A 144,179-nucleotide genomic window follows, 5' to 3' on the forward strand; every position below is an offset into this window, starting at 1 on the left:
TGCTGAAGATTTAAACTTGACATTTTCTACAATCTCTTAGTTGCAACACATTTTCTTATTGATCATTAAAAAGTAAAGGCATCAATGATCCAAAGTCAGTGAGCAAATGATGTCTCCTATAGTATGTACAGGGACTAGAATGCAGGATTGTGCCACGTGGTGCATAGGTGGCACAAAAAATGTAAAGTATCCCAGACTTCCCAACACTCAAGTGAACACAAAAATTCTTCATGAATTAAGTTCAGGCTCCTGGGCTCACAGATCCATGCAAGGCAGCAATAGCTCTATTGTTTGCTGGTTGGCTTGGCATGTGCATAAGCTAGGGAGTTAGGCCTGCTTCAGGAGGAGTTAAGGTGGGGATGTTTTGTTCTCTTCTTCCGGCAGCAAGCCATGGTTTATCATTCCATTTTAACAAATAGAGTTTAAAAAATGGAAGGAATCCCAGTTTTTATAAGTAACAGAGGGGACTTTTTTCCCACCAGGATTAAGGGTGTGCAAAGGGCAACAGGCAGTGATTTTCTGGGTACTTAAAGAAGCCTAGGGAACAGCTTAAGCTGGAATCATAACTTTGGAGCCAAAAGATGGTGGTTCAGGGCAGAGGAAAACTGGTTCAGGGCAGAGGAAAACTGCAGGCATAAAAGGAGGGTGTAGGTGGGGGTGTGTGGAGGGAACACTACAGATGGGGAAACTGTAAGAAGTGGAGGTATTTACAAGACTGGGGGTGAGGGGATTTGTTTCCTTAGACAACTTGCAGATTTAATATTCATGATATCGTTGTTTGTTAATTAATTCTCTCTCCCTAGCTTTGAGCTGAGGAGGCATTTTCTACGAGCTGGTTACCTGCCTGAAGAAAGTGAAGCATAAGCTGGATTCCTTCTTCCACAAATGTAACCCAGACCTTTGGTGCCAGAGGATCATTGAAGCCAAGGGTTACACTGGCAAGCAGTCTCAGCCCTTGAGTTCTGAATTTCAATTCTTTTTTCAAAACAGATGCACTATTTCTAAAAGTTATTTGCCCCAGCTTTACTATCTGACCTAAATCAATCTTTTGGCGATCTCAGCCATGCTCTTTGTCTATATAACAGACTTAATGGCTCATCTTGAAGAGATTCAGACTGGATGAATAATTGCCTTGAAAAAATCAGAAGCAGTGACTCATCATTCTAAAAAATCCATACTGCTTGGCATTTACAGCACTCCTACTCTGTTTCATAGGAGACGAAAAAAGAATTTGCTGTTTGTGCCCTCTGAAGAATGGATCCTCTTCCCACCCCTGGAAGACAGGGTGCATTATCAATGGAGCAGGTCACTTCAGACAAAACCTCCAGTCCTTTCAAGGATGTTGGGAGCAGGAAGTACACATCACTACAGGCTTGAAGTCTTGGGCCCACAAGAATCTGTACCTTTGGGTGTGATGCCAGGGATCCAGCAATGACTCTGGTGAGAGTGCCACGGTTAGAATTCGTGGCTTTTACCTTCCGCTCCTCACCATTGGCCTGTCCTCAGGCTCTTCCCAGAAACCAGAGAGATTAGCAGAATTTAAAAAGCAAGAGAAAAGGCAAAGAGATTAGAACTTGGGTTTTGAAGGGATCCACTGGGGACACACTGCCCCAACCAGGGGGGGCAGGCATAAGGGCTTTTCCATACCTCAGTTGTGGTAGAGAAAGGTCAAGGGGGAAGAAGAAAAGAGATAGACCTTGTGTGGCAGAAATTGACTGGCTATTCAACAAACCCTCTTCTTTTCCCCCTGGCCCTTTACTGGACTACATTTCCCAGCCTCCCCTGTGATTAGGTCGTGCCACATGACTGAGTTCTGGCCAGTGCAATATGGGTAGAAAAGCCACATATGCCACTTCCAGGCCTGGGCCATTTAACTCCTCCTGTGCAAGCAATCTCTCTTACTCTCTCTCCCTCTATCTCACCCCTCCCTACCATCTGCTGACTGAATTGATGCTCAGAGTAATCTTGGAAGCCATGTTTTAAAGATTTTAGATTCTTCTTCTGCCTGAGTTCCCAAGTACTGAGAGAACACAGAGGCCCCTAGCCCCAACTCCCTGCACCAACTGTACTTTTTATGATCAAGAAATAAACTTGTTTTGTTAAACCACCAAGATTATAGGGTTTACCTATTACAACAGCTAGCTTTAACTTAACTAGTATGGAATTCAACCTAATAGAAGAGACATTTTTATATGGCTGTCAAAATTATTATTCACATCTACTTGATGACCTGTTTAGATTTTTTTTCTAGTTTTCCTCTGTGATAACATAGTTTTAAAGACTTAGTCCTTCTGACTCCCCAGAAAGAAGGGATTTCAGACACATGCTAGGCCCAAAGCCTAAGCACCTGGAGACTGGGCAGAGTTCCTTTGAGCACACAAACATGCCAGAAAGAAAGACAAAAGGTGACCCCATTTCTCCCAATTACAGAGATGCAGGAAGAAAGGGAGGTTAACGCCTTAAATTTTTTAAAAATTTGATTCCCAATTGCAACAGCCTGTATTTGGAAAGTTTGAAAAACGTATATTTTTAAAAAGTTTTGAAAACCCTACATAATTAGAAACATATGACCTGACTGATCTCCTCCAAAATTAGGCCAATATTTAGCACTGAGGTTTTGTATTGAATTCCCAGAGACTTTTTGGTATATAGTATATTTCTCTGTTTCTTGTCATCAATTACAAGCTGGGTACTGCTGTTCTGAATTGTCATATTCAGAATCATTCATCTGTCCTGCTTCAGGGTGCCAGCATGTTGAAGCCAGCCCATAAGAACCGCATCAGAAGCTATACAAGGCATCTGCAGCACCTTTGGAACTTCTCAAGGCCACCTAGATTGGTCGATCCATCTTCATGGTGTTCCTGGCTTCTTGACCACTTTTTAATTTCTCAGTTCCCACTTTCCACCTAGCCCTCTTGGGTCAGTCATCTAATATTGTACATGTAATATTGTACTGGCCTCTGGCATGATCCTAAAACAATGCTCAATTGTCAACCAATGTTCAACTGTCAAAGAACATGGGCTGGCCAGTAGGGATATTTCCATGTGGTCACAGCAGGACATGTGGCAGCAATGCTGGTTGCCATGAGCTCAAAGAGCATGGTCAGGTGGTGCTACTACAGGCACATTTCAGTGTAAAGAACACTAGTCATTTACAGATACACCCAAGTCTCAATTTTAGCCACTAACTTTATCTAACGACTATCACCAGCCTTTTACCAAAGCTATTACAGAGGAGCAGAGCCATACTTTGAGTTTCCTGTGCTATGCCCTTCCGTGCCTTACTATAGCAGATGCTATCGGTGCCCTGCCCATACCTCCTTGGCAATACTGCTGTTTACTGTGGGCTACTTACTGTGAACACCTGTGACTCTCTGCCTGAGGGCAAGTTTTATGGTTGTAAAGCATACTCAGTCTGCAGTGCTGAGGAGCTGATGCCCCCAGAAGTAGCCTTCAACCAACAACTAATGGGGGAATTGGTAGATAAGTGCCCCAGCTTCCTTAACCCTCAGGTGGAATAATTCTGAGGCATATTCTGCACCATCTCCTAGAGTTTCCCCGTAGGATTGAGTTCCGGTTGTCCACTTTGGCAACTGGATTGCTAACACACCACTAATTGGCTTTCTTCCCTTCTCTATCTCACTTCCCCACACCCCTACTGATGCTTTCTGGGATCGCCTTCCATATAAACCACACGCAACCAAATCCTTGTCTTAGGTCTGCTGAACAGAAGTAACCAAGCTAAGAAAGCTACTGTCCTCTGATTGTAAAATGAAGCAGAGAAGTGACCCCTAAAAAGTTAGCAAAAAAAGGAAGAAGCAATGAAAGAGGTCTATATATTCCACGGAACAAACAATGGAGCTCCTTGATAGAGATTATTTATTATCCTCGACGTGTGCTGTTCAATATGGTAGCCATTAGCCATATGTGGCCATTGAGCACTGAAATGTGGCTAGAGCAACTGAGGAAATAAATTTTAGATTTTACTGAATTTTAATTAGTTTAAATTTAACTAGCCACACATGGCTAGTGCCTACTGGATTAGACAGTAAAAGTTATGGAACACTTCCACACTTCACTGCAGAAAGTTTTATTGGGCAGCACTGATGTGGAGCAAGGGAAGGAAATATTTTTCTGTGAAAGGCCAGATAGTAAATATTTCAGACTTTGTGGGCCATATGACCTCTGATACAACTACTCAACTCTGCTGTTGTAGTGTGAAAGTAGCCACAGACAACATGTAAGTGAACAAGCATGGCTGTGTCCCAATAATACTTTATGAACACTGAAATTTGAATTTCATATAATTTTCTCATGGCACAAAAGATATTATTCTTCTTTTGATTTTTCCACAACCATTTGAAAGTGTAGCTGATGGCACTGTACAAAAACAGGTGGTGGGCCATTGTTTGCTGGCCCTTATTCTAGACTATCATCATTGTTAACTGTTACTGAGGGAAATATTATTAAGATGCCCCAATAACACAATGCAGATCGTGACATCATTGACCAAAGCGTCAAATGAGCTGATCACCCTAAACTAAATCAACCTTTGAAGACAAAAACTTAGTTCAGAGGGAGGATTACTGTCAACTGAAGATGGTAAGAAGAATTTTTTTCTGATGTTTATAAGGTTCCTTCCCTGGTGGTCACTGAGAATCATTAGGGCTGCTTTTAAGAAAATCATCGAAGCCCAGGATGTTCCTGTATTCCTCCCCTGGCCCAATTTGCTCCTGACAACAGCACTTTCCTCACACAGAGGAACTCAGTGGTGTTCTCTAACCTTTTAATTCCTATTCGTTTGCCCTGTCTGCTACGTTTCTTTCTCTACCTCCTGCCACAAAGATCAATACTTAGGTCTGGCAAAGATTCACTCAAAGCTTTCAAATGGCTCCCAGCATGATAAAAGGTTGGTTTTCAAAAACACAGTGTTCTCAGAATATGAGCCCATCAAAATAGCTAATTTAATCTTGAGACACCAGGAATTAAAGAAGTGTTATCTATACGACACAGACAATTCTTCATTTTTGAGAGCTGTTTCAGAGCCAGCTCAAAACAAAATGGGGAGGTGATGGGAGTGGGACTGGGAGTGTTTCCAGCTGGACAATTTAATACCACAGTCCTCCGCTGTAACTCAACGGAGAATTGGCCACATCAAGCTAAAGGATCAAAAATGAGGTACCTGGCAGGGATCAATAAAGCAGTAGGGGAGAACTGTTTCTGGAAAAGACTGAGCTATCTGCTCAATCAGCTCTCAAGAGCTCCCAGAAGAAATGACGGGCACTGACATTTTGTCAGCTGTGCCAACAGGGCCCAGACACCCAGCTGGTGCCTATGATGGTAGCTCTCGCCTGAGGGTCAAAGGTCTCGAGGCTTGGAGAAGCAGGTTTCTTTTTTGCTTCCTTTTAAAAAAATGATGCATGGTGTTTTCAGAAAAAAAAAAAAACTTGTGAAAGTAATATCCTCTTCAGCCAGGGTTTAAAACAGCCACTGAAAGCTCTTTGTAATCGATAATACAGATCAAATTATGGGGCCTATATTAAACAGGTAGAAGTTATGTTAACTTTACAACTTCCTTGTGGGAAGAACAAGCAGAAATTGACCCTATGTGTTTTTATATCTCTCATACTGAATGCACAGACGACAGCAGGAGAAATACGTAGCACATGTAGAGGACTTGACCCATCATTATGCTATCATTCAACTCTCACAACAATACTGTGTTTCTTTTAGAGGTGGGGAAATAGAGCCTCAGAGAGGTCGATTTGGCCGAGCCTCTCGATGAATGGATGGTGGAGTCAAGCTGCAATCCAAGTGTTACTCCTGATTCCAAAGCCAGCCCTGGCCTGCTCTTCCATGCTGGGGAGAGATTCTATTGTGCACAATGGTGCAGAATGGGCCTAACTTTGGTTCAGGTGCTGGTGAAAGGCCGTGGGCAGACCTAGAAAATCCGCCTTGGGTGCTCCCCAGCTAGACCCTCAAAATGTGATGGAGAATCCAGAAACAAATGAAATTGTTTTCTTTGAAGCCCTTACCAAGGCCAGATGCCCAGAGTGACTGCTCCGTTAGCTGTCAGCCAATCAGTTCACCCCATAAATGTGCAAAGGAGATTCCCTATTTCCAGAATATCTTCAGGTTTTCCCTCCCCCTCTCTCCAGCCTTTTATAAATCCTGTGTTGGCCTTCTTTAATTCAGTCTACCAACTGATTCTCTCACATGTAAGGAAACAACTTGCATACAAAAGAATTAAATATCTCTGAGTTATTCTTTGATGTAGGTAAAACATGCCAGTGGCAGCAGGACTGTATATACTCTAGAACGAGGTAGCGTTTAAGTTTTTTTGTATCAAGCACATACCTTCTTTTTAAAAATTAAACTTGTCATTTTGAGATAAATGTAGACTCACATGCATTGTAAGAAATAATAGAGATTTCCCCTGTGCCCTTTACCTAGCTCCCCCAGTGGTACCATCTTGCAAACCTATAGTACAATTGCATTGCTTTTTAAAAAAAAAATTGTTTGGTTTTTTAAAAAAATTCAGCTTTACTGAGGTAAAATCGACACATAAAATTGTAAGATATTTAAAGTATATATCATGGTGATTTGACGTATGAATCCATTGTGGAAGGATTCCCTACATCTGGTTAACACGTTCATGACCTCACACATTTATCTTTTTTTCTATTTTTGGTGAGAATATTTAAGTTCTACTCTCAGTGAATTTCAATTAGAAAATACAGTGTTATCAACTATAGTCACCATGTTTTACATTAGATCCTCAGACCTTATTCATCTTATAGCTGAAAGTTTGTACCCTTTGACCTTCGGCCAACCTTTCCCTATTTCCCCCACCCTCCAGGCCCTGGCAGCCACTTTTCTATTCTCTGTTTCTATGAGTTTGATTTTTTGTTTGTTTGCTTGTTTTAGATTGCATGTATAAGTGATGCCATGCGGTATCTGTCTTTCTCTTTCTGGCTTATGTCACTTAGCATAATGCCCTCAAGGTCCATCCATGTTGTCGCAAATGGGAGGATTTCCTTCTTTTTGTATTAATTTTATAGTAAATGAAAAATTGTTTCATTGTTAAGGGGAGAAAAGAGACAAGGGGCAGCTGGAGCTGAATGCAAAGTCACAGCAATGGATCTGTTTATTAATTTAAGGGTGGGTGAGAGTTGAGTAAGTTAAAATGATGACAGGAAGTAATGGGAGACAAGAGAGGAGACTGAATCCCCTAGGCCAACTCGCTGTGCTCTCCCAGGGTTTCCTGCCACTGTGTATTCAGCATATGCTCTGCTCAAATGGCAGAGAAGAGAGTGAGTATTTTATTTCATTCCTGTTTGAGGAAAGAGAGACTTCCTGATTGGGGCCCTGAAAATAGATTCTCCAAATGGACAGAAACACAGATGGTTAATACTTCTGGTATGTACCCTCACCATCTCTCTTCTCTGTCCCCCTCCCTTGACATTCAGGCTCATGGGTGAGTTCATTCAGCCACATCATGCCCAAATGGGTGACACATGCAGACCAACTTTATGCCACTGAGCTGTTCATTACTCCCAGTTGTCTTCTAAATTATAGCTCAAAAAAAGAAAAAAAAAAGTACAAGCCCACTTTCTGTAATTTCCTTTTCTCCTTCGTCTTCACACAGAATATTTCATTAACTTCCTTTATCATTGTGATATAAGTGCAACCAAGGATAATGCAGCAATTTTGATCTTAATTTGCAAAGAAGACATGCTTCAGTGTTTCATTTGCTCATCTTTAGTCCTTAACGCAAGAAAACATTTTAAAAGACCATAATGAATAACTCTTTACTTTCAGATGCTACTTTAACAATTACTCATCTCTTATAGCATTTTCTTGTTTACAGGCATGTAAATATCCCCTCTGGGTATACAAATGTGCTGAATAAATATTCCCCCTCATAGGAGGGTCATACTGGATAAGAGGCACTCAGGAAGCTTTATTCTGATCTATTTTTGTGGATTTATTCTACATATTCTACATTCATTTTAATGTGACAATTCCCCTGTGGTTTAAAATAGGATATGCTTATTCTTCTTAGAATTGAGGGACACTAAAATAAATTTGACTTAAATAGTTCCACCTGAAAAAAAATGCACCAAGATATCCAGGGATAGTGCCATAGAAACGAAATTTTGAAGCAAATCATATTACATACCTTTTTCTTCTAAAATTCAATACAGATGAAATATAGAAGACTTCAGGGCATTCAACCCTGGGCTCTGGACACACCATCCTTGCTTGATAATTAGTAGTGCAAGAACCTACCTCTCTCTCTTCACCCCTCATCCCATTTTGCTTTCCCCCAGTTCAGGCATGTGGTCACCCACAGCATTGGGGGTGGTGGGAAGTACAATGAAATTTTGGTTTGGGGGTGGTAGAGGAGAAGCATCTTAATTCACAGTATCCTATGAACAACTCTGATATGAATTCCCAAATTAAGGCTTCGAATACCCTCTTCTTAACCATGGTCTGGAGCTTGTAGACAAATGGAAGGGAAGTAAGGAGAAAATCAATGTATCAGTTAGGACTACATTGGTCTGTATGTAATAGTAACTTTTTCTAATGTATGGAAAATCAGAATTCTAGAAGTAGCAGTACAAGATGCCACCAGGGACACAGGTTACTTTCATCTTTCTATTCTGCCATCTTTGGGCTATGGCTATCATCTCAAAGGCTGCAAGATGGCTGCTCCACCAGCACATCATGCCCACATCCCAGAGAGGAAGGAGAAGGGTGAAGGGAAAGACACTGAGTTTGCCCCTTTGTAGTGTCCCCCTTTCTATCAGGAGAGCGATTGCTCTTGGGGAAGCCTCACCCACTTGACATCTGCTCACATTTCACTGGACAAAAATGGATCACATGGACACTAGCTGTAAAGGAGTCTGGGGACACAGTGCAGCCTTGAACAATAACAGGCTCCTATCAGTAGAAATCATGAATGGGTTGGTAGCCATCAGTATCAGTAGAATAAGCAGGGAGAATGGGTGCACAGCCATCACTATGTATCCTGTGAAAAAGTTAAGACAATATCTGTCTTTATGTCCACAAATTTGGAGGGGCAAAAGAACACCTGGACTCTTTCTCTACAACTCTTGGGAGACACGCAGAGCAGCATAACGCATAGCATCTAGAATTAAAGCTTTAGATTCTGGAACTTTTTTTTTTTTTTGGCCACGCCGTGCAGCTTGCAGGATTTAGTTCCCCAAGCAGGGATTGAACCTGGGCCCCTGGCAGTGAAAGCCCAGAATCCTAACCACTGGCCCTCCAGGGAATTATTCTCTGGAACATGTGTATTTGAATATTAGCTTTACCTGTTATCAACTATGACTTTGAATGGATCACTTTGCTTTTGTTTTGTCAAGACTACATTTCTCACGTCTACATGAGAGGGCTATTTAAAGATTAAATAGAATCATGTTTTCAAAAATCCCTTTCCTCCATTCCCCTACATTAGAAATCCCAGCACACAGACCCCCGTAGGCACACTCTCATGATTTCAAAGAGGAGAAGAAAATGATCAGCCGCCCATAAACAAGAGAAGACTTAGATAAAGCGAAGTAACTCACCCTCTAGGTCACATTCTCATGTAGTGTGAAGTCAACTACATAATGAGACATAATGAAAGGACCACAGCATCTACCCCACGGCGTCTCATCTCTGTGTGTCGCGATGCCATGCAGAACATGTTTAGCTGAAGATGAGAAATGTGCTGAACCCCAAATGGGCCCAGCTACTCTGAAGTCCAGAACTTTCAGCAAATAATACAGACCTTCATTTCTAACAAAACTGCTTCTAACAAATATTATGACATAATATAGTGCCCAACTTAAGAGAACAAACATCCCCCATCAGCTTCCATGCAGTTTTTGAGAATCACAACGAATGGAAAGAGGAATGTTGTCCAGGGAAACAAAAAAGTTAACATGAGCTTTGAAATGCCCCCAGGGCTTTGATCCCCAGCAACATGTTCTGTACTCAAATATACGGGCAACCTTACTTATCTGCTTAGGTAGATATAATTTCACTATTTCTAAATTCCTTATATTTTTATATTTTAATTAAAGTAATCTTATTCTACATCACATTTCAGGAGATGGTTCGCTATGCATTTTAAGGAACATTCTTTGACGGTATCATTGTTAAAAGATTAAAATAGATTGGTAATTTTGAATAGTCTTAGCAAAGGCTCCCGTGACTAAGGAGTTGTGTCTCTGGGTCGTGAACTCCACAACCCTTCCACAGTAAAGAACAATTATGCCAGAGCAGCTATTTGCTGTCAGCTATAAGCTAAACACTGTTAAGCTGCTCTAATGGAAGTGTCGTACAGTATGTGTTCCGTGTGCCTGTCACGCCAATGAGTCACACTGTGTTTAAGGGTTGGATCATACTTTAAGAGTTGTATTGGTTATTTTAAATGCATCCAGGGCAGGATCTGCAAACTGTATCAAGGAGCAATGATTGAAGGAACTAGGGATGTTTAAAGTAGGGAGGCTGTAACTAATGGGAAACATGATCACGGTCTTCAGATATTTAAATGACTCTCAGACTCAAAAGAATACCGTTTTATTCTATATGGCTTCAAAGGTCAGAAGTAAGAGCGCTGAATACAACTTACCCAGGGAGGGCATTCAGTTCAGAGTGATAAAGAAGTGTTCCAGCAAGGAAATGAGCAGCCTCGTAAGAATTGAGTTCCTGTGCATTAAATATCTATCTGGGGCGTGGGGATCATCTGTCAGAGATATTGCATTAGATGGAAGGATAGATTAGATTAATCTAAACATTTCTTCCAACCCTCAACTGATTCTAACACTCACAGTGCTTGGTGATTCTGACTTTCCAAATTCAGAAAGAAAACATCTCTAAATCTGACATAGGAGCCACAGTGATCTTCCTTTGTTTCCAGTGTACTTCAGGCTTTGAGGATTTTGGAGGATTGTTGTTAGGGTTATCGTATTCTAGTGGTATAAATAAGCTCTCTTACAGAAGTACCCAGAGCCCTTTAAGAAGGGCTATTCTGTTTTGGTGAGTTTTTGGTAAGTACTCCTCTTTATCATGTGATCCATGGACATCAAGGTCAAAGCCACAGTTCCAAAGGCATGCCTATCAAAGCACAAAGCATTTCTTCCATCCACTGTTTACTTTTCCAGGCCCACTTTTCTGTCTACTATCCTGTGCTCTGAAGAGGGAGGGCACAGGGCTCCTCACCTACCAGGGTTTCCAAATCTTACCCTTTGGCCCATAGCTCCCTGTCACAGATGTACCAGCATTCCCTTCTGATCTGTAACTTGACCTACAATGGGCCAGGAAGGACTGGATGAAATAGAGGCTAGAGGCTGTCAGCTCAGAATGCAGACTGTCGCCTCACTCTCTCTTCTCCTCCAGGCTCAAATGTTTTTGCAGAAACAGAGAGGAAACATATTCTCAGTAACATTAACATAGAATGCCAAGCATGACATGCATTATACATGCATTTATTCCACGTGAATATATGAAATCAACACAGTATAAAGGCATCAGTAACCTTGTCTCCTGCCACCAAAGAAGTGAAGGAGAGTAAAAATCCGTTAGTGGTTTGAGCCAGATCAATACTGAACTCTCAGGCAGGAAATTGCGGTGCTCTCACAAAGAGAGCTCCTCAGACATTGCCCGCACCAGACTTGGAGCCAGACATCCTGACAGAGGCTAACATAATGGCTCATAAGCGGCGAGTGGCTCCTTAAACTGCAGCCTAAATTCTCCCACAGTATCTCCAACTCAAAAGTCTCCTTGCAAAGGAAGCCCAAGATGAAAGAGCACTAAATATTTCCAAACAAGTTTTAAATCTCCTGATTTGGGTGAATTACATCCCAGGGAACTAAGAGAGCATGCAAATGAGGTGACAGAATCATTATTTCTTTGTGGGAGCTGGCAATATAAAAAGTCACAGAAAACTGAGACAGGGAAGTAGAATTCCCATTTTCAAAGGGGGGAAGAAGATAGCTTTCACATAGTATGGGTGGGTGAACTTGATATTGATTTTCAGAAACGTTCTAGAACATATTAAAAGAATAATTTACATGTACTTAGGAAATGATGTAGCAGTCTCTAGGACCCAGCAGGGGTTCATGAAGAATGAGACTAATTTAATTTTTTCTTTAATCAAATTATTAGATGATTATGATAATCCAGGAAATGCAATAAGCAATATTATTTTTTAAAGGATCATCTTTTTTTTTTTTTTTGTCTGTGCTGCGGGGCTTGTGGGATCTTAGTTCCCCAACCAGGGATTGAACGGGGGCCCTCGGCAGTGAGAGTGTGGAGTCCTAACCACTGGAAAGCCCGGGAATTCCCAGGATCATCTTTACTGAGGTGTAATTTACAAAAAATAAACTGCACCCATTTAAAGTGTGTAGTCTGATGAATTTTGACAAATGTGTACACCCATGTAGCCATCACCATGATCAAGATACAGAACATTCCATCACCACCAAAAGTTCCTCTGTGTCCCTTTGCAGTCAAACCCCTTCTAATTCCTGGTGCCAGGCAAACACTAATCTGCTTTCTGTTACTACAGATTAGTTTCAATTTTCTAGAATTTCATATAAATGTAAACATATAGTATATAAATTTTTGTGTCAGGCTTCTGTCACTCACTGTATTGTTTTTGAAATTTATCCATGCTGTTGGATGTTACTTTTATTGCAAGTCATATTCCATTGTGTAGCTATACCACATTTTGTTTATCTATTCACCTGTTGATGAACATTTGGGGTTGTTTTTAATTTTGAGGTGTTATGAATAAAGCTGTATGAACATTCATGTACAAATTTTGTATGGATGTATGTTTTAATTTCTCTTAGTAAGCAATGATTTCAATGCCAGAGACATTCGACAGGTCTTATATGCAACTGTGAACAAGATGGAGATGTGTGAGCCAAGTGCAAGAACTGTATATACAATATATATACACATAATATATATCACATAATAAAGTAACTTTGTCAATGACTATACTTAGCAAGTGTTAATTAATGGATCAATGCCAGCATGACAAGTGGTTCCTGTTATGGCATGGGACTCAGTCCTTAGTGTTCTTATATCTGGTGTTCTTATCATGATTTGCAGAGCCAGGATCATCATATTTATGTATCAGTGAAGCTAGAAAGATTAGCTAATCAATAGCAGATTCAGGATCCAAAAAAATCTTCTAATAATTAAGTAATGATTTTAAACAACTAAAATCAAATTTGACAGGGAAAAGTGACAGGTATCAGGTATGAGTACCAAGAAACAACTGTTCAAGTTCAGGGTGAAGGGAATATGACTCAGGAGCATATGTGTAAAAAACCTCAAGTTTTCAGTGGCTAACAGCTTCAATGTCAGTTGACAGTCATACCACCAAAGAAACCAAGTTGACTTGGTACTACATTAATAAGTGTAATATCTGAATGAAAAAAGTAGTATTTATTCTATACCCTGTTTTTGTCAGAGCATATGTAGAGTATTGGGCAGAATTCTGAAACAACACAAACTGAGGTACATACAGAGGAAAGGGGCCAAGATGATAATTATTCAGGACTGTGTTGTATACAGGTTGAAAGAACTGAAGATTTATTTTTGTCTTGGTTAAAAGGACTTACAGTGGGGGGAGGGTATGGTTATAACAGTCTTTAAAAATCTGAAGAACTGGGACTTTGCTGGTGGTCCAGCGGCTAAGACTCCATTCTCCCAATGCAGGGGACCAGGGTTCGAGCCCTGGTCAGGGAACTAGATCCCATATGGCACAAGGAAGGTCCCACATGCTGCAACGAAAGATCCTGCATGCTGCAACTAAGACCCGGTACAGCCAAATAAATAAATAAGTAAATAAGTATTTTAAAAAAAAATCTGAAGAACCATTCTGTGTAAAAGGAATCAGACTCTTTGTATGGTTCTGAGGGCTAGAAACATGGTTTGGGAGAAGCTAAACCATGTCTTCTGCTATTCCGTAGAAGACATACGGAATAACACTCCAACTATTAGACTGGTCCAAAGATAAGTGTGTTTTCCTCAGGAGATACTGAATTATTGGTCACTGGAGGTATTCAAATACGAATCCACTGACCTGGAATGTTGCCTCACCTGTATAAAGGGCATAATGATGCTAGTATAAGTGGACCAAGGATAATGTGAGTAAACATGTCTCTATTAAAATAGTTGTCGTATTTTATTAGACTTATTGGTTGACATGTCTGTCTCACTTAGCTAAAGAATTCCCCAAATCAAGGACCACAGGCAATTCACTTTTTATCTGCACCATCAACTATTCTATCTAGCTCAGGAAGGCGTTCAATAAAGGTTTCTTTGAATGGGGGAATGAATGACTGGAGGTAGCATATGTAAGAGTACTTTAGAAATGAAGAAAGCACAATATCAATGTTGCACAATTAATGATTAATAATTAATTTCTTCCTAAATTGCTTGTCAACGTAGGTTATCTATATTAATAATTATAACAAAAATTTATCCTTGCCATATGGCTTTACTGGTGAGTTCTTTCTATGCAGCAAGAAACACATCATTTTCATGCTATATAAACTGTTCATGAACAGGAAAAAAAGGATGAGAACCTTTCCCATCCATTTTTATTACTAAACTTATTTTATGAAGTTAGCATTAAATTAAAACTAAAATCTGACAAAAAACCCTCAAAAACAAAAATTGTAGTCTAATCTCAGTATGAATGTAATGCAATAAAATAATACAGCAGCAAATCAAATCTGATGGCATATTAAAAGAATAACTCACCAAGTAACATTATCCCAGGGATATAAGGACAATATAATATTAGCAAATATATTAATATAATGCATCATATCAGGATGACAGACAAGAAAAATCATATTATTACTGTAATAGATGTTGAAAAGGGAGTTGATAACTCAATAGCCACCTCTGATTTAAAAAATAGCTTTAAAAAAGAAAGAAAAACTAGCATAGCATTAATAATAATATTAATCCTAGTATAGCAGTAAATACCTAAGTAATTGTGATACGCCAAAAGAATTACTATTTAACATTGTTTTAGAAGTTCTGGAAAACCAAACCAAAACAAAAGCAAAAACCCCAAACAGCAAAAACAAAAGTAGTAGAAGTAGATATGAAAAAAAGGAAGAAACCCAAAAGAATCGACTAAAAATTATGATAATTAATGAGATTTCATCATAGTGGCTAGATAAACAAACAAATGTACAAAAATAAATAGATCTACTCTATAACAGAAATAACCAGTCATAAGAGATTGTGAAACAAAAGAATACACTCGAAATAGGAAAAAGAACATAAACACTAACATAAACTTAAGAAAAGTTTAGGAGCTTGTGTGACATACAAGAGAAGACATTAATGAATTGAGAGATCATTCATCATCTTAATGGATGGAAACACTAAATATTTTAAATAGATCCATTCTTCTCTAATATTTATATTTGATGTAATTACAATAAATACACACTGGAATTTTTTGTAACCTGATAATAAAATGATTCTAAATTTCATACGGAATAATAAATAGATGAGAATAGCTGAGAAAATATTGGGGGCGGGGAAGGATTATAGTACTCCTCCTATGACAGATATTAAAATCTATTGCAAAGCTTCAGCAATCGAAACAATGTGATCCATTACAAAGGAGATATCATATAACAACGGGGATAAGAACTCAATAAATGAAAAGTTGACTAGCAGGTACTGCATTTGGGGAAGTGGGGAAATCAGTTTCATGTAATACTTTATTGGATTTAAAAGAAATGTAATGCAGAAATACAAACCATAAAATACTAGAAGAAAATATAGGTGACTATTTACCTAATCTTTGGATGGGAAAAGACTGTCAAAGCTCAAATGTAATCAGAATAATCTCAAAGAGAAAGGTTAGATTTGACTTCAGAAAATAGTTAAATCTTTTTTTTTCTTTTTTAAAACCCCTCCTGTAGAGGGCTGACTTTCAAAAGACTGCAGCAAGGGAGCTACTCTGCTACATCATTTAAACTGTTATGTAAAAAATTGAAAGGACAAATGGCAAGATGGGAGTTTTTCCATAAATATAATAAAGACTTATCACTAATTTGTAAAAGTGATAAGAAATACCACAATGACCAGTAGAAAAATTGGCCAACAATGTTTACAAAAAGGAAACATAAATGGTCAGCAAACAGGTGAAAAAAATTTAACCTCATTGGAAACTGAGGTAATGAATGTGGAACCAATAAGTAGTTTTCTCTTATAGATTTAACAAGTTTATAAAGGGATGAAAGTACTCATTGCCAGCAAGGGTGTGGTGGAAGACACTCTTGCATTCTCTTCGTATGAGTGTGAATTGGTACAGCCTTTCTGGAAAGCAGTACATATTAAAACCCTAAAAATGTTATTGCCCTTAAAAATGATTCCTCTTCTGGAAATAATCCAAAATGCAGATAAAGACTTAGGTATAGAAATACTGATTTCAGCAGCTGTCATAGGAGTAAAGAAAGGAAGCAATACAAATGTTCAATAACAAGGGAAGAGTTAAGCAAATTTGGTATATCTATATGTCAGGAACATTATGTAGCCTTTAAAATATGTTTATAAGGATTTTTTAATGGCATGGGAAAATGCTTATAATGTAAAAAGCAATATGCAAATTTATACACACAGAGTATATTCTCAGACATCTTAAAAATATATAGACAGTTGGGCAAAAGGAGATGCCCACAGTATCAACTGTGTGGCACAACTATGGAGAATTTTATTGCAATCTTTATACTTCCCCATATTTTCCCAAATCCTTATAATGATCCCTTATTTTTAGATAAAAAAAATATTTTAAGATAAAAATACTCATTTTAAGATAAAAATTATTCTTTAAGTGAAGAGCCAAAAAGCTGTCAAAAAGGAAAAAGTTAAGAATCATAATGTGTCAAGGCTTCTTCAGAATTTCTGATAGGTTCATTTGGAATGTGTTGCATTTGGGATGCCTATAGAAACCTGGTGAGGACATCCAGTTGGCAAATGGCAATACTAGTTAGAGCTTGGAGCAACATGGGTTGTAAATAAGTGCAGAGATATCAGAACCTTGGACAATTTAGCCCCTGTGATTTTCAGTTTCCTCCTCAATAAAATAGGGATGATAATGGTATTTCATAGAGCTGTTGTAAGGATTAAATGAGCTAACATAGGTAAAACATCCAACCTAGTACATAAATGTTAGCTATTATCATTGTTAATTTTATTATCATTGATGAGAGTAATGGTTAAGGTGAAGAAAGAAGATGGCTGATGTTGTTGGTGCCCCAATCATATCCCTCAGCCCTTAACATTCTGTGCATAGCAGTCTGACTTCCAGCTATGGCACCTGCGACTCTTTGCCTGAGGACAGGTGAGTAGTGCCAGGGAATTAAAATAGCCCTCAACCAACAACTCATAGGCTTGGTGGCTCCAAAAGCAGGATAATTCTGAAGCATGTGTTCTACAGTGGGATTATGCTCCAGTTGCCCACAGTGGTAACTGGCTTGATATTACATGCTTTATTGGCTTCTTTCCCTTACCTGCCTCACTTCCCCACTCCCCTCCTGGGATCATCTCCTCAGTAAATGATGTGCATGTAAATCCTTGTCTCAGGGTCTGCTTCTGGGAGAACCAAAATTAAGACAGGCAAGGATGGAACCTGGTCTACAATAACATTCAAGGGATGACTCGGGAAAAAGAAGCCCATGATGGAACTAGAGAAGAAATAGAGAGAGGTACTGGAAAACTGTGGTAAGTGTGGTCTAAAAACCCAAAGTAAAGGAGAGTTTCCCAAATGAGGTAGGAGGAAACAGCATCAAATGCTATGGAGATGAGATGCAAAAAGAACTGGAAACTGTCCATCTGAGTTGGCATCTATGAGGTGCTAGGTGACCTCTGCCAGGAGATTTTTGGTATAGTGGTGGAGGAAGCCAGATGGCAGTGGGTTGAGGAAGTGAATGGGAGGTGAAAAAGCAGAGGCAGCAAGTGTAGGCTATTCATTTAGGAAGTCTGGCTGTGAAGGGAAAGAGAGAGAGGGAGGGAGGGAGGGATGAAGAGAGAGAGAAAGGGGGGGAGGAGAGGGAGAGGGAGAGGGAGAGAGAGAGAGAGAGAGAGAGAGAGAGAGAGAGACGCAGTTACCTACTGGCACATAGGAAATCTTTAATCTCCATCTTTAAGATGGAGAGACCTGGATATACTCTAGTTTAATGATAAGAGAAAAAGAATCCATTGAAATGTTGAAAAACCATATCATTCTTGATATAATGCTTTAACTACCCCCATATTCCAAGAGTTTCCCAATATTCTCATCTTCATCAACACCCTTTTATTGAGCACCCTTTCATTTAATACTGTTAAGTATTGAGAAAAAAAGAAGTATAAGACACAATTCCTGATGTCAAGGAGATTATACTCTAGTAGGGGATGTGAGATATCAACATATGAAAAGGTTATTAAAAATATAAGATAGGACACGATGATGATAAAATCAGAGGTACAGTTAATAATTACTTTAGCTGTTCAAAGGAAGATAGGACAGGTGGGGAAGGCTTCATGGATTTGGGGTGTAGATGACTTGGCAGAAAAGCTCACTGGGGAGAAGGGTTCAAAGGGGGAAATTTAAGAGAGAGGTAGAAGTTGGTAATAAACAGGTCTGGAAGGGGTTTGAATGCTAAACTAAATTTAAAAGCTTGTATTTCATTTAGTAGGCAAAAAAAAAGGAGCCATTTACTTTGTGAACAGGGTGAAATGCAGTATTTTGGAGAAAGTAACTTGAAAGAGGTACGCAGCATGGTTTGGAAAATAAAACAAAAGCAGGAGGGCTAGCCAAATAGGGACGAGAATCAAGCTTGGACTAGGATGGGGAGGATGGAGAGAAAGGACAGAGAAGGGACCTTTTATATTTTGGTTATTAGGTTTGCCTTATTTCATCATCTAGATTATAAGCTACTTGGGCTATGCCTTGGTCATAACTGGAACCCATATCACCCTCAACAAAAGGTCTATTACACAAATGATGGGAACATACTGTATAGAACAGGGAACTCTACCTAATGCACTGTGGTAACCTAAATGGGAGGGAAGTCCAAAAGGGCGGGGATATCTGTACGTGTATGGCTAACTCATTTTGTTGTACAGTGGAGGCTAACACAACATTGTAAAGCAACCATACTCCACTAAAAATTAATAATAAAAAGGTCTATTACATAAATGTTCCTGAATAATTGAGTAAATGAAGTGACAGAGGAATAAAATGAATAAGTGAGTGCACATCAAATGAATAAGCATTAAAAGAGATGAAACACCAAATGGATCTTGGAGGACAAAGAAATCAAAGAAGGATAGAGGGTTTCTAAGTGTGTTTGGGGAAAATAACAGCATCATTGATTGAATCGACTGGCACCTAGTAAATGCTCAGAGTGTAATCTTATATATTTATATATTGTAATTCTATATATTTATATTTATCTTATATATGTATGATATTGAAAAGAGACAAATCTGGGGACTTCCCTGGTGGTTCAGTGGGTAATACTCCACGCTCCCAATGCAGGGGGCCCGGGTTCGATCCCCGGTCAGGGAACTAGATCCCGCATGAGTGCTGCAACTGAGAGTCTGCGTGATGCAACTAAGAAGTCCTCATGCTGCGTCTAAATATCCCCCATGCCGCAACGAAGATCCCATGAGCCGCAACTAAGACAAGGCACAGCCAAAACAAACAAACAAATAAATATTTAAAATAAAATAAATCTGGGAAATCTTAAAAAAAAAAAAAAAGAAAAGAGACAAAGCTGGAAGGCACTTCACTCCTTTGGTAGTTTAGCAGAGAGGTAGCCTAGCAGGTCTGAGTTAACTCAACAAATGCCAGTTGCTAAGTTCCAGGGGCTCCCCTTTTCTAACCAGGCCACTTCCTCAAACATCAACCTTCTATTTTTATATGGTTCCCGAGGATTCCCTACTCCCAATTTTTAAAATAAATATGTAGGGTACAATGGGAGATGGGGGTCTCTCTTTTGGAACCCTGTCTGTCCAGCCTAGCCTGATCAGCCTAAGTACACCTCTCTATGGGGTAATGAGAGCTTCCGGGGTATGTGTATTCTCTACTTCTCTGGTGTAAGTTTTCCTTCAAAAAAACTTACGTATTTACATCACATGGTCCTAGTGTGTGTGGGACTGAAAAATCTAACATATCATGAATAACAAATAACAGACACATATAGTTGAGATTTTAGAGCGAGAATTTTTCTGAGGGAAATTTTAATTTTAGACATGATCCAGAGAGCTATCATCTGTAAAAATAAATATCGATCTGATAGAAATAATAAAATCCTACTTAAATCCATTTGTAAATGCTTGAATCTCTTTAATAGAGAAATTCCATAAAACTTTTTGATGAAAAAGAGTCATTAAACATGAACTATAGATCAAATCAACCGATACTTCCTTTTTTTTTTTTTTAACCTATACTTCTTTACTGAGTGCAAGCTTATGCTTGGTACTCTTTGATAGCTAATAAATACAGAAAGAATGATAGAATTAGAAATTATCAATAGAATAGAATAGAAAATTAATAATTTTCAAATTCAAATGAAATAACAGGTCTAGAAAAAATGATAATTAGTGGATAATAAAATCATTACGTCTGAGGTTATCAACTTTGGATGCGCGTTGGAATCACTTAGGGGATTAAAAAAAATGCTAATACCCATGTCACACAGCCAGTGATTCTGATTTAAATGACTATGGGTGTGGCCTTGGCATTGTGACTATTTAATTCTCCACAGGTGATTCTAATGTGTAGCCAAGGTTAGGTGAGAGGTTGATGGAAACCAGACATTAAATGCCTCATGAAGTGATGCAATGGGACAGTCCCAGCACCACCTAGGAAGTCTTCTTGCCTAAAAAAAAGTCATTGAACCTAAATCTAATCAAGTTTCTAGATATAACTCCAAGTTTACAAGACATAGAAATCATAAATAACACTTATATGCATCTGTAGATATGTGAATCAGTGTCATATAGAAATTATACAGAGGATAAAGGAACAACTTAATAGCACCAAAGGGAAGCAACAAAATCCCAAATGTGGGATATCCTACAAGACCAAAAACTCAGTTTCTTCATTAATGGCATGTTAGAATAAATAAATAAAAGGAAGGTGGGGACTGTTACAGAATTGAAGAGCCTTAAGAAACATAAAAACCAAATCCAGTGCGTAGGACTTGTTGGATTCTATGCCAGGGATCTTCTCTTTTCTCCTCCAGATTTTCTCTCCACCCTTCTCTCTGGCCTGGGAAGTTGACCTATATGGACTGTGCCTTTAGGCTCCCTTGCCCTCCGGCTTCTGGTTGGGTTTGGCCAATGGGAAGCCCCAGCAGGAGATCAGAGAGGGGAAGAGTGGGCAGTCTGGGGATTTATTCCCCTGACTTCCTCTCTGTGAGATCACCTGGACTGGCTGGATCCCTCCATAGAAGGACAATGTTCCTCTCAAGGTCTTCTCTACAGACTCTTTCCTTCCAGGTTTAGTAACCTTGACATTGTCCTCGTTATTCCTTCACACCTAGCGGTGGTAACAGCTCTGCTGCTGCTAGCCAAAGATGACTGCACTAGCCTCCGTGGTTCCCCTACACCCCACAGTGCTTTTGTAAATAAACCCTCCTTGAACTATCCTAACCTGAGACTGCTGTTTCCTGATGGGACTGACATAGATCCTCACTGAACCAAATCAATTATCCTTTGAGACAGTGGAGAAATTTTGACTATGAAGTAAACATTAAAAACTATTAAAGGATTATTATTAATTTCATGAGGTATGATAATGCCATAGTGGTTATGTAAACAAACAAACAATTACCAGTTAGAGATACAAACTAAAGTATTTATTGATGGAATGATATGTCTAGGAATTGTTTTAAACATACTACATTGGAGACCTGGGCAGTGGGGTGGAAAGTAAGAAAGAGTACCGCAGGAGGGACTTCCCTGGTGGCGCAGTGGTTAAGAATCTACCTGCCAATGCAGGGGACACGGGTTCGAGCCCTGCTCCGGGAGGATCCCACATGCCGCGGAGCAACTAAGCCCATGCACCATAACTACTGAGCCTGCGCGCTAGAGTCCAAGCCACAACTGCTGAGCCCGCGTGCCACAACTACTGAAGCCCGCACACCTAGAGCCTGTGCTGCACAGCAAGAGAAGCCACCACAATGAGAAGCCCGCGCACCACAACAGAGTAGCCCCCGCTCGCAGCAACTAGAGAAAGCCTGCACGCAGCAACGAAGACCCAGTGCAACCAAAAATAAATAAAAATAAAATAAAATAAAAAATTAAAAAAAAAACAAGAAAAAAGTACAGCAGGAATAGATGAAACAAGATTATCAAAATGTTGATAATTGAAGCAGGGTGACAGATATATGAGAGTTCATTTTATGTACTATTCTCTCGATTGTGTGAACAGTGGAAAATTTCTATAATAGAATGTTAAAGCAGAGCAACCAATGTTTTATTTTTTTCTTAGATGAGACCTGGTTTGCGATTTTTCATTAAAGAGAGAGGCACACAAAATCTGAATTTATACCAAATGAAGACTTTAAGGGTGTGTTTCAAGCATGGAAATATGAAGATGTTTCTACATTTTATTCTTTCCTGCAGAGAAAACCTGATGAGAAAGCTGCATACATTTACTGGATATATTTTTTTTCTCTTTAGATATTCAGATAGCTACCAAATTCTGTCAATCTGCCCGTGAGCATCTGCAAAGGGAGGGGATGAAGAGGGTCTGGGGGGAGTGGAGGGGCCCCGATAGGCCTGAGCTCCTATTGTCTGCAACCTCAATGACAAAGTCTGTTATTGCTTGGAGCTTCCTTTTTATTTTGTTTTGGATTTTTCTGGTAATAGATACTAGTAATGAAGCAAATTTATGCATAAAAATTGTCATTATTTATAATCCTTTCAGGGGATTTAGTTGCTCCTGGGGCAGCTCAGAAGCAAACACAATTTCTTCTGCAACAAATTCTGCCCTAACCAAAGGAAGCAAGATGCTGGATTGGTTCTGCTTCAGTAGCATTTTTGCTTCTCAAACACCATAGATAAGAGAATTTTGTAGATATTTGAGAAGAATGAGTGAATACAAATTGAAAGACATACATATCTTGCCACTAAAATAAGCTTCCTTTTATATGAAGCAAGTAGCAGACAACAATAAGGAAAATCCAAGCCCAAAGAATTCTATTGCATGCTCAAAAATAAAACAAAATAAAAATAAAAGCCAAAGTATAATGTAAGTTGGGTTAATAAAGTTGCTTTGTTTTCTTATAATAATAAAAGTTGGCAGGGCTCCACCTGCATTAAAGTACTTCCTGGCATAATGTTCTTCACTCTGTTTCTCCTACCCCCACTTTGCTAAGCTTGTTTTACTGACATTACTGTTAATTGATGGTTACTAGATATAACCACAAGGCAGACAGATGAGGAAGGAAAAGTTGAAGCTTGTTTATAAAACAGGAAAATGCTGCTTTTTAAACTGTAGTATTAATATAAGAACCTCAGTTTACCAAATAAATGTAGTATTAACACAAGAACCTCAAGTCACCAAGATAACAGTTGTACTTACTGCAAGTACAATGTAAGTTGTATTAAATGTTGACAATAAGGATCAATATTGGGGAAAACAAGATGATTTAAGGGTGTTTTAAAAATAGCCTCCTAGAATGTATCTGAAAGAAAGCCTCCATTTCTAAATTATTTGCAAATATTGGCTAGGATATGGGAGTAGATAATTTGGACTTAGGCATCTGGTGAGGTTAGTAGCATAAAGGTTAAGAGCAAGGAGTTCGGAGTCAGTCTGCCTGGGTTCAAATTCTGGCTCCATGACTTTATAACTGTATTGCTGTTGTCCAGTTGCTGGACCTTTCTGAAAGGCTGACTCAAATTCCTCATATGAGAAAGAGGGATGGCAATAGGGGGTTGTCGGGAAAATTAAATAAAATAAATAACTCAGATAATATGACTTCAGATCCTCATAAAGGGACATAATCCAGAAAGGAAAGAACTAGAACAACTTAAAGCGTTGACTACATAGTTGTTCACAGGATAAAATTATTATTTTGTCATCTTAAATAATTTATGGACCATGATGAGAGAGATTAATCAGAACTATCAATACAACAAAACTAGTAACAGTTCTAGAGGCTGATCCCATGGGAAGATCTGCTCCTCTCTCCAAAAGAAAATAGTCAATTGCACTGATTTTGAAGTTGTTTTGCATCAAGAATTATGGAATCTCCCATGGAGAACAGTATGGAGGTTCCTTTAAAAACTAAAAATAGAGTTGCCATATGATCCAGCAATCCCACTCCTGGGCATATATTCGGAGAAAACACTAATTTGAAAAGATACATGCACCCCAATGTCATAGCAGCACTATTCACAATAGCCAAGACATGGAAGCAACCTAAGTGTCTGTTGACAGATGAACGTATAAAGAAGATGTGATATATATATATATACATATATATATATATATATATATATATATATACACACACACACACACACAATGAAATATTACTCAGCCATAAAAAAGATGAAATAATGCCATTTGCAGCAACATGGATGGACCTAGAGATTATCATACTAAGTAAGTCAGACAGAGAAAGACAAATATCATATGATGTCACCTATATGTGGAATCTAAAAAAATGATGCAAATGAACTTATTTACAACACAGAAATAGATTCACAGACATAGAAAACAAACATATGGTTACCAAAGGGGAAAAAGGTGGAGGGGAAGGATAAATTAGGAGTTTGGGATTAACATATACACACTACTCTATATAAAATAGATAAACAACAAGGACCTACTGTATAGCACAGGGAACTATATTCAATATCTTGTAATAACCTATAATGGAAAAGTATCTGAAAAAGAATACACACACACACACACACACACACACACACATAAAAAACTGAATCACTTTGCTGTACACCTGAAACTAACAACATTGTAAATCAATTATACTTCAATAAAAAAAAAGAATTATGGAGTCTCATCAACTCAGTCATTATTTGACATCAGCAGTTACTTTGATATAAGGGTTCAATATCAAAAATGATGGACATTTAGGCTGATTCTGAATTAGGAATGAAGTCATCAGAGCAACTGTGAATATCCTGCCATCATTATTTTATTAAACTAAAAGGAGGGTTAACATTGAGTCAAATTACATTAAGTACAAACCCCAAATGAATACCAATTCACATTAATTTTCAAGTGCTGCATTCACTCTGCCTTTCCACATCAGGACCAAGCCATGATTCAGAGGCAGCCCACTGATGAGTCATCCCCTGCTGATATCTAGATGGGTCAGAATGCCCTGCGTGGATTGAGAAGGAGGAGACAGAGAGTCCAAGGGCTTCCTTTGGTGTGACATGGCAGAACCTAGGGGCCAGGATCTAAGTCCCAGGACCCAGGAGAAGGACCCGAGAAGCAACGTCTCTTGCTCTCAGAGAACTCAACTTTCTATTGTCCCTTGAATGAGGCTTCCATGTGCCCAAAGGCTGCATGAGTTCTTTGACAAATGTGGAGGCTTCATGAGCAGGGAAAGATATCTCTTCCAAACTAGAGGACCAATCTTCTTTCCAAATGGTCCTGGTCCTTGATGTCAGAGAAAGGGAAGTGCAGAACAAAGAACACCCATGACACCATAGCTGAAAGTCCCCACAAGGTGCTATAACCCACTTGGGGCTCTGGGTGGGAGGCTCAGCTCCACGTGTCTCTCAGCCTCAGGCATGTTCTTCTTATGGGATGGCAGAGCTAAAAGAAGGTAAACAGAAACATGCAAGGCTCTAAGACTGAGGCTTTGACTGGCACCCTACACTTCTACCCACATTCCTTTGACCAAAGGACATCACACAGCCAACTCAAAGACAAGGGGTGGCAATAAAAACTCTGCCTTTACGAAGGATCTCCAAAGTCACATGACAAAAGGTATGCTACAGGGAGGGGTGAAAAATTAGAGCCAACAAGGCACTTTATCACAATTACAATTTCTGAGAACATGGGAAATTTGACTGTAGGGAATACTTGGCTGATGTTAAAATAAGAATGAGTTTTGGATGACATCAGTTGCAAGGTACTCATTTCTTCCAGATTCTTATTCATTAAATTCTTACTACTTCCAGGAGGGTCACAATGGTTGAAACTAAAAATTGCCGTGTTCAAGTATCCCAAACCTTGTACAAAGTTCCAATTGGTAAATTAACTATAGTGGCTTTTCTATAGACTTCAAAATTTGTTTAATCAGAAACCCATGATAACCAAAACCCTTGAAATGTTTTTATTGATCTGTTCCTTGTTTAATTAAGTCAATTTCCCTTACGGTCATCTGAATTAACAATACAAGCTATAATTCTATTGAATCTACAATTCTAATATACAAGAATCTGTATGGAAGCATGTAACAAAACACAAAGAAAGCTTATCCACAGAGTGTTTTCATGGTTGGTATTTTCAGTTTCATGATAAGATGCAATGTGGAACAAACTCTAATTAAGGCACCTTCAGAAACATCTTGTTGTCTTGGCTTTGGCAATTATAGATTTACCTTGCTTCTGGTGGCAATTATAATTTTTATATATACCAAAGAAGAAATTTTCTCTCATTACTCAAATTTGAAAGCTCTGTGCTCTATATGAAACAAGCAAAAGATGGCCCATAGTGATTAATTAAGGATTAGGCTATTTAGATGTACTACCAAACAAATTACCAGGGCAGCTTTTCTGTAAGAAGCATGTTTACAAACCTTCTGCCTCATTTGTACACGTAACAAAAACAGTACTTTAGCTCGAGCAGTACCCATGTTCTTCCCTTGAGAAGGATGCTTTCTGCAATAGCACACACATTTCAGGTAATAGTAAAAGAACATCAAAGTCATCTCTTAGCTGAAGAACAAGCCAAAATACCCACCCACTCAGCTCCTCCCAGAGCTCTTTACTTCAGGAAGATACACATGCCTGCAATAAGAAATTGATGTATTAAAGATCCTACTTATGTTACATTTACAGCCAAACCCAGGGAGACAGCTAATGGCACTCTAAAAATGGTCATTTTGTCAGAGCTTCGGTGTCGATTACTGATTACACACAGGAAATGGTGACATAAAAAACCCAGTGACAGCACAAACAGCACCTGGCCAGGGCCTATGCATGAGCACGGCTGTTTGGTACACAGTTATATTTGGTTCATTTGATTAAAACTCTGGGTATCATCAGCTGGCAGGAAGAATTAGAACTAGTCAGCTCGTTATTTTTTTTTTGACATCTTTATTGGAGTATAATTGCTTTACAATGGTGTGTTAGTTTCTGCTTTATAACAAAGTGAATCAGCTATACATATACATATAACCCCATATGTTCTCCCTCTTGTGTCTCCCTCCCACCCTCCCTATCCCACCCCTCTAGGTGGTCACAAAGCACCGAGCTGATCTCCCCATGCTATGTGTCAGCTCGTTAATTTTTTCTTTCAGTTCAATATCTAAGAATTTATTCCCATGAGTGTAGTCATGAGGAATGAGGCAAACAACGATTAAAGTTCATGAGAGGTTTATAAAATGTGGCAGAGATTTGGAAAGAATGCTGGTCTGTGAGTCAGAACATAGCTAATAACAATAGCTAGCATTTCACTAATGCTTCCGATGGTGCCTGGAACTGTGCTGAGTGTTCTGTGTGCCTTAATCAATTTCATCCTTCCGACAACCCTATGAGGTAGACGCTGTCATCATCCCCATCTTACAGATGTGGCTGAGAGAGACATCACAATATCCAAATGTGCTGGACTCGAGTCCTGATATTTTACTAGCTAGAAGTGTGTCCTTGAACAAATAATTCCTTTTTTGTGTGCCTCTGTGTTTTTATACAGAAATGAGCTAGTAGGACTAGATCGGTGGTTCGTCCTTGGCTACAAATTAGGATCTCTTGGAATGCTTTTATAAGGCAATTTGTTGAATATTTACTGCATGCCAAGGGCTTTATATATAGTATCTCATTTGATTCAACAGTAGCCTGAGATATCATCAAGGAAATGAAGAATACCTGATCTCATGGAAGAAAAATTGAAGTTCAGGAACTTGCCTAGATTATAAAGCTCAGAGATGGCAGCCGGATCTGGGCTCAGTCATTTCTGACTGCCAGTCCTGGGCTTTGGGTCCTGGGATGAATTACTCTCATCCTTTATTGACTGATCACCACTCTCCCTGTTTCCAGTCTCATCCCTGGCTAATGTATCCTCCTCATTGTTTCCTGAATGCTCTTTCTTAACTGTGCAAGTTAATCCCACCTTGAAATCTGACATTATGTCTTCAGAGCTTTCTGGATATTTCAAACTCCTCGCTGCAGCGCACGAGGCACTCCGGGATCTGGTTAGTCCTCCAGTCTCGTTTCCTGCCAGCGCCCCCGCCCCCCTATTTTGTTCAGGCAGTGTGTCATACAGTTCCTCACATCTGCCCTCTTCACATATGTTGCTGTTTCTTCCCAGAATGTCCTTTTCTTCTTTTCTCCCCTCTCCTAGCTTAATTCCCACTCCTCCTAAGCTCAGCTTAAGCATCTCCTCTTGAAGACTCCTCTGGCTACGATGGGAACTTTGTCAGGCCGCCCTTATTTGTTCCCATAGGACCCAGGGCCCTCTTTAAGGGAGTTGACTGGAAAGGTCACTTCCTTCTGAAGCATTCTCTAACTCTTCCATGTCTTATTGACCCGTGTGCCTGAATCGAAATTGACGAAGGGGAGCTGGAGAGGAGGAGATGGGCTGGAGAGGGAGTAGGATCAGGCAATTTGCTAGGGGCTCCCCACCCCTGCCTCCTATGCTCTGGTCCCCAACCGGTCATGGTCATCTTATCCCTAGATCACGGTAATCTCCTCCTGACTGCTCCCTCTGCTTCTATCCTGCAGGCACTTCCCAACACACAGGCCGCAGGGATACTTTTTTTTTTTTTTAACATCTTTATTGGAGTATAATTGCTTTACAATGGTGTGTTAGTTTCTGCTTTATAACAAAGTGAATCAGTTATACATATACATATGTTCCCATATTTCCTCCCTCTTGTGTCTCCCTCCCTCCCACCCTCCCTATCCCACCCCTCTAGGTGGTCACGCAGGGATACTTTTAAACATAAGGCAGAGCTCGGGGCTACTGTGCTCAAAACCCTGCAATGACTCCCATCTCCCTCATAGTCAAAATCCAGGTGCTAACAAGGGCCTTTAAGACTTGACATCAACACTTCTCAAGTTTTCATGTGCATATGAATTACCCGGGGATCTTGCTAAAATGCAGACTATGACACAGTAGGTCTGGGGTGGGGCCTGAGATTCTGCATTTCTAACCAGCCCGCAGGTGAAGCCGATGCTGCTGCTCCTCGGATCCCGGATCCCCGCTCTGAGTAGTAAGGCTCTCCTTGACCTGGCTTTCCATTTCCTCTCTGATCGCCTGTCCTATTCTCCTTGCTCTCTCCACTCCAGCCCTACAGGCCTCCCTACTGTTCAAAGAACACACAAGAAATATCCTCTTGCCTCAGGGCCCGTGTACTAGTTATTCTTCTTACCTGGAATGCTCTTGCCCCAGATCCACTTGGCTAACTCTCACTTTCTTCACATCTTTGCTCAAATCTCACCTTTTCCATGAGCTCCACCCTGACCACCTGATTTAAAATTGCAAACTGCCCTCTGCTGCTCAGGTCCTGCGCTCCTAAAACCTTTTCTCTTGCTCTTCTGTTCTTTTCTTTCTGCATAGCTCTTATGACCTTTTAACCCATGTTATCAATTTACTTATGTATTACAGTCATGATTTTGTTACCTAGCTCCCGTCCCCAATTCCACAAAGCCAGTTCCCAAGGAGCTCCCACTCTGTATGTTGTGTTCACTGATGTTCCCCCAGAGTCTAGGACAGCTGCCAACAAATACTATTTGAATTTTGAATTTGAATGTTGTGGGTGAATGAGAAGGAGAAATGAATATGATGTGGTGTGACTGTGTGTCCTCCACTGAGTATATTTTCCCTAAGTGCATTTTGCTTGGTGCTTGGCATATTGAAGTGAGATATTGCTTGGCACATTCTAAAGGCTTTTCTTGGGCAAGACACAGCAAAGTATGTTGTGCTTGAGACATTTCATGTTTTCCTTTATTTCCAGATGACTTCTTCTGGAAGAAATGTCATCTTCTTCTAATAAACTTGCCATTATCTTTGGAGACAAATTTCAGGAAAGAAATAAAGAGTATTGAAATTACTGTCTTCCATCTTACCCATGACTCAGACAGGTAAGCGCTTCTGTACTTCATCTTCTTCAAATTTAGTAAAGCAATCAGGTGTGTCTTTCATGATGGCAGAAGTTGATTCCCTTTTAATTCTACCAGTCACTTTACCCTCCTTCTCCCTTCATTTTTCTCAATCCTCCTACATTACTAGGCTTTCACGAGGCATTTTTTGACTGACATTACAGTCAGCATTTTTATATAACTAAGAAGATTATATCATGGAATAAAGACATAAGCTAAGTACTCCACTGATATAGCTCTTGAATTGATCTTGGGCAGTATGCACAAAGACCAATAAATTGCACTTTTTTTTTGGTCTTTTTTGGGTATTCTACTCGCCCATCCTCAAAAAAATAATCTCTTGAATATTGGGTTAAACCATATGACATTGCTAATATTCAACCATTTTGACTTAGAAAAATAGCAATTTCAGATGGTTCAAACTAAATATAATTAGGAGAGTTTCTTCTTCTCTTCAGAGAGCAATCAATTCCTTAAAAAAGAAGCAAGATTTGTGGGCTGCAAAACAAGATTTCTGGAAAATAGGGCATTTAGCCTTGTCAAGGAGAGGACAGGCTTGCTCTCATCCCCTTGCATAGGCTCCATCCAGACCATCTTGGGCCCTCTGAGCAAGCTCTGGGCTGGGAATGAAGTCTAGCTGACAACAGTGGGTAAGCAAGGCCGTGGGGGCTTTCTGGTGACCATTCACACGGGATAGAAATAGTCTCAGTCTCTTAGCCCACTCAGAGAAATTCATCCATATAGCCTTTTCCCAATCCTTGTCACCAATCTTCCAATTTTGTTTCTTTTAGGTCATGTTCAGTTACTCAGATCTTTAGCCAGTGCCAAGGAATTTGTGTAGCTGCTGACCTCAGGCTATCTCCCTTTCCACACAAGGTAGGCAAGGGGATGTGCTGCTTGAAATTCTATTGTGAGAGGATTTCTCTTCATCATCCTTTTGAGCCATATTTGAGGGAGGCTATGTCCTGGTTATCTACCAATGCATAACAAACCACCCCAAACATAGTGGTATAAAACAACTATTTTATGATGCTTGTGGATTCTGTGGATCTGGAATTCAGATGGGCACAGCAGAAATGGTACCACAATGTCTGGGGCCTCAGCTGGAACACTCAAAGGTTGGGACTGACTCCACAGCTAGAGTCTGGAATCATTTCAGGCCATCTTCACTTACGTGTCTGGTGGTTACTGCTGGCTTTGGTGGGACCTCATCCAGGCTATCAGCTAGAACAGCTACACAGGGTCTCTCCATGTGGTCTCTCTGAGTAAGCTAGTCTGGGTTTCCTCACGGGATGAGCAACTCCAGAGAATCAGGTAGAAGCTGTATCACCATTTATGACTCAGCCTCCGAGGTCACACAGCATCACTTCTGCCATAGTAACAAGCCTGCCCAGATTCAAGGGAAGGGAACATGGATTCCCTGCCTCTCTCTGAAAGGAGTGTCAAAGGCCCATCTTAAAAAGAGTATGTGGGATGGGCAATTTTGTTGCAGCTCATACATGCTAGCTGTTATTATCAGGGAGTCCCAGACCATTTTGTTGAATGCAAATTGTTGAAATAATTATTCCCAATAATTGATTTTCACTTATTGAACATTTTTGAGCAATCTGGGATGATTTTTGCAACCTTTTATGTGCCTTTAAGCATTTTTGTTCATTTTTTTCAGAATTAGAGTAATTTTCACTCTATTTATTTTTAAAATTTCTAATTCTTTGAAAGCCTAACTGTGTGTAGAGGTATCAGCTATCAGCTGGAAAAGTGGCCTTCCATCAAAGAAAACTGAGGTTTATTTTTCATTGACCTCAAACTATAACTAGCTACATTGATTAATGATGGCCCAAAGCCCATGAAAATCATATGAGGATCAATGTTTAGATATAGTTTTTCTATCTTTCTTAAAATCCAGTAAGAGATTCCTGTCTCCTGTCTAGCGGCAAGGCAAACACCAGATCGATCTGCCTTCAGGCCAGCAGCGTAAGCAACCTTAAGCTTGTCCTTGCATTCACACTGTGGTTGCCCGTGCTTTGTATTACAGCTTCAATCCCGACAGCAAACACTGTATGAATGCTGGCCACAAAATGTCATACACAGCTAAGAAAACTTTAAAAAATAAATGTTTATGCAAAGATAGTAAAAACATGTTAAGTAAATTAAGTCAACGGTGATAGTTGAAAATTAAAAGGATGAAAAGGCTAATGAGAAGGTAGACAAAATTACTTTCATGACTGTTTAAAATTTGTGCAACTACTCTAGGTTGTACAGAAATTATAAAAACATGAACTGAATATTGTAAATGTTAATTCTTATACTAATTTGCTTATAGACAATTCATTTAGAGCTAGAAGCAAATGTAACAATTTCTTACAGCATTTGCAAACCAGCATAGCAGGAATAAGTGGATGAGAATGAATTATAAATAAAAAACCAAAAAAGTAGTGTGTGTGTGAAGACTCAAACTTCTGGAGAAGAAATGGATACATATGCTTTAAAACATTTAAAGAACCATAAACCTACCCTGTGCTGTAATCTTTATAAGGGGAGACACCATTTCTGTCTTGCTCAACATTCTATCTCTATTTTATAAATATTTCTTTAATTATTAATGGTGTATCAAATTATCAATATTTGAAAAAAGCAAACTTGTAATATTCAGTTTAATTTTCAATCAACTTGTTTCTTTGACTAGTTGTGCTCAACCAAATATTTTCAACCAATTTATTTTCTATCAATCAACCTGGAGCCATGCTAGGCAAAACACTATCATAAACAAAAAGGATTGTGAGATACAATTCCTGGCTTCATTTTTTTTGGAGGGGTAATTTATTTGAAGAGAAAATATGTGAAAAATTTCTTAAGATTTAAATAATAGGTCAGGACAACAATAGGGGATCTGTCAGAAGCCTCTCTATGATTAATTATTGAATCAATTGTAAACTTACATTTCTTATAATGTGGTATATTAGGTAATATTAACCATTCCAACACAAAATACCAAGAAATATTTGATGAAACATAATAAACATCCTTTTTAATATAAAGCTGAGATACGAGGAAACTAAGGGAATTCTCCTCAAAAAACAAAAATGGAGAGGAAAACTGAAAAAGGAGAGTTGTAAGAGGTGGGGAGTTAAAGCTCCTTCTGTTCAGGGTTTTGGAATGGTGGGCTTTGTTCGTTTCTGTAACCAAGGGGATTAGGTTTGAACTGCCAAATGAGGACAAGCACCTACATGTCAGTCCAGAGCAAAGCAGAATGACTGACTAAAGCTATAACCTCCAAAGGGCTATGTCATAGTGAAAAGGTGGAACAGAAGCAAAATCTACCCACTGCCAGCAAGACAACCACCCTGTTCTCCAGGTCCCCCACCTGAAAAGTTGGAACCTAAGTTTTGCACTCAGTTGTATTTCTGGCTCAAATATATACTCCCTTTATGGTCCAGTATACCCCACCCCATGAAATGAACATAAAAATTAGTCCCCATCCAGTGATTCCCCTTGTAGAAGTAAACACTGATCTTGTCTGGAGAGTCACTCACACCCTCAACCCAGACCACAAAAGATTCCTGCAGATAAAGCCACACTAAACATGAGCTCACCATCCAAAAAAAAAAAAGAAAAAAAAATTAAGATACATTGGTAGCCAACACAACCAACAGTTAGATTAGGCCCTCAAGTCCTTTAGATGATGAGCTTATTAAATATGTACTATAAAATATGACTAAACCTATTTTCTAGGAAAAAAATATGATAAATATCAAGGCACTACCAAAACGACCAGGCAGGCTTGAAAAAGAACCAACTGATTTGCTTTGAAATGAAAAATTTAGTCATTAAAATACAAACTTGGTGGATAGATTAAACCACAGATTAGACAGAGCTAAAGGGTGAACTAGTGAAATGGAAGATAGAGCTGAAGAATTTACTCAGAAAGTAACACATTCTGGGAGTGTGAGAGCAATCACTTTAGATTGGCACAATCAGAGCATGCATTGTGAAGGAGGTGGACTTTTAGCTGAATCTTAAAGACTGTGTAAGAATGTGTAAAAGAAGGTATTTCAGAGGAGTGGCATGACAGAAGCCAAATTGCAGAGACTAAATTAAAAACTTGTTAAGGTCAGAGTGAGTTGGCCACTTTGGCTAAAATGGAAAGTTTGTGCAGAGGAGTAGAGAGAGATAAAGGCTGATTATGAATGTTAGGGCCTATCCCTAAAGCCATATATGAAATGCTGTAATAATCACATAAAATTAATTTGTTTTTAAAACAAAGCAGACACATAATGTCTGCTATATTGATATTGTGGTCCTTTTGACACGCAACACTCCAGCTTGCCCAGCTGCCCTCCAATGAGCATGCACTGTGCATACCTACTTAAAACGGAGGGGTCTTAAAGTCACTCTTCCCCTTGCCTTCCCTCTCTCCACACAGAGGTACATTTCAAAAGATTTCAGGTTGAAATCTGAATGAAAGAGTAACAAATTCCATGAAACTTGTAGTTGTGTCAGGCTGAGGATGGTGTTAAGCAGTTTATAACACTTTCTACAAAAAAAAAAAAGTCTTTATGTTATCTCCTTAAATTAATTCCCCAAAGTATAGAAGGCTTTGTTAACTCTCAATTCCTTTCAAACATGATGGTAAAATGGATTCTAGCACTGGAAATTTAATAAGGCCTCAGAGGAAAAAGAGGATTTCAGATTCCCTAGCAAGGGGTGAATTCAGTTCCGGTGAATTATCTCCCTTGCCTTCTTTGCATGGCTTACACCTATACAAAAGAATGTAATATCCAGCCCTCCAACAGGGAAAAGGACAGACTCACTCTGTATAAAGTGGGAAAGGTATCAATTAAAATTTACCCATACAATTTCTGAGCAGACAGGTTTGCACAAAGCTACTCACATTTGGCATTAGCAAGATGAAATAAAATATCGGGGAAACCATGGAACCATATTACAGCTAAATAAATGGCTAGAGAGATAGACAGACAGATAAATCAATAATATAAGGAAGGTAGTTTTAAACAAAGGAACAGTAATAAATGAAAGAATGAATAAATAAAAGACAGAAGGCCCCCTTCTAGAATCTGGAAGAATAAGATTTATTCTTATACTCATAATTTCTGTACTACAAATTATAAAAGACTTTGTAAGAATATAAATTCAATAAACAAGTAGTAGCAGATGAGATGATAAAACAACAGAGCGAGGAAAGTGAGATTGCAGAGGTTAAGAAATTTGTTTACCATTACACTTCTAAAAATTAATTTGAGACAGCAAGGAGAAGAATATTTTAGGGTTGAAAATAGGCATGGGAAAATATTTGAGATAGTCTCAGTACGTATATGCAGAGGCAAAAAGATAAATAGGAAAGATAGATATGGAAAACAGACAGGTAATCTAACATACTAGACAATTGTGTTCCTGAAATGCAGGTAAAAGGAAATACTAATATCAAAAGGGTATCCTTTGTACCAGGGAAAAAAGATAGAAAACAAATGATATTCAATATTGAACTTCAAGTTTAAAAAAGAAATTTTGGCGTGCAGGTAATTAAAAACAAAAAGCAAGTCATCTACGAGGTAAGGAGTTGGAAGAGTAATCAGACTTCTCTTCAACTTTTCCACAGCTTCATTAAGGTTGCCCAATGCAGCAAATAAAAATATAGGATGCTCAGTTAAATTTTAAAATTTAGATGCAACATTTGGAGCAGACTTATACTAAACACATTCATTGTTCATCTGAAATTCAAATTTAACTGGGCATCCTGTATTTCATCTGGCAGTCTTAAGCTACATTTAATGTCAGAAAGCAATGGGATAATATCTGCAAAGTTAGGTGGGAAAGAAAATGGGACTCAAGAGTATTATACCCAGCTAACGGATCATTCAATTAAAAAGGCAACAGGCAGACATGAGAGAAGCAAGGAACATAACTTCTCAGTGAGGAAATTCTGTTAACCATGTGGATGATTAAAATAAAGAGCTCAGGAATGGAGAAGCCATGGTAAAGAGGATGCTGAATCTGGAAAGTTCTAGGGCAGTTTGATTTAGAGGCTGAGACATCGCCATCAGCTTTCAAAGTCTTTTCTTCTCTTGGTCTACCTTCCACTGGCAGCATCATTCTCAGGACACTCTCTTCACACGGTTGCCTCCAGCAGCTCTAGACTGACCTCTTATCAGCGTGGCAACCTCAGTGGAAAGAGGGCACTTTTCCTTAAAAGTATTAAAAAAAACCTCCTGGCCTGATGCTCATTTGCTTTTATTTACTGGGCTATGCAATGAGCCCATCCCTGGATCAATTGTCATCACCATGGAAATAGGCTACTACTTTTATTGGCTAAGTTGTATCACCTGGAACCAGGGGTGGCGTCAGCCCCAGATAAATCACTGAGAGTGGAGGAGGAACGGTTTCCCGAAAGAAATACAGGGTGCTGTGACCAAAAGAAGGGAACGGATTCTGAGCAGATCAGAAGAGCAACTATTTTGTACGTTATATTGTTATCTCTCCAACTAAAGTGTAAACTTCTTGAGAACTAGATCTCTGTATTACACTTCTTTTAATCTCACAGAATGACTGCCTCAGATCCTTATTATAATGTAGGTGCTCAAAAATATTAATTTCCCTTGACATAACTAACTTCCTTTATTTGCAAAATGAGGAGGTTGGAATACATGAACTCCAAGGTCCCTCCACCTTTAATAAAGCTCTGTGAAAAATTCCATGAGAACATATCATATGGGGCCCCACATTAAGCACTTTTGGTATACTCTATAGTAAAACATTTGAACGTTTAGTTATAGGTATAGCTCACGATAGATCTTTTCCACTTCAGAAATGTCAAAGGTGTTACAAAGTCCTATTAGGTTAGTGTATTCTCATATGCCTTCCTCAAGTCAATGATTTACAATATGATGGAATAGTTTTCCTAATCATGCAGAGATCTTTTCCTAATGTTCATATTTTTCATTGAAATATGTTTACTTCTCATCACTTCTAAGCCTCTAAATAAGAAATGAGAGTCTGACCTTCACCCATTCTCCCATTTATGCCTACTTCAAAATGCACTGTCTTGATTAATCACCATCTCCCATTTTGCTTAGCCAGAAACTCTACCACCTTCCTTCCTCCTCTCCTCCCCATCCAATTGTCCACCAAGTCCTATTAATTCTACTCCCTAAATATATTTTAGATCTCTCCCCTACTCCAAATCCTTGCCATGACTCACTTCCTATAGTTACTACATAGTCCTTCTATTGTACTTGTCATATGAATATATGATGGTAAGAGAACAGGCTCCAGCCAGTTGGCCTGGTTCAAGGCCTGGCTCCGGGATTTACTCTGTGTGACTCTAGGGGAGTTATATAACCCCTCTGAGCCTCAGCTTCCTCTTCTGTAAAATGAAGCTAAAAATAGTACCTCATAGAGTTATTGAGAACGTTAGGTGAGTTAAAACATGTAAAACACTTAGACCGATGTCTGGCATGTATTTAGTAGGCATTACATAAATACTGACTATTATTATTATTGTTCTTGGTTTAATTTACAGCAATTAAAGTAGCTGATTCCTCCAGTGTACTACGAATGTATCAATGGCAGGGTAATGTCATTATTAGCAGTATTTTTAAAACAGTAGCATTAGTATTTTAATCACTAGCTTTCGGCACAGTGTAGGGGCATTTAAAAATCTAGTTCAATGAATTTAGTTTGTCAGAATAAGACAGTTCTACAAAGTAACCACTAGATGGAAGCAAACCCTTTTATAAGAATCAATTCTTACCAGAAACTGCTGCAGTGTACAAAGATCTACCCCTTTTGTCTCCTTTATTTGTACAGCTTCAGCGTCATCAACAACAAAAAACCACCAGCACCACCACCAGCATCATCAACAATGGAAGCTACAACAAAGGCAGCTCATAAAGAGGTTCAGAACTTTGTATGCTGAACGCAATTCAGACTTAAGGTTTTGGAAAGTCTTTGCTGAAGAAATTAGAAATTATTAATCAAAAAATGCTGAAAACACCCTCATTGAACCAAAAGCCATCTGCCACCCACCCACATTTACATAACAAGAATCTCTGAAGGCTCATCATGGGAAAGATGTAGACTCCCAGCTCTCTGCAGAGTGACTGCAACATAATGACCAATTGTCCCTGTGAATGACACACCTCTCTTCACTTTTTAACAAGGAATTGTTGTTTTCCTATACTGTTGGGGATGGTGGTATCGTAGGTATTCAATGACTTAATTACTGGGTTTACTTTCCTCTTTGAGAATTTCTCTAGCTCATCTTCAAATGTGTTTTTGGTGTCTTTCATTTGCAGTAAAGGGATTCGTTTCTTTCTCCCTTATTTCCAGGGGTCCTCAGCCTATTCTTTCTCCACGTGATTCTCACGTATGACATCCTCACATCAGTGACACTTCCTATTACATCACTGTCAGTATTATCACTTTATTGTCAGTAACGATTCTCAGTGCGGAGATGGTTGTGCACAGTTGGGATATCTCTAACCTCAGATTCTGATGAGCTCCCAGAAGCTGTTAGTTTTGTCTAATTAGCAGCAATGAATTGACCCTCTCTCTTAGAGTGGGACTTGCTCTCTCTCATACCCTCAAATATTCCTGGACTCTTTCACTTTCTACTTTTCTTTTTTCCCCTCTCTCTTTTCTTTCCTCCCCCTTCCCATCTCCCATTCTCCATTTCCTCCCTCTTTGCTCTCCCTCTTAGAATTCTAATGATCTCCTTTCTATAATGCAATGCTATCTTAAACCTATAACAAGAGAACACCCATACAGTATAAATTTGATCTCAAAAGTGAGAGAAGGTAGTTTTCTCGCATATGGAACATGTGTGTGGTATCTTGGTAGGAAAATATTATTTCTACTTAAAAGCAATGCTCAATCATTGCTGTCATCTGCCCATAATTGAATGAGCATCAGCCGAACGCAGAGCAGAGGCAAAGTGCAACGACCTACTTAGGATCAACTCAAATCACGTGGATGAAAAATGACTACAATTCCAGTCTTCTTTTTCTTATCACAATCTCTGTCCAAGTGGAAAGAGGTTTTACTTGCCTGCTCATTTCTCAAATCAAATCTCCATCTGAGATTTAGACTTCTTTAAATGGAGTCCAGAACCTGAGCAGCTATGATTCAGGTTATCGCAGAGGAATTCAATTTCTCGCGATGCCCTCTTTTCTTCCCACAGAGCAGCCAACTGAGAAAGCTCAGGCAAGGAGCAGGAAGGAAGAATTTGGGTTACCCTCCTGGGATAACAGCTGCTCTGTTCACCCTAGTCACCAAACACGTGCTGACCAGGTAGTAAAACAAATGAGCTAAAGCCACCCCCAGCACACTGTTTTCCTTAATAAAGAGTTGAAGGAATTTCAAAGGAGGAAAGCACGTTTCTGTATTCCCCTGAGGGCAACATGAATTCTGCTAAGTATTTCAATTTCAGAATACACAAATGTAGAGAGAGCCTATTCTATACCCGTGTGCTTGCTGCCTGGCACAAAACGTACGCACAGCTACAGACGTCTGGGTTTGCTTCTCACCAGGGGCTGGTGGAGATTCTCCAAGCACGTGGGTGCTTGGAGAATCTCCACCTGCTGTGGCAGTGTGATCTTCCTTCCCAGCTCCTCGCTGGCCTCACGCTTGACTTATGTAATGTGGTCTGTTTGCTGATGGGCTCTCGCTTGATTGGCTCAAGAGTGGGTACTGCAAAACTTGTGCTCAGTCCCCGTGAGTGCTAGATTCAGACAGCTGATTTGATTTTGTATTTCTCCTGCACCAAGAGGTTAAACTGAGTATCGTTAAGGAAATAAACGTGGGTGTCTGTGCATCGCGTGGTGAGGAATGATTGGGATGAATAATGGCTGTAGTTTAGGTGGTCTGAATTATGCGTGGGTGGCTGAGGAGAGTGAAAAAGAAACAGGGAAGGGAATTATAAGGGAAAATTCTCTCTCTACTAGCAGCTAACCGTAGATCACTGGAATTCGTTCCTTATCAAGTGTAAGCAGGAACCAGGGAATGGAATATGGCTGAGTGGAATGCCTAATAAAGGAGTTGGCTTTCTCTCACTGCCCTTTCAATCTAAATACTTAAGATATGCAGCAGCTCGCAGGGCTTTTACAAGAAGGCAAAAAGAGCAGAAAGACAAGAGTCATCAGTGGAGGATTTGCCACTGAAGGTATAGCTTATTGTACTGTGTTTAAAAAAAAATCTTCATTCGTTTTTAGTCAAAACATTTTTTAAAAAAGTATTTCTATTTGCTCTGGCATCCTTGTCCATCTTTCCAAATTGAAGCGACCTCACACTGCTTCCGACTATTTTGGTGAGAGTTTAACGTAAACAGCCAAAATGTTTACACCGCTGCCCCTTCCGAGTTGCTTTATTTTATTTTTTTAATAAAAAACCTGCATCCGAGTTGCTTTATTTTTTAAATTTTTAAATTTTTTTTATAAAAAACCTGCAACCGAGTTGATTTTCTCTTCTCTATAAATACGCCCAGCAACAAGGTATTTGGAGAGCTCCCCAAGTAACAGAAGTGTTCTGAATTTCCCTTGTGCAAATCTCCACGAGAACTGACACAGCTCTCAGTGGGTCCTCCATAAGCGCTAACTTAGGACTATAAAGTTGAACATTAATGAGTTCTCTATAGACCTTCTCCCTCCCCAACGCCCCCCAATAAAAAATTCTTTTTGGTATGGTAATTTTGTTTACTTCTCCCGAGAGCCAATCGTTACCGAAATTCATCACCAGAGGGCGGACTTTCACAGAAAATACGCCAGTTCCCTGCTCTGGCTGATCGCTTCTCCCATTTGCAGGGTGGAAGAAACAGGTTTTATTCGGAGGTATTTTCAGTTCAAATTCAAGTTCTAGAACTTTGGTTTATTATTAGCCTGTTCTCTTACTTGAGTGGAAGGGAAGAGAGAAAAACAGGTCTGTCTGCAACCGTTGTATTCCACCCCAGTTCAGGGATGGCCTCAGAAACTGTTTTCAAAGATGATCAAAAAGAGCCTGATCGCGTAGGGATGTGAGAGCACAGGCTGCGGCCTCTCTCAAATGACAAATCGTTTCACGTTACTCAAGAAACCACAAAAGATTCACACCCACCCTCGCCTCCCCCAGGCCTTGTCCTTTTGCAAGTGATTTGCAATCCCAGACAAGTGTTATATAACGATGAAGCAGAAGCCTGGAGCTTTGGCTTTGTTATTTCTTTCGGAGAAAAGACATTAAAAAAAACCCCTGTTATTACAGCACTATCCTAAATGCCTGTGAGAAAAACATTTCTGAGAATTGTTAGAGACGTGGGGCGGTGGAATTGATCAAAATTTGCATCAGTGCTAAAAACTGTGACCATCTACAATTGTCCAAAGGGGCAGTTTGAATGAAAAGACACAGTTTGGTGGGGTGGATGGAAAAGCTGGGAAAGCCCGGGATCTAACCCTAGCTGAGGGCTAACCAGCTAGCTGAGCGTCCTTTAATTAGTTACTTAACTACTCTGGGCCTCAGGTCTCAGATCGGGTGATTAGATGATCTCAGAATTCCTTCCATTCTAACAAGTTCTTCTTCTTCCAAGAACAAATGTAGATGACATTATTAATTTGACTCCTCATGGAGAATACAGCAGCACTCATTAAAAAATCAAGCATTTTGCAGGCTATTATAATATTTCAACCTTTCTGAAGTACTCTATATTTCATATTTATGAAAACTGCCCATTATTTAGCAATCATTTCTTTAGTGTTTTAATGGCAATGGACCCTGGGGCATTTAAGTTCAGGGAATGCTAGAAAAGCACTGTGGTATGGCAGGGAAAAAAAAAACAGGCTTAGGTTTGGATCCTGGATCTGCCTTTTATTTGTTATATGCCTTTGGACAAGTTGTTTAACCATCTGGACTTCTGATTTTTTTCTTCTTTTTCTGGGAAGGGGGCAAAGTGATGAGAGGATGAAAAATGTTGGAAAGAAAGTTTGAGGAAAATGATGCAAGTGGATGCGACACTAATTTGGGACTCACAGGAAAGAGAATAAGATGAATTTTAATCTCCCCTACCTGCTTGGGCCAGCTAGAACCCTCTCTCCCAGACCTGGCTATTATAAATCTAACTGAGCCACTTTCTATTCCTCTGTGTGTCTGGTATCTAAAGCTTATAAAACTTGGGGCACATAGGAATGGGTGCTCTGGAAGTGCCAATGAATATACCCATGGGCTTTTGATTTTTAAACTGCAAGAATCTCTTATGGTTATAGTGGGAAATAATGGGCTAACCAGATGGCTGGGCACATAGCGAACTATCAATATATGGGAACTCTTTAGTATTATTAATATTTGTCATTACTACTAAAATGCCCAACCTATAAAATTATTTAGAGAGTTATTTAACCTCAAAGAACTATGCAATATTTAGCTCTTTTGGTTAGGTTTATTAACTTAGGAACTCAAAAATTACAAAATCTTGAACGAAGAAATTTAAGGAAGGCCAAGGTGGAGTGGGGGAGTAGGGGAGGGCTGGATTGGGAGTTTGGGATTAGCAAATGCAAACTATTATATATATGTATAAGTGAATCACTTTGCTGTACACCAGAAACTAACACAACATTGGGAATCAACTATACTTAAATAAAATAAATTTGTAAGAAAGAAATTTAAGGAGGGGTTTTTCAGAGATAGGATCCTGTCTCTGAAAATGACCTCATCTTGGTCTCCGAAAGTTGGAATTTGGGGACTATTAGAGTATGTAGTCTTTGCAGCCTAAGGAGACAGTGTGAGAAATCTTTTATTGTGGGAGGGTAGCGCCGGCAAGAAGAGAATGCTGGTGTGCAGTGGTGGAAGCGTGGGTGGAGGTCCTGCTGTTTCTGGTGGTAGCAGCCTCACAGTCATTCCTGTGACTCCTTGAAAGTTCCTATTGCCCAGCTAGAGACAGCAAAGAGAGGATTATGCAAGAAAAATGGTGAAAGCCAGGGCTGAGAGATCCCAGTTGGTTAAGCTGAGTCCAGAGGCTGGCGCATGAAGCAGTGTAATTGAATGTGTGTGCCCAGGGGATGGGGATTTCTTTCTTTCCTTTTTTAGTTCTCAGGGCCATATACGTGTATAGCAGACACTCCTGGTGCCCTGGCCACACCCCTCAGTACTCACCTCTACTTGCTGTAGCCTTCTTTCTATTGAATGTCTGTGACTCTGTGTCTGAGGTCTTTTTCTGATTGGGGAGCATGCTTAGTCTGTGCTCAGAGCAAGCTTCGAGTGCCCCCAACAGCAGCTCTCAACCAATAACAGACATAGAAGTTGGTGGAGAAATATCTCAGTTTCCTAGCCTACTGGTTGGGTGAACTCTGAGGCGTGCTCTTTAGTGCTCTAGGCTGTCTCCCAGAGTTCCTCAGAGGATGCACGTTCTTTATTGGCTTTCTTCCCTTCCCTGTACCACTTCTTCCCTCCCCTACTGGTGTGTATAGAGCACTGGCACCCTAATCCTTGTTTCTGGGTCTGCTTCTGGGAGAACCCAACCTAAGATACCGGACATAGGCTTCTATTTCAAAATTTATATGTGATTTTCTGCATACAGAACATGAGTTATGGTGCCATGTGGATCTAGGTCTGAAAGTGGGTCCTGCCACATAGCTTTGTGACCTTGGGTCAAGTTCTTTAACCCCTCCAAGTTTTGATTTGCTTGTCTGAAAAAGGGGTGTAATAATACCTAGTCATTGGAGTGATGTGATGATTGAATGATTATACGTGTGAAGTGCCTGGCACAGTGTCTGGCTCACAGTCTAAGCTTTTAAATAAATATCGTCAATCGCTGACTGTTATTGTTCTTATTTCCCCTCCTAATGTATATAGGAGACCTCTTACATTGGCTGCAAAAGATGTCTTCTGGGGAAATCAGAAGAGAAAAATGATTTGTAGCCTTTTCATTCCTATGGCAGAACATAATTTCCTCAGGAGCATTAAGCTTCATTTAAAAAAATGCTATATGAGCAGGAAGAAATGGAGACACAAAAAAGAAATGCCAGTGGAAGTGATCTGTCCTAGTTGGGTTCTGAACATGATAGGTGTGCAAGTGGGAGCTAGAACAGTGAACAAAGCAGCATCTGAGGTGCTATTTTTAGAACCTGGAGAAGCTCAAAAGAAGTAAGAGGGGAAATATGCAGCATTTATGTAACACATTTCCAAGTAGCTCTGAAAGGAAGTTTTATATTTAATGGAGTTGTTAACAATTAGGATTGAAAGCCTAAAATAGAAATAAGAACACTTAGCAACCTTAGGAGTATTTTGTTGGGTCTGAGGTAAAATATTACGTTTGGAGAAGTTGTATGCAGCGATAGGTAATATACATGGAAATTAACATAGCATTGTTATTCAATATATGTTTGATTATAAGACTCTTACTAATGATTTTTCTGCATCCTATTGACTGAACCGTATCTCTCTCTACATGACAACACCAGCCTTCCTTGCCAATTAGCTTATCTCTTCTTTGTCTCCCCTTTAATAAAACAGTGTTTTCAACTTCAGTGCTTTGGCTCATGTTGCTTCCCTACTCGAGCATGCCCTTCTGCTTACTTTCCTCCTACAGGAGTTCTATCTTTCTTCAAATTTCTTCTGCTTCTGGGAGCCCCAGAGACTCTTTGCTTTGACTTATGGCACTAGAAAGAGAATTTGGGTCCATGTCATGAAGGGCTTTGGATGCTGTTGTCTTCAGCTTATAGAAGTGGAAGGCAATGGAAGCCAATGTGCGTCTTAGGAAGATATGAATAACTGTGGCAGCAGTGTGAATGGCAGCTTCAGAGAGGAAGAGACTGGCACAAGATCGGAAGGCTACTGTGATGGCTTAGGTGCAAGGACGTCGAGATATATACGAGGCAAAATAGAGCCAAAGGGCAGAAGGGATGACATTGAGAGACTTCTGGTGTACTAATTTTAAAAAATCTGATGACCAGTTAGATGTGGGGAATGGGAAGAAGAGAGAGTAAAAGGTTACTGTGGGGGGCTTGAGGTTTCCACAGATTTGTGGAAGGCAGTGATAGAGGGCAAGGAGTGGACATGGAAGAGGTAAGAATTTTATTTGGATGTGTGCTGCTTGGCCATTCATTTCCAGCTATCCCAGTGTGCAACCAGAGATGTGAGTCTGAATGTAACCCAGCAGGACGCTATGGGGCCTTCCCGGGGCAGGCCCTACCCCCCATATCCTCTGCTTTACCTCCTCTCTGAAGTACCTAGATAACAGTAGGTGATGCAAATTTCCTGAGTTGTTTTGCAGATGTGAAAACCCCCCACCAAACGGAAGATGTTAACTACTTGATGACCATGAGCACATCGCCCCAGGCCTCCTGGAGCCTAAGGACTGATAATGTGAACCCCTGTGACACTGTCCTGTTCCCTCACCATCAGCCAGTCAGAACACTGCTCACGAGCTGATCACACACCCTGCAACCCCCTCTCACCTGGCTTTTTAAAATGCTTTGACAAAACCCTTCTGGGAGCTTGGGGATTTTTAGAGCATGAGCAACCTGTCTCCTTGCTTGGCCCTGCAATAAACCTTTCTCTGCTCCAGACTCCGACGTTTTGGTTTGTTTGGCCTCGCTGTGCGTTGGACACATGGACTTGCGCTAACATGAACCCCCAGACAAGGACAGAGGAAGTGATGTAGATGACCAAGTTTTGGGAGACTACCTAATGAAATTACTGGGAAAGAATGAGTAAGAAAAGAAGTGGTCTTCAGCAAAAGCAATAGGAAAACCCAATATTTAAAAGGTTAATAAGGGAAGAGAAAACAGCAAGTGAGAATGAGGAGCAGTCTGAGAAGCAGAAGGGGAATCAGTGTGTAGACAGATGTTGAGAGAGGCGTTTCAAAAGGAAGGGGCTGCTCAACAATGTGAAACCTGCAAAACCATCATGTGAGGTGAGAACTGAGGAAAGCCTATTTGGTTTGACATGTTGGTGACCAGCAACGGTTGCTAGGTAGAGGTAGGTGTAGAAATGGGGTTACAGGAGACTGAAGAGGCTGTGAGATGGGAGAAGGGGAGCGAGTGGAGCTAAACAACTCTGAGGACTTTTGACAGTGAAGGGTCACAGTTGAACCAAAGCTAGAAACGATGAACCAGGATCATTTCTATGTGTCGAACCAGCCTCTGTGCTGACCTCTGCTAAATGCCGATTTGGTCCTATTGTCTAAGTCTGTCAAGATCAAGAGAGAGGCTGGAGTGTGGCAAAATGGGATCAAAACCTCCCAGGGCAATGAGTCCTGCCAGGTACTGTTACAATGATTGTTTAAAAAGTAGAACAAGACAATCGAAAGGTGTCTCCTACTTTGTGTGAGCCAAATTTCCTTTTGTTCCTTATCACAGTGGGGAGGAAAATATATTCATGCCCTAAATGCTCAATTGTGTAAGCAGGGATATAATTTGCATATACAGCCCCGGTAATGCTATGGGGAAAATTGTACCTGAAGTCTTAATGAGGAAATTTAAGCAGATGTGATGGAAGAATTAAAACTAATGTTAGCCTTTGCAGCCACTCAATTCCAAGCATAGCAATTTCTTCTTTTATGCATGTGAGGAGAATTTGATGACTAATTAAAAGGAACAGGCAGCCTAGGTGTTGGGGTAGTGGTGAGGTCCTTGACTCTATAAGAGCTGGTGATGAGAGGAAAAGAGCACTTCTTCGCATAAATTACATTTTAGAGGAAATATTGGTTTTCCAATTTAATTTGACTCACAGTTTTGGAGTCCCTGTGATGTCACAGGCACCATACTCTCAGCACTGAGGGCATAAAGAAGAATGAGATACAGTCTCTTTTCTAAAATGGCTAGATGTCTCTGCCCTAGATGGCCAGTGCCTAGAGGTCCAGCGCCTAATCAAGTCAAGTCTAATTTCTAAAAAATATTGGGATCAACTATAGTAAAAGTTTGTTTTAAAAAAATTGCATCTGGACAATGATCATCAATGGATATCATACCAAAAAGAGAGGCAGCCAGACACTATGTGCCTCCTTATGAGCGTGCAAAATACCATAGATGAAGTGTTTCTTGTCTAAATATCAAACTAGAATCCGACCAAGCCTCTAGATGAAACTATCAACTTATAGGGAACAGAGGATCACATTAAACGATACCATAGGGATGCAGTTAGCAAAATCTAGACTGTCAAAGTCTAAGGACAAGCAACATGCTCTCTTCAACAGCCAACCTGCACTGAAAAATGAGAGAGAGAGAGAGGTTTAGAAGGTAAAGATTGAGAGAGTATTAAAAGACATATCTACTAATTTACTAATTGCAAAATATGGACCTTATTTTGATTCTAACTCAAATTGTAAAAAGTATGAGATTAGGGGGAATTTGAACACTTACTGGATATTTAATGTTATTAAGGAGTCATTATTAACTTTTTAGTGGGAATAATGCCATTATGTTTATGTTTTAGAAAAAGAATCATTGTTTAAAAGCATCACCTGCTGAAATAGCTAAGGATAAAATAATTTGATGTCTAGGATTTGTTTCAAAATAATCTAAAAGGAGGGGGGAAGTGGATAGGGGCATGTAAGAAACACAATTGGCCATGAGTCGATAACTTTTTCAACTGGGTTATGGGTACAAGGGGGTCCCTTTCAACTTTTATTTGTTTAAAATTTTCCATAATAAAAAGTTTTTAAAAGCTGACAAAAATAGGTCTAGCATCATTCAAGATGATTAAGAATTAAATTTAGATTTATTCCCCCCAATCTGTGTACTAGTTATAGAGCTACTGTGGCAGGTACAAGGCACTTTTGTTCACATGGGATGGGAAGGATGACAAATTTAGCTGCATTTCCCATGGCTTGAATTGAGACATCACTGGCATACTTTTATCTGTTTTTCCTTTCATCTTGAAGATGTTACTTCAGATGGTGATGTGAGTTTTGGCATTGAGTGGGCTGAGAGGAGTGTTACTGTGTGGCAAAACAAACTCAGAAACAGGGAGTATGGGGAAAAGAAGGGGATGCTCTGCCCTCACATTACCCAAGTCTCTTCCTCCCGTCCCCATTTTCCTGGGAGAACATTAGATCCTTTAAATGCAGTGAGAAGGGATACTCCAGTCACTTAAGCTTGGCCTGAAGATATTTATAAAATAGAATTGAAATCATCATCATCATCATCATCATTATCTCATTATTTATTAAGTAATTTCCCACATGCTAGAATGTGCTAAATATTTTACAGGCAGTCTAATTTACCCCTCACAACTCCTATATGAATTTATTATTACAGTTGTTATTTTACATCTTACAGACTTGAAGAAGATAAGTGTTCTGTGCAGGGCCAGACAGTCAGTGGCAGGGCCAGGTTTCGAACTCTAAAGCCTTTGTGTAACTGAGCAGGACCCTATGGGGTCTTCCCAGGACAGGCCTTCCGCCATATCCTCTGCTTTAGCTCCTCTCTGAAGTACCTAGATAATAGTATTTGATGCAAATTTCCTGAGTTGTTTTGCAGATGTGAAAAACTCCCACCAAACGGAAGATGTTAACTACCTGATGACCACGAGCACATCGGCCCAGGCCTCCTGGAGCCTAAGGACTGATAATGTGAACTCCTGTGACACTGTCCTGTTCCCTCACCATCAGCCAGTCAGAGGACTGTGCACGATCTGATCACGTAGCCTGCGACGCACCCCCCAACCTGGCTTTTAAAAATGCTTTGCCAAAACCCTTTGGGGAGCTCGGGGCTTTTTAGGGCATGAGCCACCTCGTCTCCTTGCATGGCCTTACAATAAACCTTTCTCTGCTCCAAACTCCAATGTTTGAGTTTGTTTGGCCTCACTGTGCATCAGGCACATGAACTTGCATTAACATTTGCTCTTTATTGCAACACCAAATGCCTCTTAGCCTTTCCTTTCTAGATCTTAGGAGTTCTGATGAGGCAACACAACAGATTTAGAAGGTCACCATTTCTCTAACTTTTCTGCTTTTTATAAATTTGTAAGTTCTCCAAATGCTATTTCAGTAGGGACCCTGGCTCTTTGAACAGAAGCCTCCAGAAGCTCTGTATGGTGCCTAGCCATTGTGCACAAATAGCTCACACTTTAGATATGAATTTTCCAAAATTATCTTTGGCCCACGATGGGGCTCACTGCTCAGGAGAAACGTGTTAGTTTGTGGCCGGCTCACAGTGTCCAGGCTTTGGAAATCCGGCTGTATCTCACTGGGTACAGAATTACCAAGACATAGGGTACTTCCCTTGTGGAAAACTGTCCCCCATAATCTGCATTTGAATCTGTGATGTATTTTGCACACAGGTTTATAGAATGAATCTAATATGTTATCATTAGAGTTATCCCATCTAAAAATCCAACTGCAGGAGATGATAGGGTTTACAATGTAAGCTTTGGAATCAGACAGGTCTAATTAATACATACAACTTAATAGGCCTATGGTTTTGGGCAAATTATTTAACTTTTCTGAGGTTTAGTAAAATGGAGATAATAATCTAGTACATTACTGTTGTGAGGATTACAGGGTATGGCAGGGAGCCTAACATATAGTATGAACTCAATAAATGGCTCCCCTTGTGGGTGTAAGTATTATTCTTTACTATTATTTTTGTTATTTCTTTGGTATCTAGCCAATGACTTTAAGGTTGAGAATGTTCTCTGTGCAAAGAGCCAAATATCCAGATGTCAGTTCTGGGGATGGGGGAGAGTTTGGGGAAGTGGAGAGTGGGGAGGATGAAGACAAACTTAGGAGAAAGGTTAATTAGAAAAGTGTGGTTCAGTAACATTGTGGATTCTGATTTAGCCAGGGAGAGCAAACTCAGAGGTGAACTTCTCTCCCTTCCTTCATAATTGTTCCTTAGGAAAGTAGGAATTGCCACACTCTATTTGAGTCTTTATAAGTCTGATTAATTTTGTTTGAATGAAAAGTACCATTTGGGGAGGAACATTAAAACAACCTAAATCAATACTAATTTGGAAAGTTTATACAGGTCTCTTTACAGATCAGGTAAAATGAAAGAAAAGAAATATAACAGATTTAGTAATTATAACTGGGATCATGACTCTACCACAATCATTTGATATTATAGTAAACAAATCTTTTAGTCATTGCTTTATGGAGCAATATATTAAGGTGCTCCATTGAAGAGATGGTGATTATAATACTCATAGCATAAATAAATTTTTAAAAAGGTGTGCAGAGGGGTACTTTAATTTCAGACAGAATTCCCAACAATCTCATCATATATGAAATCAAAAGATGCTGTATGTCAATAGCTCAGAATGACTTGAAACTGATGCTGTTAAACATAACTATAGTGACAATAATGATACTGAGGCATAGCTATATAAACCTGTCCAAGATGAATAAAATGTTTCCTGACCCATGAATTTGGGAAAAAAGCAATATTTTAATAATACATTGCTTTATTTAATTTGTGATATTATACATATGTGTGAAAATTTAAAAGTACAATATTATAGTAAGTTTGTGCAGCCACTGTGGAAAACAGTATGGAGGTTCCTCAGAAAACTACAAATAAAATTACCATATGATCCAGCAATCCCACTCCTGGGCATATACCCAGGCAAAACTATAATTTGAAAAAATACATGCACCCCAACGTTAATAGCAGCACTATTCGCAATAGCCAAGACATGGAAACAACCTAAATGTCCATCGACATATGAATGGATAAAGAAGATGTGGTACATATATACAATGGAATACTACTCAGTCATAAAAAGAATGACATAATGTCATTTGCAGCAACATGGATGGATCTAGAGATTATCATACTAAGTGAAGTAAGTCAGAAAGAGAAAGACAAATACCATATGATACCACTTATACGTGGAATCTAAAATACGACACAAATGAACCTATCTATGAAACAGAAACAGTCACGGACATAGAGAACAGACCGGTGGCTGCCAAGGGGGAGGGGGTTGGGGGAGGGATGGAGGGGGAGGTTGGGGAGAGCAGTTGTGAGCTTTTATATATAGGATGGATAAACAACAAGGGCCTACTGTAGAGCACAGAGAACTATATTCAATATCCTATGATAAACCATAATGGAAAAGAATATTTTAAAAAAGAATATATACATATGTATAACTGAATCATTTTGCTGTATAGCAGAAATTAACACAACATTGTAAATCAACTGTACTTCAATAAAAAATATTGATGAAAAAAGTACAATATATAAGTAGACATTTGACTACTTAATCTATGGCTCTACAAGTTTATTACTTACATTGGCTCTAATTTTGGGGGGGTGGTGGGCAGAATTTTCTCTCTGGTATATTAAGGGGAAAATAAGAAGGAACACATTAGACTGGTCGAGATGAGCAGTCATTCAGGGCCTGAGTATACCAGAAAAATAAAGGCAACATAATGTGAGGCCGAGAGTGCAGCCTGTGGAGCTAGCCTACCTGGACTGGAATCTCTGCTTTGCCACTTGCCAGCTCTATGAGGTTGGGTAAGTCAGTCAACTTCTCTGTGCCTCAGTTTCCTCACCTGTAAAATTAGAATAATAATAATGCTTACCTCATATGTTGTTGTAAGAATTGAATGAATTAATATTTGTAAAGGGCTTAGAATAGGGTCTAATACATAGTAAGAACCTAGTGTTAGATAGATGGATAGAAAAATAGATAGATAAACCCTGTATCTTTTCTTGATACAGTTGGCCTTTCCAGGAAGAATTTGTGCTTTGACCTGATCTCTATGCTAGAGGATATGTATATTTGTTTATTTGCTTCAGGAAAACGAAAGTAACTTATTTTGCAATGGAGAAGTTTGCATATGTGCATGTGTCTGATGACAAAACAAGATTGGGTAGGGGGATAAGGAGGGGAATTGTGCTTCTGGGGTCAGACTTGAGCCCTCCCAGTTCTAGGGTACTCTCTTTGAAGGAAGAGATCTTTCAGGCACCCAGAGACTGTGCCTGAAATCCCTGTGCGTTTCTGCTCAAAGCCATGCTCTATCCTATCGGTGTGTTGTCAAAATCTTGTCCTGTGGAAAATACTAAACGCTGGCAAGGATGCGGGGTGGCCAAACACTCATATACTGCTGGAGGGAGTGCCAAATGGTACAACCACTTTGGAAATCAGTTTGGCAGTATCTGCTAAAGCTGAGCATATGCCCACCCCATAGCCAGCAACACCACTCATGGGTATAGTCCCAACAGAAATGTATACATGTGTTCACCAAAAGTCATGAACTTGAATGTTCAAGACAATACCACTCATCAAATCCAGACGCCCATCAACTGGGAAATGGATAAATGTATTTTGTAATACTTATCCAAGGGAATACTCTCCAGCAATGAGAATGAACTACAACTCTGCACAGCAATGTATGTAAAGCTCTCAAATGCAACGTTGAGCAAAAGAAGCCAGGAACAAAAGAATACGTACTGCACAATTCCATTTACATCAAGTATAAAAACAGGCAAAACAAATCTATGGTGATAGGAGTCAGGATAAGGGTTACACTCAGAGGAGACTAGTGATTGACTGGAGAAAGGCCAAGGAGGGGCTCCCAGGAGCAATCTAAACCTTGTGTTCTAATTTTGTAAAGGGCTTTTGTTTTCGTGTGTTTATGTCTTGTTTCTCTAATTAAACTTTAAGTTCTTTGATGGGGATGACTGTGTCTTGTTTTCCTTTGTATTCCCACAGTGGACAAACAGTGTGCATGCTCATTAAATATTTGTTCATTTATCAGGAGGAAAAGCAGTCTTGCCTAGCTACCTCCTGGAAGGGTATGGTTTTCAGGTCCAACTGTAGCAGAATCTTTTAATAATTATGTTCCTTAATTTAAGACAGTCTTGGAATAGAGTGGCTATTTTGAGCTCTTAACCTTGTGTTTTAGACAATCTGATGTTCCAAATACTTTCACTAAAATCTCCTGAGGTAAAGTGCCAGATTTGGAATAGATTTTCTGAGAAGCCAACTTTGAGTGCTGGCAGAATGGAGTGGCTGACTGCCAGCTGTGGGTGGGAAAACGTGCTCTTAACTTTGCTTGACTACCTCGTTAACTTACTGGGCCATGGGTGAACTCTCTCCAGCTCTTCAGGGCCTGGAGAGAGAGAGAGAGAGAGAAGAAGGGAGAGAGAGAGAGGGAGAGGGAGGGGGGAGAGAGAGAGAGAGAGAGAGAGAGGGAGAACATGCAGCTTATTGGGAGCAACTGCAGGGCCTCAGTCACAGTGGGAAATGGTGCTGGCTTAAGACACTGTTGGTGAAATGAGTCAGCATGTCAGCTCAGCCCGAGGACAAAATCTCCACAAGTTAGCTGTAACTGGAGAGAAAATCTACATTAAACTGAGAGCAAGCACTCATCCTCCTCCTTAAAGTAAAAACAACCCTTGGTGGAAAAATTTTATATCATAAATAATACACATGGAGTTATACTTCAAAACTGTGGGGACCTATAGGTAAGAATTGTTTAAAGTCTTTTTTTCCCTTTTCCTTTTTTTTTTTTTTTTGACTTGGCTCTGAAAATAAAATGGTTGATTCTTTTTCAAGTGATGTGTGGAAGAATCTTTCCAGACCCTAGGTTACTAAATATTTATGATGAAAAAAATGTAGACAAATACAGATTTTTCTGAAACCTGTAATTTGTTTAACTGATTCCAATTTGGGATGCTATTGTGATTCTCTAGTATAATATTTTTCCACTTGGAAACTCAGAGCTAACTCTGGCTGCTTTTGTAGTTGGCTTATAAGAGCAGCAGAAGGAAAAAGAATTGTGTCCCCAGTGATTCTGTAGGATGCTACATTGATTTCTTAGTTTTATGGACATTACGTTAGGGGGCACGGAGCTTCCCTCACAATTTACTATTTCCTTTCCCTTTCTTGAAAGCAGACACAGGCATGCCCTTGAAGGCAGAATTAGTCTCAGCAAAAATTCAGTGGAAGTTGGACTTCCTTTATTTGGGATCTGGGGGGAATTTGTAGAGTGCCAACATCTTGAACAAACTTCTAGGAGTCTGGAAAATTCTGGAAGCCATTAGAGAGGGTGGAGGAGCCCTGCAAGTACAGTGAGAGTTCATTTGCAAGTGTGAGCAGTTAATTGACACTGCCTTCTCATTTCCTTTCTGTTCTTTCACACCCAGAAAGTGCAACCTTGACAGTCACTAGGCCAAGGCATCAATGCTGATCGAAGGTAACTGGTCCTCCAATCAGAAAAAAGGGAAACTTCAGCTGATTTGGAAACACTTCTGAACTTACATTGATTTATTGTTTTTAGGAAAAGTAGGAGAGATTTTAATTGTTTCTTGAGTCTTTCCTGAAACTTCCAAAGCTTACCAGACTTGTGCCCTAATGTAGAGCTTTGGATTTTATTGTTAGTCAGAACCATATATTTAAGGAGCTAGAATTTTGAAAGCCATCTTTCAAGATAGCTTACTGTCACCTCTGTAGTCCCAAATGCTTATGAATGGGGCATTTGTATGTTCTGAATAGGTGAATGAATAGTTCAATGATGAATAGTTATTTAAAGAGCATTGTACAAATAAAGCAAAAACATGACAAATTCACCAATTTAGACAGCTAGGACTCTTGAGTGTTCAGGAGTTAGTAATGAACTTCTGGTTTTGTGGGTCTCAATGTAGGTGAAAAACTGAGATGAGAGCATACATTTCAGGGTGGAGGTGGTGGTGGGTTTTTCTTTATGTCTAGGGGTTTTTGAGGAGGGGTGTGGGACAGAGGGTTCCTGTAATTATCAGGCTAAGGAACTTAGAGCAACAAGATATCTAATGCACTTTGCAAAAAGGCCTATATGGAACAGTCCAGAGTCTACTGGTATCACGTCTGCTTTCAACTCCCTACCTGTATCATCAGAAGGAACCTATCCACCTCGGGTTCCCTTGCACGCTCTGCCTCTATTTTCGCTTCCTACCATCCCTTTCTTCTAGAGCCCGCTCTCTTTCTCCTAGTCCTTGTCTCTTCTCAAGCTTATCTACCTCATACCCATTATCCTCACTGAGTATTCAAGCACGTAGCAGCTTCAGAACCACTTAGATAGCTTCACCATCTACTTTCCTTGATTATAAAATCAGATGTCACAGAAATGTTTCTTAAAATAACTACTACATTATATGGGTTGTTCACGCTACCTTTAAGATTTAGATGAGATTGAAACCCACTCCCTCCATGAGGATGTCCAAAGCAGGCAACCCGCATGGTCTTAGGGGTTTTCAGGACTGCTATGGACCAGTGAATGTCACATATTTGTCATTCTTCCTCTTTCTGAATGGGAATGTCTATTGTGGTTATCCTGTCTCATTCCGCCTATTCCTACACATGTTAGAGCAGGGATCAGCAAACTTTTCTGTAAACGGCCAGATAGTAAATATTTCAGGCTTTGTGGGCCTTATGTTCTCTGTAGCAACAACTCAATTTGCCATTGTAGCATGAAAGCAGCCATAGAAAATATGTAATTGGTGTGGCCGTACTCCAGTAAAACTGTACAAAAAACAGGTTGCATTTTTCCTGCAGGTTGTAGTTCACTGTCTCCACACACATATTTCCTTTCATTCTGAGACTCCTATTATCAAGAATTTGTCACTTTAAACCTCCATATCACTTGGCTTTTATTTTACAATTTTACAATTTCTTTTTCCTTATCCTTTCCTATTGTTTTATGGCAAAGCACGCCAATCTGATTTCTAGTGCAGTAATGTGGTCTTTGGCTGGGTCCATCCTGCTACATATCCTAGCTATTAAGATCTTTATTGCTACAAGTATATTTTTGATACTTAACATTTTCACTTGGTTCTTTTTAAAGTATTCCTTTTACTGCTACATAATTCAAATAACCTTCCTTATCTATTTGAGGGTATTTAATATGCCATCTGTTCCAGTAACTCTGCTTCATGTGGTATACATTATTTAATTTGCTTTTTTTGTAGATGTTGTATTACTCAGAGATAAAATTCTTTTGGCCAGCATGGCCCTGTTCCTCGGGTACCAGCTACTCTCTCTAGTAATGTAAATTTGGAATAGATGAAGCCCAGGCTGTAGTTGTTTATGTCCTGCATGATGTTTTTTTTTTTTTGGAAATTTAGATTCTTTAATTATATTAAATTTGAGGAGATTATTTTACTGTTTCTCAATGGCTTCAGCTTGGCATAAGAAGGAAAGGGGAATGAATATTTTTATCTATTTGTTATCCACAATTTCTTACAGCCATTTTGGGATAAAGTCTTCATAAAACATTTCAAAGTATGTTTCTTAGCTGCCACCAACTTGAGGGGGAGAGCAGGGTCACAGCAACCTCTTAAATATGGTTTATTTTTCTATGTGCACTAATCCCACTTTGTAGGAAGGTCAAGGTGTTCCAAGCCCTCCCTAAACATTTCCTGAGAATCTTTAAATGAAGGACGTTTACACATGCGGGCTCCACTAAGTGATTCATCTGCTCATGTAGAGTCTCCCAGTGTCCTGGCTTCCGTGACCTGGGAGGCTGCTGCATCCCCTGCTGCTGCCCAGTGAAAACCCCCCTAGGTGGGTGGTTCTGAGGCTGCTGGTACTGGGCCATGATGGCCCGTGTCTGCTGAAGCCACATGGTCTGAACCTGCTCAATGCCTCATGGAGACTTGGGAAGTTGATGATTTAGACGTAAGTGACCCATTTTTTGGAAGAATAACATATGTACAGAAAACTTATGGATCATAAGTTTAGAGCCCAGATGATTTTTAAGGAGAGACAAGTAGATGAACCCAAGTCTGGAATACCTCAGAAACCACAGAACCACCTCCATTTGCTGCTATGCCACAGGCAACTCTTCTAATCCTTCTAAATCCTTTCTTTAAATACTTAAAGAAGCCACATTGGGAGGTGGTGGTCTCCTTAGAGTTGTAATCTACCAGCTCTGGGAATTCAGAGAGTAAGAGGGAAGAAGTGACTTCCTGTGTGGCCCAGGACAAACCATACCCGTTTATCAACTCCTTATGCAAGTATGCTTTTGTGCTACCTTGAGAGAATCCCACTGACACTGGCATTCTAGGCTGTTTCTACCTTTTCTATGTGAAGGGACGTGATCATATTGAGAGAATGTGGGGAAGGGGTAAGAGGAGAACTTACAGGCTCTCCCTTCATCTATCTAATTCCTCTTGTGTTTGCCACTGCCCTAGGCTGCCGCTATTCCTAGAGGCACAAATTCAAGACTCCCTGTAGCTTCCCAAGACAGTCTGAAGAGTCTTTTATTTGTTGTTGTTAATTCCTTGGTTCCATCTTTTCCTCTCACTTGTTAAGTTTCTCCATGGTTGATTTTGGTAGAGGGGAGCTAGCAGCCTCTGTTAGCTCTCCACCTGGTTAAGAATCAAAAACTCTCTGAAGCTATCTTTTATATTCACTTTAAGACCTGTTTGGCCAAATAATTAAGGGATGTGTAACAGCTACACTGACTTACATTGGTAAGTAGGGAAGGAGAAGCAGGAAAAAAGAAAAGAAAGACAATATATGGATAACATAAAATATGAGCAGAAATAAGTTTTAATAAATGTAAGTGTTCTAAACTCACTATTAAAAGCCAGAGAACATTAAATTGAATTTTGAAATAAGATTAAACAATATATGATCTACTTAAAACAAATGAAACAAAAGGGTACAGAAAGATGGAAAATAAAAAGGATGAAAAGATATACCAAGTAGATATGCGCCAACAGAATCTGGTGTAGCATCTTAATAGCTGATAAAACAGAATTAAAGCAAAAAGTATAAGGGATAAACAGGTCTTTGTATACAAGCAAAAGTTATAATAGAATCAGAAGGAAAATGAATCATGAATATATACGTATCTAACAATATAACCTCAAAATATATAAAGCAACTACTCATAAGGTAAAATTAATTATGCAACAATAACTTATTTAGATGTTTAAATCCACCCCTTTCTAAAATTGACAGATCAAGAAATCAAAAACAAACTGAGACATGGGAGGTCTAAACACACAAATTAATCATTTTCAGCCATTAAATATTAATTAAATCCAAATCAACACGTTCTTTTTGAGCACACTTTCAAAAATTGACAATGTAATAGTCCACAAAGGAAGCCTCAATAAATTCCAAAATATCAATATTAAAAACTATGTTCTCCTACAAAATATAATAAAATGAGAACATAAGATTAAAGAATTGCCAGAACTTCCTGTGAGACTAGAAACTGAATAGCATACTAAAACCCCCTTTGGTTAAGAAGTAAAGAATTAAAACTAAATTCAAGTGAATTACAATGAAAACACTACTTGTCAAATTTTGTGGGACACAGAGCAATGTCCTCATTTAGAGGGAAATTTATAGCTTTTAATGCATTTATCAAGAAACAAGAAATGTTGAAATGAGCTACACTTTCAAGTCAAGAAGTTTTAAAACTATGGATAAAATAGAGACTAAAAATAATAAATGAGCATAATGAATAACTCCAAGTAATTAAATTTGAAAACCTAGATGACTAGATTCTTTTCTGGAAAAACATTTTTAAATGCTAAAGTACACCTAAGAAATTGGTGAAAAAGAACAAGAAGCATTAAAAAAATTCATGACAATTAAAAACTCCCTTTCACTTTCTAGGACCATATATTTTTATAGGAAATTTCTACCAAATCTTAGAGGAATAGTTAATTTTTATCTTAGATAAGTTGTTCTGGAAGATAGAAAACATGTCTATTTTATGTTGTGAGGTTAATGAACTCTGGTTTCCAAAACTGGACATGGACAATACAGGAAGAAAAATTTATAGGTCTATCTCACTTACGAATGTAGATGACAAAATTGTAATGGAGGAAAAGAATATTAGCCTCTCAACTGATGCAGAAAATGCATTTGATAATTCAAAACTTTTTTATGATGTAAGTCTTCACAAACTCGGAATAAAATAGAATTTTCTTTATCTTGGGAAAGATTATACACCAAATCCCTAGAGCAAATATTATATTTAATTGAGAAACCTTGGGGAAACTTTTAAGATCAGGAACAAGGCAAGAATACCTCTATCACAGCTACTGTTCAACACAGTACTGAGACCTACAAAGTTATAAGAAAGGAAAACAAACTAAGTTTATAAAAATTGGGAGGTAAGCAATAAAGCTGTCATTATCTGTAGATGATATAAATACCTACCTAGAAAAACCAATAAAATCAAGAAACAAGCTAGGCAAACACAAGACCAACTTATGAAATTAATAGCATTTCTCTACACTAGCAATAATGGCCTAGAAATGATGTTTTAAAAAAAGATACCACTTATAATAGCAAAAACAAAACAAAACTCAAAAATAAAAAGCCAAAAATGCACAAGAAACCAACCAAAAAACAAAAAAATCCCTGCAAAGCTGGCGTTAACAAACTATGGCCTTTGGGATAATCCGGTCAACCACCTGTTTTTGTAAATAAAATTTTTTGAGGCACAGATACATCAGTCTATGGCTGCTTTCATGCAACAACAACAGAGTTGAGTAGTTGAACAGAGACTGTATGGCCTGCAAAGCCTAAAACATTTACTATCTGGCCCTTTACAGAAAAAAATTTGCTGACCCCTGCTCTAATGTATACAGGAATGAACATAACCCAAAATATACAACACCTGTGTGGTGGAAAAATTAAAAGTTCTATTAAAGGATAGAAAAGAAGAGCAGAATAAGGAGACATTCTTTGCTCTTAGATTGAATGACTAGATTCTATTAGAATGTTCTGTCACCTCTAAATTAATTGAAATCAATTATTTAATTGACGTGAAATAATGGTTTATATTCATTAATTACAAGATGTAACCCAAATCCAGAATTAATCTGGATTTTTTGAGGCACTCAATAACTTTACTTTAAAATTAATATGGAAGAATAAAATTCTGCAAAAACCTAAATCAATTTTTTTTTTAAAAAGCCTTATTCTTTTAAATTTTATTTATTTATTTATTTATGACTGTGTTGGGTCTTCGTTTCTGTGCTAGGGCTTTCTCCAGTTGTGGCAAGTGGGGGCCACTCTTCATCGCAGTGCATGGGCCTCTCACTATCGCGGCCTCTCTCGCCGTGGAGCACAGGCTCCAGACGCGCAGGCTCAGTAATTGTGGCTCATGGGCCCAGCTGCTCTGCGGCATGTGGGATCTTCCCAGACCAGGGCTCGAACCCGTGTCCCCTGCATTGGCAGGCGGACTCCCAACCACTGCGCCACCAGGGAAGCCCTCTAAATCAATTTTTAAAAGGAAGAACAAAGAGGGGAGTTATCTACTCAGATATTAAGACACAGCACAAAGTCACAGCAAGAAAAATATATGTGGTACTGGTGTAAGAACAAATAGATCAATGGAATGGAACAGAGAACTCAGAGACAGACCTTGTATATATGAGAATTTAATATATGATGAAAGCGGCACCAGAAATCAATGGAAAAGGATCGAATGTTTAGCAGATGGTATTGGGGAAACTAACTCACTTTATGGAGAGAAAGAAAACTGGGACCCAACTTAATACCATGTTCAAAAGTGAACTCCAGATGCATGAAAGAACTAAATGTGAAGGATAAAGCTAAAAAATTAGTAGAAGATAATGCTGGAGATTTGTTTGTGGCCAAAGGGAAGGAGACTTCTTAAATAAAGCTCCAAAGGAAAAAGAAATAGAGAGGAATTTGACTATGTAAAAATCAAGGATTCCTGTCCAATGAAGAAAATATGGACAAAGTAAATAGTCAGATGATAGACTGGGAGAAAATACTTCCAATGTCAAACTAACAAGAAACTCTAGCAAATAAATAAGAAAATGATACTCTAATAGAAAAATGAGCAAAAGAAAAGTAGCAGTTCATAGAAGAGGAAAGCAAATGACTATATCAGGTATATGAAGATATGCTCTAAAGCATTAGTAATTAGAGAAATGCAAATTAAAACAAGGGATATCATTTTGCTCCTATCAGGTTGGCAAGCATTAGAAAGGTGGTAACGGTAAGCCTGTGGGGAAATAGCAACCGTCATACATCGCTGTTGCAGTTCTAGAGAGCAATATGGCAGCTGTTAGCCAAATTACAAACATCTGTATACATTATAACCCAGAAATTCCACTTTTGGTTATATATGTCAGACAATTCTCAGAGAGGTCTGTAAGGTGGCCACATTCGAAGATGCTCATCACACTGTTATGTGCGGTAGTGGGGAGTAGGGGGCAATCCAGATGTGTACCACTGGAGAACTGAGTTAAGAAAATGTCAAGGGTGCAACTTGTGGAATACTGTGCCATAATTAGAAGCATCTGACCAGTTGTACACAGTCACACAGATATCTTTAAAACATAGTGCTGAGTGGGGAAAAAATTGAGGGTATGTAAATGAGAGTGAGGAATGAGATTAAAGAAATAAAATAAAATACAAGAGGGAATTCCCTGGCAGTCCAGTGGTTAGGCCTCCACGCTTTCACTGCCGTGGGCCCAGATTCAATCCCTGGTTGGGGAACTAAGATCCCACAAGCTGCATGGTGCGGCCAAAAAAATAAATAAACAAATAAAAATAAATAAAAAGTAAAATACAAGAGCTGGACCTTGCATGGTCCAACGATGACAGACAAACAGGAATATAATGAACTCAATCCTCCCCCAGCCAATGTCCTTAGCTGAATGGCCACTGCCAACTTCTCTCGGACCCACTGCTTCTGACTTTGTTGGTATGCTGAGCTTTTACTGGGAGAAGTCTCCTTGAAAAGTCTTTGCTTTTGCCTGTACTGTAAAAGGTTAGGATTTCCTCTGCTTCCCAGCTTTTTTGGGTGCCACTGTCAGTCTGATCCCATTGAATTTATAACTGCCAGATATTTCTTTCTTTCTGTTCTATTGCTGACACCCATCACAGACTCCCAATAGACTGTGGAATAATTATTTTTATATTTCTTCTTCAATGGTTTTTGTAAGAAGGAGAGGTAAAATGTCCGTGTTCACTCAATTATCTTGAATCAGAAATCTGAAAGATTTATTATTTACTTTTTAATTTTGTGCTTCAACACTCCTCATCTAAATTTCAAACCCAGGGTTGTTGAAATAGCTTTCTTAAATATTTTAAGCTTGGCTTCTGAGAAAATTGCTTTAAACTCAGAACTCCAACAAGTTTAGACAGATCTACTATTTGTGGGTTTTTAATATGCCCTCACGCTCAACATCCTGAGTGCAAACTTGAGAGCACGAAGCTATCTTAAAATTGCTTTAGTACTTGAATTGAAATTAAATTCATAAATCAATAAAGAAAGCAAAAATGCATAAAACCAGTGATTTATTTATGCATTAAATGTTAATATTGACACCTCTTATACTTTTTAAATTCCAAGAATTTTCTAAACTTGTTGATTATTTTAATCTTATTGCTATTGTGCTTGTAAATGTAATTTTTAAAATTAACTTTTTAAATTAAAATATAACATTTTAAAAAGTGCACAAATCATAAGTACACAGCTTGATGAATTTTCAGAGTAAACAGACCCATGTGTAATCACCAACTAGATCAAGAAATAGACTTTAGCCACAGCCTAAAAAGGCCCCTCACTCAAATTGCCAGTCAAGGTAGCTCACATCCTAACTTTTAAAACCATACATTTGTTTTGCCTGTTTTTGAACTTTAAATAAATGGAATCCAAGAATACATATTTTGCCTGGTTTCTTTCACTCAGCATATGTATGTGAGATTCATCCATGTCACTGTGTGTAGATGTAGTTGATTAATTTTCTATTGTATTCCACTATATGAGTATGCCACAATTTATTTATCCTTCTAACATTGATGAATACTTGGGTTGTTTCCAGTTTTGGGTTATTAAAAACAGTGCTGCTGTAAATGTTCTTGAGATGTTTTTTCCATGCACATATATGCTCACTTCTGTTGGTTACGTACCTAAAAGTGAGAGTTCTAGGTTGTAGGGAATATTTATGTTCAGCAGCTGTAGATGTCAGTTTCCCAAAGTGGTTGTACCAATTTACAGTCCCACCAGCATTGTATGAGAGTTTCAGTTACTCACATCCTTGCCAATACTTGATATTATTAGTCTTTCAAATTTTAGCCCTTTTATTAGGCATAGAGTCATATCCCATTGTGGATTTAATTTGCGTTTTCCTGGTGACCAATATGATTCAGTACATTTTTATATCTCTTGATTATTTGGATAGCCACTCTTGGAAAAGCTTATTCAGATCTTATGGCCCATTTTCCATTGGATTGTCTTTTTTAATGGATTTGTAAAAGTCATCTTTCTTTCTCTCCCTCTTTCTCCTACACCTCTGCCCCCTCTCACCCTTTTTCTTGTTTCTTCTTTTTTTAAAAATATACTCTGGGTATAATCCTTTACCATTTACATGTGTTGAACAATATTTTCTCCCGGCGTGTGGATTTCTTTTCAGTCTTTTAACGATGTAGAAGCTCTTAATTGTAATGTAGTCCAATTTATGGATAGTGTAGTATAGTTTCTTATCTCTGGTTTCCAGTTCTCTGACAAAATTCTCCACTTGTAATTTAATTTTTTGAACATATTGTCTGGGCCATTTTAAAGTCTGTGTCTTATAACTCCACTCTATGGATTTCCTGTGGGTCTTTTTCTATTGTCTTTTTAAAACAATTCTGGTTCTCAGTTGCATCTCATCTCCTTAAATGTCTGATTATTTTTGACTGAGTGCCAGATATTTGCATTCAAAGTTTGATCGATGTTTTCATGCTCTATATAATACAAACTTTCTCGAGAGAGGATTTATTTTTGCACTTGTTAGGTAACTAGGTTTGGGGGTGGTCACCTTTTTCCAGTCAGAAATTGAGGTGACTTAAAGCTGTGCTTTAATCCTGCTGAGGACGGTTTTATTTCCAGTTCACCCTTCCTCCTACAGCGTCGGCCTTTGCGGTCCTGACTAACAGCTTGAGATATTTACCAGGGCCCCTTCTCCTAGGCAGTCTGAACTCCAGTTTGTGTCCCTTTATGCTCTGTTATGCTTAGCTTCTCAGCCTCTCAGCTGCTGCTTTCACTTTTGTAATTGGCAATCACCTCGATGGAAAAAGTATTCCCAAATGCCTGTCTCAAGAGCCTTGGCTTCTGTTTTCTTCTGAATCTTGATTCTGAAAATGCTCACTGCCTTGGTAGTTCTTTGATTCATTCAAGCTAAGGTTTTCTTCTTCTTCTTCTTTTTTTAAATCGTTTATTCCCCAAGCTTTTCTAATTGTTGTCAGCAGGATTGTTGGTTTGAAACAACCTAGGCAGCTATTGCTCCAGAGGAAACTTCTTTTAAAATTTTTTATTTATTTATTTTTGGCTGCATTGGGTCTTCGTTGCTGCACGTGGGCTTTCTCTAGTTGCAGCGAGCGGGGGCTACTCTTCGTTGTGGTGCAGGGGCTTCTCATTGCGGTGGCTTCTCTTGTTGCGGAGCACGGGCTCTAGGCGCGCAGGCTCAGTAGTTGTGGCTCACGGGCCTAGTTGCTCCGCGGCATGTGGGATCTTCCCGGACCAGGGCTGGAACCCGTGTCCCTTGCATTGGTAGGCGGATTCTCAACCACTGCACCACCAGAGAAGCCCCTCCAGAGGAAACTTTTAAAAGTAAAAATCTGATCATGCCACTTCCGTCCTCAGAAACCTTTAATATATTCTAATTTCTACCCACTACCCACTCCTACCTTTATTTTTGCATTTTTTTCTAAACCAGACATATTATTTTACACTTCAATGATTATTCCTACATTTTGTCCTCTGCCTGGAGTTCTCTTCTGTCCCTTCGTTGCCTCAAAAATGAAGTCTCTTCACAGCCCATGTTCTATTTTATATCCTTCCTCAGACTCCCTTCTGTGTTTGGCCTCTTATATCATACATACTATTCTAGCTGTAACTCGCACGCAACCTTCTAATTTTTTGTTCATATGTCTGTCTTCCTTGCTAGAAAGTGAGCTCTTTTTTGGCCCAGACTACATATGATTCATCTTTTTATTTCCAAGTGCCTAGTGTAGTATTTAGCACCAAAGAGGTATCAAATGAATGTTTCTTGGACTGAAATGAATTGAGCTACAAAAACATGTATGGCTCTAAGTATGGTTTGGTTCTGAGGTTACCTCCCAGTCTGTCTTGTCTCAGGAGTTGGTGAGGGCCTTACATAGGGGATGACCAATTGAAATGTCTCAGGCTTCTTCCTGCCTGGTTGGTGGTCTTCTTTTACAGAACTGGTTAATTACTCTCTCTCTCTCTCTCTCTCTCTTGTCTATCGTGTCCAATGATATCACAGACTGGTTAAAACCTTATACTAGGCCTGATATTAACTCTAGTGACCTCTCAGCCCGTCTGAATTGTTCAAAGTCCAAAACTTAAAGTACAGAGTACTTAATTTCTGTTTCAAGCCGTTTGTTCTTATTAATCTCCAGAGTTCCTCACAAATATATTTAGCCCATCCTGGTTTTCATCAGAAAGTGGACATCTTCCAGGGTGAGTGTTACCTCACAAAGTCTTTCCTACTGTGTAGAAGTCATTTTCTCTGTGCTTATCCCCAGGATCTTGTTAAATGTGTCCCCTCTATACCCCTCCAGCCTGGACGTGTCGGAGGATTTGTTAGTTCATTGTTTCATGGCTTATGAGCTACATGGCTCTCAAATAACTCGCACGTTCATTAAGACAGTAATACATATTAAAGTTAGAGTGTGGTTTAATATATTAATATTGACTCATTTATATTCTTCCAACCTTCAACAGCTGGTTTGAGACAGACTAGGTAATATAAAATGATGACAAGATAAAAAGAGAACTTTTAAAATAGGAAGGGGTGAAAAACCCTAACAAGAACTCCTTGCTATAAGAAGCTATAGATTTCACATACCAAATTTAGCTCTGTGTCTCCTGGTGGCTAGGGGAGAAAAAAAAAAGAAGAGAAACCCAATAGGCTTTCAAACTCACATTTTCTCTAGTTAGAACCAATTCAGCTTCTCCAGAGAAACTAACAATATCTTTATGAGGACACCTGAGAGAAATTTATCACTGGGTTCTTTGTGTTAAAGGGTTTCTAGTATCATTAGGAAATTTGTTTAAACATTTTCTTAAAAAGACTAGTATTTTAAAAATTTATCTCTTCCTTGGCCCTCACTGAAAGCCAACGTTTACCGTTAAAATATTCTGTAAAGACAGTTGTAGAGTGAAGGGAAGATAGGCCAAGCAGGTAGCTTTCTGATGATGTAGCTTAACCCAAGGAGGGAACTGGAAGAGCCTTGAGGAAGGCTTGCTGACATCTCTCAGTCTATCAGTTTCTAATCCCAGCTAAATCATCTGATTTTTTAAAAATGAAAGATGTTACAGATCTCCAATTTTGGAAAAAGGGGTGCAAATATTTACATAGGTGATTAAAGAAAGCAACTAATTTCATTTAAATCATAATTTCCTTCTCTTGCTGTGAAGATGAATGATGTCAGATATGGTTTGGATTGCTGTTGTGTTTTCTGTAGGGAAGTATCATTAGTAACCACCACCAGCACAAAGAACGGGCAGATGGTACTGTGATAGACGCTGAAGATATGGAAGTGAACAGGACACATGGAGCCTACAGTCCCATAGGTAAACATAAGAGCATATGTAGATGTTAAAAGAACGCACAGTGTATCCGTTTCTTATTGCTACTGTAACAAATTGCCTAAAACTTGGTGGCTTCAAACACATAATTATTCACTTACAGTTCTGGATATCAGAGGTCTGGAATGGGTCTCAAGGGATAAAATCAAGATATTGGCAGGGCTGCATTCCTTCTGGAGGTTTAATCTTTTTCCTTGCCTTTTCCAGCTTCTAGAGGCTTTCTGCATTCCTTGGTTTGTGGCCCCCTTCAGCAATTGTATCACCACCATCTCTACACCTATCATCACAACTCCTTCTCTGACAAACTCACCTACCTAGCTTTTATATAAGGACCATTATGATGACACTGGGATCACCTGGATAATCCAGGATATCTTTAATTAGTTACATCTGCAAAATTCCTTTTACCATTCAGGCAACACTTTCAGAGCTTTGGGGATTAAGATGAGGACATTTTTGGGGGGACATTATTCTGCCCACTACATATTGTAAGCACACAATTGCCATGGCCTTTATTTTTATTTGTCTGTCTATCTATCTATCTATCTATCTATCTATCTATCTATCTATCTATCTATCTAAACTATCTATCGCCTTTATAAACATGGTTGTTACTTATAGTCTAATTTTCAAATTTTCCATCTCTGAAATGGGGCGATAATATCCCACTCAGAGGATGGTTATGAAGATGAAATGAAGTGAGTGTAAAGGCATTTAACACTATACCTGGAACACAGTATGTACTTAGTTCACGTTAGCTGAATGGAAATGTAAATCTAATACCTAAAACCTGTATGCTACAGAGAGTTTGAATCCAACTTGCAAGACTCCCTGGACAGAGAAAAAGTTTTTGTTCTTCTTTTAGGTTGGTGCATATTTTCAAGAGAAAATAGAAAATGTGGCTCCAGATAATACTAGCTTTGTGTCCCTTATTTGAGAACTAATCATATGGTGAAATATCACATGCTTTGGCATTCTCTTCCGTAAAACATAAGGGTGAAAACTTAAAAATAGAAAAATAGAAAATCTCAACAATAACTCTGGTAGAAACAACTTATAACTATTTAGCACCTTATTTTTATTTCTGGAACACTTTCCGTTTGAAGAGCTCAAATTACTTGGGACATGTTAGCTAATTCATATGATACCAGATGTGTCTGGTGCAATGAGGGAATAGGTACCAGCAAAGAAGGGAAAAGGGGGGAAATGGGGCAGGTGTGACAAACTAAGGTTTGTGTTTAGAAGCAGTTCTTGGCAAAGGTGAAAATATTTTTAGGTAATCTTTTCTTTTTCCTGTGAAAGTCTGTAATACTCTAAAATTTGCTCCATTCTTACAGCCTAGAAATAGAACCCTGGAAATAGAATCACTGCACTTTGGTGGTTATTGTGGGCTGGGAAGTGAAAGCCAAGAGTAGTGGTTCTAAAACTTTTACTTTATGATTTCTATGCCTCACCCCATCTGGCTTCTCTGATCCCCAGTGGCACGTATCAACAGTTTTCTGTTTCTTTCCACTCTTCCTTGATGACCCTCTTCCACACCAAAATAGCTCTATTTAAACTTTTATTTGGATCACCTCTGCCTGACAACAGTTCAGAGTTCTCTCCCTCATGAGATCTCAGCAGATTTCAAACGCTGGTCAGAAGACAATACTGGTGGAAGATTCAGGTGGCCAAGGAGACACATTTCCTCCATTTTCATTGTGTTCAAATTACTACTTCCTTTGAATCATTCATTTAACAATTTCTGCCTGAGGACCATTTCAATAAGCTATCAGTGCTAGATACTAAAGTTACAGTAGTAACTTCATAGCCTCTGCCCTTATGAACCTAATAGTCTAGTGAAAGAGACAAAACATAAATGAGGAAACTAGTATGTAAATTAGATAATTCAGGTTGTTATAAGTACTGAAATAAACAGGGTAACAAGATAGAACGCAATAGGGGCTAGTTTAGAAGAGGTGGCTAGTTTAGAGAATTGGTCTGGTTGAGGAATAGAAAGAAGGCTAGGGTGGTTGGAACACGGTGAGGTGGGAAGAGTTTCATGAGATGAGTTTAGGAAGGTAGAGGCTCTTTTCAGTGATGCTTAGCAGTTTGGATTTTATTTTACAAACAATGGAAAGTCATGAGGGGGTTTTACAAATCTATTTTATTTGTTTTTGGCTGTGTTGGGTCTTGTTGCTGCGCACGGGCTTTCCCTAGTTGCGGCGAGCCAGGGCTACTCTTCATTGCAGTGTGCAGGCTTCTCATTGTGGTGGCTTCTCTTGTTGCAGAGCACGGGCTCTAGGCACGCGGGCTTCAGTAGTTGTGGCACGTGGGCTCAGTAGTTGTGGCTCGCGGGCTCTAGAGCGCAGGCTCAGTAGTTGTGGCACACGGGCTTAGTTGCTCCGCGGCATGTGGGATCTTCCCAGACCAGGGCTTGAACCCGTGTCCCCTGCAGTGGCAGGCGGATTCTTAACCACTGCGCCACCAGGGAAGCCCATGAGGGGGTTTTAAATGGGGGTAATAACGTTATCTGATTTATAGTTTAAAGATCACTCTGACTTCTGAGTGGAAAAGAATTTAGAAAGGGGCAAGAGCAGGGAGATCTGCTAGGAGATGTTGGTGGTGAGGGGTGCTGGTGGCATGGACAAGGGAAAACAATGCGGATGGAGATATTTGGGATGTTTTAGAGGTAGAGTTGGAAAAGGAGGAGCTGTCAGATTGGTTGTGGGGGTTGAAGAAGAAAAAGGGAACTTGGGTGATCCTAGGGTTTGGCTTGACCAACTGGGTGACTGCTGGTGCCATCTACTAAAATGGGAAAGACAGGTGGGGAAATGGATTTTGTTGAGGGAGGGGATTATGAGTTTTTGGTCTAGGTCACTAATTTAGAGGACCTTCTAGAGCAGCCTGCCTAACTTCCAAGGGGAGATGTCATAGCAGCAGAAGATAGAGTTTGGGAGTATTGAATATCAGTAGTATTTAAAGCTACGAGACTGCATGAGTGCATCAAAGTAAGACAGAGAAGAGGACTCTGGGGCTTATAAACATTTAGAGATCAGTTGGCAAAGGAGGAACCAGTCAGGGGAAGTGTGATGTCACTGAAACCATGAAAGGAAAGTAGTTCAAGAAGGAGGGAGTGATCAACTGCGTTAAGTGCCCCTGAGAGGATACAGTACTATGTTTGAGGACAGAGAGGTGACCACTGGATCTGGCAAGATGGAGCTCACTGGTGAACTCGACTGAAGTGGTTTCCATGATGTGGTGGGGAGAGAAACCACATTGTGAAAGAGTGAATGGGAGGGGAAGAAATGAGGTAAACAATATAGACACCAGTTTTGGCTTTCCCACCCCTAGTGTTGTTATCTTTTCAAAGTTTGTTGGGATGCCTTGGAGCAATCCTGGGGAATGGGTAATGGTATGGTAAAAAGGAAGAATTTATATTCCCCATTTGAGCTATATTTGTCATAAAACACTAATTCCAGTGTCTCTGTCCATCATATTTGTATTAGAAGCTCTCATTACCTTATTTTTAGGGTGACAGGTGAATCTTTAACTCTCTATCCTCTCTCTCTTTGCTAATTTTTCCCACTTAGCCCTTAAATAAAATATTTTTGGCATGTTTACTCTGTATGTGCTTCCATACACATTTGGCATATGCTCTATACCTATTATAAACACTCTTGATTGTCTTTTAGTTCTTCCATTTTCCTCTCCTTTCATAAATTTAAATGAAATTCTCTCTCTTGTGGTTAGTTTCCATGTGCTCATAACCTTTCCTTTTCCTGCCTTTTTCCTCTTGGGTTTTGGGCAGAGTTCCCTTGGCTAGGTAATGTTTGTATGTCCATTATGTTGCCAAAAGAAGTCACATTTTCCCAAATGAGAACACAGCTCTGGAGGAAGGTAGATATTCATGGAACAGATTGTAGGTGGTTGCTAACTCTAGGGTGATTATTATGTTTGATTACTACCCTTTCAGTCAACTCTTGCCATCATGGTCAGTGATGAACGACACCTAAGACTAGACCAGAACTGTGAGAGGAGAATAAGAGCTTTCTATGGGACGTGGAAGAAGGTCCAGTTTGCATACTATAGTTGAGATTGCCATGCCTTCTCTTCCTTCCAGGCACACTGCTAGATTACATTTCCAAGCTTCTCCTGCATGTATGTGGCCACAGCATTGAGTTCAGGCCAGTGCAATAAGGGTAGAGGTGAAGTGAGCAACTTCCAGGCTTTCTCTATAAAAATTTCTAGACTGCTTCTCCATGCTCTCTCCTCCCTTGCCTCCCAGCAAGGTGCAGAGGACTCCACAGTATACACCAACATTTTGGAGCTGGTAAAGCTACAAGATGGAAGGAGTCTGGGTATCTGAAGACCATGTGGAAGGCAATCTTATACCTAGGTATATACTCTTTGGGCTTCACATGAACAAGAAGTAAAGTTACGAAGCCATTGAGATGTGGGGGTCTGTTTGTTACAGTTGCTGATGTTACTGACCCTAATGAATATACTTCCCTTGCATGATTTTTCTCTCTGTGAATTTGGTCATTCCTCTTCATTCTCCTGGAGTGCCCGTTTCTCACTTTATCAAATTTGACAGCTAATTTGATGACCTGTTTTCTATTTTTTTCTGACATGATATGGTTTCTGACCATCTCAGCCTGAGGCAATATCTCCCACCAAATTTCTAAGGTGACTATTAGCTTTATGGTCTACTGGGTGAATAATGAAAAGATCACAAGCTCTTAATACCTGTACTACTTTGGATAAGTTACTTAACCTTCCTGAGGTCACTTTACTTTTTCTGATAAATAGGCATAATAACAGCCTATAACTCATAAAATTGTCATGAGGTTAAGATGAAGTGATAAATGAAGAGGGCTTAGAGCAGTATCTGGCATGTGGTAAGCACTCTATTATTAGGGTCAGTCTTGTACCAGTTTAGTTTAATTCTATATACTGAACTACTAACTGTGTCAAGCACAGATAGATATCACCCTGAGGAATATGCTGTTCTCATAGTTTCCTCAAATGTAACAATTATTAATACATTAATGCAACTTGTCTTCAATGGCATTTATTGAGCATCTACAGTGTACTGAAGATTGGGCAATGTATTGTTGGGGATAAGAATATGTACCCAAGGAGGTCAATTACTTTCCATGTGTCTATAAGTCCCCAGATCAAATCAATTAATACCATTTAAAGAATTATTTAGGAATATTTTGATTTCTTCTCCAAAGCTGAATTCCTGTAGGTTTCAGAGGCTTAACAAAACCCCTTACCTCATAGGGCTATTGTGCATATCAGACGGTAGAATATGTGGAAGTACTCTGTAAAGTTGAAAGTGTGAAGCAAATGTTTATGAAGATGTCAGTTTTCCAATCTTTAAAGTTCTTAAATGAAGTTTTCACCTCTGCACGATTTTGTCTTCTCTCCAAACTGAATATAAGCTTGTTGTAGGTGAGGTTGTGCATTATTTCATCTTCATAAATCCCTAGTATCTATCTCAGTGCTAAGCAAAGAGCAGGCACTAGGTAAACTTTTATGGTTTAAATTTTTGTACAATGTTAACCATGAAAACTTTTGACTTTCCCTTTCTGGTGGTTCTCTGAAAAGTAGTACCCATATATTGGGTAGGGGATTTGGCTACACTGGTTTTAAGAGGAGAAACCTGCTTAAGGCATGTTGCTAAGTGGAAAATATACTTTTAAAACATAATTATCTGAGCAAAACTATTTTGAGTTTTAAGCACCAATTTTCAATGAAAAATCTGTCAGGCAAGGAATGATTATTGAGCTCTTGGTCTGCTCTGTGCATCTGTACACACAGTGTTGAATAAGCTGTTAATCCTTCCATCTTTACAGGATATTTTAGGGATGCTCATGGTGAGGTCATGCATATCCATTTCTGTAGTGTTCTCCCACTCTACCCACTCACCATGTGTTCTGGTGCTGTGATATTTTTGTCCACTCTCATAGTACTCTCTCCTTCTTACCTTATTTCCCTCCCCCAAAGCCGGGAAAAAGAAAGTTGATTCTTCAATTTTCCCCCCCAATTGAAAATGTGACCGAGATTAGGAAGGAGGGCATTGCTATTTTTATTTCCCCACTTCAGGTTGGTGTTGAAATGACTCAGAGTAAACAGCTTGATATTCTGTAAAAACAACTCCTCAACTGAAGAAAAAAATTATATCAATGATAAGAAACAATGTTTGTTTTTCTGGAAGAGATTTTCTTATATTCCCAACACTCACTTTTAAATTCTTTCTGCTGTTACTGCCTGTCAGCTTCAGGTCTGCAGAAGGATTTTATAAAGGAAAAAATGATCAAGTCACGCTTTTTATTGCAATGATCCAAGGTGTGATTTAAATTAAGATATATTTGTATTGGATTGAAATAGAATCTCTTCGTTGTCAGTCCAGTACCATGGACAGAGAAATGTCTTCCAGTCCATTTCTCTTCCCACCTTCTTGGTTAGCTAGCACTAACACATTCATTTATAAAGAACAGTTTGTTAAGTCCTCAGTTCACCTTGCCCTTATATTAAATAATTTTATGTCAGGTCTTACCCCAGGACTACTGCCTCTTTGCATTTACTATTAAAAAAATATTCTAGGTATTATTTTTCTTCTTCAGCTATAGGTAGTTTGAGACGATTTAGACTCCCATTTCATGAACCAACTACTTTTCAAACTCTATTCTCTCAATTTAAAAAATTATTGTGAAATTACTATAGATTTGTAGAAAGATGCAAAAATGAAAGAGAAGTTACTTTTATTCTTTACCTAGTTTTCCCCAATGTAGTGTTGCCAGATAAAAAAACAGAACACCCAGTTAAATTGGAAATTTAGAGGAACAATGAATACTTTTTAAAAATAGGTATTTGTAGTATGAGTATGTACCATCCAATATTTGGGATATACTTATACTAAAAAAATGCTTTGTTGCTTATCTAAAATTCAAATTTAACTTTTTTTGTCATTAGGCTATATCTCACCAAGGATAGAGAGCCAAATTATTGTTTTAAAATCACTTTGAATAGTTTCTCTTTGCCTAGTTATGACAACTAGATATATGGTTATGTTCACTTGTGTAATTTTACTTTTGAATATTTTAGGAATTGCTTTTATTTTTTATTTTTTAAAATAAATTTATTTATTTCATTTATTTATTTTTGGCTGTGTTGGGTCTTTGTTGCTGTGTGCAGGCTCTCTCCAGTTGTGGCGAGCGGGGGCTACTCTTCGCTGCGGTGCGCAGGCTTCTCACCGCGGTGGCTTCTCCTGCTGCGGAGCACGGGCTCCAGGCGCGCGGGCCCCAGTAGTTGTGGCACGTGGGCTCAGTAGTTGTGGCTCCCGGGCTCCAGAGTGCAGGCTCAGCAGCTGTGGCACATGGGCCCAGTTGCTCCACGGCATGTGGCATCCTCCCGGACCAGGGCCCGAACCCATGTCCCCTGCATTGGCAGGCGAACTCTCAACCACTGCGCCACCAGGGAAGCCCAGGAATTGCTTTTAAATTTAATTTTGGTTTACAGAATATTTACATGGTTTTAAAGTCAAACGTACATGAATATAATTTCAATGCATTTCTACTCCTAAGTTATTGAAATTAGTTTGCTCATTTTCACATTTAAAAAAAACCAGATGCAATATTGTTTCCCCAGGTACTGCCCTTTTATGATTATTTTATAAAACATCTTTCTGAAATAGAATGTTCCCATAAAGACAGGCTGTTTAACACTGGATGACCTTCTTTTGAGTTACTTTAAAACAAGTCACCTTGTATTCAACCTAGAGAGAAAGTGGAATTTCATGCTAATTAGCCTCCTAGTTCTCTTCATTTTGTACATGACTAAAAATATTTTCATAAAGTCCTTAAATGGAAAACCAACAAGGGAGTTTTGCAAATGTAATCCTAATTAAGGTGCTTGAATTTTATTTTATTTTTAATTTTTTTCCATACGGGTGTTTTAAAATTAAAAACTTAATAGGTCCTGGGTCCTGAGGTGACACAAGAGTCTTCCTGGTGATTTCAGCGCAGGACAGGAAAGCCACACAGGCAGACCTGAGGAGCAGCTTCTGAAACATGCCCTATTGTGCTTCTGTTATTTTTTTTAACAACTCTAGATATAGTTTTTATGTTTTAGAATTGTGAAAACAATCAATAATTTAATATTTCATAAATCTATTTTGGGGGTAGGAATGAACTGTTATTCAATGTTAATTCAACTAAAAAATTAAACATGAGTTGTTAGTACAAGCCCTTTGGATATTTACGAATATTTTATCTTTAACAAGAGAAAGATGACAGTTTAGGTCTAGCCAATAGTTGCTATTATCATTTCTGGGGTAGTTTTATATGTCTCTCTTCTTGCCTTCCATCTTTGCCTCTCTATCCTTTGTGAAAAGATAAGCTTAACCTTTGAAATGAAAGTATATTTTTATATTTCTGATTATTAAAGTAGTACATGCTTATTGTAAATTGTTCTTCATATTATTAAGTCCATTAGGTCTAATGTGTTGTTAAGTGCCAATTTTTCCTTATTGATTTTCTGTCTGGATGATCTGTCCATTGATGTAAGTAGGGTATTAAAGTCCCATATTATTATTGTATTACTGTCAATTTCTCTCTTTATGTCAGTTCCTATTTGCTTTATTTATTTATTTATTTATTATAAATTTATTTATTTATTTTTGGCTGCGTTGGGTCTTCATTGCTGCACGCGGGCTTTCTCTAGTTGTGGCGAGCAGGGGCTACTCTTGGTTGCGGTGTGTGGGCTTCTCATTGTGGTGGCTTCTCTTGTTGTGGAGCATGGTCTCTAGGCATGCGGGCTCAGTATTTGTGGCTCACGGGCTCTAGAGTGCAGGCTCAGTAGTTGTGGCACACTGGCTTAGTTGCTCCGTGGCATGTGGGATCTTCCTGGACCAGGGCTCGAAGCTTGTCCCCTGCATTGGCAGGCGGATTCCTAACCACTGTGCCATGAGGGAAGTCCCTGCTTTATATATTTAAGTGCTCCTATGTTGGGTACATAAATATTTACAAATGTTATATCGTCTTCTTGGATTGACCCCTTTATTATTATGAAATGCCCTTCTTTGTCTTTTGTTACAGTCTTTGTTTGAAAGTCTATTTTGTCCGATATGAGTATCACTACCCCAGCTTTCTTTTCATTTCCATTTTCATGGAGTACATTTTTCCATGCCTTCACTTTCATTCTGTTTGTGTCTTTAGATCTGCAGTGAGTCTCTTGTAGGAAGCACATAGATGGGTCTCATTTTTTATTTTATCCATCCAGCCACATTAGGTCCTTTGATTGGAACATTTAGTCCATTTACATTTAAAGTGATTATTGATAAGTATGTACTTACTGTCATGTTGTTAATTGTTTTCTGGTTGTTATTGTTGTTCTTCTCTGTTCCTTTCTTCGTCTCTTGGTTTCTTCTCTTGTGTTTGATGATTTTTTTTTAGTGTTATATTTGGGTTCCTTTCTCTTTATTTTTTGTGTATCTATTGTCAGGTTTTGATTTGTAGTTACTATGAGGGTCATGTATATAGACCTATATATATAGCAGTTTATTTTAAACTGATAGTTGCTTAAGTTTGAATGCATTCTAAAAGCACTACATTTTAATTCCCACCCCCATGTTTTGTTTTTGGCGTCATGTTTTACATCTTTTTGTGTATCCCTTAACATCTTATTATAGTTACAGCTGATTTTACTATTTCTGTGTTTTAACCTTCATACTAGCTGTTTAAGTGGCTGATCCACTGCCTTTAATATATATATATATTTGTCTTTACCAGTGAGACGTTTTTCTTTCATATATTTTCTTGTTTCTACTTATGGCCTTTTCTTTTCTGCTTAAAGAAGACCCTATAACATTTCTTGTAAGGTCAGTTTACTGGTGGTGAACTCCTTCTGCTTTTGCTTGTCTGGAAAATTACTTATCTCTCTTTCAATTCTGAATGATAAACTTGCCAGGGAGACTATGTTTGGTTGGAAGTTTTTCCCTTTCATCATATTGTGTTACTCCCTTCTGGCCTGCAAAGTTTCTGCTGAAAAATCTGCTGATATTCTTATGGGGGTTCCCCTGTATGTAACAAGTTGTTTTTCTCCTGCTGCTCTTAAGATTCTCTCTTTAACTTTTGACATTTTAATTGTAATGTGCCTTGGTGTGGATCTCTTTGGGTTCATGTTATTTGGAACTCTCTTGGCTTTCTAGATCTGGATGTCTGTTTCCTTCCCCAGGTTGGGGAAGTTTTCATCCACTATTTCTTCAAATAAGTATTCTGCCCCTTTCTCTCTCTCTTTTCCTGGGACCCCTATAATGTGAATGTTATTCTGCTTGATATTTTCTCATAGGTCCCTTAATTCACCTTCACTTTTAAAAATTCTTTTTTCTTTTTGCTGCTCTGTTTGGGTGAGCTCTACTGCCCTATCTTCTAGATCACCAATACTTTCTTCTGCTTCATCTAGTCTACTGCTGAAACCCTCTGGTGTATTTTTCAGTTCAGTTGTTCTATTCTTCAGCTCTGTGACTTCTGTTTGGTACTGTCTCCTTGTGAAAGTTCTCACTGCATTCATCCATTCTTCTCCCAAGTTTGGTGAGATTTTTATGACCATTACTTTGAACTCTTTATCAAGTAAATTACTTAGCTCCATTTCATTAACATTGTTTTTCCTGAGGTTTTATCTTATTCTTTCATTTGGAACACATTCTTCTGTTTCTTCATTTTGCTTGACTCTCTGCATTTGTTTTTATGTATTAGGTGAAACAGCCACCTTTCTCAGTCTTGAAGGAGTGGACTTGTGTATGAGATGAACCTTATCATTCAATCTTGCCCAGCTCTTGGTTGTCTCTAAAACCACTGTGATTGTCTAAGCAACCTGATTTATTCTGGACATGCCCTGGTTGTTGAATGTGTACCAATACATGTCAGTGTTCCAAAGACAGGGATCTCAGTCAGCACCTAGTTTCAGGCTGATTGGAAGCCAGACCCACAGGCAGCAACTTTTAAAGTAGCAAAACTCCAGTCTTTACACTGTGTTCTCCCTGTCTGTATGCCCATATTCAAAGTTCTTTTTATAATGACGCTAGTCATACTGGATTAGGGGCCCTACCCTTACTCCAGTATAACCTCATCTTAACATATAACATCTGGAACAACCTTATTTTCAAGTAAGATCACATTTTGTAGTACTTGGGGTTAGGACATCAACATATGAATTTTGGAAGGGGTACAACTCAGCTCATAACAGACTCCTTTCCTTTATATTTGGACCAGTGCTTCTCAGTGTTGGTTGTACATTAGAACCTACTGGGAAGCTTTAAAAATCCTGCTGTCCAGATTGCACCCCAGACCAAATACATCAGAATATTTGTGGGACCCAGGCATCAGCACTTTTTAAAGCTCTCCAGGTGATTCCAATGTGTAGCCAGGGTAAGAAACCACTCTATTTGTGTGTCCCTCACTAAGAACAGAAATTCACCCAATTCTACAGACAAAATGTTGAGAAAATAAAATTCTAGTAATGTATTCAAAATTTTCTCCTGTTGCTAGCAGTAGTGAGATTAATTTTAGAATCAGGACAAAATTTGGGGGAATGGTGGGATTACAGGTGATTTTTTTCCTTTTCAACTTTTTCTTGTGCCTATTTAGAAAATTTTCTACAGTTCACATGAAAATCTTACACAAAAATCCACTAACCAATAAACTTTTTTTAAAAAATAAAAGACACATCTTTTTCTTATTCTTAACTATCATGGACCAGTACATAGAAAAAAAGAGAAAAGTATTCCCTCTGGATTTAGTGTCATAAAGGGGCTTTGATAAATTCTTAGCCATACTATCTAATTACTGATAAGTCAAAGAACTACAGGTGACTCTTTTAAAACAAAATGATCATTTATGATAGCATTTTACCAATATTTAAATAATTTATAGGTAACAAGCCTGTGTTTCATATCAGCTTACTCAGATATCTGGGCATACATTTCAAAACCAATTTATCTTGAAAGTTATTGTAGGAAATGATGTTGCTCAGTCTTAAACATTCTAAGGTTCTTCATAATAAATGGTTTAGAATTTTTGTTAAAGCCAAGGTAGTGTTTTGTTACATGTTTTAAACTTTTTCAGGATTAATTTATTGCGGTCTAGAATTTGGGACCTTTCTGCCTACTCTCCGTGAGCTTGTGGTGACCCAATATTATTTCTCAAGAAGAATGTTGGTCCTGCCTTTGGGTGGTCTCCTGGCCTTCTAGTCACACTGTTTAACTTTCATAAAAGATTATGAATCCCTATGATCAACTTGGCTGATTGTTAAAGCATATTGTTCTACATTCAACTGGCAACATAGGATACCCCAACACCAAGAGCTCATCTGGAAGAACAATCTCTAGCTTGCTGTCATTCAATACTTAGCTACAGCCTGGTTAGAATTCTGGAAATTTATCCCTTAGATATTATTTCACACATACGGAATGGCATATGTTCAAGGTTGTGCATTGTAGTATTTTTTTTGTAATATAAAAGGTTGGAAACTAATTTATCATTTTTTTTTCTTTTGTGGCTTGTATTTTTGGTGTTGTATGTAGAAAATCTGCCTAATCTAAGGTCACAAAGATTTTCTTCTGTGTTTTCTTTTAGAAGTTTTAGAATTTTAGTTTTTACATTCAGGTCTATGATCTATTTTCAGTTAATTTTTGTATATGGAGCATATTATGCGTTGAAGTTCATTGCACTTGCATGTGGATATACAGTTATTCCAGGAGAAGAATACCCTTTGCACCTTTGTCAAAATCAGTTGTCCATATACATGTGGGTCTATTTATGGACTCTGTTTTGTTCTATTAATCTATTTATTTATGTTGATACCAGTACCACAGTTCCATGATTACTGTGTCTTTATAATAAGTCGTGGACTTAATCAGAATTAAAAACTTCTGCTCTTTGAAAGACACTATTAGAGAATGAAAAGACAAGCCACAGAATGGGAAAAATATTTGCAAGTCATACATCTGATAAGGGACTTGTATCCAGAACATATAAAGAAGCCTAAGACTCAAAAATAAGACAACCCAACAAAAATGGACAAAAAATGTGAACTGATTGTGTTTCTTCTCTGGGTCTATTTCTAGATAATTGAGAGTCTAATTTATGGCCCACCTCTTGCCATAGTATTTTGTATACTAACCTCATTCTTGGATTCAACTTATCTTTCTTATCTTCATTTTCTCTGTGCATGTATTACCTTCAAATTCCTTACTTTCTGATATGAGGGGAGTATAAATAAATGAGGCACACTAAGGAATCAATAAAGAGAGGCCATGAGCTTTTGCCTCAGCATGGGGGTATATTTGGAAGGAGTCCACAGAATTTACTATAGGTTTCATCACAGGTCTTACTGTGTCAGGGGAGGACCATGGATAAAAGAAATTTTTTTAAGGTGAAAACATCATTCTTATACATACATAAAATGAACATGTGTTAATGACTTTAGCTCATAAATTGAATGAGAGATGCAGGCAGATATAATAAAGAATCAAGGGAGAAGTCATAGAAGTACACATTTATATGAAGTAAAGGAATGTTGAAATGAATTGCAAAAGGTTGCAAAGCTAGCTGATTTTTTTTTTTCCAGTGGCAGGGCTTGTCCCTTCACCTGAAAAAATTCATTGGCAGGCCTATAGATGTCTAGAGACAAGAATTAGTTTGCATTTCTGTCAGTTATAGAATGACTTGGGGAGTTGTAGAATAGCTCCAGAGAATCAGAACCAGATAACCTGGAAGACTGTGCTGCAGACCAGGGGCTGGCAGTTTGGTTCCAGAATCAAATCCAGCTGCAGCCTGTTTTTGTATGGCTTTGAGCTAAAAATGGTCAGTATAAATGGCTGAAAAAAATCAAAAGAATAATAATATTTTGTGATACCTGAAAATTATATGAAATTCATACTTCAGCGTCCACAAAGTTTTGTTAGGACATAGCGCATTCATTTATGGATTGCCCATGGCTGCCTTCACACTATGATGGCAGAGTTGAGTAGTTGCCACAGAGACTCTACAGCCTGCAGAGCTGAAGATATTTACTATTTGGCCCTTACGGGAATAGTCTGCCCATCGCTGCTCTAGACAATTCATAGTTTTCCATTAAAGCACATTTTTCCCTACAAAAGATAAAAAATATTAATACCTCTAACTTTCTCCCTCTGTCCCTCCTTCTCCCCTTTCTTGTTTTCCTTCCTTACTTTAACAAATGTTTCTGGAGTGCCTACTATGTGCCAATATGCTGATACAGATCTGGAATACAAAGGAGAGAGAAAACACCAGTTCTGTGCTACTGTAGCCCGTAGTCCGTGGGAAGAGAAACATTAATAGAATATTCACATACAGATGTGTAATTATGAACTGTGACGTTCCCAGAAGGTAAGGAACAGTGTTATAATAATATGTATTAGACATCCAACCTTGGTGGGGTTGGGAGGGCAGGGAGAGCTTCCCTGAACAGCTGAAGATGGAGCTGACTGATTACTGTGTCTGACTGACCACGGTAGGTACGTGGGAGAGGAAGGTAAGAGACGAGGCTGGGAAGGAAGATAGAGGATAGTTCATACAGAGCCCTGTGGACCTTGTTCAGAGTTTTGCTCTTTGTCTTGAGGGCAATGTGTGGCCACTGAAAAGGGAGGCAGGAGAGAACTCAGGAGATGAACTGGGAGGCTCCTGCAATAGTCCAAGCAAGGACAGGATTTTTGTTTTACAAATCAAGGCCTGGTTTGGTCTCAGGGATACAATGAAAAACTATGCTCCTAGCAATGCCATTGGGTCATGGGAATTCTTTGTAGAGCTGGCTTGGAGAGATTTCTTCAATAGGTCTTAGTGGAATCCATAAGGTGGTTCATTGTAATAATGATTCACCTAAAGACACATTTTCTTAGGAGTTGCAAAGATCTACTGCCTCCTGTAGGTACACACTCCATCACCACCACCACCCTTGAGAGCTCAGGGAGTAAGCTATACTTTTCAGATCATGATCCTTGGAGGCATGCTTGAAACAAATGTGAAGCTTATGACTTCTTTTTCTGTAAGACTGGAAAATTTCTATAGGGTTTTCTTAATGCTTTTCCTTTTCTTTCTTTTTTCTTTTTTTTTGGCTGTGCCATGTGGCATGTGGGATCTTAGTTCCCTGACCAGGAATCAAACCCATGCTCCCTGCATTGGGAGTGCAGAGTCTTAACCACTGGACCACCAGGGAAGTCCGGTTTTTCTTTTTTCTTTTAATATTTATTTATTTATTTATTTATTTATTTATTTATTTATGGCTGTGTTAGGTCTTCGTTTTTGTGCGAGGGCTTTTTCTAGTTGCGGTGAGCGGGAGCTACTCTTCATCGCGGTGTGCGGGCCTCTCACTGTCGCAGCCTCCCTTGTTGCGGAGCACGGGCTCCAGACGCGCAGGCTCAGTAGGTGTGGCTCACGGCCCCAGTTGCTCCGCGGCATGTGGGATCTTCCCAGACCAGGGCTCGAACCCGTGTCCCCTGCATTGGCAGGCAGACTCTCAACCACTGCGCCACCAGGGAAGCCCCGGTTTTTCTTAATGCTTTACAATTTCCTACTAATGGTGCTTCAGGCTTCAGGGGATGCTTTATATCATTAATATTCCTACCTGCCAGGATCTTACATCCTTTAAAACCTGGTCTTTGCCTTGTAGGCTGAATTTGAGTCTATAACAACTGATATGGCTTATCAGATTTCGACAAGATTCCTAAACACAGTTTCCTGTTTCTTAGGGGCTCTCCTGGTTCAGGAGCAAGTGCTAGGTTCCCCATTTGCACTCTTTGCATCTCAGATCAGCTTGGCAATTTTATTCTTTCCTTAGCAATGCCTGTCTTGGGAGCCAGGTACAAACTTACATTAGCAAAGCTCTCTGGGTCTGTCTTAGTGATTCATGTTAGTTTCTCTTACGGTGACCAACCACCCTGTTTTGTCTGTGACTGAGAGGTGTTCTGGGATATGAGACTTTGGGTGCTGAAACCAGGCCAGTTGGTCAGCCTACTCCCTTTTATCATATAGTCACCTTGGGAGGCAAAAAGGGTCTATAAGATTATATTCACTTGAGAAAAAACCAAACGAAGGCTCAGAGAGGGTGACTCATTCAAGGTCACACAGGGCATTCTGGGTAGAGCCAATATGACATAGGTTTTTTGGCTCTATCTATTGAAGAGGCCTGAAGAGGTGATGGGCAGGGATACGGGTCCATGTCATGTCCATGTGGGTGCCTATGAAACAGGACTTTAAACTTTAATTGTGAATTTAATTAACATAATTATGATGCCAATATTTCATGGAGAGAGAGAGAGAGAGATTGAGAGAGAGAGAGAGAGAATGATACCCTGGAAAACAGCCCTGTTCCTTATTTTACATATCCTGGCAGCAGCTTTCAAAACTAGCTGCTCATCAGAGACCCGTGGGGAGCTTTTAAAACACAGGGGTGACTAAGTCCCCCTCCCAAAGACTGCTTTAATTAATTTAGGCTGGGGCCTGGATAGCCACAAGTTTGAGAACCTCCCCAGGTCATTCAAATGCACATCCAGGATTGGTAATCACTGTTCTATAGATCAGTGTTTCTTAAACATCCATGAGCATATGGATCACCTGGGGATTCTGGTAAAATGCAGATTCTAGTTCAGCAGGTCTAGGGTTGGGCCTCGAGTCTGCATTGCTAACAAGCTCCCTAGAGATGCTCATGCTAATAGAAAATGATTGCATTATTTTGTTGCTATAAAAATTGTCAGAATTCATAGTAATTGCTGAGTGCCTAGGTGACGGGTCTAGTCAGAAGTATTGCTTTCTTAGATATATTTAAACTGATGAATCCAAACTCCCTCCTTTGTGGCTAAACTGGATTTTTAAAGCGTTCTGCCTTCAACTTATCACTGGTAGCTCCAATGTGGTGTCCTTTGTTCCTTGGGCTCTTGTGTACATGGAGCTGATTGTGCTTTTGCTCCTTGTGAAATCCATGTGGGATTGCACGCACTCCTGGGGTTCAGCATGCCTGCCTCCCATCTGACTAATTGTCAAATAGGTCAGCCTTTTCCTCTTGCATACCACTGAACTATTGAAGATCCTGGAATGTGTTGTGGTAACTAACCTGGGATTGGAATCTACAGTACAAGGGTTAGCGTATTTGACCCAGCAGGAGGCTGCTCCCAAAGACCAAATTGGGTGGCATTTCACTTCTGTAGACATCTCTTTCCCTGTTCCTGGTTCCACAGAGAACTGGGGCTACACTTGCTCCTTTGTGGGGTCTTTTAGAATAAAGCCACTGTGGGGTGATTCACAACAGTGTTTTTCATTTTCACCCCTCACCAGTCTATTTGGAAATGGAGTGTAATTCTGAATAAGTCTAAATAGAGAAGGAGGGAATGGGACTGCATTATAATGGAGGTGCAGCTCAGACATTCAGGAACCCTTCAACTCTGACTGCTCAGAATAAAACAAAGGAATTAAATAGCGTTTAACTGTTATTAAAGTAAGTAAAGGCATTACCATTTTCTGCCAAGGCTCTCATTTTAGCATCTTTTGTAGAATTCAATATATTAGACATAGACACATTTGCTAACTTGCCCGCTGATATACATACGATTTCTAACTTCGGTTAATTTCAATCTCTATAATGCTATTCGTTTGTGTCATTCCCCCCACCCCCCAACTTATACTCTTCACTTTCAATGTGGGACAGGACCCATTTGCTTAAAACTTTTTCTTTTTCTTTCTTTCTTTCTTTCTTTCTTTTTCTTCCTTCCTTCCTTCTTTCCTTTCTTTCTCCCTCCCTCCCTCCCTTTCTCTCTCTCTCCCTTTTCTCTTTCCTTTCTTCCTTTCTTTCTTTCCTTCTTTCTTTCTTTCTCTCCCTTCTCCCTTCCTTCCTTCCTTTTTCTTTCTTTTTTCTTTTTAAATAACAGTGCTCTGGATAACTTTGATACCAGTTCCAGTTCCTGAACTCCGCCAGCCATTTCCAGGAAGCCCATATACCAGCTACAACCCTCCACAGTGTCTATTTTCCCCTTGTCTGATTCACAGCCAGATGTATATCTGCAGCTGACATTTAATAACACCAGAATGTTCTTATGAGTAGGAGGAGTAGGTGACTGCTTCTGGGGGCATGACTCAGAGGACTGGGGAAACCCTCCTTTTACCAAAATGCTTTCCTCCCTTCTGTCTGATGCCTAAAGTTCTTGCAAGAGAATTCTGGTTTTTTTTTTTTTTTTTTTTTTGGTTAAGGTTCTAGCTCTTGTTAAATGCTCTGGGAGGTGGATAACACTCTAAACCAGAGCTTCTCAAATTTAACATGCATATGAATCACCTGGGGGAATCTTGTTAAACTGCAGATTTGGTTTCAGTAGGTCTAGGGTGGGGTCCATGAGTCTACATTCTAACAAGCTTCCTGGTGAGGCGAAGTTGCTGGTGGGTGCCACTTTGAGTGGCAAGACCAGATCAGTGGTTCTCAAATGTGGCTGCACATTAGACTCTCCTGAGGAGTATTTACCTCCAGAAGTCCAGACTGTGCCCACGACCAATTAAGCGAGACTCTGGGAGTGGGACCCAGACATAAGTAGTTGTTAAAGCTTTGCAGGTGATTACAATGTGCAGCCACATTTGAAAACAAATGCTTCAAACCAGCGGTTCTCAGCCCTAGCTGCTGATTAGAACCATCAAGGGAGCTTTTAAAAAATACCAATGCCTGGATCCACCCAAGATCAATTAAATTTATCTCAGCTGGTGGGGTTTAGGCCTTAGTGCTTTTCAAAAGCAGTGTTTTTTAACGTTGTGTTGAGGTTTGAGGATCACTGCTCTGTTAATTAGCCTTTGTAACTTTATGTGGATGAAATCTCCTATGGGCAAGACTGGGTTGGGGCAGGGACGAGAGGCAAGAGGTGGAAGACCCAGAAAACTGGGGTCCACACCAAGGGCAGGGATGTGAAGAGAGCTGTAAAGTGGGGAAGGCGGGGCTGAACATTTTGCACACTGCACAGTTTTGCCGAGGGCATTGGAGGATTTGGGAAGGTCTGATCATTGTACTATCTTGTTGGCCTGAGTAGTGGGCAGGGCACGATGTGAAAGCTGAGCCTACTAACTCTTTTTAATTTTTCTCTGAATTAGATGCCTCAGTGAGGGTGACCAACTGTTCCAGTTCACCCAGAACTGTCCTGGTTTTAGCACTGAAAGTCATGCATCCCGGGAAACTTCCTAGTCCGAGGCAAACTGGGACTCTTTGGTCACCCTAGCCTCACCTCTGCAGCAGGGACCCAGAACTAGATGTGTGGCCACCACAGAGGAGTGGGCTTTTCCTTCTGGCCGGTCAGTTGGAAGAAAGTCAGCCTTGTTGAGTTCTTAGGAGTATTTCATTCATGTTGATGGTGAGGGTCAGGCACTGTCAAGATGGTGGGGAATTTGGAAAAACCTGATCCTCAATGCATGGCATAAGGACATTTGAATAGTTTATCTTCATTCTTTCTCTTTTTCTTTCTTTTTTTTTAAAGACTTGTTGTGCCAAGACACACACACACAAACACACACACACAAACACACACACACACACACATCACTGTTTGGTTGGCATAGCATTTGACCAACATAGGCATGGAGGTCAAACAGATTCTGAGGAGATGAGAAAAAAAAATCCTGGTCTGTGCCCATGAGCTCCAGTCTGACAGATGGATGTAACATACTCAGGAGCATTTGCAAAGCACATGGCTTGAATGTAGATTAATGCCATGCAAAGCGAATATGCAAATGTTAACAGGACACTGAGTCACAGAGTGAAATGCCACATCAAAGGAATATGGGGTTAATCAGGAAGGACCTTTTTGAAGATGTGAATGTCACTTTCTGAAATGAGGATAATGTCACCTTTCTAAAACATACCAAAAAGCCCCAAACACCAAAACTAAAACCAAAACAACTCAAAGTGCTCATTAAAGGGAGGAGGTCAAAACTGGATGCTTCAATGTCCATGTTCTAGTTCAAAGACTTTAGGATATAGTCTCTGAGGTAATCCACCCTCAGCACAATCACAGCCTGGTTTGGAAGCTACTTCAATTTGTATGATCAGGCTGCTGGTAACTGGTTTTCTTGACACAGAAGCCACGAGGGATTCCTTACTGGAACTGGGACTTTCAGGTAAACCCTAGAGCTGTGGTTCTCACATTTGAGTGTGTGTCGGAATCACCTGGAAGACCTGTTAAAGAGAGGCTGAACTCCACCCCCAAGCTTCTGATTCAGTAGGTCTGGGGTGGGGCCTAAGAATTCCCACTCCAGGTGATGCTGAGGCTGCTGGTCCCGAGACCACACTTTGAGAAAGAATGGCCTAGAAGAACATTCTCCTTGAGCAGTCTTATAGACACAGTAACACAGCTCTTCCTAGAACAGACCTTGCCATTTAGCACCTCATGACTAAAACTGAAGAATGTAAAAGGGATGAAAATTGGAAGTCAAGAAAGCTAGATGCCATCTGGGGAAACAAACGGAAAACATCCTTATTTTTGTTTGTGGCTACAACTATAGCCCTCCACTAAAAATATGGTGTTTCTGGATTTCATATGTGAACAATTAAAATGAATTCTGCCACTGTGGCTTAAAAATAAAGAACATCCTACTTTTTGGAATGAGGAAATAAATCTTGTTTTCTCCTGAGTGATCACAGGGTTACCAAATTATATTCTGAACATATATATCAGACTATGTCATAAAGTGCATTTTCTTCCTTGACAGAGTCATCTTGTTGGATAACGATTGGGACCAGTGAATTTCTTAGCAGGTGAACTATGCCCATGAGGTAATTCAATCAGTTGCTCAGGTAACACTGCAAGATGTGTTTCAATTAAAACTATGTATTTTGAATTAATGCAAGATAGACAGTTCTGTTTACTTTCTTAGGTTAGCTCAACCACAATGCCTAAAGCAAATGCTTCTACATCCTGCAGGAGAAATTTAAGGTATAGTGGACTTTGTTGCTGACTGATCCGCCATCCATTTTCTCTTTTATTCCTTCCTAATAGCATTCCAATTTTGTTCAGGCATCTGCAAGTCATTTATTTGGGAGGTGATCTCAGGAAACACTGTTAGAGAGTGGAGAAAGAGACAGAGAAGGGAAGGAAGCAATGAAGGGAACATTATCAAGTGAGTTACCACTGTGGTGCTCAGTGCGGCTGGGGCCGTGTGATGACGGTACAGGGCACACTGCTGGCAGACAATTCTCAGTGGGGTTTCTATCCATCTTGTGACAGCTTTTGTACTACTCTGTGTTTGTTATGTAAACATCTTTGGAATATATAGTGTCTCCCTCCAGGGGCAGAGGGCAGATTTGTTTCCAGACCAGGATAATTAAAGATGTCTTTCTCTGGGACAAAAGTTGGGCAAGTTTGCTAATAGACCCTTGTAAGATTGGGGCTTTCTAAGCTTGGGGTCCTTCTGCTATGACACAGACCCATTGTGTGCATAGCATCCACTTGGACTACTCCGCATCACCCCCGCAGGATTTGGGTGTCAAGGGAAACCAGTGGGCACATGAAGCTCATGCTGCCTGCTGGCTGTAATAAAGCTCTTTGTCTCTGACCCAGGGGACTCATGTCTTCTGCCAGCATCCATGAAACGGTGGCAGGCTGACCTGCTGGCTTGCAGGCAGGGGAAAATCTCACTCTTCACAATCCTTGAAAGATCTCTCAGACTTATCCCTCCTGAGGGATGGTGAAGCTGGGGTATTTAACAACCCTCAGTCCTTAGCTGAAGGCTGTTCCCAGGAGGTGTCAGACCTCCAACATTTCCAGCTTTCTGCATGAACAGGCTGAGTGACCTTCTGTAACTTTGGAGAAAGCTCTGAGACAAAGAGATGTAAACATTGCCATTTAGAATTGGCTGATGCACGCTGAAGTGGTAAGGCCTGTAGGATATAGCTAGGGCACAAAAAGGGTCTGCTATACCTCTTCTGGTGTTCACATACATCACTTTGGAGACCACCAGTGAAGAGTACAAGAGGGACATGTTATAACGTGAAGCCATCAGAAGTCAGGGGCACCAGATCATGAAGGATCTTTGGAGCCGTGTTAATTAATGTGAGTGCAATGGGGAGCCACTGGTTTTTTTAAAGCAGGGTAGCTACTATTCACTGAGCATTTACTATGTATTAGGCATAATGCCCGGGACCTGAACTATATTTACATAAATATTAATCTTCACAGCATTATTTTCATGATTTTAATATTTAATACTAATTTGTCCATTTATTCAAAAAATGAATTGTGCCAGCCCTCAAGCCCAGCTGTGTTGGCTCTGAAGCCAGTGGTCTTTTCACTATGCCATGGCCACCTCTCTTCTTGAAATTCTCTACATATGAAGAAATGGGATGCAATTTGCTCAGTGTGAAATGATTCATCTTAGATATTAGATTGGTTTGCGCCTTTTCATTTTACTTTTGAATAAGAGAAAGCATATGTCTTCATTAAGCTGGTATATATAATGTGACTATGAAATAACAGTTTGTTCTTTATTTAATATAAACATTAAGCCAAAGCCAAAAGCAGTTTGTAGCTGATCAATAAATTCCCTTAATTCAAATTCAAATATTCAATGCTTATATTTTTGAGAATCACTTCAATCCAAGTTACCTTCTGTGTTAAAAAGTCTGGAAATTGGGCTTCCCTGGTGGCACAGTGGTTGAGAATCTGCCTGCCAATGCAGGGGACACGGGTTCGAGCCCTGGTCTGGGAAGATCCCACATGCCGCGGAGCAACTGGGCCCATGAGCCACAACTACTGAGCCTGCGCGTCTGGAGCCTGTGCTCCGCAACAAGAGAGGCCGCGATAGTGAGAGGCCCGCGCACCGCGATGAAGAGTGGCCCCCGCTCGCCGCAACTGGAGAAAGCCCTCGCACAGAAACGAAGACCCAACACAGCCAAAAATTTAAAAAATAATAATAATAAATAAATAATAAATTAAAAAATTAAAAAAAAGTCTGAAAAGTAATAGAATACATATTTAAATAGAAAAACTTAAATATGTCAACGTTTTCATGTTTATCTAAATGAATCCTGTATTTTTATTGCCATGTAGCCATATCCTATTTATATAAAGTAGATAATTATGTCCCAAGAGCAGTCTCCATTTATGTTGCTAATGGCTCATAAATAAATCTCCTCTCCACTCCTAAACACCAAAAGAATTCTTTGATATTAAATGTGCCATGATTTATCTTAGCTCCCATGTGAGAGTATTGAGAAATGTTGGCAAAAAATAACCCAGTTATTTCTGAGCTAAGTATGGAGATGAAAGTAACTAGTATTTACATTTTGAAAGCTAGCTAGGTGTTGAATTTTTTCCTACACATTTTCCCAAGATGTTTAAAAACAATGTAGAAATTCAAATGGAAAAATTCTCTATATAAATTTGCTTAGTACAGGGATTTTGGATTTTTAAATGAAAGCCTTCTAGATTACAAAGCATTTCTTAGAGTGTTTTTCCCTCTATGCTTTTCTTAGGGTGACTAAATGTCAATGCTACACTGAAGAGGAGCATTAAGGATAAAATTCAAACTGTACAATGAAGCCATTACTGAAGTTATCTGTTTGGTCAGCTACATGCTTTGCAAGCTCACATTTTTTATTGCATCTAAAAAATGATAATATGCCTAGACTGTATTAGTTTAGGAAAATTGATCTATTTCATACGTAAGTATAATGGCATAAATTTATGGCAGTTTCCAGAGTTCCTTTGATGAATATATTTATAGGAGGCAGGCATTGAAGTTTGCCTTAAAAGTTCATTCTCAAAATGTCTGTTTGGTTTGTCATTTCCAGGTCTGTTGAGGTAGGGGTGTGGAGGTGATAGAGCTGACAGGAATTAAGCATGTCTATTATGTCACTTCATTTAAAAATTACTTAGAAATGCCTATGGAATTTGAGTGAAATCTACATCTGCAAGCAAAGGTTCATAATCTTATGTTGTGCAATGAAGGAGTGGAGTGAAGGTCAAAGCTTCCTCAGGAAACTAAGAGGCCATGGTCAGCCTCCAAGAATACCATTTTCCTTAGATTTCCTAGGTCCTGGAAAGGAAACAGGATGAGTATTTGGGAGTCTGAGGTTAATTATCCAGACACTGGCATTGTCAACTCCCTCACCCAAGGAAGGCAAGCGAAGGTTGTCTTCTATCTGTCGGGGCCAGCTTTCTGGAAAGCTGGGAAGTCACCCGAGGGAGGGAAGTGTTAAAGGATAAACATCTGACTTTGTGATCCAAGGTCACATTTGGGGAAGGAGGGCCCCTAACTAGGGATACAAGGTGGGGCCACATAAAGAACATTCTACATGACATCCTGGGAGCCTCGGCTTAAACGCCTGAGAGAGAGAACTATAAATTCAGAAGAGATGGAATTACCCAGGGCCTGCTGGCCAGAGCAGCCCTGTCTTCAGAGGAGCTGTCATTCTACTTGAGGCTTAAAGAGTTATGAGTGCAGGTAGAAACTGACAGAACAGGCAGTCAGTAACGGAGACAGCCACCCCAAGAAGGAGAGAACGGATTTGGCTGGCAGTGTCTGGCCAGGACTCACTTAAGTGACTGGAGCTGTGGAGACGCCCAGGTCTGTCTGGACCTCATGCCTATGCTCCACCATGCAATCTCTCAGAATTCTGAAATTCAACATTCCCAGAAGTAAACTTGTCACCCAAATTCACTTTTCTTCCTGTATTCTCCAGCTCTGTTGGTGGCTGGCTCAGCCATCTGCCCAGTCAGCCTGTCCGTCAATCCTCACATCCAATAAGACAAACTCCTCACTCTATCTCTCCCCCATACTCCACATCTGCTACTGCTGCTTTGGTTTAGGCCCTTTGCTTTCTCTAAACTCTACATGGCTATCAAACTGTTAGATAGAAAATACAAATCTGATTCTATCACTCCACTGCTAAAAAGTCAGTGTCCTCCCCATTGCTGCCTATAAAGTAAAAAGCAAGCTCCTTTGCATGGCAAAGTAGTGTGCTGGTAAACCAGTTCTATTCAAATAAGGCCTTAACTTGTAGTGTTTGCAAATTTCCATAGTGTAAATACTCCCACCATGGCCCATTTCAAGCTACCGCATTTTAACAGCCAGATCACAACATTTCTGAATATTTAACAAGTGGTTGCTAGCTGGCTCGAGCACACCAAATGCATCAAGCCCTTGAAGATGTGGTGTCTGCTGGCTTACCGCTGGCCAATCCTGTCCTCAGCCTTTCTGCTCTAGGATGTGGTTTTAGCTCTCTGTGTATTCCAGGCTGTTTTTCTTCCATGCCATCTGAAATGCTTTCCACAGCGCTCCCTTTTCACCCTCTCTTGCGGTGAAACTCTTATCTCCTTCATCTTGAGAAATTCTTCCATTCCTTCAGGACCTGGCTTAGATGGACCCTCAAGGAAGACTTCTCTCCTTTACTCTCCCTGTCTTAATTTGGGTAGCCCTGGAGCAGGCCCCGAGATGAGGATTCATGTGCATTTATTAGTAGGTGTTCCCAGGAAAAAGTAATAGGGAAGTAGGGCAGAGAGGCAGGAAAGGGAAGGAGAACAAGCAAGGATGCGTTACTGCCATGGAGAGCTATGGAGAGTAACTTGGGCTCCATGCCACTAGGGACTTGTGGAAGCAGGGGAGGGTACACATCAGAGTTACCTTGATCAGGGGAAAAGGGGCTGGGGCACTTGTAAACCCACAGCTGTCAGTCATAGGGCTGCCTCTGGGGAAGTAAATTCCCAGACACTTCAGTTTTCTGTGCATGTGCACAAAGTGGGCTCCTGCAGCCTGAGAGCTGTCCTTGACAAAGAGACACAGCTCTGGCTGCTGGAAGTGAAAGCAGCCTGAGCTGATGTGCAGGAAAATGGCAAAGGGGTTCCAGGCAATAAGTGTGGGGCACTGACAGTGCCTGTGATATCCCCTGGTCTTCAAAACACAGATGTATGTATGTGGGGACACACACACACACACACACACACACACACACACACACACACACACACACACACACACACACACACACACACCCCTCAGGCTGGTTTGGGTTCCCCTCGTCAGTACTTCTATAATACACTGGCTCTGTTACCATCAGTACCGTCACCCCATGTTTTAGAATCATGTCTTTGTGTATCTGTGTTCCTCATTTTACTGTGACCACCTTGAGGAATCATTTGTCTTTGCAGTACAGTCCAGGCACACAATAGGTGTTCGATAAATGCATATAGATTAAAAGCACAAGGAAGGAGACTATGACGCCAACACAAATGGAAGTATTATTTGGGGTTGGGGAAGGAGCATGGGTGGAGGAGAGTCTCAGAAAGGCTGGATGGGAAGTTGAAACACAAGAATCTTTGATGATAGCCTAGATCTAAAGCTTTGTCCACACCCCCCATCCCACCCCCACGATGGGTGTGGCCTGCGAAGATACCATTTACACAAAATAAACTTGGTAAAACTGGAAATTGGTTCTCCAGGCCCCCTGGGGATTAGCTTTCTACTATTTTTCCTTTTAAAAAGCATTCTGAATTATCAGAGACAGTTAGAAATTATGTTGGCATTATAAAAGAACCTATGCCCAGCCTCCAAGCCCGAGGTTAGAGGAGGTTTGAATGCATTGTTCACAGGGATTTCCCTGAAGTCTGATTAGCATCTAGGTACACTTCAAACTGCAGCTAGGCTGCTTACAACATGTAATTACGGATATCACTAGCATGTCTAATTTGACAAGTAATGTAGAAGGCACACACGAAATGGGAACTGTACCATTTGGCCAATACATGCTGCAGAGTTCAGTTCTGCACTGCCATGAGGATCATCTATGTGTGCCAAAGAAAACCTTATGAAGATGACAGATATGAGGAAGGTAATGAGAGAGTAGTATTTCTTCCCCCTCCCCTCCCCCTCAAATTAATAGTTCAATGTAATTGGTTAAACTGCATGATCCTTGAAGAAAACTGAATTCTCATTACCATTGTTAAAAAAAATCGTTCACCCTCTGCTCTCAAACTTTGGGATGTTTGTTTCTTGCCAATTCTCTTCTCTTAGAACCAACTGGGGTAATTGGTTGGCATTTGAGTGGTATGAAATTCTAGAACAAAAGAAGTTATTATAATTATCTGGGAAAAAATTATAAATATCCTAACAAGAAAGGGCTAGAAAGTATGAAAGAGAAATCTGAGATTAGACCTAAAATAAATTACAATATTGATAAAGAATTTTGTTAAAATAACAACCCTACATTTAGTAAAAATCCATTCTCTCTCTTGCCCCCAGTCTATTTAGTGGCCTTATCAATCGCTCAAGAACTCAGGGTTGAAATTTTGAGTCATCCATCTTTTTTCAGCCCCCCTAACTAGTTATGGAGTTCATCTTTCTTATCCCTTCAGAATGTCATGTACATAAGTCTGGCCTTGGGATAGATGGAGCAGGTGTCTGTTGACATGGATTGAGGGGTTTCAGGGGACATCATTGTTACAGGTCTGAAAAATGGTTTGGTCTTAAAAGAGTATACAAATTCAACTTCCTTTTAAAAGGGGGACAAATCTTTTGGTTGACATCCACAGGCTTAAAAGAATTGGTGGACACGTTAAACCAAGGGTTTCAATGTGGGTTGGAGGAGGGAGTAGCAAGAAGGAAAGAAAGGCAGGAGCAGAGAGAAGATGCTGGCAGCAAAATATCGATTTCACGCTTTTGATGAGGTCTGGTTCTATGTGTTAACATCCCACCCTGGCTTATGCTTTTCAAGATCACATCGCTCTATCCTTTCAAATTCACCGACCTGCCCAGAGATGTTGAACTAATTTATCTCTATACTTTTTTCAACCTCTTTCATCATCTCCCTCCCATGTGGAATCTACCTGATCTCCCCCTGGTTCTTTAGCTGGGCCCGCCCATCAGGCACTGGTTAATAAAAATAAAAGTAGTGGCTTTAATCTAGAGCAGCCACCCACCCCACCCCAAGACAATTCCCTACTCCCATCCTTAGTTCCTTATCAAGTCTCCACCTTCTCCTGCCTCTCTGGTCCCAGGTGCCTGACAAGGCATCACTCTCCTGTCCCCTCTTGCAGTTTTGTGCCTTGCGTGTCCTCTGGCACTTGGATCTTAGCACCGCTTTTCCAGTCTGTTTTGCTTACTCTTGGCCTCAGGAGTGCCTGCTCTAGCCCCCATCCCCACATTTCAGAGGAAAGGAAGGAGAAGATGTTCTTGTCTAATTCCCACTGCGAATCTGGGAGCTAATTCTGCCAAAAGAGTCATGTGGCATTTTTTGTGAAAGACTGAAAGGATTAAGAGGAAGGTGTGGGATTCAGTGGTTGGCTGTGTTGAAATACCTATCTTCATAATTAGGGCCACTCTCCTTGTAGCACCTACCTTCTGACCTCAGAACAGGGTATACTAGCTTTTCAAAACTGTCTTTTGCTGGCTTGTTTTCAATATTCACTAACAACTTCAGTGTTAGTATTTGCAGCCCGACTGAACATTTTACTTCTCAACTTGTTTCCTATTTAGAACCTGATGAATGAAAATGACCTCCTCAAGAGAATCTCAAGCAGCGCTTCTCAAACTTGAAAACCCACACAGATCACCTGGGGGGTCTTGTTAAAATGCAGATTCTGATTCCGTAGCTCTGGGGCCTGAGAGTCTGCTTCTCCAATTTGCCCCCAGATGCCGCTGCTGCTGTTGCTCCAGGAACCCCATTTTGAGGAGCCAGGATCTAAGTGTCTCTTTCAACTTGCAATGATCACCCATCAGATAAAGCTCATTGGCTACGATACTGCCACGGCACAAAGCTCTACGTGTCTCTTGATGTCAGACTTTTCAGCCGTGATTAATGAAGAATAATTGGGTTAATGGAGGTTGCATTTGAGATCCAGCATTTTCCACAAGCATGTATATTAAATGTACCTCACCTTGGAAGGAATCTGGTAGAACTCTGGATCCGCTGCAGGCAGATACTGGCCAACTGGCAAATTTCCTCATGCATCTTCTCGGAGATCTCCTCTGATGGGTCTGAAAAAGAGAAAAGATAATCAGGATCTTGGACTTTGCCGGTGGCGCAGTGGTTAAGAATCCGCCTGCCAACGCAGGGGACACGGGTTCGAGCCCTGGTCTGGGAAGATCCCACATGCCGCGGAGCAACTAAGCCTGGGCGCCACGACTACTGAGCCTGCGCTCTGGGCCCCTCACTGAGCCTGTGTGCCACAACTACTGAAGCCCGTGCGCCTAGAGCCCGTGCTCCGCAGTAAGAGAAGCCACCACAATGAGAAGCCCACGCACCGCAACGAACGCGGCCATAAATAAATAAATAAATACATTTGTTAAAAAAAAAAAAAGATCAGAATCTTGCTCCAGAACCATTTCTGTCTGTAGGGATATTTTAGGTTGATGTAGCCAGGAGAGTTAGAGCTGAACTAGCAGCTTCCTCAGGGGGTGTGTTCAGGTGTTTTGGATCTGAGACCCTGAGAGGCACAGAAATGATCAGCACCAGTCAAACCTTCCTGAATGCAGCATGCTTTCAAACTGTAAACGCACTCCTGTGTAGTTAACGTTGGTGACAAACAAGTCAGTGACAATTTCTCATCTCCTATTTTTGATCACTCATTTTCCCCCCACTTGAGATACCTCCTTTGATTTCAGCTGTTGATGCTGTATCACAGATATTTTCTAAGTCACTGCAGAGAACCTAAATCCTACCTTTTCCTAGCAGTAAAATTAGCCTGTGGCATGATAACTGCCCTGGCAACTCTCTATTGGCTACAATATCCAGGTGAAAGCAATGGAAGTATCAGGCGAAGGCAGGCTATGAGCCCGAGCTGGCCACAGGATCCGCTTGTCATGACAGTGTGTTATCATCAGCTGTCTCTATGTCCATGTCCCTCCTCCCCCTTTCCTCATCCCATTCCCATCTCCCAGAAACATTTCTCCTTCATCTTCTTAACCCTTGTAGATAGCACAGTGGCTGGAAACTAACTCGATGAAAGTGTGCTGATGAAGCCAGGCTCAGATTGTGATGATGAAGGTGCCTGAGATTGTCTGACGCAAAATGATTCATGCAGCCCCTTTTCTCAGCTTATCTATCACTGTTAGAAGGTGCCTCATACTCGCTTAAACATTTGTGTTTCCGTATCTAGTTTCATATTTCTCTTTTCGTGACATAGTCCTCCCTCCTGAAGCTTGAGCTAATAGAAAGCAATAGATATAGGAAATTAAAAGAGAAAAATCTCTTTTAAGTTGTGGATGGCAGTACAAGTTCAGAAATTAGGAGTTTCAGGGAGTTTTGCTAACCCAGCTTTCAGAATCCTAGGGGTGATTTAGTTGGTTGACCTTCTGCCCTCCCTCCAGGCTGCTTTATCTGTTTTTCTTTTTCTCCCCATGATTTAAGCAGGAGACTGACGCAACATGGACCTACAAACATTTAGATTATGATTTTCCATGACCAGAGTTCAAGTCAGTGGGAGATACCACAGGTCTGCAGTACCCAAGAAATTTCCAAATAAGCAGACCCTGATTAGCCCAGCTTCTTCCCCTCATGAACTCATCTTTTGTCCAATGTACAAAGCCTTCCCAAATTTCTACTGAGATCATTGTTCCACACCTAGTTGCTATTTAGTTCATTTGCATGTGGCAATTCTATTATATCAGTACCATGGGGAGTGAGTCCCAGGGCAAGCAGGAGTGGTTCCACCTTTGAGGAGGTCTCAGGTTTGCTTGCTTAATCTCTAGCTGAGCTCTTGGCTCAGCTCATTGTTATAGCCACAAGAATGCCATCTTTCTGAAGCATTATAGTGGCTTTTTCGAGACCCCTTGACTCACACGTTTTCCTCCAGAGCTACTTTATTCATACTAATCAACCTTGATAAATTTCTCTCCTTTAATACGCTAAACTCCTATTCAGATCTGCACTCAATAACATACACTTGGATTCCATCTTGGACTCTTGGGCCACATGCCACTCCCTGCAGGAGAGTCCAGCCCTGACATCTGTTGCGGGCCACCTAGCTGTATATCTCTGCAACTCAGAAAGCATCCATGATTCTGACTGCTGAGTCTGTGAGCTTCTGGAAGGGCCTGTATCCTCCTCCTCAATCTGTGTCCTACAGTATGTTAGCACTGCGACCCCTTGTTTTTGTTTCCCCCAATGAAAATGGCTTTTCCATTTATTTCTCATTATAAAAATAATCCATGCTTAGTGTAAAACATTCAAACAGGGGCTTCCCTGGTGGCGCAGTGGTTGGGAGTCTGCCTGCCAGTGCAGGGGACGCGGGTTCGAGCCCTGGTCTGGGAGGATCCCACATGCCGCGGAGCGACTGGGCCCGTGAGCCACAATTGCTGAGCCTGCGCGTCTGGAGCCTGTGCTCCGCAACGGGAGAGGCTGCGGCAGTGAGAGGCCCGCGCACCGTGATGAAGAGTGGCCCCCGCTTGCCGCAGCTGGAGAAAGCCCTCGCACAGAAACGAAGACCCAACGCAGCCAAAAATAAATAAATAAATAAATAAATTTATAAAAAAAAAAAAAAAAAAAGAAAAAAAAAAAAAAAAAAAAAACATTCAAACAATACAGATTAGTATACAGAAGCAAGGAAAGCAGTACCTGAAATTTTACCACTTGGAAATTGATACAGTTCATGATCTTCCAGACCCTTTTCTACACATAGACACAATTTTACGCAACTGGAATGCACTCTTTTGGCCAAATAATATACTGTTACCATTTCAGCAAGTGCAGATATTGAAATAGGTATTTATTTATTTGCATTGGCTTGAACAGAAGCCTAAGGCTGTTCACAGTTACTATACCTTCGCCTTATTTTTCTAGCCCTCCCCTTTCTTTCCTCTTCTCTCCTCTCTAACTAGGCCCCCCAGCAGCCCCCGAGGGGCAGCCTTGGCTGCGGCACTTGCCAGGGAGAGGAAGGGAAGGAAGGAGGTGCAGGTGGTCAGGCAGCGGGAGGCGCGTCGCATGCTGTCACTTCCAGGAGAATTGGCCCTCTCCACTCCTGCCAGCTGGGAGTTGAAGTGACGTCAATCTCTCTTTTTATACTGTCTCCTGATTTTCTCTACTCCCTCCACCCTTTGCCTCCTTCCTAGGCAGCAGAAGGGAGGTATCTGCAGAGAGGGATCCACACAGTCGTCAAGCTCCTCAGGCGATTCTGATCTAGGGGCGCACAGCTACTCTTTGAGACCTGCTGCTCGCCTCATTGCAGACCAGGTGCAGCTCACGGCTGAATAGGAATCACCTGGGGAGATGGTTAATAATACAAACTCCTGCACCTCATTCCCGGAGATTCTGATTCTGTAGAGCTGGGATACGGCCCAAGACTTGGTGGTTTTTTGCTTTTGGGGGTTTTTTTTGTTGTTGTTTTTAAAAAACAAGATCCCTAAATGATCCCGAGGAACAGCCAGTTTAGCCCATGCTCTACTCCCCGGCTACTCAAAGTGTGGTTCATGGACCAGCATCAGCATCGCCCGGGAGCTTGTGAGAAATGCAGAGTCTCAGGCCTCACCTCTAGACCTACTGAATCAGAGCCTGTATTTTAACAAGATCCCTGGATGAGTCGTACTGCACGTTACAGTTCGAGAGGCACTGCTCCACCCCAGTGCTATAGAATGGGAAAATTCTTCTTTGTGGGGTTAAGCTAAAAACACTGTAACTCACTTGATTCCCACCTACTGAACTGTTGGTGGGATTTCACAAAATGTACCTACAACTTATGGCGACATTTTCCTAAAAGAGAAGTGGTAAACAGTACAGATAATTCCAAGTTAAAGGAAACTCTCCACCGGTTTCAACCTTAGCTTGTCTTTGATTTTATGCATGAAATCCTCATGAAAGAAATCGAGGTTTGCATGAATATTTTAGATTAAAGGTTAAAACTGGACCATATTTTTCTCTTTAGAGTGCTCTGACATCTCAGCTCTTAAATAACAAAGTTCTTGGTAAAATATTCAAATGGTCCTATGTAATGTTTGTACCAACTTATGCACTGCCAAGTCCAGCCAATGATAACTGCATTTCAGGAGAACAAAAACACCAATTCAACGTTCATTTTAGTCAGTGAGCTCATACCCCATGACCAGTTCCTGTGGAGCCATCACTTAGGGAAACCTTTGGCCTTCTATGTTGCTTATGAAAACCTCTTGACTAGAATTGTGATTCACCTAGATGTGTCCCAGAAAAATCATCCTTAAGCATTTGCATGTTGAGCATTCACGTTATTGTTTCATAAAGACGCTGCAAAGAAATGCTTTCTTTTCTCCCACTTATGGAAGGTCATGGAATTATTTCTCCATTTAGTTAGTTTAGAATGCAGGGTTAAAAAAAAAAAAGAATGCAGGATAAAACCTAAGTCAAGTTGTTCATGATAGGCTGACTTTCAGGGCCCCACTTCCACAGTTTTCTCCTCCAGTGAACCTTTTTTTCTGTACAGTACTTACAGCCTCTAACGTCTCTGCCTTCTTGCTTGTTTCAAAATTCACTTCCTGGATGATTTCCCAAACCTTTGTAACACTGCATCCATTAGAGACAGAAACCTCTCTCTCCAGCCTTAACTCAATAGGGTGCCGCCCATCTGGAATGGGATAGGCTGACTGTAGCACTAGTGCAGTGACTCTGTGATGCCATCAACAAATTAGGCTCTGATATTTGTGACATGTAACTTATGCCCTTAGGTTTGCAATATGGCTGCTGTGCCTCCACGAATTGTCTCCATCTTTCATGAAGCAAGAATGGAAGAGTGTTTAGAAGTCTGCCTTTTTTTTTTTAAAATACTGTTTTAATTTATTTAATTTATTTATTTATTTATTTATTTATTTATTTATTTATTTATTTATGGCTGTGTTGGGTCTTCGTTTCTGTGCGAGGGCTTTCTCCAGTTGCGGCAAGCGGGGGCCACTCTTCATCGCGGTGCGCGGGCCTCTCATCATCGCGGCCTCTCTTGCTATGGAGCACGGGCTCTAGAGCACAGGCTCAGTAGTTGTGGCGCATGGGCTTAGTTGCTCCACAGCATGTGGGATCTTCCCGGACCAGGGCTCGAACCCGTGTCCCCTGCATTGGCAGGCAGACTCCCAACCACTGCGCCCCCAGGGAAGCCCTAGAAGTCTGCCTTTTTAAACAAGCTTTTCAGGCAGCCCCTTTCAACGATTTCCACTTAGATCTCAGAAGCCAGAGCTGGGTGGCACGACCACCCCTAGCTGAAATGGAATCTGGATACACTGTTACCCCGACCCCCAAATTGGAGTTCTGTAACCAGAAAAAAAGGGGAGGAGAATGGATATTAGGTAGTCAGTTAGCAAGACCGGCCACTGTCACTAAGTGGTAAGACACTCATAAGATATTTGAATTTTAAAGGGGAACAAAGCCTTAAGCCAACGGAATAAACCTTGAAGAGTAGAATTTCAGGCCTTAGCTACTGTGTACTTAGACTTTGGGTCTAGGGATGAGAAATTCCTATTGCCTCTCAGACAAGATATTTTTGATATCTTGAATTGTGTTTTATACGGTCAGTTAATTGTTTTGGTCTGATTGAGATTCTAATGCAATCCATACTTGCTTCATTTTTAAAAATGATGACATGTGTTTAAGGTCAGGGCTTGATAAAATCAAATTCTTACTAAACCTTGATGATTACTGAGGATGCTCTGCTTTTCCTGTCTGGACAGGCCCTCGATCTGGCACTTATGCTCTGTCCAGCGGACAGGAGCCTAGAGGAGAGAGGAATGGGTGCCTTCTGGTCCTCACACTTAGTGTGAGTGGGCTTGGATATCTGTGGAAAATAGTGACTTCCATCAAAATAGGGTTGGTGATCAGGTCTTGAGACTGACAGTAAGAGAAGGTAGATTTTTTCCCCCTGCTTCTAGGGACCAGAGGGAGAGCTGTGAAGAATGAAGATAGAAATCTTAGTGCTAGGAAGGGTCAGAGGGGCTAGGTGGGGTCAGAGAGGCAAAGGATGCTTTGTGTCACCAAAATAAGGTAGCAGGCAGAAAAAGTTACTAGAAAGGTCTAATAGGAAGGAGTGAGAAATTGTTGAGGCTGGAGTTTTAGAAACAAAGCCCAGATCAGAGTTTGGGCCAGAGTCCCTACTTCCTGCTCCCCTGTAACTTCGAGGGATCTGGGTGGCACTCATGGGTCTCCATGAGCCTGTGGGACTTTAGGGGATTATATGTCATCAGAAGTGCATATGGGATATTTGAAGTCTGGGGAAAGGTCCCTGTTACAGTTAGTATCACTGCCTACTAAACCATCCCAAATTGGTGGTGTAAATAACAACCGCTATTTTATTATGCTCACAGCTTCTGGGGTCAGGAATTCAGACAAGGCACAGTGAGGATGGCTTGTCTCTAATCCATGATGTGTGGATCCTCAGCTGGTCTGGGGGGACTTGGGTGGCTGGGGGCTGGAATCATCTGGAGGCTTCTTCCCTCACGTGTCTGGGGTCTGGGCTGGGATGACTCCATGACTGGGTGCAGCAGGACTGTTGACCAGAGGACCTACACATGGCCTCTCCATGTGGCTTGGGCATCTCACAGTATGACGGCTGGGTTCTGAGAGGGGAAGTCCCAAGAGGGAGCCCCTGGATGAGGCGAGTATTCCAAGAGAGCCAGGGCAGCCGCGTGGCCTTTTATGACCTAACCTCGGAAATCACACAGCATCATTTTCACCTCTGTCTTGTGGTCAAAGCGGTTTATAAGGCTGCCTAGATTCAAGGCAAGGAGTTTTAGAGCAGCCCCCTCTTGATGGGAGGAGTGGCAAAGAACTTGAGGCCTTTAAACAAACAAACACAAAGTGCCCACTCCCTGAACTTGCAGTTGGAATCTCGGCTGTATGTTTTCTAGCTATGCGACCTTGGGCATAAGTCTCAACTTCTCTGATCTCTGCTTTTTTCATCTCCCAAATAATAGGTGCTCATCTTATTGGGTTTGGGTGAGGACTAAATGAGATAAACTTATACTGAAGATTTTACCTAGAACAAAATGTGTTCACTATTGCTTGAGCCTAAATCTGAAGAATGCTTGGGGAATACCATGCCTGAAGTAGGGGTTATTTTTCTCAGGTGTGGAATCAGGGATTAAGCTGGAAGATGTATTGTGCTTTTAACAAATACACAGGGGCTTCCCTGGTGGCGCAGTGGTTGAGAATCTGCCTGCCAGTGCAGGGGGCACGGGTTCGAGCCCTGGTCTGGGAAGATCCCACATGCCGTGGAGCAACTAGGCCCGTGAGCCACAATTACTGAGCCTGCGCGTCTGGAGCCTGTGCTCCGCAACAAGAGAGGCCACGATAGTGAGAGGCCCGCGCACCACGATGAAGAGTGGCCCCCGCTTGCCGCAACTGGAGAAAGCCCTCGCACAGAAACGAAGACCCAACACAGCCATAAATAAATAAACAAATAAATAAAAATTAAACAAAAAACAAAAAAACAAATACACACCTAACCTATTAAATACCTACTACATGCTAGAAATGTCCTCCTGGCCAGGGACATTCCTCATTCAAGGGTTAGACTTGCATCCCAAAATACCAGACATGATATTTCAGGCAGTTATGGGCACAAATATTTTCTAAGCATCTTCTCCTTCCTCCAACCATAAATAGTGTCCAGAAGTGAGCTTTTGAAATTATTTTGTGCATACTTGAACTCTTCTTCTCTCTGCAGCTTTTGCAGGTATTTTAATTTTCCATTCTTGCGTCTATTAAGCTTCTTGAATCCTTAAAACATAGGGTTGATTTAGTTGTAATTTTCTGGAAAAATGAGGAACACTCTGTGCTTAGATGAAGTCCTCATTTGGAGATGTTTATCTCTGAGCAAAGAACAGTGGTTCCTGGATACTGTACCATTTCGGTGACTTGGTGTAACAGTTTCAATTAATCCGTGAAAAGGATGAGTCTTCTGAGGAGGCTGTCTGGAGAGTCTGATATGACAGATAGCAGTTTGTGCTGAAATACCACACATACCTTGCCCCTGGAGGAGCACTGATCATGGGTAATATCTTTACTTATATACTAAAGATTACTGAGAGGAAGAGCTACTGTGGATGAAAATTCTCACAAATCAACAAGCAACATTGCTACAACCAATAAAGGTGGACTGACAACTGCAAGCTAGCTTTCTGTCCATAGGTCGTTGTGTTCTTTTCAGTTTATGGGCTCAGTGTGCCATATTGTATTAATAGATCACATCCTTCTAGCAAAGTTCATTTACCTACATGAAAAATGAAAACTTAGTAATAGAATATATAGAAATAGAAATATTTCTATATATTCTATAGTGAGATACTAAAGCAGTTCTTAAAATGTAATTTATTGTAACCAAATGTAGTTGGTGCTCTTGTGCCCCAAACCCCATTCCCTCTGCTTCCCTGTGATTTCAGTGGTAGCTGTGGTACCATTTCTTATGCGTGCTGAAGGGTTCTCTCACGTTACTGCTGCATCTCGCTCAGCTGGTACATATGGCAGCCTGAGAGTATGACGCAGAGCGGGGCACGGGAAGTAACAACTCTGCGTGATACTCTGAAACAAAGGGGGACAGGAGTGGGCCCAGAAATGCTTCCTGTCTGATGGAGGAATAATTCCAAGGCACATTCTACACTGTTTGCCAGTGGGGCGCGGGCAGGAGTGAGCTCCACTTGCCCACAGCAGTAATTGGTTCAATAACATACCCTTCACTGGCTTCCTTCCTTCTCTGCCTTACTTCTCCTGCTCTTTCATTCCTGATCCCTGGGATCACTTCCCAAGTGAGCCACCTGCATCCACATCTTTGTTTCAGGCTCTGCTTTGAGGGGAGCCCAAATTAAAACATCAAGAGCTGGACCTGAAATTCAGATATGCCCCGGGCAAGAGGTCCCCCAATTCCAACTCTAGTATCTATTGCCTTGCACTAATTGTTGTGGGGGCGGAGGACCCACCTGAACAAAGGGCTCAAATTGTGTCCTCAAGGTGGGATAGACTTACAAAGATGCTTCCTAATGGACTGAGGCAAGGATTAGGGCTTCTGAGAGAGAATTCACCTTAAAGGAAGAAGGAGTCTGCTGCAATTCATTCAGACAGTTATTGAGAGTCTGCTATGTTCCAGGTATAGTTCTATATGCTAGGGATACATCAATGAATGAAAACATGAGAAATCCTTGCACTCATGAGTTTATATTCCAGTCGAAGAAGACAGAGAATAAACAATTAAAATACTAAGAAGTAAATTTTAGATTATTTTTGAAGTTAAGGGCTAGGGTAGAATAAGTAAGGGAGATTGGTAGTACGGGCAAAAGGGCCTTGGAATTAACGTGAGTGGGATCGTGTCCTAGTCAGCCCAGGCTGCCATAACACAATAACACAGACTGGGTGGCTTAAAGAACAGACATTAATTTTCTCACAGTTCTGGAAGCCAAAAATCCATGATCAAGGTGCTGGAAAATCTGGTTTCTGGTGAGAGCTCTCTTCCCGTCTTGTAGATGGCTGTTTCTTGCTATGACCTCACATGACCTTTTCTCTGCGCACACACGTGGTGAGACAGAGAGCTCTGATGTCTCTTCCTCTTCTTATAAGGATACCAGCCCTACTGCATTAAGGCCCCATCCTTATGGCCTCATTTAACCTTTATTACCTCCTTATAGGTCCTACTTCCAAATACAGTCACATTGGGGGTTAGGGCTTCAACATATGAATTTAGGGGGCACAATTCTGTCCATAACAGGTGTTTTGGGTAGGCATCTTTTACAAGGTGACATGTCAGCAAAACTGTGAAGGAAGTGAGCAAGTTATCCATGTAGCTAGCTGAGGGAAGAGAATTCCAGGAAGAAGGAATGGTGAGTACAAATGTCCTGAGGAGAACCTGCCTGCCCTGACAGGAATGTTCAAGAAAGAGTGAAGACGTCAGTGTGGCTGAAGTGGAGGCTGTCAAGGGAGTTGTAGGATATGAGACTGAAGAGGGGAAAGAAGAGTGGGCCAGATCACAAAGGGCCTTCTAGGGCATGGTAAGAATGTTGCCTTCCACAGTGGGAGACATGGAAAGCCAGGCTCAGCAACAAGGGCTAATGTTTGGATGAAGAGCAGTGGCTTCATGTATAGATGGCATGGAGTCCCTTGCTTGACAATGTCTTGATCCAGGTACCCTAGTGGTCTTCTGTTGAATGAATGAATGAAGTCTATGCTAGGAAGAACAAGGGACTATGATTGTCAGCCAAAATAAAAACAGTCACTAAACTATATAATTTGTTGGGGCTCAAGTAACCTGTCTGTGGCTGCCATGTAACAGAGCAAAAATCACAGGGAGAGAAGCCATCCTTGCCTCACCTCAGGGGAGACTGGAAGTGTCAGTGGGGCCTGCAGCCAGTGCTGAGACTGCTCAGCAGGGGGAGGCCCAGTGTTGGCGGGTGACCAGCCCAGAAAAACACAAGGGTCTTGTTGCAAGAAAGGATCAGACAGCCCAGGGGAGAAAGAAGAGTCGAGAAACAGACCGCCGTGTACACAGGAATTGGAATACTATATGAGAAAAGCAGCCGCTCAAATTTGTGGTGAAAGAAGAAATAATTTAACAAATGATGCTAAGACACTTGGTTAATGATGTAGAAAAAAATTAATTTGGAGCTCTATTTAAATCTAGATGGATTAAATATTTGAACATTTGAAATAAATATATTGTTGGAGAAACCATAGGTACATGTCTTAGGTTGGGAAGGACTTTCTAAGCATTACTTCAGTAGGAGAAATCAGAAGGAAAAAGACTGAAATATTCGACCATAAAGAGGCTTAGAGGTTCTATATGGAAAAAGCACCATAAAGATAGATGTAAAACTGGAAAAATATATTTGTAACATTCATGACAGAGCAAAGATTAATATCCTTAGCATTTAAAAAGCTATTATAAATCAATTTAAAAACAGAAACTAATAAGAACTAGATTAAGTTTGTGAATAGTAGACTTACTAATGAAGAGACATTTGAAACATTAAAAATGTAAAAAAAATGCAAACTAAAATAATAACGAGATATCCTTTGTCAGACTAGCAAGGATAAAAAGATTGTAGATGCATAGTCTTGGCTGAGATGTGGGAAAGCAGTCACTTTTTCATATACTGCTGGTTGTTACTGATAGAATTATTTTGCTGAGAAACTTGGGAATATAATATCCATGTATATATTACTTAGCTCAAAAATTCCACGTCTCATCATTTATCCCAAGACAATGACTCCACATACATGTAAAGATGGGTAAACAAGAATGTTTATTTTTATGCTGTTTATGCAAAATAAAATAGGGAATAATCTAATGTCTAACAATAAGAGATGGCTTAAATTAAGGTGTGTCTAAGATGGAATAGTATGCAGCAATTAAGAATAATGATAAAGCTGCATATCAATATGAAAAGTTTTCTTTATAAATTGTGAGTAGTAGATACAACTCACAAAAAGAAAAGACAACCTACAGACTGGGAGAAAATATTTGCAAATGATGTGACTGACAAGGGCTTAATTTCCAAAATATACAAACAACTCATACAACTCAACAACAAAAAACCAAACAACCCAGTCAAAAAATGGACAGAAGACCTAAATAGACATTTCTCCAAGGAAGACATACAGGTGGCCAATAGGCACATGAAAAGATGCTCAACATTGCTAATTATTAGGGAAATACAAATCAAAACTACAATGAGGTAACCACCTCACACTGGTCAGAATGGCCATCATTAAAAAGTCTACAAATAACAAATGCTGGAGAGGGTGTGGAGAAAAGGGAACCCTCCTACACTGTTGGTGGGAATGTAAATTGGTGCAGGCACTATGGAAAACAGTATGCAGGTTCCTCAAAAAACTAAAAATAGAGTTGCCATATGATTCAGCAGTCCCACTCCTGGGCAAATACCCAGACAAAACCATAATTTGAAAAGATACATGCACCCCTATGTTCATAGCAGCACTATTTACAATAGCCAAGACATGGAATCAACCTAAGTGTCTGACAGATGAATGGATAAAGAAGATGTGGTACATATATACAATGGAATATTACTCAGCCATCAAAAGAATGAAATAATGCCATTTGCAACAATGTGGACGGACCCAGAGATTATCATACTAAGAGAAGTAAGTCAGAAAAGAAAGACAAATACCATATGATACCACTAATATGTGGAATCTAAAATATGACACAAATCAACATATCTATGAAACAAAAACAGACTCACAGATATAGAGAACAGACTTGTGGTTGTCAAGGTTGGGGTAGGGGAGGGAAGGATTGGGAGTTTGGGATTAGCAGAGGCTGGATAAACAACAAGGTCCTACTGTACAGCACAGGAACTATATTCAACATCCTGTGATAAACCATAATAGAAAAGAATATGAAAAAGAATATATACATATATTTGTATAACTGAAAAAAAAGGATACAACTCACAAATCTCCAGGTACTCTGGAGTACAACCCCATGGGCTTGCATGTATATACCTGTGTAGAAAAAGTGATAAAATAATAACAGTATTCTCTCTGATGTTCTGTTACAGTATTCTGTTACTCTGATTTTTAAAGAATGTTTTCTTTTTGCTTATCTGTATTACCTATTTAATTTATAATGAACTTGAACTTGAATAATAAAGAAATATTTGAAAAATTAAATTTTAAGTTACATGTTTAAATTACTGAATTCTTATATATCTAATATTGAATTTTTTCTGATATTTCTCAAGTTAAGGTTTTTTTCAAGTGTAACTGATCGAATTTTTTTTTTGATCTAATTTTTAAAACAATGTTTTATTTTTTGGCTGCGTCGGGTCTTCATTGCTGCACGCAGGCTTTCTCTAGTTGCAGCAAATGGGGGCTACCCTTCGTTGCGGTGTGCGGGCTTTTCTCATTGCTATGGATTCTCGTGTTGCAGAGCACGGGCTCTAGTTGCACATGCTTCAGTAGTTGTGGCACACGGGCTCAGTAGTTGTGGCTCATGGGCTCTAGAGTGCAGGCTCAGTAGTTGTGGAGCACGGGCTTAGTTGCTCCGTGGCATGTGGAATGCTCCCAGACCAGGGCTTGAACCCGTGTCCCTTGCATTGGCAAGTGGACTCCCAACCACTGTGCCACCACGGAAGCCCTAAAACAATATTTATGTCAAGGAAGTCTTGTGTTTTACATAAACAGTATTTCCTATGGCTGTCAATTTTGCCTCTACCTCATTATTATGACCAATATATTTTTCTCTCTGACATCTGATATTTAATAATACTGGAAGGAGAAAGAGAAGCAATTAGAACAGAGGCCAGGATTGTACTTCTCCAGAGGCTGACTGGGCAGAAAAAGTCACCTGTGGGAATGTGGGCTTTTTTTTTTTTTTTTTTTTGGTAATAACTTTATTGAGGTGTGGTTCACATACCATATAATTCACCCATTTAAAGTGAACAATTAAATGTTTTTTTAGTATAGCCAGAGAACTGTGCAACCATCACCACAATCAATTTTAGAATATTTTCATCACTCCAAATAAAAATCCCATACTCTTAGTAGTCAACCTCCATTTCCTCCAATTCTTTCAGCTCTAGGCAACCACTCTATAGATTTGACTATTCTGGACATTTCATATAAATGGAACCATACAATATGTGGTCCTTTGTGACTGGCTTCTTCAATGTAGCCTAATAGTTTCAAGGTTCATCCATGTTGTAGCATGTATAAGTTTCTTTTTTACTGCTGAATAATATTCCATTGAATGATTATATCACATTTTATTTGTCCATTCATTGGCTCATAGATTTGTATTGTTAGCACTTTTTGGCTACTATCAGTAATACTGCTATGAAAATTTGTGTACAAGTTTTTGTGTGGAATGTAGGTAGTATTTTGATTACCAATTCAATCTCTTTTCTTGTTATATGTCTGTTCAGATTTTCTATTTCTCTTTGAGTCATTTTTTGGTAGTTTGTCTATTTCATCTAAGTTATCCAATTTGTTGGGAACATGGGCTTTTGAAAAATATTTGGAGTATAAAGCGGAAGACAGGAGAATAGTGGAAGATTGTATAGCAGCCCTGAAATCCCTCGTGTAATTCCTGAAGTCTTTAATAAAGTGACTGAACTCACAAAATCTTGAGTGTGACTTGATTTTTTTGTGAATAGAAATAACAACAATAACCAAAATCAGAAACAAAAGCAACAACAAAACAGAGATCAAAGCAATTTTAGATTGAGCCGAGTTAATTAACAAGAATGCCTTTGCCATATATTCTGGATTCAAGCAACTGGTTCTGTTTGCTCAGTTGTTTAACTAAAATTTGTACTCAACAGTGTTATAGGAAATAAAGTTGGGATGTCAGAAGTACCTTAGTATGATGTGAAAGAAGGAATTCAAAGGCTTAGAGAGATGAGAATTTTGAAGCGGATTTATCACGTGGAGCTGGCTTGTCCAACCCACAACCATGTCCTCTGAGAGGGCCTAGAAAATATTCCCTTCATTATGGCAATAAAGAATAAATTGGTGAAGATAAATCAGCATGCTTGAAAAGCACTGTATTGGTGGCAGGGGACAAAGACAGGAAATGCAACCAATGAAATAGGGTGGTTGAGGCAGAGGCTGAGTAATAATAGCCCTTAGTCACTAGACAGCAATGGGTGTGGTTACCACAGTGGGTGACAAACCCAAATGTCTGTCAGAATGGCTTGACCACATGGATCTTTGGTGGTGGCTAATTGATTATGGTGTCTCTAGGACTGAAACAAATTACAGCTCACTAAAATTGTTCCCGATCTGTATAATCTAGAATCTTCCATTTTTGGTGAACAGAGACTGAGTCATCATGTTACAGTATATGAGATCCTCTTCCAATTCCCAGCCTCTGGTCAATCCCTAGATCTAGAGCCCCTTCAACACTCTAGTTGGATTGGTCCATTTGATCTAGCTTGAGCTCTGGTGGATGGATGAAGATATTTAAGAGAAAACGTCCTCCTAATCCAGTACTGGGAAACTCCAGTATAGGAAAGGGCAGGAAAAAGGAACTTGTGGGCCAAAGGCTACCTCAGGGTCATTAAGACATGCCAATCCCACTGGACCATATGCAGTTTATAAGAACTTTTCAACTGGGGTGTTTAATCTACTCAGATGGGTAAAACTTGTCTCTAAGTTACCTCCTGATTATAATTGCTGTCACAGTTTTCCCTGATTGTTTTGATTGATGTAATACAATCTGTAAACTAATAGTAGGAATAGTTGGTCACTTTTTGGAGGCTTATCTGTTACAGGCTTGTGGTTTCAAGACCCTTTCAATAAGCCCACCTCAACATTTGACACAGTAGTTTGTACATAGTAGGTGATCAGTAATTGTTTGTTAGTTCATTATCTCGTTAAGACAGGACCATACTTAAATCTTCTCAGACAACCAAGAACTTGCCTTAGCTTCAAAATAAGATACATTTTTTTCTTATTATAAAAATAATGCAGTGTTACTGTTGAAAATTTGGGAAATAAAAGGAAAACTAAAGGAGAAAATAACAACTCATATAACACACTCAAATAATTACTGTTAAGTTTTTGGGATATACTTCGTTTTAGTCTTTGCTACCTGCTTCCCCCAAACACAAACTCCTCAGACAGATCATACTATGTATTTAGGTCTATATCTGTGATTTCTGACAATAGGGACCGGTTTCCATGAAATAATAGTCCATCACATAGATATACTTAAAATTTTTTTAATGTATTATTCTATTGTTAAATAGAAAGTTGCCCTGATTTAAAAAAATTATGGGTAACAAACATCTTTGGGCATAAATCTTGCCCACCTTTTAATCATTTCTGTAAGACAAAACTCTAGAAGGAGAATTACCTGGTCAAAGGATTTAAATATATTTAAGAACTTGATGAATATTGCAACATCATTTCCCAGTTTGTATCTATTAACACTCCTAGAATTATGGCATTTTGCTAACTGTTCCTTCATTAGTAATTAGCGTCTTTTTTCTTTTAATTCTTTGCTAATTTGGTAGATAAAAGTGGAAACTTACTGTATCAGTTACCTATTGTTATGTAACAAACAACCCCAAAGTTTAGTAAGTTCAAACAATGATTTGTTATTTCTTATGATTCTATGGGCTGGCAAGCTGGGGCTATGTGGTTCTTCTCCTGGTCCTACTTAGGTCATTTATGCATCTGTAGTCCTGTGACAGCTTGCTGGAGCTGAAGGGGCTAAGATGGCCTCACTGAAATGTCTGGAAGTGATTTCTAGCTGTTGGCTGAGTCGCCTTTTTTCTTCCCATCATGGTCCCTGATCTTGAAATATATGTTAGACTGAGCTTCTTCACAGTCTCAGGGTTCCAATGCAGTGGCAAGATTGAAAAGGGAGGCCCCACAAGGCTTAAGCTCCAGAACTAGCACAAAGTAATTTCTACCACATTCTTTTGGTCAACGTAAGTCATAAGGCTATCCCAGCTTCAAGGGGTAGGGAAATAGATTGCATTTCTTCATGAAAGGAGTATCAAAGTCATACTGCAAAGGAGCATAGGTTTAGAGAGGTGTGATTCATTGGGGGGGGCCATTATCATCACTCTTTATCACCTGTTATTCAATTTGATTATTTTCAATAGTGAATGAGGTTATTTTCTAGCCATTTGCATTTCTTCTTTTTTAGATCGTCCTTTGGCCATTTTTATATCATGTTTTAGGGTTATCTTACCAATTTTCAAGAACTCATATATTATGGATATTAATTTTAGTTTATCATATTTGTTGCAGATATTTTTCTCAATTTGTTGATTTACTTTTCATGCTGTGTATATATTTTTCTTTGTTGTTTAAAAAATTACTTTTAAATTTAAGAAACTTTTATTCACTAGAAAATCAGATACCTATTTTTTCCAGTTTTTATGTGGTTTGGTTATGTTTAATTCTTTAATCTATTGAAGTTTATTTTGGTGCATGATATGGTAACAGTTTAATATGATTTTCTTATATAGCTGTCAATATAGCTGTCAATATAGTATAGCTACTCTACACTTCTTATGGAAAAATTCATACTTTCCCAACTGATTTGTAATACCTACTCAGCCATATGGTAAATACTCATGCATTCCAGAGTTTTGATCTTGTATTAGTTTCTTGTTTTATTGTTCTCTCTATAAATCTTTTCCAAATAATTCATTATTTCAATTATTTGAGATTTATAAATAGCTTTAATATCTAGAAGAACAAGCCCACTATCATTTCTCTTCAAAAGTTTTCTTGGCTATTTTTCACCTGTTTATTCTTCCAGATGAACTTCAGAAATATATTGTCAAATTAAAATCAATCATCATGAGATTACGATCAGGACTGCATTACCCTTCCTCTGGGAAGAATGGCCATTTTTACAAGATTGTCTGCCCAATTAGGGACACGGTATCCAAGTCTTCTTTCTCTTAATAAAAGAATCTTTATATATATATAAAGAATCTTTATATATATATACCAAACGTTTCTTATTACTTCTAGGGTATATATTCCAAACATTTCTTATTACTTCTAGGGTATTATTTTAGGCTGTGTTATTGCATTTTCATTATATTTCTAGCTGCTTATAACCTAAAGTATTGATTTCTTGATATTTATCCTGTATCCAGCCATTTTTTGAATGTGCTTATTGATTCTAATAGTTTTCCTATTGATTCTCTTGTCTTAACTCAGTGTACAATCTTAACGTCTGCAAATAACAAAAATTCATTCTTCTGCCTGCCAATAGTCATACCTCTTTTTTTTTGGTTTTAACATCTTATTGTACTGGCCAGAAATACCAAAACAATATTAGATAGAATTGGTCTGGTTTTGCAAGCAATATAGCAAAGAGGGGGCTTCCCTGGTGGTGCAGTGCTTGAGTTCGCCTGCCAATGCAGGGGACACGGGTTCAAGCCCTGGTCTGGGAAGATCCCACATGCCACGGAGCAGCTAAGCCTGTGTGCCACAACTACTGAGCCCATGTGCCACAACTACTGAAGCCCGCGCCTAGAGCCCATGCTCTGCAACAAGCCACCACAATGAGAAGCCCGCGCACCGCAACAAAGAGTAGCCCCCGCTGGGGCTTCCCTGGTGGCGCAGAGGTTAAGAATCTGCCTGACAATGCAGGGGACATGGGTTCGAGTCCTGCTCCTGGAAGATCCCACATGCCACGGAGCCACTAAGCCCATGTGCCACAACTACTGAGCCTGCGCTCTAGAGCCCGCGAGCCACAACTACTGAGCCTGCAAGCTACAACTGCTGAAGCCCACATGCCTAGAGCCTGTGCTCCGCAACAAGAAAAGCCACTGCAATGTGAAGCCGGCACACCACAATGAAGAGTAGACCCCACTCGCCGCAACTAGAGAAAGCCCACACACAGCAACAAAGACCCCATGCAGCCAAAAATAAATTAAAAAAAAAAAAGAGTAGCCCCTGCTCGCCACAACTAGAGGAAGCCTGCGCACAGCAACGAAGACCCAACGCAGCCAAAAATAAATAAATTAAATAAATTTAAAAATATATATATAGCAAAGAGGTTTTGTAACCAGGTCATTCCAATGTTTCAAATTTTATGCTGCAATAAGTAATATGCACGTAATGTGTAATATGCTCTGTTTTGCCAATCCCAAGGTTGTCTATGTCATTTTACTAATGCTTCTTTTTTATTATTCCTCTGAGTATATGGTGCAGCATATTCACAAATTCTTTGTGAGAAAGCTCTACAGTAACATGAAAAGAATTAATAATTATTTCCTGTTTTTCTCTTCTTTCCTTTTCCTTTAATTTCTCTATTTCCTGTTTATCAAAACTTCTCATGTTTGTGATTTTCCCTGGGTCATTTCCAAATTTTCCACGTGTTTGTTTAACTATGAAGTGTGGAATGGATCCCCTCTTTTGGAAAGGGGTTAAATCTTGTGACTACTTGGAAGGATTAGTTCACAGTTCTTACTAGTCATAATTTCAGTGTTTGCTTGCTTTTAGTGTGCACTGCTCAGCCTTTTATTTGTTATGGAAATTAGGTCTTTATCTGACATAAAGTCACATCTGGTTCAACTGACATTTACTTTCCAGTGGCAAACAGGCTCATTACCAAAAAGCCCTCCCTAATCCTACCGTCCCTCTTTCACCCCACTTCTCTATTACAGCAAAACTTTCCAAAAGGTTCACCCATGTTGTAGCATTTATCAGAATTTCATGCCTTTTTATGTTCAAACAATATTTTATATACATTATATAATATTTGCATGTACTTATATATATCTGTCACGTTTTATTTATCCATTCATCTGTTGATGGACATTTGCATACCTTACTTCTTCACTTCATTCAGGTCTCTGCTCAAATGTTCTCTTCTTATACAGCCTTCCCTGACTACCCTGTCTGAAAGAGTACCCTTCTCTCAATGATTCTGTCTCCTTACCCTCTATTTTCTTTACAGACACACGCAACCCTGTATTTTATTTATTTATTTATTTATTTATTTATTTATTTATTTATTTATAGTTGTCGCATTCACCAGCATAAAGGCTCTATGAGGACAAGGACTTGGACTGATGTGTTTACTCGTGTCTCTAGCACCTTGATCAAAGACGGATCCACGAAGTTGCTCCATCATACGTGTTAAAGGAGTGATTGAGTTCACCTGCATGTTTTCCATTCTCACTTATAATCCTTCTTTTTCATTTCACTCTGAGGAGAAAATGCATTTCCAGTCTCTCGTCTTTGGGGGCAAGTTTTCTACCACTGGTGGCTCTTTATCGACTGGCAGGCATTTGGTTTTTTAAAAAAAATATTTATTTATTTAAGCTGCACTGGGTCTTAGTTGTGGCACGTGGGATCTTCATTGCGGCATGCGGGATCTTTTTTAGTTGCAGCACGCGGGCTTCTTACTTGTGGCATGTGGGACCTAGTCCCCAGACCAGGGATCCAACCCAGGCCCCCTGCATTGGGAGCACGGAGTCTTACCCACTGGACCACCAGGGAAGTCCTGGCAGGCATTTGATTTTGAAAGACTTTTGACGTGTCCATTAAACTTTTGGACAAGTACTATATTTGAGCTGCTATTTGGTCTATCAGAGAGTCTATCTGGTCTTTGATTTCTTTAGTTTGTGCTTTTACTTGATTTTGTTTGTGCTTCTTTATTAATCCCAGGCTAGATAATAGCTTCATGTTTTCTATGTGCCAAAGTAAAATGATTTTTAAATTTTCCACTAGAAATATATTTACAAAAATAAAACCTTACAGAAATTGCTTACATAAGACTGTACTAGTCTTAGTTAAGTTGCCTTAGGCCCTGTTACAGCACGTGCTTTCTCTTACCTGAAGAATCCTAGGAAAGAATGTGTATATTTATATCCTACTTCATTCTAGAAAAGGATTTGAGGCAGAATATACTCACAATCAGAGAAAATTAGTAAATTGGGGTAAGGCAAAAATAAGGTTTCAAAAAGTGAAGTAAATATTTGCCCCCAGTCATTACATTAAAATCTTAATACAGAGAAGTTTGCAATAGGAATTTTTTTTGGAATTGAAAAAGTGCCATATGAGTGTTTCAATTACAGAAAAAGGACAATGATAGAAATGAATCTATTTGTGCTCTTATAGATTAAGCCATGATTAGACTAATTTTTTTTAATTGTTTGAGAAATATTGAGACTTTCAATGGATTTTTAGGTATTTTTACTTATTTTATGTAGATCAATTGATAATATTTTTATTAGCCTTCTGAGAATTAGCATTCTAAATATTCTGAATGTCACCTCTGGATCCGGTATTATTTTATTGTTCTGTACTAACATTTGAAATTCTGTTGTATGTCTTTACTGAGAGCTTTCTTTGGGCCTAATTTTTTGCTATTGCTCTATTTATGGATTGAGGTAACACAGAAATCAAAAGAAAATTCAATGAACAAACCATAACGTCAGGACTGTTTGCAATGCACTCAGTTCAACCATCATTTGTCAGATACTTGCTGAATGAGTCATGAACTCAAGTGTGTCTACAGACCAAGCAGATAAATTAGTGAAGCAGGTCAGGTGTATGGAAAATCAATTACCAGAAATGTAATCAAGCTTTCTTTGTTTTTACTGAAATACAGGGTAAAGAGATAACATAATAAACACAGATAGACTAATGGTGATCATATGTTACTATATACATGGGGAATGCAAATTGAAAATAGAGCTAACTATCAATTGTTTTCTTTCATGTTTCATTACTCTTTTGATTTGGAACTGGAAAGCAGGTACCTTAACTTCTGTGAAAACATGAAGTGTCAGGTCTTATATTTCACATTGTGAGGTGCAGGGTAGAATTCAGCCTTGAATCCTCTAACTGATTTTGATATTTAATTAAATTCAGATTCATAACAGAAAGAAGCTCTTCGTAAAATGATAGTTCATTTGAACATGGATAGGATCCTTGCACAGTGTTTTTATATTTAGGATAAATAAATGTCATTATTTCACTTTTAGTATTATATTGAGCTACAGTTCAATAACTTCTCTTTGGAGCTCCCAATTCATACTATCAATGCTAGTTGGGGAAGATGAACTGAACAAAGCTAGGTTATTTTCATAAAGTTTCAGATCAAGAAAATACATTTGGAATTTGGAATTTTATTTCACACTTTTGGGAATGTAAATCTGGCTATGGCTTTGACTTCTGTTAATAAAGGAAAGTAGCTGAGATTATTTTCTGACAAATGAAACTCCTACTAAAGACTCATTTTTCTACGATTAATGAACAAAAAAAATTGCTCCATTTGATAATGCCCTTGGTGAGAAATATTCAAAATATTTAGAAGGGTCATAGTGTCAAGTCTTTGATCCAATTTTTGCTGCTAAATTGAGATAGGCATGTTTCCTTGGGTAATGTGATATCATCATTTAAAGAAATAATTCAACACCCATTCATGACTTTAAAACAAATCTCAGGAAACTAGGAAACTATTGAAGCAATACAGCACTTTGTGCCCCCACAGTTCCCTGATAACATTTATGTGATGTCGGTGACAGGATTACATATTAACAATGCATCATCCATCCTGCTGCCCATGACTCTTTCAGATGTTGTAACTGTGCTTTGTTGATGACGATCACAAATGCAAGTCTTAGAGCATGCAGGAAAATGTGAACGAGCCATTTTCTGGTCATGTTAAATTTACCACCCAGAATTTTATAGTACAAAGGTGGAACAGCACATGAATTAACCATGTCTTCTCTTGAACCCTTCAGGCCATCATCACTGCATTCCTAGAATTCAGCCTCTCTTAATTTTGACTATACCCCTGCAGTATACTCACAGTCACCAGAGGGGAGGAGAGTGGAGGATAGCCCAGGGCTGAGTGACAAGAATAGTCCCATTTACACAAGGAATGTCCGTCCCTAGACCCACGTGGCCTGAGTCTGAACTAGGAGAGCACAGAGTCACCACATTGATCAGAGGCAAGAGAGGGCATGGATATAGGGTTGGCACTGTAGAGTGATGGCCTCAGAAGCCCTTGAGGACACAGGCACGGCCTCCCTTCGAGGGCCACCAACACCTTTAGAGGCTACAGGGGAAGGGGATCACCTTGGGTGCCAGCAGGGGGATGCACATGGTAATGGGTGCCTGCCGTCAACCCTTTCACTCTCAGGTGCTGTAGACTGGAAGTAGCATTGCCCAAGGGTTGGTGGTGGACCATTGGTAGCTTAGAGATACTTGTGTGATATGAGCGAGAGCCACTCCAAATCAGTGAGTCAGCACCAATCTTGTGCACTTTCATGAAAGAAATACCACGCTGGCTGGTGGCAGCACTGTCCTCACCAGGCTGCTCTCCTGGAACCGGGACCTCAAGACCAGCCCACAGATTTGATTTCCAGAGCTCTTTGGGGCATCTGGTCGACCTCGTGCAAGGGGTAGGGTAGTGATTCAAAAAGTAATTGGAAGGGAGGAATGACAACCGGTGACCGGCAAAGCACATACTGCCTGGGAAGCACTGCTGGTTGGGCCAGTACCAGTGCCAGAGGGGAACTTAGAAAGTCTCCAGGAAGGCAGCCCTAAGGCCCAGGGCCTCTTATATTTAATACATATTCTTTTATAAAATCCCCAAATGTAAATGGTTTGGTGTCAGGCAATTAAATTAATATGTAACTGTATTTCATAGCAGCATTGCTGACTTTATTCACATTCAAAATAAATCCTATTGGAATTGCACTCCTCTTCTAGTTTACTCAGTGTTTCATCACACAGTATGTTGTTTAAGAGCACAGATTCTTAAACTAGAAGGGTTGGTTAGATGGAAACCCCAGCTCTTCTACCTACTGGCTCTGTGACTTTGGGTAAGTTCGTTAACCTGTGTTCCAGCTTCCTCATCTATACTAGGAAAAGTAATAGTACCTACCTCATAAAGTTGTATTGATTATTAAATGTGTGAATACATGTAAATACTAGAACCCTGCCAGTTGCACAATATGCACTCTGTGTGTGCTATTATTGTCATATGCCAGGGATTCCCAATAGAAGTGAGTTTGCCCTTCAGGGACATTTTGCAATGTTTGGAGATAGTTTTGGTTGTGTGTATGTGTGTGGAAGCGTGCAGGAAGTGCCACTGGCATCTAATGGGTAGAGGCCAGGGATGCTGCTAAACATTCTACAATGCACAGGACAGTCTGCAGCGAAGAATTATTTGGCCCCAAGTGTCATCAGTGCCAAGGTTGAGAAACCCTGTTGTATACTACTGACAGTTCTTACTGTGGTCTGTTTCATAATGGTGTCTTCAGTTGTATACTTTTGACATAGGTATATTTGCTTTGCAAAATAATCGTGAAATATGCTCTCTCTCATTTATCTTGAAATAGGCTACCCTCTTAATCTGTCGTAGAGATAGTGGGTACAAGAATTATTTACTGATCCTCCTTACTCTATTACAAGTGCAACAGAGCAAGTACAGTAACAATTGCAAACCAACAACTGGCTTCAGTGACTGAGAGAAAATAGAGAGTGATAAGGTGACAGGGTGGCAGAGAACTGGCCTTGGGCCCTTGAAGCACTCAAATCTAGAAAGAAACCACTTACTTTCTTTCCTGCCCCCTCCCTCTTATGTGCCAGAGGGCAAAGGGTCAGTTTTTGTTTGAATAGGGGCAAGGCGGTGGAAGGAAAACGTGAACCCATGGACAAAAACTCCATCAGTTGATATTTCAAAAATGTTTACTCTGTTCCATGCAATTGCAAAAAGAATCATGAGAGTGAATCATAACAACAACCAAAAATTTTTATGTGTTTCAAAAGGTTGGGCACATTTCTGGAAACACTTTGAAACTGAACGGAGCCTCCTTACAGGGCAGAAGGTTCCCTATGTCCTCCATATTCAAAGTGTGGCCCACAGGCCAGCAGCCACTGCCCAGAGCCCCACCCTGGACCTGCTGAATCTGAATCTGCATTTTTTTTTTAATTTTTATTTATTCATTTATTTATTCATTCATTTATGGCTGTGTTGGGTCTTCACTTCTGTGCGAGGGCTTTCTCTAGTTGTGGCAAGCGGGGGCCACTCTTCATCACGGTGCGCGGGCCTCTCACTGTCGCGGCCTCTCTTGCTGCGGAGCACAGGCTCCAGACGCGCAGGCTCAGTAATTGTGGCTCACGGGCGTAGTTGCTCCGCGGCATGTGGGATCTTCCCAGACCAGGGCTCGAACCCGCGTCCCCTGCATTGGCAGGCAGACTCCCAACCACTGCGCCACCAGGGAAGCCCCTGAATCTGCATTTTAACAAAACCTCTGGGTGATACATATGGACATGAAAATTTGAGAAGTGCTGGAATGCTCTCTCTGTCCCTGGCACATATGGTGTGCAGCTCAGCTTTTAATTCAGGATTGGGCCTATTAATAGGCTAAAGGTGACGGGGGGAAGCATTTTTAATCAATGAGAAAGGGATTTCCCCTTCCATTAAGTCATTTACATACCATTGAACTTATTTATAGATTCTCAAATGATCTGATTTTATAAGATATGATCTTTTCATTAAACTGATGTTATGGTTAATGATATGTGTCATGTTTGCAATTTAAAAGTTACTAATGAAGAGTATCAACCCTTTGAGAAGGTAACAAAGTGTGTTCTGCCATCTTTGTAACTTGCAGACCGGAGAACCACACTTGCAATCCAGCTATGGCATTCTCTATTTCTGATCTCTATGGTGTGTATTTATTTGCATAAATCTAGATATGATAACTCTAATCTCCTACACATTTAGCTGACTGTCACAGGCTGAAAACGAAAGGGAAGTTACAATAAAATTGAATGGTGTTAGAAGAAAAGGACACATCACTTCAATTAGGCTCACTCCCTTACCAAATAAATAGGACTTGTAGACCAGGAGACTGAAAATCGTGTCTCCATCAAAAACCCCTACATGTCTAGGGGGCATTTGAGCCATCACCAGATGCCTACTTCTGATTTTCACTGCCTTCATTTTTTTATCCTGTCCCCACTGCAGGAAAGGAGAAAAGAGTGGGTATCTCATTCTCTGGCAAGGGGGCTAAAGGGTGGGGTGTGCAAATGATGCAAAGCTCTATGAGCTGCATATTCAAAATCGCTCGCCAAATCTACCATCGCTGTCACTTTCTCCCCTACAGTTCCTGCTAAGTCTCCCTAGCCTTTCACTCATGCTGCCTACCGAAACTACAGTAGCTCCCAGAGAGCTTGCTGTAACTGTAAAACCTGAGGCAGATAGAGAACTCTGGCTTTCTAGCCAGAAAACAAAGACATTCCCATGGCCTTCCATATTGGGCGATTTCCAAAGTACTGTAATCTGTGTGCCTTGGAAATAGTCGAGTGTTTTGGGCTGCAAGCCACCAGTAGAAATAAATTTCAACTTTATCTGCTGCTGGTGAAAGATAATGAGCATTTTCTTATGAAATTGTGGGCCTCTCTCTCCCCAGTAGCTTATGTACTTCTATTGTGCCAGCTTCCATATACCATCATTATCATTAATAGACACAACATCTAAAATGCCATCGAATAACTCTCATCTCAAATTGCCTTCCTGAAGTGAACTGAGGAGATTATGGCATCCATAAATGCAGAAATGTACACTGCAATGGGCTGAGTGTTGTATCAGACCAAAAAATGAAATGAGGAACATATCAAGCTTGAAAGTTCATCTGAAGCTTCTAGATAATCCTGCCACTGTTTCAATTTAAGTAGTCTCTCTTGAAACATTGGATCTCATTAGGCTTTCAGCTCTCAAGCCCCAGGATGCATTGTATTTAATTAACTCTTCCTGGCATAAAAGTTCTCAGAAGCTCTAAGCTCTGGTAGACAAATAAAATTCCCTCAAAGGTAATCTCAGAAACCCCTTGAGATACATGTATCTTTTCAATGTCATTTATCTTTCAATATGCAAACTCAGACCCTGGGGGAGGTGTGGGTGCAGAGATAGAGATGTCTGTAGACATCTGTCATGAAGCCAGTATGAAATCTGCTTAAGAGAGAAATTATCTTTATTGCTATCAAGTGGTTGCGAGCAAGATACATGCTCATCTTTAGATAGGATGGGGCATGGCTAAAGCTTACTGAAACCTTTCTGAAATAACAGAAATCTGGGATGAATATGCCCAAGTTTTGGCATGTCAACTATTCATAGGATTTTAATCCTGGTTTGTCCATTTGACATTGTCACAGACTAGACTGTCATTTGAATGTGGGTTTTTTTTTAAAAATAAGCAATGATAATAATAAGAAGCAACAGTGGTCATTTCTATCCTTTGAACCTTACTTCACAAGATGCAAGAGATGAGAATACCCTGTTTTCGATCAGGGTCTCTAAAGTAGAAGCTTCAGAGAAGAGTTAAAAATCTCCCGAAACAAATTATCTTGTTTGAACACATTAATCAATCAGAGATTCAAGGGAAGAGGAGGGAAATAGGCAGTGAGGTGGGGGTAGTGAGGGAAAAGAGCAGGACAGCAACTTTTGAGATGCTGACAATGTTCCCTTTCTTGATCTGGGTGCAGGTATTACGGGTGTGTTTGCTTTGCACTTGTTATCAGTACATTTTTCTTGTCGTATGTTTCAATAAAAAGTAACAAACAAACAACAAAACCAAACATGTAGTTTGTGAAGGTGGTCCAGCTACCTGGTGTCACGAAGGCAAAGCCATGGTAAGGGCCAGGGTAGGATAATGCCACTGGAAATGCAGAGAGGAGACATTAAAAGGGCCTGACCAGGCCAAGAGCCAGAGCTTCTAGAGGAAAGTTTGAGAGGCTGGAGGGGAGATGGGGATGGTAGCTAATGGTGGAGAGGGGGATAGTGAATCAGGATTCTAGAACTCAAAGGGAGTTGAAACAGGATAACCAAATATTGCTTAAAGGAGTTCAGCAGGAATTAACATTAATCTGGACAGCAGAGGAAGTATGGGTGGATTTCTTCTTCCCAATTCACAGAGTGTCAGAGATCCTACCCAGGATCTTGGATGTGACCCAATACTCATTTAGAAGGTAGAATTTTCAATTACACAGAAAACGTTAGTCCCCCAGATAGTATGTCCTCTGAGACTCCTTCTTGTTTATCTTGGCATCCCCTCAAGCACTTCCAAATGAGAAAGAGTCCCTTTTGGTTACCATTTGATTCACCATCCCAGTCAAGGATCAGATTTTGTGGTCATCCATACCAAACCAGATGGTGGGATCAGCCTGCCAATTTTTCATTCAACAAACACTCATTGAGCACCTACAATGTGCCAGGACTGTTCTAGGCGCTGAGGAGACAATGAACAAAGCAGAGAAAATCCCTGCCCCTTGAAGCTTACACCATGTTGATGATGACAAATATACCATAGCTGAAGGGCTTATTTAATTGAGTTTTATAAGCAAAGAAAAAAATCTGTTGAGAATCATCAAAATATCACAATGGCTAAAATATACACAAATGTGTTCAATGGTTAACCTAGGCATGTATACCCATAAAAAGGATACCATATAGAGGCATATTCTTTGTTAACTGTCAGTCTAAGGAGAGTACATTTCATGGGGTCAAAAAGACCCATCTTTAAGGCTTAAGGTTTAAGACCTGTCCCTCTGTCTTGCTGGGTGTGGATGGGCAAGCAATTTGCTTACCCTCTCTCTTGAGGTCCAAGTTTTCTCATTTATGGAATGAGAATAATTTAAGTACCTATATTCTGAAGTTGTAATGAGGGTTAATATGTTTATCTTAGTTACTAACTCATGATAATTATATCGATAATTATTTAATAAACGGTAATGCATTCTGAATGCCCCGATACTTTCAAGTCTTCTAGCTTTCTTGAGCCCCTCTTTATATGAGTCCCATGTAAACTCTCTCAAGTTTCTCAAGCTCTCATCTCTATGTTGTGAGATGCCCAAGGTCTGTTGCAGCATTTATAAGGACTGTGGAGGTGGGGAGACTTACAGTTTCCTGGGGATTTTTCTTTCTGAATTCCTACTCTATGCAAATTCTTGATTCACACTCCCTAGGCCATGATTTTGCTTCCTGCAACCTGTCCCTTGCACAGGCACCTCCGTTTCACCTTTGTTTTCTCCATGCGTCACTAAGATAAAGCTCTTGGGTACAGTAGACTGTGATTGAAGATTTAGAGACAACCAAGAGAGCTCAGGGTATTACCCTCTTCATGAAGAATTCCTCACTGACCATCTTTCCTTCCCTAAGACTTGGCCTCATCCTTGACTTCTCATTATATCACTCTTTATAACCAATCCATCAGGAAATCCTGTCGGCTTTACTTTCAAAATATATCAAGCATGAACCTTTTAAAAAAACTGATGTTTTCCAAGTGCCTAAGACAATGTTTGGCATAAAGTAGGTACTCAAAAATTATTTGTTGAGCAAAAAAATGTGCTTAGAACAGTGTCTGGTATGAAGAAATAAACAAATTTAAACCTTTATTAATATGATTTTCTATGATATGCAATTTAGCCCTTCAAGTGGTTACTATCAGGAGGAAGTTTCCTCTGTAGAAAACTGACCATCTTAAACCTCACACTTCCAAGTCAATTAATTAGCACTTGGGTGTACCATCCCCGTCTTGTTTCCGCAGGACTGATCATCTTGAGTGTTTGGTAAAGGAAGTTTCTCAGGTTTGCAGAGGTGCAGAGGAGAAATCGAGCCCTTAGGGACCTCTCCCCTTCCCAATAAGCGGTAGGTCCCTTATGAGGATCAGCTTGAGACCAGATGAAAGCCTCTCACTTTACCACAAGCATCATATCCGTAGATTTAAATAGCATCAGGTCGACTGAGGAAAGGGACCATTTGAACTGTCAGGTGTTTGCAATTAAAAATAAAATTGCACAGCCAAGAAGCCATTATCACAAGTCCTGCACATGTTAGACAGTTCAGGTTCTACCAAGTACATTGCAAGAGGTATCAATAATATGAGAAATGTGCACATTTGCATTTTAGTTCAGTGAGACAGCTTTTCTTCTTGCTGCCTCAATGAAAATTTTTAGACACATATTAACACTGCTCTGCTTAAAAACTTTTTCTTATAATTCTCTATAAAATACATGAAACATGCTCCCTTAGTCTAACATTCCAAGAACCCTATATCTACTACAGGGGTGGAAAACATTGGACCCAAGATGCCAGTTATATTTTTGTTCCTCCCATGCCTGCAGTGTATTTGGTCTCAGCATTCTTCTCCAGCAGTCACTGTCCTCCTCTGCTCAATGTCCTCAGCCAAATCATTCACCCCAAATGATCTGTCTCTCTCTCTCTCTGACTTTATCTCTTGGTACTCTCCCTGCCTCATTCTCTGCCAGCTGTGCTGGCCTCCTTGCTCCTTCAACACACTAGGAACCCTCCAGCCTCAGGGCCTTTGCACTGGCTGTTACCTCTTTCCATAACATTCTCCACATGTGTAACTTCATAGGTAACTCCCTCTTTTAAGTTTTTGCTCAAATTTTACATTTTTAATGAGGCCTATCATAACCACTAATTTAAAACTGCAACCCCCTTGTGGTAGACAAATAATGGTCCCCCTAAAGATGTTCACATCCTAATCCACAGAACCTGTGAATATGTTACCTGACATGGCAAAGAGGACTTTGCGGGTGTGATTAAGTTAAAGATCTTGAGATGAGGACATTATACTGGATTATTTGGGTGGGCCTGATGTAATCACAAAGGTCCTTATAAGAGTGAGGCAGGAGAGTCAGAGTCAGAGAAGATGTGACACGGAAACGGAGGTAAGAAACGAGAGAGATTTGAAGATGCTACCCGGCTAGGTGTGAAGATGGAGAAAGATCATGCGTCAAGGAATTGAAAGTGTCCTCTAGAAGCTGGAAAAGGCATCTCCCTTAAAGGAAAGGCATCTCCCTTAAAGCCTCCAGAAGGAACGCAGTCCTGCTAATACCTTCATTTTAGAACTACTGACCTCCAAACCATAAGATAACAAATTTATGTTGTTTTAAACCATTATCAGTGTAATTCATTACAGCAGTAAGAGGAAACTAATACACCCCTCAGTCTACTTTTTTTCTTTTTTCATATCACTTATCAACCTCTATTGTACCAATGTGCTTATCATGTCTATTGTTTGTTATGCCTCTCCTGCCTTACCCTCTGCCCCCCCTCTATGTTGTAAACCCCACAAGGGCAAATATCTTCATCTATTTTGGCCACTGCTATAAACATACACTTAGAACCTGATAATTAGTCGGTGCTCAATGAACATTTGTTGAATTAATTAATTGGTTGGTTAATCAATCTATTTTTACACTCCGAAATTACTTCCCACCATTTAAAATGAATCATCCAATCTAGCCCCTCATCTTATCTTTCCTCTCCCTCCGTCTCTCTCTCTCTCCACCCTCCCTCCCTCTCTCTCAAACACACACACACACACACCTGACACACATGCCCTCTGAATTTAGAATTCTCTCCCCCTGTCAGAGTGGGTCCAGTTTCAGGTTATAGCGTTCCATGAAGCCTTCCCTTGACTCAAAAGTCCACACTGAACTCTACATTTTCTGAACTACTGTAACATCTCATTGTTATCCCCCAGTTTTGTACTTATATTTTCTTACTGTTTGTATCAGCCAGTCTTCAGTCAGGAGGCAGAAACCACACAGTAATTAGAACAGGGGGAGTTTAACATAAAGAATTATTAACTAATAAAAGGAGCTCAACTACCAAGGGGTAAAGGATAATTCTAAAGAATACAGGGACAGCAGATATAGGAGGCAGCCACTATCTCTAGGACTGAAGCAGAGTACCCAAGGCAGGAACAAACTGGGAGAGCTCTGTAGACCCCACTAAGGCTGAGAGATTCAGACCTCAGTGGAGAGGGTGCTGGCATGGCCCACTGGATAGTGGAGAGCTTCACTGAGCTTCTGCAGACAGGCTGGCAAACAGGAAGCTGCTGGCTGGGGTGCCAGCTAAACTCACTAGGAAGCTTCTTGGTGGGGTGCTGATGAGACTCATAGGAAGTTGCCCAGGGGGTGCTACAGAAACACTCTGAGAAGCGGCCTTCTGAGTTACTAGTGGAATATGCTGGGAGGCTGCCTGTGAGAATGCCACTGAAATTGGCTAGGAAGCCACCTTGGGGGTGCTCTGAAACTCATTGAGGCGTGAGCACCTCTGGGTGTTTGCCTGCCACTGACCACTGTGTGGTGCAGAAGCAAGCAAGAAACAAAGCACATTAGGAAGAGGTACCCCTTTGCCCTGCCATGTATTTTTAGCACCTTCTATTGACAAATCTTAACAATGCACCATCTGGCAAAGGAGAAATGTTTACAAGGTCCAGCTCCAGTATCACAAAGCAGAGCAAAGAAGGGCCGATTTGGAGCTGAGGGGCAATACGTTAATAATTGGTACACCTTTGTATTTGTAATTTCTCTTGAATGTTAGCAATACCGTAAGCCCCTTGAGGGCAAGGGCAATGTCACATTTCTCCCCCTTGCCCGCCCCCCGCCACGGTTTATATGGCATTTAACACAGTGCTGACCACATGTATTAAGTACTTCGCTGACTGTAAATAAGATTTTCCTGAGCTCTTATTTGCTCACTAGCCTAGGAAGACAATGGCATCATCCTCTCCCTTTGTGTTATCCTATCCTGAGATCTAATGACAGAGCAGTTCAACTATGAGTGAACAGCAGCTGCCACCAAGCTAGCAATTTCCAACTGCAAACCAGGCTGTGATTTTCTCCTCAGTGATGATGCCATCTTGCATGTCATTTTCAAAAATGCTGAAGCCAAGCTAGGGTGAATTGTGATTTTGTTTATTAAGCTCTCACTTGGTGGGGAACAGCCCTGTCAGCTGCTGGTTTTCCCAGAGTCAATTCTTACTCAGGCCTCCAAGCCAACCCATCAAGGAAGTATGTCTCAATGTGTCCCACCTTCTTCTCTTCTCATAAAGACTCAGATGGTTCACAGGCCAATCTTTTCAAAATCAGATGACTCAAACTGCACAAACCTTCCTTGTGTCCAAAAGGAATAGAGTACAGTCTAACAGTTATATGCATTTTAATGCATTTCTTGGCTTCTAAAGGCCTTCAAAAATCTTATTTTGTGTGAATCCAAGAATCTCTTACTCCAGGGCCTCTATTAAGTAGCACATTCCAAAAATAAGATTGCCTAGCCCCAATTTTAACACCAGCCCTAGTCCTTTCCAGTATTCCCTTGTCCGTGATTAACATATGCTAGGACTCGTTCCTTACCCTGAATATAATGAGTTGCCTCAAATATAATTAGCCCAACACCAGTAATTGTGGCCTGTATAGTTTCTTTGCAGGCAAAATGGCTTGGTCTTGAGTTACACAAATTTGTATGAGCTCAGAGCACATGTTACTTCCGTGACCTTGGATATGTTACTTCACCTCTCTAAATTTCAGAGCCCTCCTTGGTAAATCAGGGCTAGTTGATGGAAATGGGGCAAGTTATCCTCTTTAGAGGACAGTTTTCTCCTCAGTAAATAGGAGCAAATGATGATACTTACTCCACAGAGTGTTATGAGAATAATGTTTATAAAGCCCTTAGCCAGTGAATGGTCAATAAATGTCAACCATGATTATATCACAAACCAAACAATGTCAACCTTTCTAGTCCAAGCCACCATCACCTCTTTCCGGAACGACTGCAGTGGCTTCCTAACTGGTGTTCCTGCTTGCATGCTTGCTTAGAATCTATTCACCATACAGCAGCCTGAAGAATCTTTTCTAAACATAAATCAGGTCTTGTCACTCCCTCACTCAAAGCCCTACGTTGGCTTTCCATCACACTTTGTTTGAACAAAGTCCAAAGTCCTTACAGGGCCCTGTGTGATTTGGCCTTGGCCTATTTCTCTGATCTACCTTAATGATTTCCTTTATCCTTCCCTTCCGTCTAGTCATGATTTTCTTGTGGTTCCTCAGCTATGCAGGCGTGTTTTGGCTCAGGGACTTTTCATATACTGATGCCTTCATTGGAATGCTCCTGATCCCACATATTCACATTGCCCATGACTTATTCCTACACTTTATTCAGGTCTCCCCTCAAATGTCTTCTCCTCAAAAAGGCCTTCCTTGGCCACTATATGTAAAATGGCCCCTACCTCCCATCCGTTAGTCTCTAGCCCCTTACCTTACCTTATTTTACTCACAAGACTTATTGGTACCTAACATTATGTTATGTATTTATTTGTTTACAATCTTTTGGTCCATTCAAATGTAAGTTTTGTGAAGGCAGGGACTTTGTTCACCATGGTTCAGTACTTGGGATAAATTAGGTGCACAATAAATATCTGTTGACACAATGAGTACTATTGTTATTATTATCCAGGATTTTGAGTCTTGTGGGACTTTGGATCTTTTGTGAGGCTCTCGTTGGAATGCTAATGCCTCTAATCATGGCCAACTCGTCCCCTTCTTGGTAGTTGGTGTAAATCTTAGTTGAGATTCCCAGAACTGGGATGCATGGCTTGACTCCAAGTCTTTGGGGGAAAGAGAGAAGTGAAAAAAGAGTAAAGTAGGGAAAGAGAAACTGATAGGAGATATGGGAATATCTCAAAGAAAAATCTTCACTCAATTTATTATTTTGTCTAGAACCATCCCTGGATACTTGCTCAAACCAGAATTTTATATGAGAGTAAAACTCCTTTTCTCTGCCTCCCTTTCCTAAATCTACTTATCTTCTGCCTGAACAACATAAATGTAATGTCAATTGCTGAAGAGAAGCCAGTTCCAACATTTTTCAGCTTGTCTGAGAACAAAATGGAAGAATTCAGTTTTTGTCTTTGCTTTAGCGTTGAAAATCATGCCCTAGTTTATCATCAAACAAAATAAACTTAAATACCAAGTCATAGTGAAAGTGTACATCTGGATTCTGCAAGTTCATTCCCAGGAATACTATGGTTGAACTATTGCTGATGTTCAACTCATTTTGACCTAGTAAAATGGCAGTTTCATATGGTTCACTCTAATATGTGTGGCAGTAATTAAAATTTAGAGATTATAAAACTCAGAGAGATAAAGCTGTAACTCTCCTTATTTCTAACTAGGAAAATTAGCTTGTATTAGTAAGGATAGACTAGGTTATGCTGCAGTAACAAACACGCCTCCCCCAAATCTCAGTGGCTTAACACAATAAAAATATATTTCTTGCTCATGCTACATGTTCCAATACAGGTCGGCAGGGGGCTTTGCTTCACTCAGTCACTCAGGGATCCAGGCTCATAGAAGTATCACCTTCTTATAGTTGTACCATCTGGAATGCATGGACTTTTTGGTGGATGCCACAAAAGCAAAGATGAGGGAATTGAGCATGGGTATTTTCAGTGTCTCAGTACAGAAGTGACCCTCCCAACTTCTGTTCCTATTTTATTGGCTAGAGTTGGCCCTATGGTTCTCATAGGGTCATTTGCTACCTCCATCCTAACTCTAGCTTAGGCCATCCCCTCCACAACCACCCCCCGTCTTTTTTTCAGTTGTTCTCAATTCACAACACAGTGACACCCTGAAAGGCCTGGATGGCTCTTCTCAGATGGCTCTTGTGACTTATTCTTAAACAATGTAACATTTACGGATCTCCTTTCATACACTGTGACTGGAAAGCAAGGAGGCTGAAGTTTGCTGGGAGTGGGAAGAAGGGAAAGGGAACGAGGTGAGTGCAGCCATGCTTAAACACAACCTACCATCATTTCAACCCTTCTGGGTCTGCCACATGTTGGTCCAGGGAGCTTTGCAAAAAGCATATCTCAAAAAGAGGTGAAGTGAGATATCATAAACCTTTTTCTTCATTCATTTGTCTAAACCAATCTGGGGATTTTTATCATCCTTTCCCTATAGATTTTTTTCGTGGTGGGGGGAGGGAAGCAGTTGAGGGTAGGAAGAAACTGGAAAACAAAATCCCACTCTGGCTCCAAACTTTCTTGCCCTTTCCCCCTACACTTACCCAACTTCATTCTCTAAGACCTTATTTCTTCTTTATGTGGCTGGAAAATGCTCCTATCATTACACAGTCTTCAACTTATGATTCAGATAAAAACTCTGGTCTTCCCCTGTCAGGCTTTGGATCCTGACATCGAAAGCCAAGCTCCTTTCCTTCAGAGGTCTAGCTCTTGCAAATCAAAAGCACTTTGGTTTTTAGGCCATTTTCCCTGCTAAAAACTTTAAAGCTTCTATTTTATAATTAAAGGTGAATAGTGACTGTTTCTCAGTTGGTTCTACCATACTTTTGGGGCATGACTGACAATGATTAAATGGGTAAAAGGCAAGCCACAGGACACTAAGAACTGCTGAAAATTACCGGGAACAAAATACAGTAAACTTCATGACACCTAGACCTATAATTACTTGAATTTGAATTCATGACTGGCACTCATCCTCCTCCCAGCCTTGTTTCTCACCTAGCGATGGCCTAAATTTCTTATTCTCTTTAGAGTGGGGGTAGGTGGATGTTGTTATGGAGGCAAGGGCAAGGACTGGTGAGAATTGGCAGGCTACCCTGATGTGGAGCGTAGGTGCCTGAGTTTCCTGTATTCTCCTGGCCTGTTTCTCCATATTGGTCTAACAAAATGCTTGGAAATGCTGCTATTCTATGTACTCATAAGGACTAGAATCACTCCCAGGAGCTATTAAGTAGACAATGAAATTAGGAGATGCCAAAACATGGCCTGAATCAGGACAGATTTAGATCACACAGCTGAACTCCTGGCAGGCTGGTTACATAGGTTTGCCCTAAACTTTTCATTAAACCTGCAATAATATGGCTCTTCATTTTACCAGTGGATGTAAGTATGTTATTCATCAATTTGTCACTTTTTTAATGTCAGTTTTTTCCACTTAGTAATGCAAACCCTATGATGGCAGAGACTTTGTATATTTGTAATGCCTAACACATGCCTAGTTCATGGTGGGTGCTCAATCCGTATTTATTGAATAAATGAATACAAATGAATGAATATCGGGCACTACACCGGGGTATGAAGATGAGTGAAGCAGGCTTTCCTGCACTAAGGGAATACACAGACCAGAAAGGGAGACCCACTGGCTAGTAATGATCCTAAATGCTGACATACTGGGACTGAAACCAGCAGGCGGCTGGAGCAATAAGGAGCAACCTCCCTCTTTATATGGGGTGTGAATTCTTCACTTTGCTGTAGCCTACTTCAGTCACCATGTGTCTGCCTGGAGTTTGGGGACATTTGAGTGTGTGACTGCTACTCTTGTAAGACAAGATCTTAGCCTGAAAGGACACACAAGCAGCAGAATTAATCTGGTGCCTGCAAGCAGTGCTCAAGTTGGTGGAGAAAGAGGGCAGACAGGTTGTAATAAGGTCTTACCTTGACACTTAGCTATGACCCGTATGGATTGCAACTAAGGACCAGGTGGCATGATGGATGTCTCTGAGAACCTCATGTGGACAGATGACTTTGAGAACCAGACTGCCAGTCCCTCTGCCCCTGGAAAAGCTGTCATAACTTTGACATAACCTAGGAGAAAAGGGACACCAAATTATCTATGGTTAAGTTTTTGATGGGAGGTGGGGATCAAGATAGAAATTAAGTTGAGTTATAAGGAAGAATAAAGTTCCATTTCTTGCATGCCTGAGTTTGTGGTTGGATATTCTTAAACCTGCTACATTTGTATAATGTGTGCACTATAGAAGTAAGGAGAAAAAGCTATATTTTAAGACATACCCTCATTACAATTGACCATGATTCAGATAACAATTGAAAATAAAGAGCAATCCAATGAACAAAGAATGACATAGTTGGTATTTTTTAAAAAACAAAATTACAGTCCTTTCATTTTTCTGTTACTTCCATTAATATTTCATTTCATGGAAACTTCCTGTTATGTATCACTTCTTCTTTACCTTAATGGGGTCACTTTTCTTTCTGGAGTTCTTTGGAAAATGTATGAAGTCTAAGAGGTGAACAAATCATTTCCTCTTTCTGGATCTCAATGACCTCATGTGTAAAATAAAGGAAGTCGACTACACAAGTGCTCCTCAAATTTAATGTACATCACCTGGGGGATCTTGTTAAAATAAAGGCTGATTTAGCAGGTTTGGGGGAAGCTGAGATTATGCATTTTAATAAAAAGCTCCCAGGTGATGACAGTGCTGCTGGTCCAGGGACCACACTTTATGTATCAAGGGCCCATGTTGCAGAAGACACAAATGGGATACCAACAGCATATACTAAAGCTCTTATTATTACCCATCTCCTTCTGCAACACACCTCTCCCCTCCTGGAGTATTTGGGAGACGGTGTTAGAGGCTTGGGATAAGGAATAATGTCTCTTAAAGTTACTCTTTTTTCTATTGGTTTAGAAAAAATAGAAGCACTTGCATTTTTTAATGATCAGTGGTAAAATTCCCCTGGGCCTCAGTTTCCTTATCTGTAAACCAAGAGTAGGGTGGATGATCTCTCAAAGACACTTTCTATCTCTGTATACATTTTTCACTTAAGCATGAATCAAAATTATTTGATACTTTTGTAAAGATACTTGCAGGTTCACAATGTTCAAAAATATAGAGTATATTCATTGTTTAATCAGAATGTGTGTCCGTTGCTGGGAAATTCAAAGAATTCTGTCACCCTTGAGAAGTAAATCACAGTCATCAGAAGCTTCTGTGATTAAGTTTAGTACAGAGAGTACAATATAATTTACATCTGCAAACTCTGAACTAACTAAAGTAATGGGATGTCAATGTTCATAAAATACCAGCAAAGGCACTTTTGTTGAAATAGCAGTGATATAAATGAGGGCCTGTAAGCTCTGTGTGTCAGAGCAGAGAGTTGTAGAGCTGCTACTGCCAGTGTGAGCTAGACAACTGAGGATGGTAAACTAGCCAACCAAGTCAATATTCATATTGCAAGAAATGGTTCAGAAATATCCTTCCTGAAATGTGCCAAGAAAATTCCCCAGCTCCCAGCCCACTGCCATAGTGCAGTAGATTCAGGTATGCCTCTGGGTTTTCTGATTGTACTCTGGTGTAGCATGAAGTTAAAAACAAGTAATTCTAGAAATTATTTTTATTGTAGCAACTAAGAACTCAAATAATATATCCTTGTATTGCATTTTTTCCTGTTTCTTTCTATATCAGTTAGGAAAGCTTTTAGCAGCAAGTCACAGAATAGTCATCTAATAATATCTAATATCATGAAGACTTATGTTGTTTATTCAACCAGAAGCCCAGAACTAGGTGGGTCAGGGTCAGTTATGCAACTTGTGATATTGTTGAGGACTGGGGTCATCCTTGGATTTGTCTACTCTTTATCTTCAGTATTCAGGGATGTCTCCTCTCATACTTGCAAGATGGCTGCCTCACCTTTGTATGACACCATCCTAAGCAAGAAACATGAAAATGGTAGAAAAAGAGACTTTCTCTTCATCATCTCTCTTTCAGAGAAAACAACTTTTTTTCCTAGAAGGCCCCAGCAGAGTTCTCTTTATGTGTCATTGATCAGAATGGGTCCATATGTGCAGTCCTAGAACAATTACTGGCAAAGGGGTATGGGAATGCCACAATTGTCTGAGATTAATCACAATTCATTCCTTTGGGCCAGATACTGTCAAATTCTAAATTTCAAATGGTTAAAAACATGACTCTTACATAAGCGTAGAGTGAACACATGTCAAAGGTAACTCCTTAATGAGGGAGCCATCAAAATAGTAAAGCTGGTTCAAAGTTGACTAGGAGAAAGTGATAGATAGGTTTAATATCTTACAGGACTATAAAACTGTAACCTTATGGGTTATCTTTTTTACCAGACAGAAATCCCTCACACCTTACTAATGTTCTACAAATTAACATATATCTTTACAGAATCAAGAGTAAGTTATATGTCAAATAAATGTACATCTCCCTAGAGAATTAGATACCCTTTGGTTGAGTCTAAGACATTGAAAGTTGGACAGTCATTATTTTACCTTATTTCCAAGTTTGGGATACTATTTCTTAACAGCACGTAGCTAAAGGAATCCAACTGAGGTTTTCTTGGCAAAGGTGAAAGAGGAAATGTTTGTTGGGTAGGCAATTAATAGTGTCCGCCACAAACCTCTTATTTCAAATGACTAAATATCATCAGGTAGTTTAAACATTTTTTTCTAGGATTTGGTCTTAAACATGGACAACAATGTCAAGCCCTCTCAAACTCTTAGCATTATATCTTCTATTTTTAGTATTATCAAAATACAGATTTTCCTCCACTTACAATGGGGTTTTGTCCCAATAAACCCATTGTGAGTTGAAAATATCCCAAGCTGAAAATATGTTTAATACATCTAACCTACCGAACATCATAGCTTAGCCTAGCCTACCTTAAACAGGTTCAGAACACTTACATTAGCCTACAGTTGGGCAAAATCATCTAACATAAGGCCTATTTTATAATAAAGTGTTGAATATCTTGTGGTTTATTGACTATTGTACTGAGAATGAAAAACAGAATGGCTGCATGGGTACAGAATGGTTGTCAGTGTATCAGTGGTTTATCCTCATGACTGCGTGGCTGATGGGGAGCTGAGGCTGCTGCCACTGCCCAGCATCATAAGAGAGGATTGTACCACACTTTGGTAGCTTGGGAAAAGATCAGAATTCAAAATCTGAAGTACAGTTTCTACTGACTGCACATCACTTTTGCACCGTAAAGTAGAAAAATTCTAAGTTGAGCCATCGTAAGTCAGGGAACGTCTGTATTGTATTTTAAGTGGTACTTCAGTGTCTCCAAGAGTAATTTTTATTGACATTTCAATCCAGGTTCTAACTTTGGATAGACACGTGGATTTCTTTGCTCAGCTTCCTTGAAAGTAAAACAGTGTCACTGATGAAATGATTATGACAACAGGATGCATTTTCTTGATTTTCTCCAGAGGGTGTTTTCCAGTTGTGATTTGTTTCTTTGAAGATGACCCTTGAATTTTACCTCTAAGAAGAGATTTCTTCTTTCTTTTCACAAGCTCATCTATGGGTAACTAAATCCCAATGACACTTAAGTTTCCCAGTGGCCTAGTCTGTGTAGGCTTATTTGTTTTTCTTCAGTTATTATTTTTCCTATTGACTCAGTAAAGCCAGATCTAGAGCTGTATTCCAAAACTACATGCGAATTCCACAGTGAACATTTTTTTAAATATCTTTATTGGAGTATAATTGCTTTACAATGGTGTGTTAGTTTCTGCTTTATAACAAACTGAATCAGCTGTACATATACATATATCCCCATATCACTTCCCTCTTGCGTCTCCCTCCCTCCCACCCTCCCTGTCCCACCCCTCTAGGTGGTCACAAAGCACCCAGCTGATCTCCCTGTGCTATGCGGCTGCTTCCCACTAGCTATGGGTTTTACATTTGGCAGTGTATATATGTCCATGCCACTCTCTCACTTTGTCCCAGTTTACCATTCCCCCTCCCTGTATCCTCAAGTCCATTCTCTAGTAGGCCTGCGTCTTTATTCCCGTCTTGCCCCTAGGTTCTTCATGACCATTTTTTTTCTTTTTAGATTCCACATATATGTGTTAGCATACGGTATTTGTTTTTCTCTTTCTGACTTACTTCACTCTGAATGACAGTCTCTAGGTCCATCCACCTCACTACAAATAACTCAGTTTCATTCCTTTTTATGGCTGAGTAATATTCCATTGTATATGTGTGCCACATCTTCTTTATCCATTCCTCTGTTGATGGACACTTAGGTTGCTTCCATGTGCTGGCTATTGTAAATAGAGCTGCAATGAACATTGTGGTACTGACTCTTTTTGAATTATGGTTTTCTCAGGGTATATGCCCAGTAGTGGGATTGCTGGGTCGTATGGTAGTTCTATTTTTAGTTTTTTAAGGAACCTCCATACTGTTCTCCATAGTGGCTGTATCAATGTACATTCCCACCAACAGTGCAAGAGGGTTCCATTTTCTCCACACCCTCTCCAGCATTTATTGTTTGTAGATTTTTTGGTGATGGCCATTCTGACCAGTGTGAGATGATATCTCATTGTAGTTTTGATTTGCATTTTGCTAATGATTAATGATGTTGAGCATCCCTTCATGTGTTTGTTGGCAATCTGTATATCTTCTTTGGAGAAATGTCTGTTTAGGTCTTCTGCCCATTTTTGGATTGGGTGGTTTGTTTTTTTTGATATTGAGTTGCATGAGCTGCTTGTAAAGTTTGGAGACTAATCCTTTGTCAGTTGCTTCATTTGCAAATATTTTCTCCCATTCTGAGGGTTGTCTTTTGGTCTTGTTTACGGTTTCTTTTGCCGTGCAAAAGCTTTTAAGTTTCATTAGGTCCCATTTGTTTATTTTTGTTTTTATTTCCATTTCTCTAGGAGGTGGGTCAAAAGGATCTTGCTGTGATTTATGTGATAGAGTGTTCTGCCTAAGTTTTCCTCTAAGAGTTTGATAGTGTCTGGCCTTATGTTCAGGTCTTTCATCCATTTTGAGTTTATTTTTGGGTATGGTGTCAGGGAGTGTTCTAATTTCATTCTTTCACATGTAGCTGTCCAGTTTTCCCAGTACCACTTACTGAAGAGGCTGTCTTTTCTCCACTGTATATTCTTGCCTCCTTTATCAAAAATAAGGTGACCATATGTGTGTGGGTTTATCTCTGGGCTTTCTGTCCTGTCCCATTGATCTATGTTTCTGTTTTTGTGCCAGTACCATACTGTCTTGATTACTGGAGCTTTGTAGTATAGTCTGAAGTCAGGGAGCCTGATTCTTCCAGCTCCGTTTTTCTTTCTCAAGATTGCTTTGGCTATTCGGGGTCTTTTGTGTTTCCATACAAATTGTGAAATCTTTTGTTCTAGTTCTGTGAAAAATGCCAGTGGTAGTTTCATAGGGATTGCATTCAATCTGTAGATTGCTTTGGGTAGTATAGTCATTTTCACAATGTGGATTCTTCCACTCCAAGAACATGGTATATCTCTCCATCTATTTGTATCATCTTTAATTTCTTTCATCAGTGTCTTATAATTTTCTGCATATAGGTCTTTGGTCTCCTTAGGTAGGTTTATTCCTAGGTATTTTATTCTTTTTGTTGCAATGGTAAATGGGAGTGTTTCCTTAATTTCTATTTCAGATTTTTCATTATTAGTGTATAGGAATGCAAGAGATTTCTGTGCATTAATCTTATGTCCTGCTACTTTACCAAATTGATTGATTAGCTCTAGCAGTTTTCTGGTAGCATATTTAGGATTCTCTATATATCGTATCATGTCATCTACAAACAGTGACAGCTTTACTTCTTCTTTTCCTATTTGGATTCCTTTTACTTCATTTTCTTCTCTGATTGCTGTGGCTAAAACTTCCAAAACAATGTTGAATAATAGTGGTGAGAGTGGGCAACATTGTCTTGTTCCTGTTCTTAGTGGAAATGGTTTCAGTTTTTCACCATTGAGGACGATGTTGGCTGTGGGTTTGTCATATATGGCCTTTATTATGTTGAGGTAAGTTCCCTCTATACCTACTTTCTGGAGGGTTTTTGTCATAAATGGGTGTTGAATGTTGTCGAAAGCTTTTTCTGCATCTATTGAGATGACCATATGGTTTTTATTCTTCAATTTGTTAATATGGTGTATCACATTGATTGATTTGCGTATTTTTTTTTCCAGTCAACCAAAATTTTTTTTTATTTTTTATTTTTTTAATGCTATTCTTGTCTGCTTACATTCTTTTTATGTATGTATGTATGTATGTATGTATGTATGGCTGTGTTGGGTCTTCATTTCTGTGCGAGGGCTTTCTCTAGTTGTGGCAAGCGGGGGCCACTCTTCATCGCAGTGCACGGGCCTCTCACTATCGCGGCCTCTCGTTGCCAAGCACAGGCTCCAGACACGCAGGCTCAGTAATTGTGGCTCACAGGCCGAGTTGCTCCGCGGCATGTGGGATCTTCCCAGACCAGGGCTCGAACCCGTGTCCCCTGCATTGGCAGGCAGATTCTCAACCACTGCACCACCAGGGAAGCCCAACCAAAATTTTTGGAGCAGCTGCTAGATGCCTGGCCCTGTTTGGAGTTCAGCAGTGATCAAGACAGGAAGAGTCCTGCTTTCATGAACCATGTAGTGGGGAGGAGAGACAGGTGCAACTTGGGTGAGGGATTTCACCTTGCTGGGCCTCTGTTTTCTCATCTGGAAAATGGGATGGGTGTTTCTCATTTTCTGGGATTGTCCAGCCCTCACATTCTCTGATTCCATAAGAAGCATTTGTTTTCCTGTTTCTTTAAAATTCAATCAGGCCATGAGCTGTGATGAATGTCGTTAGCTGCTCCCCAAATCACTCTATTTCCACCCATTTCTTGTGATCAGGTCTATCCCCCAACTTGACTCAAAATCAATCAAGTCACAGAAGCTAAGGGGCACCCAGGAGAAGAATTCCAACCCTGGCTTCTCAGGAGCTCTGCGGTCTACCTGGCCAGGTAAACTTCACGCACCTGGCACAAGGTGGCCATCCCTGGTTTCACATCAACATGATCTCAGGCACAAACCTCCTTGTTTTTCCATTCTGTCTTTAAGTTACTTGCTGAAACAACTGCACAAATATGAAAAAGATATAAAAATCAGGCATCCTCTGCCCTCACTGCCTACTAATAAATGATTTTCTGCCACTTTAATGATAAAGATACAACATTTCAGCATTCCGCTGCCCTTATTATTTTTCATTTTGTTGATATTTCTACTGAATACATCTTTCAATATTTTAACAATGGAACATGTATTTAGGTTGTTCCACACACAGCCTTTGGTGGTAAGGGTTTTGTTGTTATATTTCTATTATGTTTCCTTTAAAAATCATTATCCTGCTTAAATGGATTACGTCAATTTTATAGGCATTTATCATATGGTATTGATGAAATTAATACATAGAGGGCAGTAGTACAAATTGATTGGAATTGAGAGCCTCTATTAGCACAGTTAAATATAAATATTATATATATATATATATATATATATATATATATATATATGCCAAATTACATGCTGAGTGAGATTCTCCTACTCTTTTTCACTCTCTGCCCCTCAAGCCTGTAAGAAATGGAATATTCCTTGCCATATCAGTAAAAAAAGGATGTCACAGTCATCAGCACTTGCAGCCCTCCAATGTGAGCTGGTGGGCCCTGAGGAACTCAGGATATGCAAATACAGAATGCTGGCCCCAGAGAGCTGAGGTGCATATCAAAGGAATGATTTCAGTGAGCCCAGACGCTTGCATCTTCCCATACAAAGAAAAGCGCTACATTCCTCACCTTGGGAGAGCTGGTTTTCCTTAGTTAACAATCACCTTTTGATGTTCCCCATTACCTGCGCCATTCCCCTCCCCCCAGTACTTTAGCTCAGGGAGGAAGGAGCGCAGAGAGACTCAGCTGAACAAGGGGCCTCCGAGCCTGGGGATGCATTTTCAGCCGCTTTCCCCGCAGTCAGGAGGAGGGGCGCTGACGCTCCAACCGGACCCTGCGCCTCCCTTTCCCCGTTTCCCCTCAGGACGCTCAGGCCGACCCACTCCCCACGCCCACCAGGCCCCGCGAGCCAGGCCGAGGGCACGGGCGAGAGGAGGGACCGAAGTTCCCCGGGACCAGAACGCTGGGGGCCACTCTTTCTGCACAGCAGCGGCGGGTGGCAGCGAACCCCTGCCCCTCAGAAGCTGGTCTTGCACTGCCGCCCGGGCACCGGACCAGGCGGAGGGTCGGCGCCCACTTACCCGGCCCGCCGTCCCCGCGACTGTCATGGCTTCGGCCGCCGGGGCACCTCCAGAGCCGGCAGCCTCAGTGAGGCCGCCCTCCCCTCGGGCTCCGGGGCACTTCAGTGACGGCGGAGGGAAGAGACCCCGAGCCGGGAGTTCCAGCTCTGCGGAAACGCGGGCTCCGTTCTGGGCGAGGAGGTGGGACCGCTCTGCCCCCAGGCCTTCCGGGAGGGAGGGTGGCGCCAGGGGAGGAGCCGCCTGGAGCCTCCAGGAGCCCTTCCGGGGGTCCTGGAGGGGCGGCCCGGCCTGGGGGCCCCGCCCACTGTGGCCGCAGCCCAGGCCTTTTTCCTGGAATCCTGCTCTCCTTGGGTGAGGATACCTTCCTTCCAGAATTCCTTTTCCAACCACAGGGTTTAGAGTCCTTCATTTGTAGAATGTCTCCTGGAATCTTCTGCTTCGTAGACCGGCAGCAGCCACGGGTAGATGGCGGGCTCGGCCCCCACGGGCGACACCAGCCTCAGCTTCTCCCCCATGTCTTCGCGTGCGGCCCCCGCACCAGGCTAGTCTGGCGGTTGGGGGAGGGGCCGGGCGCCGCCGGCGGGGGCGGGGCAGGCGGGCGGGCAGGAGGCTGAGGGGAGGGGGCCTGGCCTGGGCCTCAGGCGCCGCCGCCGCCGCCGCCGCCGCCCCGCTTCCGTCCCGCCCCAGGCTCCCTCTTTGTGGTCACAGGCCCGGGGCCTCCAGCGCTGCTGCCAACTGGGGCCAGCGTGAGGCAAGCACAACGAGCCGGGGCCGGGCTAAACCACTCACTCGGGGCGAGCACCGCCCGCCCCGTGGTCACGCCCCCTCACATGCACGCACCGATTTGCGTATATTGAAGAATCCTTGCATTCCTGGGATAAAACCCACTTGGTCATGGTGTATGATCCTTTTAATGTACTGTTGGATTCTGTTTGGTAGTATTTTGTTGAGGATTTTTGCATCTATGTTCATCAGTGATATTGGCCTGTAGTTTTTTCTTTGTGACATCTTTGTCTGGCTTTGGTATCAGGGTGATGGTGGCCTCGTAGAATGAGTTTGGGAGTGTTCCTCCCTCTGCTATATTTTGGAAGAGTTTGAGAAGGATAGGTGTTAGCTCTTCTCTAAATGTTTGATAGAACTCGCCTGTGAAGCCATCTGGTCCTGGACTTCTGTTTGTTGGAAGATTTTTAATCACAGTCTCAATTTCAGTGCTTGTGATTGGTCTGTTCATATTTCCTATTTCTTCCTGGTTCAGTCTAGGAAGGTTGTGATTTTCTAAGAATTTGTCCATTTCTTCCAGGTTGTCCAATTTTTTGGCATATAGTTGCTTGTAGTAATCTCTCATGATCCTTCATATTTCTGCAGTGTCAGTTGTTACTTCTCCTTTTTCATTGTTAATTCTATTGATTTGAGTCTTCTCCCTTTTTTTCTTGATGAGTCTGGCTAATGGTTTATCAATTTTGTTTATCTTCTCAAAGAACCAGCTTTTAGTTTTACTGATCTTTGCTATCATTTCCTTCATTTCTTTTTCATTTATTTCTGATCTGATCTTTATGATTTCTTTCCTTCTGCTAGCTTTGGGGTTTTTTTGTTCTTCTTTCTCTAATTGCTTTAGGTGTAAGGTTAGGTTGTTTGAGATGTTTCTTGTTTCTTAAGGTAGGATTGTATTGCTATAAACTTCCCTCTTAGAACTGCTTTTGCTGCATCCCATAGGTTTTGGGTTGTCGTGTTTTCATTGTCATTTGTTTCTAGGTTTTTTTGATTTCCTCTTTGATTTCTTCAGTGATCTGTTGGTTATTAAGTACTGTATTGTTTAGGCTCCATGTGTTTGTATTTTTTACAGATTTTTTCCTGTAATTGATATCTACTCTCATAGCGTTGTGGTTGGAAAAGATACTTGATACAATTTCAATTTTCTTAAATTTACCAAGGCTATATTTGTGACCCAAGATATGATCTATCCTGGAGACTGTTCCATGAGCACTTGAGAAGAAAGTGTATTCTGTTGTTTTTGGATGGAATGTCCTATAAATATCAATTAAGTCCATCTTGTTTAATGTATCATTTAAAGCTTGTGTTTCCTTATTTATTTTCATTTTGGATGATCTGTCCATTGGTGAAAGTGGGGGGTTAAAGTCCCCTACTATGACTGTGTTACTGTCGATTTCCCCTTTTATGGCTGTTAGTATTTGCCTTATGTATTGAGGTGCTCCTATGTTGGGTGCATAAATATTTACAATTGTTATATCTTCTTCTTGGATTGATCCCTTGATCATTATGTAGTGTCCTTCTTTGTCTCTTGTAATAGTCTTTGTTTTAAAGTCTATTTTGTCTGATATGAGAATTGCTACTCCAGCTTTCTTTTCATTTCCATTTGCATGGAATATCTTTTTCCATCCCCTCACTTTCAGTCTGTATGTGTCCCTAGGTCTGAAGTGGGTCTCTTGTAGACAGCATATAAACAGGTTTTGTTTTTGTTTCCATTCAGCCAGTCTATGTGTTTTGGTTGGAGCATTTAATCCATTTACATTTAAGGTAATTATCAATATGTATGTCCCTATTACCATTTTCTTAAATGTTTTGGGTTTGTTATTGTAGGTGTTTTCCTTCTCTTGTGTTTCTTGCCTAGAGAAGTTCCTTTAGCATTTGTTGTAAAGCTCGTTTGGTGGTGCCGAATTCTGTTAGCTTTTGCTTGTCTGTAAAGGTTTTAATTTCTTTGTGAAATCTGAATGAGATCCTTGCTGGGTAGAGTAATCTTGGTTGTAGGTTTTTCCCTTTCATCACTTTAAATATGTCCTGCCACTCCCTTCTGGCTTGCAGAGTTTCTGCTGAAAGATCAGCTGTTAACCTTATGGGGATTCCCTTGTATGTTATTTGTTGTTTTTCCCTTGCTGCTTTCAATATTTTTTTCTTTGTATTTAATTTTTGATAATTTGATTAATATGTGTCTTGGCGTGTTTCTCCTTGGATTTATCCTGTATGGGACTCTCTGTGCTTCCTGGACTTGATTAACTATTTCCTTTCCCATATTAGGGAAGTTTTCAACTATAATCTCTTCAAATATTTTCTCAGTCCCTTTCTTTTTCTCTTCTTCTTCTGGGACCCCTATAATTTGAATGTTGGTACGTTTAATGTTGTCCCAGAGGTCTCTGAGAGTGTCCTCAATTCTTTTCATTCTTTTTTCTTTATTCTGCTCTGCAGTAGTTATTTCCACTATTTTATCTTCCAGGTCACTTATCCATTCTTCTGCCTCAGTTATTCTGCTATTGATTT

The 144,179-nt window shown here is 40.1% G+C and overlaps 1 long non-coding RNA gene across 1 annotated transcript; it reads right to left on the reverse strand.

Moving 5' to 3' along the window:
• Positions 1 to 39,958: 39,958 nt before the first annotated feature.
• LOC309652995 lies at positions 39,959 to 100,600 on the reverse strand. Its single transcript, XR_014258960.1, has 3 exons — positions 98,409 to 100,600; positions 95,758 to 98,063; positions 39,959 to 51,827 (listed from the first exon to the last, which is right to left on the reverse strand). It is a non-coding gene; the product is annotated as an uncharacterized lncRNA (long non-coding RNA).
• Between the last annotated feature and the right edge of the window lie 43,579 nt (positions 100,601 to 144,179).

This window comes from Balaenoptera physalus (genome assembly GCF_965194825.1).
Source record: "Balaenoptera physalus genome assembly, chromosome: X".
Lineage (NCBI taxonomy): Eukaryota > Metazoa > Chordata > Mammalia > Artiodactyla > Balaenopteridae > Balaenoptera > Balaenoptera physalus.